Genomic DNA, 144,179 nt, shown 5'->3' on the forward strand with positions numbered 1-144,179 from the left:
TGCCTCGGGCATGGATGTGTGTGATGTCCTTAGGTTAGTTAGGTTTAAGTAGTTCTAAGTTCGGGGGGACTGATGACCTCAGATGTTAAGACCCATAGTGCTGAGAGCCATTTGAACCATTTTGCACACGTCCCACACCACTACAGAGCCCCCACCAGCTTGAACAGTCCCAAGCTGGCTGATATGCGGGATCCATGGATTCATGAGGTTGTCTCCATACCCCTACACGTCCATCCGCTCGATACAATTTGAAACGAGACTCGACGGACCAGGCAACATGTTGCCAGTCATCAACAGTTCAATGTCGGTGCTGACGGGCCCAGGCGAGGAGAAAAGTTTTGTATCTTGCAGTCATCAAGGGCATACAAGTGAGACTTCGGCACTGGAAGCCCATATCGATAATGTTGCTTTGAATGGTTCGCAAGCTGACACTTGTTGATGGCCCATCATTGAAATGTGTAGCAGTTTGCGGAAGGGTTGGACTTCTGTCCCGTTGGTCCCGTTCTTGCAGGATCTATTTCCGGCCGCAGCGATGTCGGAGATTTGATGTTTTACCGGATTCCTGATATTCACCCGTGAAATGGTCTTGCAGGAAAATCCCCATTTCATTGCTACCTCGGAGATGCTGTGTCCCATCACTAGTGCGCCGACTATAACACCACGTTCAGACTCACTTAAATCTTGATAACCTGCCTTGTAGCAGCAGTAACCGATCTAACAACTGCACCAGACACTTGCTGTCTTATGTAGGCGTTGTCGACCGCGGCCGCGTACTCTGCCTGTTTACATTGTATTTGAATTCGCATACCTACACCAGTTTCTTTGGCGCTTCTGTGTAGTTTCCTAAGGGTTTGAAATTATGTGTTAACTTTGTTGGAGGTCACCAAGCAGTCTCGTTCTCGATTACAGGGTGAATATAGGATAACTTGAGCGCTGTGAGTTAGTCTGCCTCAAGATACACGCATAGTTTCTAACTTTAATACTTGACTTATTGAGTTAAACTTTTAACATAATATTATACCTCTTAATGGGTAGATTATGACAGAACTGACTTTTTTTTTTAAATTCAGTCAGTACTTACCAGAAGAGAATTGCTCCTCTTGGAGAGCAAAAACAGCAAATGTACTCCTCTTTAAAAAGACTCTGACGGAAAAGTGGGCTACCAGGTACCTCAATCTTCTATCCTCGTTCCTCACCATAAACTTTGGCATCCAAACATGTTTATTCCCTTTTAACGCAGAATATTCCAAATCCTTCTACCCAGTCGCTCTTTGTACTGCAGCCTTCACACTCAGCATCTCCCTCTCACTGCCACTGTCTACATATGTCTCTCTCCCACTGTCTCCTTTGCACTTTCTCCTGTCTGCCTCTGCCATTGTCACGGTCTTCATCAGTTTCTCTCTCTCTTCCTTGCCACTGTCTCCTCTGTCAGTTTCTCTGTCCCTGTGTTCCACTGCCATTGTCTTTGTCCCAAAATTTTTGTTTCCCATTGGTACTCTCTCTTTCTTTTTCGCACACAGTCTGCTTTCTTGCTCTTCAACCATAATTGTTTCTCCCTTCTACACATGTCCTCGGGGATGGTTTGCTCGAAGTTTTTAGCCATAGACAGGGAAACTTTATCACACTTTATAGGGGATGGGGGAAATGTGCAAATTCTTTAGTGTTGAAGTTCACTGGTATGGTGAGTCCAGACCTCCTCAAGTTTATGTATAGTCTGTACCCATCTCTCTTTTTCATTTGCACTGTCTCCTCTCCCTTTTGCTCTCGCTGTTACTATCTCTATCTATCTCTCTTTCTCTTGTATTGCCACTATCTCTCACTGACAACAGCTGTCTCCCCTCTCTTTGGCTCCCACCACTATTGTCTTCGTCCTTCTCTCTTTCCCTTTCACTGAGACTTTCTCTCTCCCACCAACAGTGTCTCCTCTCTCTTTTTCTCTCCCAGTGGCACTGCCTCCTCTCTCTTCCACCGCGACTGTCTCTCTGATATCACAAAATGCTCGAATATGTTCTCAAGGCAAAACGTTTCGTGAGGAAGGCGGAATGAGGGTTGATGGGACTGGTCCCCTCTTTCCTGTCAGAGTCCTATAAAGAGGACCATATTCGTAATTTTTGTGTTCTGACAGCAGCATTTTCCAGCTGGTTCTCTTCTTTTTTCTGTTACAGCAGGGTGAGCTGCTTATATAAACGAATGCTGTAGGACAATAAAGTTTTAACAATTTATTTATATACTTCGACACATTTTTGTACTTTGACGCAAATAAACAACAAATAAGCACATATAATATGAAGTTAACACAAAATTGCCTCCCAGCGATCTCAAGCTCACTTTAAAGTTCCTTATAATTATAAAAATGGCACAACATTTTTAGGCTACACCTACAGTATACAAAAAATGCGGGGTTTGATTTACAAGCACAAAGAATTTCGTATCACGATATAACTTTTTGTAACTTGCGTACGCTACCGAATAATATCCAGGTCAAGAAAGCCTATATAGGCGTGAAGTACCAGTTATACAGAGTCATAAAGGTTTATTGTTGAAAAAAATGGTGGCTGAAAACATAGTGTGGTCACCTCAGAATCCTTGCGATGATCCCAGGCACATTCCCACGAGTTCACTTCGTCACTTAGAACTACGTTGGTACCCCAGATCGGATATTACGCGCCTATTTTATGTGCATGAGTACATAACTCTGAATCCCTGGATCTCGGTGAAGGATAATGACAAATGGTTCAAATGGCTCTAAGCAATATGGGACTTAACATCTGAGGTTATCAGCCCTCTAGACTTACAACTATGTAAACCTAACTAACCTGAGGACATCACACACATCCATGCCCGAGGCAGGATTCGAACCTGCGACCGTAGCAGCCGCGTGGTTCTGAACTGAAGCGCCTAGAACCGCACGACCACAGCGGCCGGCCGAATAATGACATCGAAAAAAGTTTCACGATTCCCCTAACACGTCATCTTCAGAACATACTTTAAAAATGTCGTCGATTTGCCACGAATAGAAATTATAGTAGTGGTCCTTCCCACATCTTGTACATTTGGTACCGAAAAATCATGGTTTTGATAACGGATAACGATTTTCGAAGGCGGGAAAATGGTTTCTCTAGATAAATGTATAAAGAATCTACAATTAAAATTTGAGCAATTTTCTGCCGTTAGTTATTTAGATAATTGCGGCCCACTGTGGTAAAACGGCTAAAAACCGGTTTCTGCATAAGTATGGTAACGGATAATGATATCGAAAAATGTGTCGAAATACCACGAGAATATCGTCTTAAGAGCAAACCTTACAAAATCGACGATTTATCATGAATGGAAATGACAGAAGTGGCATTCTCACAATCCAAAAATCATGAGTTTTCGAGGTTTTTTCTGGAACCACCCATGAACAAATGGTGCTTTTATAAGCAGCCTAAGGCCACATCTAATACAAACGGTCGCTAGGCCAAGGACTATCAGAAACAGTTGACCCCTTCTCTCTGTGATCAATAGAAGCTACCACTGGGAAGGATGGAGAAGAAACAGAGTGTGCCGTTTCAAAGGAAAGATCACAGTTTTGGTCTTAATCGATTTAAGGAAATAATGGAAAACTTAAACCAGGATGAATAGATGCGGATTTGAACCACGTTTGTTAACTTCATAAGAAAAGTAATGGTTGGCCCTAACAAAAAATATCTGATGCAAAGGCCTGTGTGAGTTCACAGAAGGTTTGTTAAGGCGCCTAGTGGGACTATGAAGGTGTTCATTGTGACGAACTGCACCCAGGAGGGTGTGTCCATTGCAGTAGGACATGTTGTAGACAACTGAGACGTTTTGCTGTGACCATGTAAGAAAAACGACTAAGGAAACTGCATCACGTGTTTCTGCTGTACGAGAACGTCTGTCTTCCCTCTGCTGATTTCACTTAAGAACCTATCCAGGAGCTTGGCTGGGAAGCAATCACTACTGCACTTACTCTTCTAATCGTCCACCCACCAACGTTTACCTTTCTCGCTCATTATCGAACAACTATCAAAAAAATTTCTTTGGGGACGAAAAAGCAATTTAAACTTGGAATGAGGACATCTTCATCTACAAACCAGTAGCTTTCTACGGGCATGGAATCAAAACAGCTACATAAACATCTTGATGATAAATTGAAGACATTAGTGTAATAACTAGATACGTCCACTTTGGACCTAAAATGAGATTTTACTATCATTGCACAGTTTGGAAATTTCTTTATCGTATAGTTCAAAAATGCGATCTGTCTATGCGGTCAGTTCAGAATAACATAGGGAATCCATTGCACAGAAGTATGTAGTTCGCTGTAGTGTACCATTATTACAACTTACCTATCATGACTTCGTCATTCAGAAAGCCTCATCTACAACGATTTTTACTGAGAAATAAATTATAAAGTGCCTCTACCAGTTAAATATGAGAAATATAAAGAAGTCATGAAGCTTGCCAAGAAGAGTGTGGCAGTCTCAGACATGGAATTTTATTAAAAGGTGGTCCTTGAGAGAACTGTTACGAACGCTACATCCAGTTCATCAGAAGGAGAAACAATGAAATTGTCATTAACATTCCACGTCTATGACTTTTATTAGCGTATCCATTTTTATTTTCTTATTTTGCAGCTCTCAGACTCTTCATCATATTCGATAAACTGTAAGGTGCTAAGAGCTGTTGCTTCTTTAGTTACTTGTTTATTTTCTGACATCATATTCAAAAACAAAAGTTGTTTTGTGCACGAGCAAGACAAATCCAATTTTTTTAAATTCATTAAATATCATAGTACATCTGTGTTTGATTATGAAATAAGCAGTTACGGTGCGTTGATGAACTAAGTAAGAGTTGGGATGACATCGATTAATAAGGTTTCCCATTTTCTGGACAGGTTTTGTGGGTTACTGGGAAGTATCTAAACGTGAATTATCTGGTTATTGCACCAATGTGCTCAATTTATATCTTACGTTTTTCCTGTTTCATTGAATAAATCAACAACAAGCGCTATGAAATACCCATTGCTCTAAGACAAATGTATTACAGCTCACCATGCTAACCTTACAACGAAAGTCTACCTCAATAAACAAAAAATATTGTTAATACGGGCATGCGCAAAACCTCGCACATGGGTAAGATATTATACGCTTTTGATCTTGATATGGTCTTTATCTGCGTGAAGTCCTGTTGCCTATCCTAGAAACATTTTGGGACTACCAGGAAAATACGTAAATTTGGCAGTGAGAGCAACCAAAACAAAATCTAATTAACAAATTAGTCAATACCACGCAACGATCAATCATACTGTGTCACAGGAAAGTAAAAATGATGTCAGTATAAGTAAAAAATACAAGTTTTAACTAGGGTGCAATGTCTCAATTTCTGAAGTTTTACACCGCTACGTCTAGGGACACTAGATTGACATTATGAGAAGACTTAAGATGGAGAAATTAAGGTTTCCTTACCGATTTTCGATCTGGAAGGTCGTAGCTTCGTAAGAGAGGAAGTGAAAACATGACAAATCGTCTAGGTCTCCAGCGAGATTGGAACCATGACCTAGCGGATCTGCCCCTCCACCAAGTGGCCACTTCACCACTAACACAAAATATCGATACTGCCTGTGGTACACTATCATTGCCATAGTTATTGATAACACAGATAATTCACAATATAAGATATGAGTTTAGATTGTGTGTGAAATTGTCTTCCTGGAATCAAATCATTTATTTAAAAAACCGATGTTACACCTTAAGCGAGAATCATTCAGATACAAGAAACTATCAAGCGAATTTAGCACGATAGTTCTCAGACCACTCCAGGAAGTTAATAGACGATCACGTAGTTGCCAAAAGTATTCAACAATGCTGCCAACTCTCAATTAGACCGGCGACAGTGACAGCCAATCTGTTTCTTGAGTTGGGTTCCAGATGGGAAACTCGTACTTCAAAGATACAACAGCGCTGGAAGCCAAAATTCCTAAGGCACAGGCCAACGACTTCGTTCGCATTTCTGTAACTGTGATTTGGGTCTAAAGCGTAGATACGAATAGTGGCCAGACGCACCGAGTACAGCTCGAACATGATAACTAAAGAGCAATGAGGATTATCATCGGAACAGTTTTAATCTTTAGTAACTGTTATAGGTATTTTTGTATTTCTGTCTTAAGAACACTGAAAACTAAAAATATCATTCCCAGAAGCGATCCATTTTCTTAGCATCCCCAGGTGCTAGTAACATTATGACCAAATAACATTCTTTTTAATGAGCAATAGTATCAGGACACACATTGATGGCAGCAGGGGCTATCTTGAAAAAGTAAACATCAAAGTATTGGACTACACAACGAAAAGTTTTTATATTTCCTCTGTTTGAAGTATCTAAGGACACTGAAAAATAAAAGGCTTTATGAAGCGTGACATTCTAGGGCGTTAGTTCTTCCACACGAAATTTTAGATGCAGTATTATTGTCTGGAAGAAAGGAATGATGCAATTTCATTTGCCAATCTAATTACTCGTAACTAAGGTCGTGTTTTACATTGCGATAAACAGATGCAAATTACGCACATATCGCGCCATCTTCTTCACACGATATTTCTTCACATAGAAAGTTGCAATTGTTTTATTTTTACGACGCTACTCTTGTGCCAGAATGTGTTATTGTGTTCCTTCAGATTTTCTCGAAGACGTAACATGGCAAATTACATACTTTTCTGTGATTTAGTTTTGTTTCATCAACCATTTGGGAAAATCTTTGTTTTCAAACTCGTCTTTGGTGAAAGCCGTATTTCTTTTACCTTTATTCTTTGGGACAGACGAGCTTGACAAACTGTCTCCATCATTCCGGGAAGGACGAAGTATCTTTCCCGAACGCCGACCGTTTCTGATTCTACAATGCTCGAATTGGGTATGAAATCAGCTGGCAACTTAACTGTCCAAAAGCCCCTAATTTAACAAGAGGCAAATGTGTATTTTAGATCATGTATGGTGACAGGGAGAGAAAATTAACACATCATTCTTTCTCTTCGTACGTATGATTCGCAAATTAGGCCTAAGACGCAATGAAAGTATGTATCGAGTTCCTGTACCCTGAGTCCTGGACAGTATTTAAAATTCCGAGACAATGCCGCTGAAAACTGGACGGGTGGCATTTTAAGACGTGTGTTTACACTGTTCCAGTGTTGACACGCTGGTCAGGCTTTCCTGGAGAATGGTGGACCTTTGCCAAGGAGCGATGATGTTGTTAACAGTTAAATAACTGACCATTCAACCTTGACTTAACGGTCATCTTATCGGATATCGGCATTCGGCTACGGCCACTGTATCTGTAACCGATAGAAGCTCTCCCCTGTGTTGATATCTCGGCGCTAAGCACGTTCTCTGCCCTTTCTGTCGCCCACAAACGATATTAATTTACTACTAGTATCGCATGGGAGACACCAAGAAGTTGTATTCCGGTTCAAGCGTAAGACATCATACCTACAAGAGAACGACAGAAAACGACAGAAGCTTAGAACGGAAGTGACTCACAAGAGGCGGCGGGGGGAGCATACGAAAGTTGAGTGAGTCACGGAACAAATGTCACGATTGCACAAGCTTGTGCGTTCGGGGAAGAGGTAGTATGAGAGCCCACAAACGCGTTGAAATTCCGATCGGAAATGGGGAATACACAACGACGAAAGAGCTATCAACACGTTTCACAAATTTATTGTCTTCTTTTATACACTTCCTGACAAAAATGTGGAGCACCCGGAAGGGTTGGAGGAAGAACATCAACGTCTCGCACTTAGTTTATAGAGACACGTGGAATAGGTGGACGAGTATTGTCCTACTGATGAAATGGTACCAATATGCTGTCGGATGAGAATGCAGTAGATCCGTGAGTGGCGTCAAGAGTTCCACCAATCGCCTCCAGGGTGATATGGAGTCATATGTAGAGTTGTACTATGTCAAAACTACAGATCAGTAGTTTAGGTACACGATGTACACTCAGCCAACAGATATGGGATAGCGTTGTGCACATATACAAATGGTGGCAAGTATAGTGTACACAAGGTATGAAAGGGTAGTTCATTGGCGCAGCTGTCGTTTGCAGTCAGCTGATTCATGTGAAAAGATTTACGACGTGCTTCTGACCGCACTTTGAAAGTGGAATGGTAGTTGCAAGTAGACGTATCGGTGATTCCTTTCCGGAAATCTATAGAGACTTCGATATTCAGGGATCCACAGGGTCAAGAGTGTGCTGGGAATACCAAATTTTAGGCACTACCTCTCACCACAGATACTGCAGTGGCCAACGGCCTTCACTTCACGACCGAGAGAAGTGGTGTTTGCGTAGAGTTGTCAGTGCTAACAGACAAGCAGCACTGTGTGAAATAACCGCGGAAATCAATGTGGGACGTACGACGAACATACCCATTATGACAGTGTGTGGAGGAATTTGGCATTAATGCGATATGGCGGTAGACTCCCGACGCGAGTGCCTTTGTTAACAGTATACGACATCGCCTGCAGCGCCTCTCCTGGGCTCTTGACCATATCTGTTGGACCGTAGAAAACTGGAAAAACGTGGCCTGGTGAGATGAGTCCCGATTTCCTCAGGTAAGAGCCGATTGTAGGGATCGTGCCTGGAGCAGACCCCACAATGCCATGGAACCAAAATGTCAAGAAAGCACTGTGCAAGCTGGTGGTTGCTCCATAGTGGTGTGGCATGTGTTTACGTGGAACGGACTGGTGCCTCTGGTCCAACTGAACCGATCATTGACTGGAAACCGTTATTTTCGGTTACTTGGACAGCATTTGCTGCAATTATTTGTCATGATGTTCACAAACTACGATGGAATTTTTATGGATGATAATTCGCGATGTCATTGTGTGCCAGTTGTTCATAATTGAAGAACATTATGGACGACTCGAGGGAATGATTTGGCCACCCACGTCATGCGACATGAATCCCGTCCACAAGTATGAAGAGGTCAGTTCGTGAACAAAATCCTGCACCGGCAACACTTCCGCAATTATGGACGGCTATAGAGGGAGCATGATTCAGTATTTCTGCAGGGGACTTCAAAAGCCTTGATGATTCCATGCCACGTCGACCTGCTGCACTCTGATGGGCAGAAAGAGAACCACACGATGTTAGGACGTATCCCATGATTTTTGTCACCTCAGTATGAATGAGGTAGTAAGTGCTAAGATTAACAGTAGTATTGGTAGCATTGGTAGAGAAAGAAATGTAAATGAATGTGTAAGAGTGAAAGGGGGAGCCGACAACTTCCCTTTCTCTTTTTGTTTGTTTTGCACATAATTACAATTGCACATCATTCGGTGTTAGTCCGCTGTGTATTTTATATCCTTACAGAATGTGAACTGCATTATGTAAGCAATAAAAGTTACATGGTCACGTGACTACAATTTACACACACAAACGTATATATATATATATATATATATATATATATATATATATATATATAGTCGTCATTTTGCACTCAATAGTGCGTTCTTCATCATGACCAAACGAACAAGCAAGCAAACAAAAAAAACAAAGAGAAGGTGTCCGTTCCCTGTTTCACTGTTACACATTCTTTTATGTCTCTTTCCCTACCGATGGTGCGAACACTACCGTTAATCCTAGCACTTACTACCTCATTCATACTGAGGGGACAGAAATTATGGGATACTTCCTAATATCGTGTGGATCTCTTTTAGCCCTGTGTAGTGCAGCACATCGACGTGGTATGTACTCATCAAGGTTTTGGAAGTCCCCTACAGAAATACAGAGACATGCTCCCTCTATAGCCGTCCATAATTGCGGAAGTATTGCCGGTGCAGGGTTTTCTACACGAACTGACCTCTGCATAAATGTGGATGGGGTTGACGTCGCGCGATGTGGTTGGCCAAATAATTCCCTCGAATTGTCCAGAAAGTTCTTCAAACCAATCATTAACAATTGTCACACAGCGACATGGCGAATTGTCATCGATAAAAATTCCATGTTGGTTTGGAAACATCAAGACAAATAATTGCTGCAAATGGTCTCCAAGAAACCAAAAATTACCATTTCCAGGCAATGATCGATTTAGTTGGACCAGAGATCCTAGTCCATTCCACGTAAACACAGGCCACACCATTATGGAGCAATCACCAGCTTGCACAGTGCTTTTTTGAAATCTTGGTTCTGTGGCTTTGTGGGGTATGCTCCACACTCGATCCCTACAATCAGCTCTTACCCACGGAAATACCGAGTCGTCTGGGCAGGCCACGATTTTCCATATTTCTACGGTCCAACCGATATGGTCACGAACTTACTGATGCAATTATTTACCAACAGCCGTATGTATTGTAGAAATTTATTTTATTTTATGAACTTCTATGTGCCACCAGTTTCGGCATTACATCGATGGCCGGCCGGAGTGGCCAAGCGGTTCTGGACGCTACAGTCTGGAACCGCGCGACCGATACCGTCACAGGTTCGAACCCTGCCTCGGGCATGGATATGTGGAATGTCCTTAGGTTAGTTAGGTTTAAGTAGTTCTAAGTTCTAGGGGACTGATGGCCACAGCAGTTAAGTCCCATAGTGCTCAGAGCCATTTGAACCATTTTATTGCCATCTTCAGGCCCCACTCGTCATAGTCGTAAAATTGCTATACACGGAAGGAGCCATGTAACTGGATCCGTGAGTCACGTCATCCTGCAACAGCTCTTGGTGGCCAGGCGACACAGACTGAACTCGCCATATCGCATAACGCCGAATTCCTGCACACTGTCATAACGGGTACGGTCGTCGTACGTCCCACATTGATTTCCGCGCCTTATTTCACACAGTGCTTCATGTCTCTAAGCACTGACAACTCTACGCAAACGCCACTACCTTCGGTCGTGAAGTGAAGGCCGTTGGCCACTGCGTTGTCAATGGTGAGAGGTTATAATGAAACAGCCTTACCCAAAAGTCATAGGAAATGTCTGATACCACCCTTTTTGTATGTATCCGGGTGGTTGTCGGACGATTTGCTGCTTCCTAGGATGTTGTAGAGATACAAGTGTCATTCGACTCAGTTTACTAGAAAGCTGAATATTTTTTGATGACTTGAAAAATGTTTTTGGAGGAACGTATATTGTTGTCATTATCAAGAGATTGTTGTCATCAACAAAATTACGTACAAACGCTGGATTGAATGTATAATAAAGAAACTGAAGGGATAAATATATTAAAATGCTGTGGAAGTGTTGGCATAGTTGGCTGCGCCTCTAATTACCATAATTACAATCGAGTAAGGAGCTAACACAGAAAACACCTTTATCTTAAGAAACAGCATAAAAGTTATTGCCAAGCGATGAATTTTCATTTGTTATTTATTTTCATGTCTTCCTCTGCAATTAATAGTCTTTGTAATTACATTTCTTACTAACTCTGCAACTGTTTCCTTTCACAGTTTTCCAATTTCAGAATTTGATGCTTTATGTGTAACTTTCTCGTATGCAGTCAGATAAAGCACAAGATTTGTAATGTCATTGAATGTTAGGAACCAAAACCATACTGTAATTAATTACGTAACTAAAATAATACGAGAGACAATATTGTAATTGAAGTTCAGAATTATTTTCTTATGGAAAACTACAGATATTACTAGAAAAGATTGTAATTCAAATATTGCATACTATACCTTATTCGGCTATAACATCAGTTTTGTAAATTTTAATTGTAACATTGAAATTGTACAAATTTAACAATGCTTTATTTTGGAAGCTATTGTTAAAATCCCATATAAATCGATGCAGCGAAACTGCGAGTTAGTTGTTGTTGTTGAGTCTGCTTCATAGTCTGTTTGTCAGACAAGTCAGTGATGTCGGTGAAGTGCTTTGTTTAAACGTGTCGAGGGTGCAGTTCTATTGTCAATAAATAATGAGAAGTTGTAAATTTATGTTCTTTCATCAAAATGAACTCCAGGAAAATGTTAAGTAAGTAACGATCAAGAAGAATGTAGCATCGTTACATGGTAATGCCTAAAATTTGGTATTCCCAGCACACTCTTGGCCCTGTGGATCTCGGAATATTGAAGTCTCTAAAGATTTCCGGAAAAGAAAGTCCGATACGTCTAGCTGCAACTTTCAAAGTGCGTTAATTACCTTTGTGCAGTCACAACCACGCCGTAAATCTTTTCACATGAATCAGCTGACTGCAAATGACAGCTGCGCCAATGGCCCACTCTTTTATACCTTGTTTACACTGTGGCAGTGATATTTTTCATGTCTGGTGCAAAGTGATATCAAAAGTGCGCGAAAGTTTTTTTTTTTTTTGGTCGTGTGTTGTTTTTTCTCTTTGCCGTAAGACTATAGAGTCTCCTAGTTTTTGTTACTTCTCTTTTGTTTTTTTTAGTTCCTTCTCATTGTGAGTTTTTACGAATAAATATTTTTTCGTTAACTAATTATACCGGACGGCTATGCAGTTATTTGTTGTAGGCAAGTCGCCTACATAATTGGTGACCCAGGCGTGATTTGAACACGCAACCTTCTGATCTGGAGTCAGAGGGCCTCACACACGTTCACGTGGACCTGGTTGGACCTCTCCCACAGTCAGAGGATTACAGATATTTGTTTACGGCCATAGATAGGTGCACAAGATGGGCAGAAGCAACTCCAATAGTCGATATTTCAGCCGAAACTACTGCTAAGACGTTTATGTGTACGTGGGTTGCCCGTTTTGGATGCCCCCTTCATGTCACAACTGACCAAGGACGTCAGTTCGAATGTACGTTGTTCCTCGAGCATTCCAAAATGTGCGGTTTCCAGCGCCACCACACGACTATCTATCACCCTGCCAGTAATGGTATGGTCGAACGATGGCGCAGAACACTCAAAGCAGCATTGATGTGTCGTCAAGAGAGATGGACGGAAGCATTACCATTAGTGTCGTTAGGCCTGCGGACAGCTCACAAACCCGATATTGGTGCATTAGTTGCCGAGATCGTTTACAGCGAGCCGCTACGGATTCCTGCAGATTATTTAGTACCAACCTCACTACCTGGATCAGAGGGCCTCACACACTGGGTGCAGCAGCTGAAACGTCACTGCACAAATATACGTTGCCCGCCACCTTCTCGCGATGGCAGCCGTAAGGTGTTTGTACACAAAGACTTATACAATTGCTCTAACGTAATGTTGCGAACAGACTGTCAAATCGCCTTTACAACCACCATATACGGGCCCATTTCAGGTGCTGAGTAGAAATAAGCATATCGTAGACATAATGTGCAATGGTGTTCCGACGAAGGTATCGATTGAACGTGTCAAGCCAGCATGGGTTTTACCCTCTCCGACCTCTGACAGCACGCCTGTGCATCAACACATGATGCACGCAGAGCATACCGAAACACCGCTCAGTACATCGTCCGAGACAGGTAAATCACCACCACAAACAACAACGTCACCGCCCCCGAGACACCCGACGCACACCAGAGTTGGACGTCGAATAAAATTCAAGTATCAAGATATCCCTGGGGCTCCGCACTTTAAGGGGGGGGGGGGGGGGGGGGGGCTGTGTGGCAGTGATATTTTTCATGTCTGGTGCAAAGTGATATCAAAAGTGCGCGAGAGTTTTTTTTGGTCATGTGTTGTTTTTTATCTTTGCAGTAAGACTATAGAGTCTCCTAGTTTTTGTTACTTCTCTTTTGTTTTTTTAGTTCCTTCTCATTGTGAGTTTTTACGAATAAATATTTTTTCGTTAACTAATTATACCAGACGGCTATGCAATTATTTGTTGTAGGCAAGTCGCCTACAGCACTATACTTACCGCCATTTGTATATCCAATATGTCGGCTGAGTGTATGTCGTGTACCTAAGCTATTGATGTGTAGTTTTGGTACAGTGCAACTCTATATATGACTCCATGTCACAGTGGAGGCGATTGGTGGAACTCTTGACGCCACTCACGGATCTACTGCATTCTCATCCGACAGCATATTGGTACCATTTCATCAGTAGGACAATACTCGTCCACCTATTCCACGTGTCTCTATAAACTAAGTGCGAGACGTTGATGTTCTTCCTCCAACCCTTCCGGGTGCTCCACGTTTTTATCAGGAAGTGTGTAAAAGAAGAAAATAAATTTGTGAGACTTGTTGATAGCTCTTTCGTCGTTGTGTATTCCCGCATTTCCGATCGGTATCTCAACGCGTTTGTGGGCTCGCATACTACCTCTTCCCCGAACGCACAAGCTTGTGCAATCGTGACATTTGTTCCGTGAATCACTCAACTTTCCTATGCTGCCCCCCGCGGCTTCTTGTGGGCCACTTCCGTTCTGAGCTAAGCTTCTGTCGTTTCCTTGTTTCCTTCTTGATGCAATAATTTACCAACAGCCGTATGTATTGTAAAAATTTATTTTATTTTATGAGCTTCTATGTGCATAAATAATAAAATAAATTTCTACAATACACACGGCTGTTGGTAAATTATTGCATCAAGAAGTTCATGCCAGCCGTCGTCCCACGATCCATAATGGATCAACGAAGATCTATCGTTTTCTGTCGTTCCCTTGTAGGTATGTTGTCTTACGCTTGACACGCAGTACAACATCTTGGTGTCTCCCTAATAATAGTAAACTGATGTCGTTTGTGAGCGACAGAAAGGGCAGAGAACGTGCTCAGCGCCGAGATATCGTCAACACACAACACAGGGGAGGGCTTCTATCGGTTACAGATACAGTGGCCGTTGCCGAATGCCGATATCCGATAAGATGACCGTTAGGACAAGGTTGAATGATCAGTTATTTAACTGTTCATCATCGCTCCTTGGCAGAGGTCCAGCATTCTCCAGGAAAGTCTGGGCAGCGTGTCAACCCTGGAACAGTGTGAACACATGTCCTAAAATGCTACCCATCGAGTTTCCAGCGGGATTGTCCCGGAATTTTAAATACTGTCCAGGAACCAGGGTACAGGAACTCGGTACATACTTTTATTGCGTCTTAATTTGTGAATCATTTATGAAGAGAAAGAATGATGTGTTAATTTTCTCTCCCTGTCACCATACATGATCTAAAATACACATTTGCCTCTTGTTAAATTAGGGGCTTTTGGACAGATAAGTTGCCAGCTGATTTCATACCCAATTCGAGCATTGTAGAATCAGAAACGGTCGGCGTTCGGGACAGATACTTCGTCCTTCCCGGAATGATGGAGACAGTTCGTCAAGTTCGTCTGTCCCAAAGAATAAAGGTAAGAGAAATACGGTATTCAACAAAGACAAGTTTGAAAACAATGACTTTTCCATATGATTCGTGAGAGAAAACGACATCAAAGCAATGTACGTAATTTTCCCTGTTGCGTTTTCGAGAAAATCTGAAGGAAGGAAAGCTATATTCGATCATCAGAAGACACAAAAACATATTCTGGCACAAGAATGGTGTCGTAAAAATAAAACAATTACAACCTTCTTCGCGAAGAAACAGACTGAGGAAGATGCGTGCGTAATTTGCATCTGTTTGTCACAGTGTAAAACATGCCCTTACTTACAAGTAATTAGATTGCCAAATGAAATTGCATCATTTCTCGTTTTCAGACAATAATACTGCATCTGAAATTTCGTGTGGAAGAACTAACGCCCTAGAAACAGTCACGCTTCATGAAGCCTTTTATTTTTCAGTGTCCTTAGATACTTCAAACAGAGGAAATATAAAAACTTTTCGTTGTGTAGTCCAATACTTTGATGTTTACTTTCAAGATAGCCCCTGCGCACATCAACTTGTTTCCTTATACTATTGCTCATTAAAAAGAATGTTATTTGGTCATAATGTTACCAACGCCTAGGGATGCTAAGAAAGTGGATTGCTTCTGGGAATTATATTTTTAGTTTTCAGTGTTCTTAAGACAGAAATACAAAAATACCGACAACAATTACTGAAAAGTAAGACCTCTCAAATGATAAACTCCATTGCTCTTTATTTATTATGTTCGAGTTGTAGTGGGTGAGTATGAAGACTATTCGTATCTGCCCTTTAGACCCAAATCATAGTTACAGAGATGCGAACGAAGTCATTGGCCTATGCCTTAGGAGAGGTGTTTTTGCTCGCAACCTATGTGTTGGCAGCTGGCGCTGCTGCATCTTCGAAGCACGAGCTTCCCGTGTGGCATCCAGCGCAAGAAATATCCTTGTCTAATTTGAAAAATATGTAAAAATCTGCCAACCGGTTGCACAGGTTTTCTATATACTTTGACCAGGTTTCGTCACCTCTAAGGGTGACTTCATCAGAAGGTAAGGTAATTACATGAAGAACATATCGTCAAAGATGTAGGTACAGTGATTTAAGAGCTGAGTTGCTCAAGTCATACATTAAAATATAAGACATAATGTTCTTCAAAAGTCAAACATTAAAACATAAGTAACACCGGTGTAGAGTGAGGAGACTGACTAGTCTAGTTAGCAGATTTTTACATATTTTTCAAATTTGTGTGTACGGTTGCTGCAAACGTCAGCCATGTTCAAAGTTGTATCCTTGTCTAACGCATATTGAACGATGCTTTTGAATTTTTCCCATTTGTGTTGCATATCTTCGTCCTCAGCACTGAACATTTGAGGTCGATTCTGCAATTTGTACCATGTCATTCTTGGTGAGCAAAAATACTTTTCTACTGCACTTTGATGGCCATTCTACGAGAGGCATTTGAAAAGTCCGTGCAAAAATAAAAACTACTTATGTGTTTGGGGTAAACCTTTTTTATTTTTCGACAGTCTCCTTTTACACACTTCGCTCAACGCTGTTCTAATTTGTTGATCCCTTCCGAATAATAGGAAATGTCAAAGTCTGAAAAATAGCTATTAGTTGTTGCAATCACCTCATTTGAATAAAATCTTTGTCCTGCCAGCCATTTCTTCAAATTGGGGAACAAATAATAGTGCGAGGGAGCCAAGTCTGGAGAATAGGGGGGACGTGAAACGAGTTGGAATCCTGTTTCCATTAATTTTGCGATCATTTAACAGCTGAGGTGTGTGCTGGTGCATTGTCATGATGGAAAAGGACTTCCTTGCGGTCCAGTTGCCGGCGTTTTTCTTGCAGCTTGCTTTTCAAATGGACGAATAACAATGAATAATATTCACCTGTAATAGTTTTACACTTTTCCAGATAGTCGCTGAATATTATTCCCTGCGAATCCCAAAAGACAGCGCCAGAACATTTCCGGCTGAAGGAAAGGTCTTCACATTTTTGGCGCATATTCTCCCTTGGTAACCCATTGTTGAGATTGTTGTTTGTTCCCAGGTGTATAGCAATGCATCCAGGTTTCATCCACAGTGACGAAACGATGCTTTAAGTCCTGCGGATTCTTCCTGAACAGCTGCAAACCTTCCTTGCAACACTTCACATGATTACATTTTTGGTCAAGCGTGAGCAATCACAGAACGCATCTTGCGGACAGCTTTCTCATGTCCAAATGTTTATGCAAAATATTATGTACCCGTTCATTTGAGATGCCCACAGCACTAGCAATCTCACGCACCTTAACTTTTCTGTCATCCATCACCATATCATGGATTTTATCAATGATTTCTGGAGTCATAATCTCCACAGGGCGTCCAGAACGTTCGGCATCACTTGTACCCATATGGCCACTCCGAAAATTTTGAAACCACTTATAAACTGTTCTAATCGAAGGTGCAGAGTCACCGTAATGTTTACCAAGCTTCTCTTTAGTCTCATGAGGCGTTTTACCTCTCATAAAGTAATGTGAAAATCACCACGCCAAATTCTTTTTCGTCCATTTTTTGACAATCACTCGACTTCCTTGATCCACACGAATGCCAAACACAAAAAAAAAAAAAAAGAAATGACCAGTATGGCTGAAACTTGGTGTTCATTCTTTCCAAAGATGGTACTAACTAAACATGACCTCGATACGCGCCGGTGGTGCCATTTCTCGGACTTTGCACGGAGTTTTCAAACACCCCTCGTATCTGTCACGGAGGATTACTGTTCTAATGATTTTCTTACCTGGCAGTAGTGTGCACATGTACAAAGTGACACTGACAACTGAGCATGTCTTCTCAGTGCTTAATTTTTATGTCAGGCAGAGTGTTTAATATTACTCGAAAGCAGGATGCGAAACATCAACTGTTCTTATGTTTTTGGATTAATGCTCTTGATGACTGTTCATTGTAGTCATTCCGTTAGATGTCTGGTTTCTTTTTAATATATGCATCCACACTTTGAAAACCACTGTGAAGTACAAGGCAGAGGGTGCTTTGCATTCTAAAAGATCCTTGGGCTTTGTCCTGCTCCATTTGTGTATGGAGTGTAGGAAGAACGATTGCGTAAATGCCTCTGTGCACACACTGTAATTAGTCTTAACTTGTTCCCATGATCTCTATGAGAGTGATGTGTAGGCGGTTGCAGTATATTCCTACCTTCCTCAGTCAAAGTTGGTAGTTGAAAGTTACTAAACAAGCATTCACATGATAGTACACTATACGTAAAACTGGTGCTTCATAACTTCATGATAACATAACATTTGAAACTGTATAATTGTAAAGCTGTACATCCTTCCAATCCTTTGTCGGCCACTCCCTACTCTGCAACGATATACAGATGTTACAGGAGATAAGTGATTAATGTCCCATCGACAAAGAGGTCATCAGAGACAGGGCACAAGCTCGGATTAGGAAAGGATGTGGAAGGAAAGCGGCATTGCCCTTTCAAAGGAACCATCCCAGCAGTTGCCTAAATCGATTTAGAGAAACTATGGAAGGCCTAAATCAGGATGGCCAGATGCGGGGTTGAACTGCAGTGCTCCCGAATGCGAGTCCAGTGTAAAGAAGTTACAGTTCTTGCCAAAAATCTTGAGACTGAAGATATAACTTACATACAGAAATAATGAAACACATAGATTTTGTAATAATTTGAATTTATAGAAATTGAGTTAATAAATTAATTAAGTACTTGAAATATTTTAGTTTTATATTGTAATTTAAGAAAAACATTAGCCGAGGGTGCTAATGTGCTGCTTCCTGGACTTGGGTAAGCGCGCTGGCCGCAGATCAAATTCGCCTGGTGGATTAACGACAAGGGCCGGTGTGCTGGCCAGCCTGGATGTGGTTTCTATGTAGTTTTCCACATCCCATTAGGTGAATACCAGGCTGGTCCCCACGTCCTGCCTCAAGTTACACCACTCACAGAAAAACGTTCGCGCTATTTCATGAATTACACTCGACACACACAGCTGGGGTACACTAATTCCATCCGGGGGGAGGGGGGGGGGGGTATGGGGTGGCGACAGGAAGGGCATCTGGCCACCCTCTGACGCTAACATCGCCAAAGGCCACAGCAAATTATGACTGTAAGTAGAAAAATAATTAAACAAATTACTAATACCTGAACTTGGATGCGAAAGGATCATGTGCATAATCATTATTTATGCAATCTTTGCTTCAAAAATAAACCTGTAGTGATTTATCTGAATTTTGCATACGAAAATGATAAACGGAACTTGATGATGCAGCGCCATAGCATAAAAACGATAACCATTGAAATGAATGTCCGCACTTTGGACATATTACACAGCATTTCTTGGCTTCATGAATCATTGTCGTTTGCTTGTAAACCAATTGTTTCATTTTCTACACATATAAAAGTCAAGAAGTCTCAAGTCTGATGAATATGCGGGCCATTTTGTTTATCCAAAATGACTGATACAGCAATCTCCAAATGTTCAGTTAAGAAGGTTGAAAGATTATAGTGTAAAAATACCTGCATTTTGGTTTGAGTGGACCTGTAATTACAGCGTGGTGGACAGGGTTGTGAATAGTTTCGACAGACGTTTGGGCCATGGAAACTTTCACTGGGGAACTTCTGTATGTGTCAATGTGTGACAGATTTCTAGGAAGGAATGCTGAATATAGAGCACTTAAGAGAAAAATTTAAGCTCTTATATTGCAGCCCAGCTTGGAATACTTTTGTGGCAGTTTGCTTTAGAAATAATACAGGACAGGATTTTTTGAAAATATGTAAAAATCAGCCAACCAGTTGACTGATTTTTACATATTGTCAAATTTGTGTATATGGTTGCTGCAAACGACAGCCATGTTCAAAGTTGTACAGGACAGGATGTTTCTGTGTGCAGATGGGACCGGGGTATTTCCAGTTACAAACATTCTCTGTTGGTGGTGCTTAGCCAATGGGTTCCATATATGGGCAGTTTAGCTGGGCCAGTACCTAGGGGCTTAGCCAGCAGGCACTGACACACCTTCACTGATGTACAGACAGAACTGTCACCAGAAACTACTGAGATTGAAATTCCACCAAATTGAACTTACGAACATTTAGTGCGGGTACCACAACATGCAAAACTAGATACATTATTTCTAAACTGTGATATCCTTACTTAAAAATTAAAAGTATGCAGATTCGTTCATAATTAAAAATACTCAAATGTGAATCTAAATAATATCAAACACTACATATTTAAAATGAATACTCTTTTAATTAATGGTGGCTGGTTGCCTCAAAAGGTATTTTATATCACATCATCTACTTTTGCATACATACCTCGCAAGCTTCCATAACATGCATGGTGGAGGGTACCCTGTATATCTGTTAATCATTTCCTCTCCTGTTCCACTCACAAACAGAGCGAGAGAAAAATGTCTTATCTATATTCCTCTGTATGACCCCAATTTCTTGTATCTTATCTTCATAGTCCTTATGCAAAATGTATATTGGTAACAGTAGAATTTATCTGCAGTCAGCTTCAAATGACAGTTCTCTAAATTTGCTTAATTAATGCTCCCTGAGAAGAATGCCGCCTTCCCTCCAAAGACTTCCATTGGAGTTACTGAAGCATCTCTGAAACACTTGTGTTTTGTTAGAACCTACCACTCCACCTCTGAATTGCTTTGATGTCTTCCTATAATCTGACATAGTACGGATCCCAAACACTCATGCAGTATTCAAGAATAGGTCACACTAATGTCCTGTATGTGTACCACACGTATCCAAAGTTCTTCCAATAAACTTAAGCTGACCAATTGCCTTCCCTAACACAGTCCTCACTTGCTTGTTCCGTTTCAGGAAGTCAGATGTATTTGTGCATCTCCACTGAAGAAGGTGGATTCAGTGCCCAGCTAGGCCTATCAAATTAAATGAATGTGTGGTATGTGTTCTTTTGGATATGCCCAAAAGAGTGGGCCAAATCCACAGCTGTTACACATTATACGTAAATTGAAGGTGAAGAGGGGAAGAAAGGAAAGAAAATATGAGGGGTCACTGCTGTCAGCTTCATTGGGACATTATGCGGAATCAGTGGCGATGAGTGAAAATGTGTACTGGACCGGGATTCAAACCCATGATCTCCTGCTTACTAGATAGGTGCGTAACCACTGCACCATACAGGATACAGAGTTACCACAGCTACGTGGACTATCATGGCTCACTGCATGGCCCATACACATTCCTATCGAGCATCACCTATCTGCAGTCCCTGTCCATTTCTTCCATATTCACTCTTCTGAGATTCCCACAGGAGGTCGGATGCATTTGTGCATACTCACTGAAGTACGTGGATTCACTGCCCAGCTCTGCCTATCAAATCATATGAATGTGTGGGAATCTCAGAAGAGCAAATATTGAAGAAACAGACAGAGGCTGCAGATAGGTGACACGCGATGGGAGTGTGGATTGAGCATGAGGCAAGCCGAGATAGTCCGTTCAGTTCTGATAACACTGTGTCCTGCATGATGCAATGGTTACCACACCTGCCTAGTAGCTAGGAGATCCTGGTATCGAATCCTGGTTTGGTAAACATTTTCAGTCATCACCGCTGATTCCACATAGTCCCAATGCAGCTGACAGCAGTGATCCCTCCCCTTTCCTTTCCTTTCTTCCCCTCTCCACCTTCAATTTACACATAATGTGTAACAGCTATGGCTTCTGCCTGGTTTGTGTTCTTTCGGACATCTCTGAAAGAACAGACACCACACATTCATATTATTCTGTGTTATTTACGTATTTTTTCGTGAGTTTTTTCCCACCACCATGGATCCTTGCTCCTTCCATCTGCGTCAGTACAGGAAAGATTCCTGATCCCTAGCCAGAACCCAGTCCCACTTCTGTTCCTTAGTTGTTGCTTGGCTCGTGGAATCCCCCCAAATTGCCTTAGCATCAAATTACCAATCCCCAGCTGCCACCCTTCCTTCCATGATGACCCCCATCTGTTTAGATTCCACCAATCCTTAGCTCTCACCAACACAGTCCGGCAAAATCATTTCGACCAGATCCAAACCTCCTTGCAATACCTTCTCTCCATTCGTAAAATTCTTCTGTTATGCAATGCCAAATTCCCAGATCCCATAGCACACATTGAAACTCTTGCCCTAGATAAATAAGAGCAACATGCACATCTCCACCTCAAAAAAACTCTCCAACCTGCTCACCTTCTCCCACCTTGGACTACCACTGTCCACCACCTCTACAACAACCTCCAAACCTCCATGTCCCTTCATAGCTGACAAATACTCTCTCGCAGACTTACTCTGCGCTCCAGAACTCCCTCCCACCACTGTACAGAATCGAGAACCTAAACAGATCTGAAACATAGTCATGAACCCTTCCTCCTAAAGCCTTAGCCCGACAGAAGCCTCAGTCCTTTCTAAAGGCATCATGTTTTTCCCCACTTCAAGTCCGATTATGCAGGGTTTATTAAAGACCTTCTTTCCTTCTCCCGTTCTCTACAGTGGAAACAGTTTTCTGCTACCAATCCTACCAAACAGACTCAACCAAAGACCATTGTTGAACCCTGCCTGACTCAGTTCACTCCTCCATCCAACTGTGATCCACCCCCACTGCCCCTATATCATCACCTATTAATTTTCCAGGAATTCTTAACCTCGAACCTTGCCTCACCACCATTCCCCAAATCTCTCAATATGCAAATCAACCTTCCTAAACTCCTAGAATCCCAAACCCCTCAGCTGGTTCAGATTCATTGATGACATCTTTGTGATCAGGCTCAAAGCTGACGACACCCTGTCCACATTCTTCCAGAAGCTTTACACCTTCTCCCCCATTCACTTCAACTGGTCCTACTCAACCCATCAAGCCACCTTCCTCGATGTTGACCTTCACCTCAAAGATGGCTATATGAGTACCTCTATCCATTCAAACCGACCAACCATCAGCAATACCTCCACTTCGACAGGTACCACTCATTCCACATCAAGAAGCCCCTTCCATAAACCCTAGCTTCCTGTGCCCATCACATCTGTAGTGATGAGTGGTCTCTCTCAAAGTACACACATCAAAAAAAATTTTGCATCACATCAGTTCCTAGAGTACTGGAACCTATACAGAAAATTGGAATAGAGATCAACATAAACATAATTTCCGCTCTTCTTATGGCCCGTGAAAACCACACATTGCATGTTGTACCACCAAAAAGCGAGACCTTCAGAGGTGGTGGTCCAGATTGCTGTACACACCAGTACCTCTAATACCCAGTAGTACATCCTCTTGCATCGATGCATGCCTGTATTCGTCATGGCATACTATACACAAGTCCATCAAGGTACTCTTGGTTCAGATTGTCCAACTTCTCAATGATGATTTGGCATAGAACCCTCGCCCAAGTGGATGGTGGGTGACATCGTCCATAAACAGCCCTTTTCAGTCTATCCCAGATATGTTTGATAGGGTTCACGCCTGGAGAACATGCTGGCCACTCTAGTCGAGCAATGTCGTTATCTTGAAGGGAGTCATCCACAAGATGTGCACGATGGGGGCACGAATTGTCGTCCATGAAGACGAATGCCTCGCCAATCTGCCGCCGATATTGTTACAATATCGGTCGGAGGATGGCACTCACATATCATACAGCCATTATGGCGCCTTCTATGACCACCAGCAGCGTACATTGGCCCCACATAATGCCACCCCAAAACAGCAGGGAACCTCCACCTTGCTCCACTCGTTGGACAGTGTGTCTAAGGCGTTCAGCCTGACAAGGTTGCCTCCAAACACATCTGCGATGATTGTCTGGTTGAAGGCATATGCGACACACATTGGTGAAGAGAACGTGACGCCAATCCTGAGCGGTCCATTCAGCATGTTGTTGGGCCCATCTGTACCATGATGCATGGTGATGTGGTTGCAAAGATGGACCTCATCATGGATCATGGATGTCAGGAGTGAAGTTGCGTATCATGCAGCCTATTGCGCACAGTTTGAGTCCTAACATGATGTCCTGTGGCTGCACGAAAAGCACTATTCAACATCGTGGCGTTGCTGTCAGAAATAATCTGTATGTTGTGGTCATCCAATGCAGTAGTAGTCCTCAGGCGACCTGAGCAAGGCATGTGATCGACAGTTCCTGTCTCTCTGTATCTCCTCCATGTCTGAACAACGTTGCTTTGGTTCACTCCGAGACAACTGGACATTTTTCTTGTTGAGAGCCCTTCTTGGCACAAAGTAACAATGTGGACATGGTCGAACCATGGTATTGACCATCTAGGCATGGTTGAACTACAGACAACACGAGCTATGTACCTCCATCCTGGTAGAATGACTGGAACTGATCGGCTGTCAGACCCCCTCCGTCTAATAGGCATTGCTCGTGCATGGTTGTTTACATCTTTGGGCTGGTTTAGTGACATCTCTGAACAGTCAAAGGGACTGTGTCTGTGTTACAATGTCCACAGTCAACGTCTATCTTCAGGAGTTGTGGGAACCAGGGTGATGCAAAACTTTTTTCCATGTGTGTATATGGAAGGTCTAATTGAGGCCTTTACAGATTGTAATTACCCTCCCAACCTTGTACAAAAACAGATCTCCCATGCCTTCTCTTTCCAGCCCCCAACACCTCCCGAAGACCCACTGGTTGGCCACAGAGGAGCATTCCCTTCGTGATCCAGTACCACCCAGGACTGGAGCAACTTAATTTTCTTCTCCGTCAGGGTTTCGACTACTTCTTGTTGTACCCTGAAATGAGAAATGTCCTACCCACTATCCTTTCTGCTCCCATGTTTGTAGACCTTAGTCTCATGGCTCATATTTGTGTAATAGGCTGCAGTGCCTCTGCTAGGTGCAAGACCTGTACCATACATCCTCCCACCACCACCATCACCACCACCACCCACTCCAGTCTGATCTCAAACATAATCTATTCCATCAAAGGCAGGTCTACCTCTGAAACCAGTCATGTGATCTACAATATAACCTGCAACCACTGTGCTGCATTCTATGGTGGGCATGACAATCAACAAGCAGTCTGTCTGCATGAATGGCCACCAACAAACTGTGACCAAGAAACAACTGGACTTCCATGTTGCTGAACACGCCACCAACACGATGTCCTTCATTTCAATGACTGCTTCATAACCTGTGCCATCTGGATCCTTCCTACTGACACTGGCTTTTCTGAATTGCACAAGTAGAAACTATCCCTGCAATATAATGTATGTTTCCGTAAGCCTCCCAGTCTCTACCTTTGTTAGTCATTGTCGTTACCCATCTACCCACTCCCTTCTTCACATTTCAGCACTACACAGCCCTCTATTTCACCAGCACACCCAATATTTATACCTCTCTCCTTTTCTGCTAATACCCCTCTCTCCCTTGCCCTCCATCTAACCTCCCGACTGCACCCAGCTGCCCCGCTCTCCCCGTAATCCCTGCACACTCCCAGCAGCTCTTTACCGCCCCCCACCCCTGATATCCCTCCGGCCTCTGCCCCAGCCTCCTCCTTAGCCCCACCTATTTGCCTCTACCATAATGCCCTGTTGTTATCATGTATGTATGAGTTGCATTTACATGAGTGTGTGTGTGTGTGTGTGTGTGTGTGTGTGTGTGTGTGTATGTTGTCTAATTTTGAAAAGGGCCTTGTTGGCTGAAAGCTAATTGTGTGACAGTGTTTTTGTTGTGCCTTTCTGCGACTCAGCATCTCTGCTATATGATGAGTATCATCTATCCTTTTCATTATATTGTTACATTCCAACCCAGGTTTTCCATTGTTTCATTTTGTAGGGTACAGATGTGGATATAAAAGTAGAAGTAAGTATGTCAGAATATATGAGGATGTGGTGAAATGTAGTGTCTTTGCATTTTTTTCTGTTCTCAATGTCGGGAGAAGTATTACATGTGATGCTTATGACTTGATCAATTTTCCTGCTTTGTTGACAAAAGTTGGAACCCTCTGCCACTAGATGACCTCAAATTGAAGCATATACGATGATAGTGCATATCGTAACTACGAGAATACACAAGAAATGGAGTGCTTTATCTGAGTTTCTAACTGCAGTAAATTTACCTCCAATTGAAATCTGTAGAATAGTGAAAGCTGTGTACAGTGATGATTGTATTGACATCAGTAATGTATGACAATGGGTTATTCATGCTTGTAATTAAGGGAATGGTGGTTACAGAGCTCAGAGTGGAACATTGTGTACAGCAATCAACAAGACTCATCAGAATTGGATTGATGAAATCATTTGAATTGGACTGATGAACTCATCAGAGAAAATCATTAGAGAACACAATGCAGCTCTCAGGTGTGTGTGGAATGTCACAAGAGTGTGTACAAGCCGTCATTGCAGAAATGAAGTACAGAAAAACTGTGTGCTCAGTGGGTGCCTAAAATGTTCCCTCCTGGCATGAAACAAGATATCTGCCATCTGTCAACAATTGTAGTTGTGTTTTGAGCATGGGGGTGTGGGCTCCTTAACAATATCGTGACATATGATGAAAGCTGGGTTCACTATTTTTACCCAAAAAAACAAGAGGGTATCAATGGAGAGCCACCACAAAGGACCACTGACACCAAAAAAGTTCAAGACCATGCCATAATCAGGCAAAATCATGCTTACAGTGTTTTCGGATGTCCAAAGTGTGGTGCATCTGGATTTCATGCCTAAAGGCACAACCATACACTGAGGTGACAAGTCATAGGACAGTGATATGCACATATATAGAAAATGGAACAATCACATACACCAGATATAAAAGGGAGTGCAGTGGCAGATCTGTTGTTAGTGTTCAGGTGATTCATGTAAAGTTTCCATCATGATTATGGCAACACTATGGTAATTAACACACTCTGAATGTGGAATAGTAGTGTTAGACACATATGACATTCCATTTCAGAAATTGTTGGGGTATACAATATTCCATGATTCACAGTGCCAAGAGCATTCCAAGAAACTAAATTTCAGGCTTTATCTCTCAGCATGGACAATGCCAATGTCCTTTACTTAATGACTCAGAGTGTACAGTTGTCAGTACTAACAGACAAGCAACAGTGTATGCAACAATGACAGAAACAAATGTGTGATGTATGATGAATGTATTTATCAGGACAGTTGGCGTTAATGGGCTATGGCGGTGGACAACTGACACAAGTGCTTTTGCTAACAGACATTGCCTGCGGTACCTCTCCTGGGTTCGTGACCATATTGGTTTGGCTCTAGATGACTGGAAAACCCTGGCCTCCATGGTCCCAAGGTGTGAATAAGGTACTGTCCAAGCTGGTGGTGGATCCATAATAGTGTGGGCTGCGTTTACATGGAATGGACAGGGTTCTCTGGATGTCTGGCTACTTGGAGACCATTTGGAGCCATTCACAGATCTCATGTTCTGAAACAATGATGGAAATTTTGTGGATGATGTGCACCATGTCTCTGAGCCACAATTGTTCATGATCCATTTGAAGAACATTCTGAAAAGTTTGAGCAAATGTTTTGACCATCCCAATTGTCCAACATGAATCCAATGGAACATTTATGGGACATAATTGAGAGGTCAGTTTGTGCTCAAAATCCTCCACCAGTAACACTTTCTCAATTATGGAGTGCTATAGAGGCAGCAGGGTTCAATATTTCTGCAGGGGACATCTAATCACTTGCTGAGTCTATGCCACATCAAGTTACTGCACTATGCTGGTCAAAAGAAGATCCAACATCATATTAGGAGGTATCCCATGACTTGTCACCTCAGCATAAACTCTGCAAGGTACTACAAGACCTACAGAAAACTGAAAGCACAAGTCTGAAGAGTACATCAACACATGAAGTAATCTATCCTTCAACATAACAATGCCAGAACACACACAAACACTGTAACATCTGCAACAGTCTGGCACCTTAGGTTCATTGTCATGTCATTCTCCGTACATACCAACTTGGCCCCATGTGATTTTTCACCTGTCTCCAAAGCTTAAAGAACACCTTCAAGTACTTCACATTGATAGTAGTGCAGAGGTGTGAGCAGAGGCAAGGTGGTTGTGTCAACAAAGTGAAACGTTCTATAATGATAGTATTGACAAACTGGTCCCTCATTGGGAGAAAGGTGTTCATTGCTGGGGTGACTTCATTGAGAAAGAAATTTGTAGACACGAAAAATAAAGATGCAGACTGTTAATAAAGTTTATTTTGCTTAAAAGCTTTAAGTGTTTTCACATAAAAAATTCAGAAATATTACTTTTCACCACACTCTCACAGTATACTGTATTTGTAGACTTGTGGGAAAGAATGGGATGAGGAGCAGAATGTGGAAACTGGCTGAGATGTAGAGAAGTTTGGCAGCTCAGTGAGTGGGGGAATGCTGTCAAAGATATGAGTTTAAGAATAGTGTAAACAGTTTAGTGAAGGTTGAAAGATGTGACAAATTAATTGTAAAGAGTCTGAGGATAAGGCAAATTAGATATGGAACAAACAAAAACTAGTCAGTCATATGAAATTGTGCCCCACAAAATAGCTATGGCAGAAATTGTTATACTTTCAAATCTCTGACTCATATTATGCAGATTCAGACAAACAATAATGACCTCTAGCAGCAGAAGTAGACTTTCAGATCTCTGACTTATACTATGCAGATTCATATAAAAATAATGACCTTTTAGCAGCAGAATTAGACATTAATTGTCATACACTAAATGAAGCACAGAGAGTAAAATTTCTTTGGGTCCAAATGGATAACAAGTTAAACTGAAGTCAACACATGGATGAACTAATCAAGAAACTCATTTCAGAATATTGCACCCTTAGAAACATCTCTCACTTGTTGACCTAAAGATAATAGTGTTGATTTATATTTCATATCTTCACTTTCTATTGTCTTATGGAATTATCTTAAGGGGCAGTGCATCCAAAGTAACTGAAATGTTTATACAGCAGAAGTGAGCAATAAGAATATAGTGTAAAGTACATAAACATATGGTTTATAAATGCTTTGTTAAGGATCTCAGACTTCTTGCACTCACTTCGAGAATACATTTACTCCTTAATGGTGTTTCTTGCTGATAATAAAAGTCAGGTTCAGCTCAACTGAGGTTTACACAGTCACAAATACAACACAGAAATAATTGACAGCAAGCTAGCATTATACCGGTTAGTGCTATTAATGCATATGATACCTAAACTGTAGGGAATGAATTAGGGAGAAAGCTGTTGCATTGGGAAAAAGCTGCTACCTCCTCAGTTTTTCTATACAGCTAATTTTTATCTGCTATTAGTAGCTTAATATTTCCTTGATTACAATGGCATTTTCTCACATCTGTAAATTCTGAACCTTATTGACAGGACGTTTTTACTTGTTATGCAGATTTAATACAAACACTGTTGCTTGCAATGTAGCTTTTACAACTTTTCAGTCCCTGAATATAAATATTAAGATTATTTGTAAAAATACTGTCCAATAAAGTATGTTGTTAATTTTCTTTTTAAGCGATTGGAATTTCCAATTTCTTGATTTATATTGGATGAGAACTTGTTGAATATCTTCCTAGCAGGGCGTATAACTCCAGTGTAAACCCTAAACTAAGAGGCAAAATCCACATCAAAATTAACCCTAAACAAGGAGGCAACATCCACATCAAAATTATTTTTGTGTCTTGTAATAGTGTGTGATGAAAAGTAATGCCTCTGAATGTTTTAAGATTTTTAATATACAACAGATGTTACTAGCATTAAACATCTTTATTCGTCATGTCTACATATTTGCAGCCTTCTGAGACTAAAGGGCTCCAAATTGCAGAATGTTTGTGCATGAGAAACAGCGTGCTGTAATTGAGCTTTGGATCTGAAGGCTTTGTCCACATGTGGCGACCCTTTCCTTTAATATGACAATGCCAGACCACACACAAGCGCTGCAACGTTTGCAGCAATCTGACTCTTGGGTTTGCTGTCATCAGTCATCCTCCATACAGCCTCAACTTGGCTCCATTCACTTTTCATCTGTTTCCAAAACTTAAAAAGTCACCTTCAAGGAATTCACTTTGATAGTGATGAAGCGGTGCATGCAGAGGAGTTATTATGACCCTTGAAACAAAACCAAACATTCTACAGTTATGGTATCAACAAACTGGCCTCACATTTGGAGAAATGTGTTTGTCTCTAGGGTGACTATATTGAGAAATAAATATGTAGGTATGAAGAGTAAAGATGTACAATGCTAATAAAATCTGTTTTATTTAAAATGGTTTAAGAGTTTTCACACAAAATATTGAGAGGTGTGTCCATATATTTATCATCTTGTATTGCTGCTTGATCTACTTCCATATGTTCCTTCAGAAAGTACAACTATTTTGTCTTTCTATCAGTTTCCAATTACTTTTAGTCAAGACTCTGTAAGAGCTTATTTAGCGAACATGTGGCCATAGGCAGTATACTGCAGTTAATTTTGTTTATTGCTTCATTCTTGCATAACTCACAGCCTTGGATCTCTGCAGATTATCCTTCAGCCTTTATGTTCCATATATATTATGTGAATGAGCAAATGAAAGACTGAGTGGGTGGTCTCATTCAGTATGTGATTTAATACTTATCCTTAACTCAAAGTTCTTTTGTGTGCCCACAACAGTTCTACTATACTGCTGGAGATAAACACATATTGGATTATCTTACACAATGCTATCTGCTAGAACAAAGCGTACTCATTTTCAAACTGACAATGCTTGTTTACAGCTTTCCCCAAAACACACTCTTTGTGCTTCAATAAAATAACATTTGCTGTATTACATTGCTAATTCAACACAATATAAAACATGGAGAATTTGTAATAGTAAAATTCTGTCCATTATACCATTTAGAAAAAAAAACAGTAATTAATTTAATGGAGTCAGCTCTTTATTTTTTATGTTTTCATGTGGTCGTCACAGATTTGGCATGCATAACATATTTACATACATATTAATGTTGGTATATTGTTCACTTTTGGAATTACCATCAGGTGATCATTGTGACTCATGCTACAAGGAAGATAGAAAATACTGTCTCAGTCTGCTGGTGTAATTAATGCTGCTACTTCACTGGAATGAAAGATGAAACCTTGTGATGCTTGGCAGGTAGTGCACATCATGGGAACAAGAAAATCTAGAAAAGAAAAAGAAAAAAGTACCATTAGTAAAACCTTCTTGTAAGAACTGAAATGTTCAGTGTGTAGAACAAAACAAGAAATAGAATAATTTAATTAGAAAATATTAGACTTAAAAAAGATATTTAGCATGAGCTTAAGTTATTGATTGGCGACTCCATGTTGTCTTGTGCACTACGACCAGATAACAGGTATACTTGAAAAAAAGAGACAGCATTGGTCGTATATTTTTTACTATTGCAAAATCGATTTTCTGTCACTGAGTGACCATCTTCAGTGCTATATTGTCAGTATATGTGATTGCCGTAAGCTTAGTGACAACAGTGCATCCCCATTTAAGTTATACAATATAGCACTGAAGATGGTCACTCAGTGACAGAAAATCGATTTTGCAATAGTAAAAAATATACGACCAATGCTGTCGCTTTTTTCCAGTATATATGAGCTTAAGTGTTCTAAATATTGTTCCTCCTTTTCTTTTATTTTGCTCATTCCTTGACATGCAAACTTTATTTTATATGGTAAGGTTTTCAGGGTATATAGTCAGTAGATTTTTGAGAGTCCAACCAAGCTGACAGTTTTGTCTTTATGTACAGTATTTTGATGACTGATTTGTTTGTTCATCTGATTACAGACTGCATCAAGAACAACTAAGATCCTTATTTACAATAGCTGAGAAAACTGGTTGGGCCACTCATCAAAAACTGTACACGAAAATTGAAATTATCAACTCACCTGGGAAATTAAAAATACACTGTTACTTATCTAATGTTAAGTATTATGGAACCAACTACAGTCTAAAGCTCAGAAGGAAATTAAAAACAAACTGTCACTTATCAATGTTAAGTATTATGGAACCAACTACAGTCTAATGCTCAGAAGGAAATAGTATGCACTTAAATCAAAATGGAAAGAAAATCAGTCAATTCTTGTATTACTAGTTTAGAGATGCAATTAGTCAATGACTATCACTGAAAAAGTGAAGTGCAGAGTATCTTTATTTTCTGAACTCATGTTTACATTGTGTACTTGTGGTTTCCACCAGTGCATTACATGTTCCATTTGGCAAGTATCTTATTGTAGAGTTGCACATACTTAATTGGTGATTTAATAAAGCGTGTAGTTTTAATATCACTCGTACTTAATGTGGATCGAAGTACCCACAAGCAGTGGCTTCAAAGAAGGCGATGGATGATCAGAAACACATTACACAAAAGGAACATATGGTGACCTTATTAGTTAATGGCAAGCCTACAAAAGTTTCCATCGAACATTTCAAGCCGGCCTATCTGCTCCAGGAGGATGACACTGCTAGTTAGGCTCTCTATTGTCACCTGATGCCTATGTGGTATCATGTAGCAGTGCACATGCCTATGCTGTTCACCAGACCAGTCTCTACATCCAGTGCCTACATCAACTGATGCAGTTGCTGATGAGACTACGCCATCAACTGATGAGTCTCCATGCAGCACTCACCCAGTTTCTCCTGTTGTATGTCCAGTCTGCAAGAGGGCTGGCAGGATTGTATGGCACAAATCTCTCTTCATCCCAGAAACTCCACTCTATGAGGAGGAGGGAGGGGGGTGGGGGGGGGGGGCTGTGTGAGGACACAATTAGTCAAAGACTGAGAAGTGAAGTGCAGAGTATTTTTATGTACTGAACTCATATTTGCTTTGTCGCATTTTCCCTGCCAGTGCATTGCATGTTATGTTTAGTGAGTACCATCTTTGTAGTGTTACATGTATTCAACAGGAAGTTTAAGAAAGTGTATGATTTTAATATTGTTTATGCTTTGTTGTGGATTATATTTCTGATGAACACGGCACATGCAGTTTGGAAAAAAGTGCACTGAAGCAAGATGTTGTTGTCCTGAAGATTTTTAATCTCCATCCTTTGATCTTTATATACTTAGTGAAGTATGCTACAGAACAATGAATGATAATGGCAGAGTAGACTGTACAGTAAACTTCACCAAAACATGACAGCCTAACTGTTTATAAATAACAATCATGAAAAATGTCTTTCCTGGGATCTGCCACAGTGCTGCAAATTGTCCAAGTAAATTGGCTACCCATAGGCTAGAAAATAATGGAATGCAAGGCACAATGGCAAATTTTTTCCATTTGATTTACAATTATCTTAAATTAAGTGTTGATTCTTATTTTTTCACATTTGTTGGCTTCTTATTCTGCAAACAGTCTTTCATCGCATCAAGATTCTCCCATTTTTTGTTCATTAGACAACTTTATTCTTACACTGCTACAGCTGAAGTCACTAATGCAAGGAGTAATCATAAGGTTTTAATTTTCACCTCAATGAAGAAACACACATTGTGACTATATAATTTGCTGATGGTGTTAATCCTCTGCATATCTGCCATGTATTGTGACACATTCTTACCAATTGTGGATCGCTTTGTGGACACTTTGGTTGTGGAAGTAAGGGTGGGGAGAGGCACTAATTGACAGTGCAGAGAAATTACATATGTGACTGTGTCTTGTGCAGAATGAACTGACATGTTGTCGTGGAGCAAATACACCTAGATGACCAGCTGCCTGTCATGCCCACCTACAAACTTGTCATGCTGTTTGGTGTTATGTTTGTTTGACAGTTTTCCTCTTATGACTGTACTATCTTAGGACCACATCTTGGTAGTCCCAAAAGACACTCAGTGTACCCTGCCTGGTCACAATCAGGTCCTCACCTTTTTCAGCAGAGGGGAATCCACATATTTTCACTGCTTGCTTTGCTTCTTTGTTTTGCGTTAAACTAATACATCCAGCACTTGTCCATGGTGATTAGGTGGCTAAAGCAATCATCTTGATTGGCCTAACACAGCTTCAACATTTCTGTTGCTACCCAGTTCCATCGAGGTTTTTGAATGTGCATGAGAAGTTGCAGAACCCGATGAGGGGTAAGCTTCCTCTTGTTCAAAATATCCTATGAGATTTTGAAAACTGATCTGTGGCTAAATTTCACGTTTTTCACTGTGAGCTGGATTATGACGTGCTGTGATGTATCGTTCCTGATTACTAGACTTTGCACAAATGCCCAGCACTAAATTTCAAACTTCTGGTGTCTCAGGGAGTGAGGACTTAAGCACAGTCTATAGTGAACCTTCTTTTGATGTGTATGATAAGCTTGGTGCATCCCTCCCCTGCCTTTCACACTTGGTGCCCATCTCTTTGATTATCATCAACAAGAGAAGACAGTTTGTAGGTTGTCTACCATGCACTATTTGGGTCTGCCATGAGATATGAACTGATCTTACAGGGAAATATTTCAGAGTACTATGAAAGTTTTATATTAGAGAAATAAGCTATGCAAAGAATGCCATCTAAGAAGGAAGATGAAAACTGTAAACTTCTGTTCCAGTTGTTCAATATTCTGCCATTGCCGTGCATTTATATACTGAAACACATTAATTATACAAAAAGCACTTAGAATGCTTACACAAAAATATCTAATTCCCCTCCCCCCTGAAACTATAAATAAAATGCAATTACAAGTTATAACATATAACTCAAAAGTATATAAAAATGATGTCAAATGTATTGGAATAAAAATATACACTCATTTTCTGGCAAACAACATATTAATCAACTGTTCAATAAAGAAGAATCAAAATAAACAAACAGCTATTAACTCATTGTTTCTATTCTACTAATGAATTTCTAGAAATAAAATTGTAATCTTCAAAAAATCTCAAACTTCTCTTAGTATGTGTTGTGTGTTCTTTCTAATCACATAGATACAATATTTTATGTGGCATGTTTCTTTGTGAAGCTGAAATTTTACAGGTAAAATTTTCCTGTTCAGTTACATTTATCACTTCAGTTAGGAAACCACCACAGCTTCACACATGTAAGTCTAAGTATCTACAGCTGGATATCTTGCCTACTGTGGCAGTAATTTTGTTTACAGCCCACTGTGTAGAGTTATGATTAAAATTCGGAGAATAACGTTAAGTAACTGAATATCACCACTTTCATATAACTTAAACGATTTGGGCAGTGCCTGCCAGGGAAGTTCTCCGGAGGCTTGAATCTTATCTGTTTCATATTTAATTGGTGTTTGGAGTGACATCTCAAGGCAATGATGGGAGGTGTGAGCTGCTACACTGCCCGGTCTGTCCAATTACAGTGTCAGAAGGGCATGGTTCACACAACCACAATAGAGTTTGGCGTGAGCTGAGCCACTTTCCCATTGTCCAACTACAGTGTCAGTCCAGTGTGAGCAACATTTTCTGTGTGACCTTTTCTCACACTAACTCTATACCAAAAGCTGTGATCTAATCAGCTTATTATCTGATACGTACTGCATTGCAGGTCATTCAGGAAGCCAGCAGCAGCTCTGGCCAGCCAGCCAGTAGTGGTAGCTCATGCCAGCCTGGCACTATGGTCGGTGCCGAAACACCTTCCTTGTGAATCGGACTCTCTATTAGTGGATACTGTATCAAAACCTCTATAGTAGTTCCTGAGGTTATCCCAAAAATACAAACAGGAACTGTGGCTTTAATTTATACTGGATGTCTCACAAAGGTGTTTACACTGTTTGAATCTTAATAATTGAGAAGGTATTAATGAAAACCTATTGCAATTATGCTTATATGGTGCTCTCTTGAATAGTGTGTGTAGCCATTCATTTGTTTTTCTTCTGTTTATTTTTGACTGCCAGTAACTACACATAAATAACAAAATGGCTGGAAACTTGTTCTTCAAGAAAAGGAAGTGGATTTTAAAATGTTAGTGGAAACGTGAAGACATGAAAGAAGTGTAGAGATGATGTTGGGCACATTTTGATACTACACCACTGTTACATATAGTACCAACAAAATTACATGGCAAAGTTGTGAGGGAAGGAAGTTTGTGTGACTTGAAGAAGGGAGTTGTGGTAGGATGAAATCAGTAGTGGATGAAAGAGATGTGAATGTAGTGGTACAAGCTTTCACAAGATCCCCAAAGAAGTCCACACATCAAGCTGCATGTGAAGCAGATGTATGCAAATTGATTTTTAAATCCAGCAAAGAGAAAACCCTACATTGCCAGGTTACTTCATATGATGAATGAGAAGGACACAGATAGGCACCTCATATTTCGTGAATGTATTTACAATAATGAACAGTTGACTGATGTTATTGTTTGGTCTGACGAAGTGACATTTAAATTGAATGGAACCATCATTCACCATAATTGTGGGCAAGAGACAAGCCCCACATTACAAAAGGACGAGCTGATAATCTGGGGTACGGCATGTCTGTCAGGGGACTTGTGCGATGCCCCCCCCCCCCCCCCTCCACTTTTTTTAAAAATAACAATGACAGGGATAAAGTACGTTACCATGTTGCAGGAATGAATTGTACCAGCTGTTCACGAGCTTTTTCCAACAAGACAGTGTGGTAATTCCTGAACGAAATATTTGCTGAGAGGGGAAAGGTCAAAAAGGAAGTGCTGAGTTTCCACCCAGATTTCCCAATCAAACACTACTGGACTTATTCCTGTGTGGTACTCTATGCCACAAAGCCGCGTATGCTGGATGGCTTGAGAGAGGTGACTGTGTCTGCCTGTGAATCCATTCCAATGTCAACCACAACACATGTGTGTTGATCTGTTCTGCAGTGTTGCAAACACAATATTGGGGGTGATGTATAGATTACACACTGCAAGAAGACAAATATTCTGCTGTGAGGAAACATTATTTATGATAGATACATGTAAGCCTTATATCACAAAATAGATTAGATGATCTCACTTTTCTGTTCAGTTGACAAGTTACTGCTTTAAGGGGCAGTGAAAGAAAATGCTAACCCTCAACTTAGTAAGGGTCACTTGACACTTGATGTGTTGCATTTTCGAGTGGACCACACACTGATACAGAATAGGTCCCTAAGAATTGCTAAAAAGCATTGTCTAGTACATAAATTGTTGTTCATTATTGTATTTATGTTCTTGTCTTTGAATTTAACCAAACATTTAACACACAATGTCTCAAAATATGGTCCTGTGGGTTAGCACTTCCATCCACTGACCCAGTCAATCAGGAACTTGTCAGCTGAACAGGAAAGTAAAATCATCTAATCTATTTTGTGACATAAGGGTTAAATGTCTCATAATAAATTAAAATCATGGTCTCTGTGCTTCCTTGTGGTAGGATATTTGTCTTCTGACAATGTCTAAAAGTACTGCCCTGCTTCACAGGGTTAAAATCTGAAACTCTTTCACTGATGTATTCTCAAACTTTTATAATGAACCTCAGTCACTCACCTCTTTGTCAGCTTCATAACTGCATTTAGTCAATTGATACGCCATTTCACAGTCATCTTCTCCAACTGTAACAAAAACAGTCATTTGCAGTAATTATGTTATGTACATATCCCTGATGCCAAAACCATATCAGGCTTAAGCACGGGAATAATAAGACCACAAAGAAATAATCACAATATTTTAGGAATCTTAAGCAAAATGCCAAACTGAATAATGAATCAAGAGGTTTTTGTATTTTTTTTCTTTTCAGATTAGCCCCTTTTCTACTAATTTTAGTATTTTAAATTTAGCCAAATAGATCACAACAGTCTAACAACAGCTGATAATTAAATCAGATTCTAAGAAATGCTTTGCTTTATTAATCCACTAGCTGATAAACGTGACTTTGCCCAGGCATTCATTTTACCACTTTTCTATTAGAAATGAAAACAAAAAAATAACTGTGTTTGTAGTGTAATACAAAAAATTTCATTTCCTGGTATTCATGAAAACACTTGTGAAATTATGAAACAGTCATATAAAGAAATATGCATGATGTACAAATGTACAAACAAATGTATGTGTATGTACAGTACTGAAATTAAGAAATATAATGTGCAAAATACAAATTCTCTCTAATGTTTACTTAACTCATAACTTGATTATAAACAATATTTATAGCTACATGCCCAGGAGCTATGAGGAATACATTCTTGGGTGAGCTCGAACTTGAGCAAGCAAAATAAAGTTGTCAGTGAGAAACACACGGAGATGTCAAATCCACTCCACAGTATTTAATACATTGTGCCTGAGACTTGTTAATTATAATGACAAATGCAAGTCTCACTGGAAACTGCCATTTCTTGAAATGAAAGGTGAGACCTGTCAGAGTAAGAAGTATCTTTTGAACTATGTGTTGTACAGTGATATATTTGTGTAGGTACATTCAGCAACATATGTGGACACTGTCTGCGAAATATCTTACAAAAAGAGTTAGAAGCAAAGAAGTAATAAAGTTATGTATCATACACAATGTGGCAGTTTTTGAACGAACTCAGTGACATGATAATGAAATGACCGCATGTCATTGTTTGTTCGAAGGTCCCAGCCAGGGAAGTTTGTCTGCCAGGTTGCAAGTCTTACTTCAGTCAATACCACATTGGGCAATTGGAGTGTCAATGACGATGATGATGAAAGGATAATGAGGATAACACAACACCATGAGCACAACCGGAGAGATCTCCAATCCACCGTGGCATCAAACCTGGGCCTGCTGCCTGGTAGGCAAACACATTACCACTCAGCTAAGCAGGTGGACACTCAGTGACGTACCTCCTAATCTATGTGTCATATAGTGGCATAAAATACATATGTACATTTTTCAACAGTGGAAAATCCAGGATGGAATGTAACAATACAATGAAAAGGATAGTTGCTACTCATCATATAGAGGAAGTGTTCAGTTGCAGATAGACACAACAAAAAGACTGTCAGAAAATGAGCTTTTGGCCAACAAGGCCGTTGTCAGAGATAGAACATGCACATGACCACAGTCTATGACTGCTGAGCAGTCCGAGACTGTGGTCATGTGTGTGTGAGTTCTGTTTGCATCAGTGTGTGTGTGTGTATGTTGTATCTCTGACAAAGGCCTTGTTGGCTGGAAGCTCATTTTCTGACAGTCTTTTTGTTGTGCCTATCTGCAACTCAGCATCTCCCCTATATGGTGAGTAGCAACTATCCTTTTCATAATACACACATTTTTATCATATATATTCCTACTTGGAATGTTCCACATCACTGAAGGTTATCTCTCATGAGTGGATGATGAATTAATAAAAGAAAATACACTGCTTTTTATTAAGTATGAATCATGTGGATAATCGACGCTACACAACGACAGAGTCATTCAGAGCGGTTTTTTTTTTTTACTTTTTTGCTCTTTGTGTAAGAGGAAAGAACTGCAATGTAGCTACCAAACATGTTTATTTTACATACCGATTATAGAAAAGTTTTGTTAGTGATATGGCACGTACTGGTGCTCATCATAAAATTGCTTGACAAACTAGAAACAGAACATCTGTAGACTTACCATATCATAGATTATCAAAATCGCATAACTCTTACCTAGTTCTTGGACTAAGGATGTTTAATAGACTAAGTGCTGACTTTAAAGAACTGCCTGTAAATATCTTTAAAGCTAAATTATACAAGCTACTAGTGAACAATCCGTTTTACTCCATTGATGAATTCTTTGAAGATGAAAATACTGTATTCTAACGTGTACCTATTTTATGTAAACCAATTCACTTCGATATAGTAGTTTATGTAGACATATATGCTCTTGACTTTGTCTATTGCTGTAATCAGCTGAACGACAATAAAATTATTATTATTATAGTAAAAATAGTAATGTGCTGTAAACAGCACTATGTGTTAACAGACATAGGTAACTATTTTCTTTGAAAAATGTCAGAATCATCAAGGAAATATGAATCTAAAATAATAGAGATTTAGTATAGTTGAGAAAGCAGCAGCTTTCAATGTGTGTTACTTTGGTAATATCAAGAATACCATTACGCAGAACTGTGACAGTTTACTGTTAATACAGCTCGGATTAAGATTCTATGATCTGATTGAGTTTCACTAATGTTTACCATCACTCATTCCACATTCTTGAAGATTTTACTTCTTGATGGGATCACCAGAATATGATGAACAAATGAATGAATGAACGTTATACCTCCAGTTCGCATTTCGTTGAAAATGGAGCAGTAATAGTACTGTGAAACCAATATGCCAAACAAATATATACCGACTAATAAAAAGAAGCACCCAGAAAGGGCTTCTGCTTCTTGACAGGGCCTTCAGAATATTTTGAATGAATTAACACTATACTTCCATTTTGTATTGCACTGAAAATGGAGCAATAATGCTTTGAAACCAATGTGAAAAATAAAAATACACTGCCTGTCAAAGAAGGTTAAGCACCCAGAAGGGTGGGAAGAAATGAAATGAAACTTCAGGAGTTGTGAGGGTATGCGATGTTATTCCAGTGATTACAAAATTGTGTCAAATTTACAAAGAACTTGCAAGTGTGAGCCCACTTATCAATTTGATGTAGCACCCCTCTGGCCCAGGATTGGGAAAGGCATCATAAAGCTGTTGTATCCTCTGATGAAGGAAGCCAGCCCATAACTGTTGTAACTGGACCTTGATGTCCTGGATACTTCCACTCAGATGTGAATGATGTGTGAGTTGACTCCACACAAGCTCTATTGGAGACAGATCTCAGGATCCTGCTAGTCATGAGAGTATCCCACCATCATGCAGGCAGGTTGTAGAGACACGTGTCATACAGTCCTTTTGAAAAATGGCACCACGATACTGTCACATGAGAAATAACACATTGGTGAACGAGTTGTCCATGATGTACCATCAATCACTGCCAGCTGTGGACCTAAAGTCATACCCAATGATTCCCCACACCATGACACAGGAATAGCAGAGCTGCGCCTCCCCAAAACATTGGAAGAATAGGACCTCTCCACAGGGAGCTGCCATATGCATTGACAATGGTCATCAGGGATAGTGCAGAACTGTGATTCATCTCTGAATACAATGTAATGCATTCATCAGTAGTCCATCCTTCCTGATCATGGCAGCACTCAGAACACTGCCGACCGAGTGAAGTGGTGCAGTGGTTAGCACACTGGGCTCACATTCAGGAGGATGGTTCAAATGTGCATCCAGCCATCCTGAATTAGGTTCTCCATGATTTTTCTAAATTGCTTTGGGTAAATGCTGGGATGGTTCCTCTAATTTGATTGGACAGATGATCTTGCTGTTCGGTCCCCTCCCCCAAATCAACCAACTAAACACAGTCATCTGACAGAGCAATAATTCTGCCATCTGTCTGCCTATAGTCCTCAGTCAATGGTGCATGGTGACACAGAATGTTGCAGGGTGTGCACTACTTATTCTTGAATGGCAGATGCAGATGTGAAGGCATTATGACGGGTGCAGTGCACAATACAGTGATCCTCCCTTGTGATAGTCACATGTGGTCAATTGGAAACTGGATGATGAATATCCCTGCAGTCAAATCTCCATGCAGTCCACTGCTGGGCCACTGTCACCTCTGAATGCCCAAAAATCTTGATATTGGATGATTTGATTGGTTGACTGGCATCTTTCAAACTCTGTCAGGTGATGATAATGCTTTCTCACACGGGTATGCAACATCTGCAAGTCTTTCACAGTGACTACTCAATACCTGACACTATTCACACTCCTTGTACACCCTACCAGCCTGCATCTGGTGTGTGAGTGAGGTGTGTCCTTCCATAATGACATAAGGATCATTTTTTCTGGTAACTCACAAGCCAAGTTACAGTGTTCTGAGTCCAAAAGCATGCAACATGAAGTATTTGTGGTGTGAACTCAAGAAAATACTGCAGACGCTTGTTCAAGGAACTGCTGTTACTAACTACTGCTTCTCAATATATTTATCCTGTAATGAAATTGGTCATTAATAATATACCTCTTTTGAAGCCCACAGACCAGTTCAAGGAATTAATACTAGATGTAAAAATGATCTTCACAAAGACTTAAAGTCACTTACTTTGGTCTAGAAAGATGTACATTATTCAGGAACATACACTTTCAGCAACATACCAGAAGCCATAATTTAACTACCTATAAAGTTCAGTTTAATGGGAACTTATATGATTTATTGGTTGCCATCTCCTCCTACTTTATTGACAAATTACCTAATAGAGGTTACTGATCTGTATGTAAAGGAGAGTCAAATGAAAACCTTAAATAGTAATATTTTTATTGAACAAAAGTGGAACACAAATGTATCATTTTTTGACATAGTCTCCCTGCCATTCAGCACACTTCCTCCAGCATGTAGGAAGTGCATGGATTCCCCTGGAAGAAAAAACAATTCCTTTTGTCATGTGCACAGCTGCACCCCTTCATCAGAATGAAGTTTCTTTTTTCCTACCATCTCTTTGAGTGACCCAAACATGTGGTAATCACTAGGTGTGAGGTATGGTGAGTATAGCAGATGTGATAGAATATCAAAGTGCAGGTCATTGATGGCAGCAAGTATTGCATAGGCAGTATGAGGCCAAGCATTGTCATGTAGCAAAATGACACCTGCAGTCAGAAGTACAAGTTGCTTGACCTTCATGGAGACTGAAGCTGATTTTTTTAACATTTGGAATGTGACACACTCATGATGGTGTTTCCCCTAGTTGTATAGTGTTAGAAGACAATGCCTAGTCCATCCCAAAAGAGAGTCAGTAAAGCCTTCCTTTCAGATGGCTGCGACCAGAACTTCTTGGGTTTCGATGACGATGAATGGTAACATTCCTTGGTTGCTCTCTTTGTTTTGGGTTGGTGGCAGCATACTCAGGTTTCATCTCCCGCAACAATTCTCATCAAGAAGGACAAAAAAAAAATCTCCACAGGCATCAACATGTTGCTCTTTCAGTTCTGGAGTGAGCTGCCATAGCACCTATTTTGCAGACAGTATGACACTATGAATGATGTGATGTGCTGTGCCATGACTAATGTTCAGATTTGAAGCTATTTCATTCACCATCACATGGCAGTGTTCCATCACAATAGCCTCCTACTGCTGCAGTAGACTCTGATGTCACTCCACTCACATACTTGCTGCAGTAACAGACATGCATCACCATACTGGACCTCCATTTGCCAATTGATTTCAGTATGTTTCGTACCTTCACTATCTCAGAAAATGTATGACAGAACTCTGTGCTTCCTTGGTGCACGTCGCAAGTGGGGCAGTCATTTTGAACTGGTATCATGGCCATGTTTTGCTTGTCCATAGTGTACTGCCACCTGTAGCGTATTCCTTACATCACTGGCAACAGTCTGCCAGCTTTCAGAACAATGACACAAAATGTTAATTTTTAATTACACTTTTGAGGTCTTCATTTGATTCCCCTCTGCATATCATTAATAATATTAAATAATGTAAGCTCGCCCGGATAACCGTGCTGTCTAACGTGCTGCTTCCTGAGCAGGAAGGCATGCCGGTCCCCAGTATGAATCCGCCAGGATTTGTGTCGAGATCCGGTGTGTCAGCCAGCCTATGGATGGTTTTTAAGGTGGTTTTCCACCTGCATTAGTGAATGTGGGTTGGTTCCCCTTATTCCACCTCAGTTACACTATGTCAGCAATTGCTGTGCAAACACTGTCTCCATGTACACATACACTATAATTACTCTACCACGCAAACATTTGGGGTTGCGCTCATCTGGTACGAGGTGAGATGTTCCGGGAGGGGGAAAGGGGGGGGGGGAGGGGTGTCCACTGGGTGCTGAACTGCACAATAAGCCTGGCTTCAGTGTGGGCCAACAGCAGGGTGAATGACTGCTGCGACCTGTTGTGGTGTTGTGGACCACTATGGGCCTCTTCATCCCTTCTAGGTCCCCATTTCAATACACAATATACAGTATGAATAATGTAAGTATTTCATAAAGTATGACTTATGTACATCTTCAGCACGTTAATGTGAACAAAGTAAGTAAGTTTTGAACACAAATTTTTCTCTGTGATCATGCATGGTTACAACAGCCTAAGAATTATTATATGCAGCTCAGTGTAATGAATATCTACATTTTGTGACAAATTTGTTACTACATGTTAAACAAAAATATGTCAAAGATTGTTTGGCTTCTTCCACATACACATGGACTGCAGATCTGGAATCTGTTGAAGGTACATTAGCATACCTTATCTTTTTTCTCTGTAAATATGTATTGTATATTTATGTTTTAGGACATGTTCCACATCCTAGGAGATCATTCATTGTGGGTCTATGTAATGAAAAGTACATCTAATCCAATCAGGAACTGGGAAGGAGTGTGACAGGTTTGTATTCTATCCCTGATGTTGTTCAGTCTATACACTGAGCAAGTTGTGAAGGAAATAAAGGAGATGCTTCGAAAGGGAATTAAAGTACAAGGAGAAAATATCAAGACATTGAAGTTTCCCAATGACATTGTAATTTTGTCAGACATCAAGATCAGTTTAACTGAATCAATAGTCTCTTGAAATGAGATTATAAGAGATCAAAAAAAGCAAAACAAGGATGACGGGATGTAGTCAAAATAAATCGCATGATGCTGAGGGTATTAGATTAGAAGATGATACATTATAATTGATTAGTTTTGTTATCTGGGCAGCAAAATAAGTGATGGTGGTAAAAGCAGAGAGGACATACACTGGGCTGACAAAAGTCACAGATAACTCTTAATACTGTGTCAGACCTTCTGTTGCCCAGTGCAGTGCAGCAGCTCAACATGGTATGGGCTCAACAAGTCGTCAGAAGTCCCCTGCAGAAATATTGAGCCATGCTGCCTCTACAGTTGTCCATAATTGTGAAAGTGTTGCTGGCACAGGATTTTGTGCATAAACTGACTTCTCAATTATATCCTATAAATGTTTTATGGGATTCATGTCAGGCACTTGAATTATCCAGAATGTTCTTCAAACCAATTGCAAACAATTGTGGGCCAGTGATATGGCATATTGTTATCCATAAAAATTGTCATCATTTTTTGGGAACATGAAGTCTTTGAATCACAGCAAATGTTCTCCCAATAGCCAAACATAACCATTTCCAGTCAATGATCAGTTTAGTTGTACCAGAGGACCCAGTTTATTCCATGTTAACACAGCCCACACCATTTGCAGTCAGCAGCAGCTAGCACAGTGCCTTGTTGACAACCTGGGTCCATGGCTTCGTGGGGCCTGCACCACACTTGAACCCTATCATCAGCTCTTACCAACTAAAATGAGAACCCATATAACCAGGCCATTGTTTTCCAGTCATCTAGGATCCAACTGATATGCTCACGAGCACAGGACAGGCGCTGCAGGTGATGTTGTGGTGTTAGAAACGGCACTTGCATTGGTCTTCCACTGCCATAGCCCCTTAACACGAAATTTCGCCACACTGGTCTAACACATACATTCTGCGTATGTCCCTCATTGATTTCTGCAGTTATTTTGTGCGGTGTTGCTTGTCTGTTAGCACTGACAGCTCCATGCTAACTCTGCTGCTCTCAGTTGTTAAGTGCAGGCCATCAGCCACTGGGTTTTCCATGGTGAGAGGTAATGCCTAAAATTTGGTATTATCAGCACACTCTTAACACTGTATGTCTCAGAATATTGAATTCCTCAATGATTTCTGAAACAGAATGTCCCATGAATCTAGCTCCAACTACCATTTCATGTTCAAAGTTGATTAATTCCCATTGTGTGGCCACAATCATGTTAGAAACCTTTCCACATGACTCATTTGAGTACAAATGACAGTTCTGTCAATGCACTGCCCTTTTGTACATGATACTGCAGCCACCTGTATATGTCCATATCACCATACCATGGCTTTTGTCACCTCAGTGTAATTTCAAATGATTGAACATCTTTTCTGAAGTTACTTGTCTGGAGTTTTCAAACAATAAGGGAATAGAAATCTCTGAAATATGGTTGTCCAGGAAAATGCTGAGCATTAGATGGGTGGACTGGATAACTAAGGAGTTACTATTGAACTGAATCAAGGGGAAAAGAAATTGATGGCACAAGTTGACTGAGGCATCAAGGAGTCTTTCAGTTTGATAATGGAAGGAAGTGTGGGAACTAAAAATTGTGGAGGCAGACTAAGGTTTGACTACATTAAACATATTGAAATAGTTGTAGGTTCCAGTAGTTATGCAGAGATGAAGAGGCTTACAAAGGATAGGCCAGCACGGAGAGCTTCATCAAACCTGTCTTTTGGACTGCAGATCACAAAAATAACTTAGCTCGATACAAGTAAATTTTAAATCTACATTATTTTCATTCTGGTGTTCAAAAAACCAGTATGTATATAGGTTGTGATTGGTTCAGATTTACTGATGAAATCTTCATGAACTCAGGCTCAAGATACACTATCTTCATTTCTTCACAACCTCACCACTTTCTCTCCCATATGCTTTACCCGGACCTCCTCAGCTGCTTTCCTAGATGTTGACCTTCTCCCTCTGATGGCTGCATCCATACCTCTGTCCACATTAAACCCACCAACCACCAACAGTACCTGCATTCCAACAGCTGTCATTCCTTTCATACTAAAAAATCCCTCCCATACAGCCTGGCCACACAGGGACTGCATATCTCTGGTGACAAGAACTCCATTTCCAGCATGCTGAAGGTCTCACCAAGGCCTTCAAAGGCAGGCACTACCCCCAAGTCTGCTTGTGGAAGCAGATCTTTGCCACTACTCCTCACACTCTCAATTCTCTCACCACTCCCAAGAACCAGCCACAAAGGAATGCACCCTTTGTCACCCAGTACTACTCCAGACTGAAACAACTGAACCATTTCCTTCACCAGAGCTTTGATTAACTATTATTGTATTCTGAAATGAGGGAAATCCTACTTGAGATCCTTCCCAGCCCGCCAAAAGTCATGTTCCATGCCCCCCCCCCCCCCTCCCCTCCATCCTCCACAATATCCTAGTCCATCTCTGTGCCACTTCTGTTCCCACCCCCTTGCCACAAGGATCATATTCCTGTAGAAGACCCAATCCATCCAACCACCACTTCCTATTCCAATCCTGTTACAGGCTTATCAGACGCCGGGCCATCTGTGAAAGCCGCTATGTCATGTACCAGCTCTGCTGCAACCATTGCATAGCTTCTTATTTTGGTGTGACTACCAAGCGGCTGACCATCAAGATGAAAGGCTACTGCCAAACTGTGGCTGAGAGCAAAGTAGACCATCCTGTAGCACAACATGCAGCTGAACATAACATTCTTGATTGCAATGGCTACTTCATTATCCGAGCCATCTGGATCCTTCCCTCCACCACCAGCTTTTCTGAACTGTGCAGGTGAGGGTTATCCTTACATTCTCTGCTCCCATGAGTATCCTGGTCTCAACCTATGGCAACATACTGTCCCCACAACCTCCACCCAACAGTTTCCATCCCCTCTGTCCTATCACCTCCTCCCCAGTCTCATCTTCCACTTCCATTTGTGTCATCCTTTGCCAATGCATCCACCCATCTTTCCCCACCCCTCTCCTTTTTCACTCTGTTTTCCCCACCTCCTTACCCCACAACCTCTGAGTGCTGCTCCTGTTGGCAGTATAGTGCCTGTACACTCTGCCCAACAGAACTCCTCTCTCCTGCCACCCATTTACTGCTATCCCCTCCCATTCCCCACCCCCTCCAGATTACTGCTTCCATTCTATGTGACAATTCCATTCTGTCTGTGTGGCTGAAGTTGGTGGTCATGTGTGCATGAAGTGTGCTTGCTTGTTTGAATGAATGATGTGTTTTTATCTTCCATTGCCCCATGCAGGATGTGGCCATAGCTTATGTGTAAGTGTCCTTTAGTTGCACCTGAGGCGTCTAGTTGCGGTTTGCGGCTCCCCCCGTCGAAGGTTCGAGTCCTCCCTTGGGCATGGTGTGTGTGTTTTCCTTAGTGTAAGTCAGGTTAAGTTAGATTAAGTTAGATTAATTAGTGTGTAAGCCTAGGGACTGATGACCTCAGCAGTTTGGTCCCACAGTCCTTACCACACATTTCAATTGCACATGTTTGCAACTTAATGTACCATTTTTACTACAAGTAGCACAATCTTTTCCTACATTGTTGATATTCCAACATGGAATTTCCATTGTTTAATATATAGAATGCAGAGAAGAGCGAGCAGTACCTGCTTTGTCACTGCAAGCATCCAACATAGCTATGAATCTGTCCTTGAGGTCAGGGGGCAGCATCTTTTCAGCCTGGTTCTTCGCAGCATTGACATTGTAACGGCCCTGGCGCAGCTGTAACATGCACGTGATGTACACTCTGAATGATGTAGTCATACTTACTATCCTTTCTAATAAATGGTAAGATTGGTCTCTAATTACATTAATTTAAGCATTTCCTATTGTGCATAAACAAAAATATTTTCCATTTTTCAATTGCATAATTATTTTTAATACTGATTATTTTATTTTGCACTTTGTATACCATTTGCATTCCATTTGTATATTCAACCAATTCTACAGCATTATTTTTTAAGCATTGTACAGAAAGATGTGCACTATCCAGCAAGTTTTATTTCTATAGGCTTCCAGCAGAACTGAAAAAACAGTGATAAACCTGAAGGTTCAAATGCAAGTTGGAAGATTTCATTGTGGAATTTCCTTGTATTCTGTTAGGTGTTCCTTGAGTATTTGGGAACCTATCTCTGTACTGTGTTGTTCATGTGACTGCTTTTTGTTTTACTGTGTTTTGTTAATTCTTTAACTCTTTGTTTATAAATTTTCTAATCAGCATTCTGTAGACTATGCAGGGACTCATTCCATGATCAAGTAAGTTTGCCTCATGTGGTTCCATGGAACCTTATAAATAAATAAATTCTTTGTATAAAAAAGGTAGGTCTTGGAATGGGTAGGGTAAGGAAAGAGATAATGAGAGAAATACTGAAAGAGAATCCGATGTGAGATACCATGCAAAAGGCAAGATTAACACTGTATGGGCATGTTATAAGAATGGGAGTTGGCCACATACTGAGACAGATCCACTGAATGAAAATAGGAGGCAAGAATCCCTGCAAAAGACAGAAAGACAGATGAATCAGTGGAGTGAAGGAATGTGTCAAGAAGTGGGGAGAAGACTGGGGCAGAGTAAAGAGAGAAGTATTGCAGGACAGGAAAAGATGGGGGTAGGGGATGGGGGAGGGCTCTATGTTCCAAACAGACACAGCCAGGGCTGCAAACTGAAGAAGAAGAAGATGATGATGAAGAAGAAAAGATGATGAAGTATTAATAGAGAAATGGTTAATGAAGATGGCAGAATCTCAGTAGGAATGATTGAACCTGGGGGAAAAGTAATGCAAAAGAAATAGCAAAATTATTTACAGAATGCCTGCAGAATAAGATAATGTAACAGCTCTTGAAAAAAGCTGTAATTTTTGTTTTGAGTCACTAGAAATGAGACAAAAAAAAAAGAGAAAAAAATCGACCAGTCAGTCTCCTTTCAACACTGTAGAAGATATTTCATTACAGTCATCATCAACCACACAGAATATAAACACTGGCTCCTAAAAAAGGTAGATGCAGCAGAATGAGCCACTTGTTAGATGTGAAAAAATTATAGAATATACGTAGCAACGAAAATGAATTACCAGTCTGACTGGAATTCATATATTCTGGGAAAACTATTGATCGGGTTTCAAAAATGATTGCCATCTATCTCTGAGAAAGAAGGAGTTGTTTCAAACTATGGTTTTGTACTGCTAGATATACAGAGGGTGGCACAGATGTCATGCATGGGTTTCAGTGCCTTATAATTATTTTTTTTTTGTAATTTTCTAATTTATTTTTTTCTTTTCAGGATTGTGAAGTACATTTGGGATATGTACCATGGAGAGAGTAAATTGTAAACTGTGCATGAAACTGACAGAACTTTATTTTCACAATCAAAGATCTGTCATCCTTATAGAACACAATGTTGGCACTTCAATGTGTGCAACTGTCCTCATCAGACTTCAATTCTCAATTTGGTAGCTTGCTTTTGGCATCATTATTCAATCTGTGATCACCCATGAATGGGCAGATGACGTTCAGTTTAGACTCCCAAAAATGTTCAACGAGTGCGGGACAGCATTAATAACAACCCCAAACATCAAACTAGAGACATGCTACTCAGCTTGGGATGAACCAAAGGTCATTGCAAAGAATTTTAATAATGGAGTTGAAATTGTCCCCAGACAAAGTGCAGGCTTTAGAAATGTGGCGCTACAGAAGAATGCTAAAGGTTAGATGGGTAGATCACATGACTAATGAGGAGGTATATAATTGGGGAGAAGAGAAATTTGTGGCACAACTTGACTAGAAGAAGTGATCGGTGGGTAGGACATATTCTGAGGCATTAAGGGATCACCAAATTGGTATTGGAGGGCAGCACGGAGGGTAAAAATCGTAGAGGGAGACTAAGAGATGAATACACTAAACAGATTCTGAAGGATGTAAGTTGTAGTGGGTACTGGGAGAGGAAGAAGCTTGCACAGGATTTTTGGAGAGATGCATCAAATCAGTCTCCAGACTAAAGACCACAACAACAACAACAACAACATAAAGTGCAGCTGATGCAGAGAGTGTTGTACCATTGATTCCTACTATTGCATACCTCTGAAATAAAGCAATTGTGGACAAAGCTTTATTTAATGTATTACTCTTATTTTGATGCATTACACCCATGAAGTGTGTACTGTGACTTCTGAACCACACTGTATATGGGCACTGGAAAACTGCAAGGTATCTGCTTCTTCGCAAAATAATGAACAACGTACTATGACAAGCTGCTCTTTGTGAGGCTGTGAATGGCAATCATTTTAAACACATAACTTTTCCCATCTATAGCTTCCACATTCCCCAGCCATGTACCTCATTAGGCAAGAGTAAATTATATGCATTTGCAAGCAAAAAAGTTATGTGCTATACACATACGCACAATTTCTGTGCCATCCCATACATCAGTGCTGCAACCTCCATTACATGTCATTAGGATAGTAGGAAATGCAGAGTCTATAGCAGAATCAGGCAAGAATATTCCACAACATTAATACTTTTATCAGTGGCCTTAGAGGAGGACTTTAGATCCCTACACTGGGGAAAAGAGGAAGGAATTTGTTTCAACCATCTTCATTTTGCTCATGGCATTGTGGTGTTTGCCTTCAGTGCACATAAATTCAACAACTAATAGAAGTAATTAATAGTGTAAGTTTAAAAGTAGACTGAAAATAAGTTCTAATAACACTAAAAGCCTATAATCAGCACTGAAAAGAAAACTGGACAGAGCTACAATCAACTCATAGAACCAGTTGATGAGAACTGGTCTCTGTTTTTAGGGCAGATCAATACAATGACTGGATGGACGGCAAAAGAAATGATCAGAAGAGTAAATATGATCTGGAGTGGTTCTGTAAACTATATAGAGTTTTCTGTATCATGCTTTCAGTGTACTTGAGACACAAAGTTTACAATCAGTGTCTTATACAAATTTCATTGTATGGCGCTGAGACATGCCATAATCACTCAAAAACTGATGGCTTTCCACTGAGCTACAGAAATATGTATACTGAAAATTACAAGTAGACAGAATAGAAAGCAGCATCAGGTGGTCACTAACCAATACTTTGTCAGACTGGATAAAACACTGACTGCAAGTGATAAGTGTGAAGAGACTAAATGAACACTGTATAAATAGTTTTCATGTTATTAAGCTAATTTGTTACAAGTATGTATAAATGTAAAAGAATTATACATTAGGTATAAGTGAATAAGTTGTTGCATTTTTTGACACTTGCCTCAGACGTAGGACGATGGAGTCTTATGCTCTGTCTGACCATTCTGATTTATCTTTTCCATGTAATGGTTCCTTCAACAAGACCACTGCCAATCACCTGTTCTGTCCTCTCCTCATTAAACACATGTCTGTATGCTTCATTATTTCATGGGTGTTGTGTTGGATAAAGTTGTGGAAGCTGCACAATATTTCAATGAGACAGCTGCTTGTCATCTTCGGTGCTTACTGTAAGCACCTGAAGACGATGAGCAGCTGTCTCATCAAAATATTGCGCAGCTACCACAACATTATCCAATGTGACACTCGTGAACCAGTGAAGCAGTTACTATGTCAGGAAAGTCTTAAACAGCAAACATGTATCATGACTGTATACTTGTATGCCTGTACATATGATAGATATTTTCCTTTATTTAAGCTGACAGATTCTATATCATCTTTAAAATGAGCCATGGACGAATGAATTAATAATACCAATACTAACATTAGACTCCTTTCGCCAGTGACCCACCACTCCCACTGAACAACAATCTCAAATTTCAAAAAGATGCATTTTCAAGCTCTACATTCTTTGGGAGAAGACATTACTGAGACAGAATGCTTGAATCTTGTGACATCACATACCTGACAAGCAGTTTGGTTGTTTGCCTTTCATCTCAATAAGAATTGTGACATTAATATATTCTGTCTTTTTAGATAATACTTCCCTCTACCATTGGCTTGAAACTCACATAATTATTCAAGGAATGGTCAGGAATATTCACACAAGTGGGTTGGCCCACAAAATTCACAAACTTAGTCCATTTGAAAATCTGAGGGACTATCAGGGACAGTGTATCAAATGTCAGTTACATCCAGATCATTTGTGCAAGATGTTGTGATGGGAGTGTTGACCCCTACATTTGGTATGTTGTCAAGCCCATACCACATAAAATCACAATATTTATCAATACTTGTGGGAGCATAACATGCTAGTAGTGTGTGTGTGTGATGAACTCATTGTTTTATGACCTTCAGTATATGTTAAGTTGTCTCTTAATAAAGTGTATTAGCTGCATTACTTGATTTTTATATTTACAGTTAAAATAAAGTAAATGCTGCTGGGAAGATAAAAATGAAGAAATTAAATACACAAATACACTTACCACCTGCATTGCACCCATGCAGCATTTCATGTAACACTGAAACAAAAAAGAAAATGGGATGTTACTTACATGTGTCCACATTATATTGGAAGTTTAATTATGTTGCTTATGAACAACAGAAAGAAACAGGCTGATGTGATCATCTCTCGTGGAAAATTAAACTTGTGACTGTGATTATCTTCATCAGCTTTCTTGACATGTGTAAAGTATTTTAAGTAAAATATTTAGACAGATCAACAAAAATAGAAGAAATGAGAACTCACTTTTAGGTTTTGGTCATCTGGAAACTTCCCTTCCTGGATTCCTTCCACAAGTGCTGAAATGCACGAAGCACATGGCATAACTCATTTAGTATTTACTGCAGTTACTAGAATTTTGTAGATATATTACTGCTGTCAGAAGGCACTTTTTGCTGATTAATGAATGATAAATGAGCTAGAAAATCACAGTGACGTATTTACTGCGAAAAAAGAAAACTGAATAAATCAAATTTAAGGCACGCTTCCCCTCTTCTTTTTCTTTATTTTTCTTCAGCATGGTGTTGGGCTATCACAGAGAGAAAGAAATAGAAATATAGTTGTATACCTTGCAGCCCTTATGCTTCATTACCAGACAAATTAAGATAAGTTATCTGATCTGCGATTGCTGCATTATGCAGGGTATGTAGCTTTCAGTTGAAAATTTGTAATGCTATTTTACAAATGTTATTGGTTTCAGTGTGTGGGAATGCATGAAAAGTGTCAGTATTTATAGCGTGGAATTCTGGGATAGGCCTACTCATAAAATCATATGTGAAAATATGAGTCACTCAATTACCTACACATGCTTTGTGTCCTACAGACATCCATGAATGTGTGGCTAATTAACTACATTACCACAGAGGTGATGAAGGATTTCTGTGAGTTACATTAATAACTAACTACAGTTAAAGAGGTCCATTTATTTTGATTCTCAAAGCAACTTAGAACACACTATTGAGATTTCAAACCCATTATTTTATATATCATAAAAGAAGTAGAAACATGTCTACTTTAAGGAAAGAGGCTCCAACTGTTTAAATTTTACTGTTGATGAACTACCATTTAACAGTTATGTGAGAAGACTGATTGTTGGTGGTGGATAAGAGTTATTATTCACTATGTTATGGAAGATTATTACCAATAATTTTAAGCAAACTACAGATACTCAGATACATTGTAGGTGTACCTATTGTTTGCTGTTGACAATTTATCATTATGTCATTTTACATGATATCAAACATGAGAGCTTAAAACAGGGAGAGCAACCCCAAGCTGTGGCTGAGCTGTGTCTCCACAATACTCTTTCTTCCAGGAGCGCTACTCCTGCGAGTTTCACAGAAGAACTTCTGTGAAGTTTGGAAAGCAGGAGAGTATTTACTGGCAGACATAAAGCAGAGAGGATGGGTCATGAGTCATGCTAAAGTAGCTCTGTTGGTAGAGCACTTGCTGATAAAATTTGAAGTTCCTGGGTTTAATTTCTGGTCTGGCAAACAATTTTAATCCACTAGGAAGTTTCATGTCATTACACACTTCACTGCAGAGTGAAAATCCATTCTGGAAACATCCCTCAGGCTTTGGATAAGACACCCTCTTGAATATCCTTTCTTACAGGAGATTGGTGTTTCACATCCCGTCAACAAAGAGGTCATTTGAGACAGAATACATGCTAGGAATAGGGAAAAGTGGATAAAGAAAGCAGCCATACCCTTTCAAAGGAACCATCCTGGCATCTGCCTTAAGCAATTTAGGGAAATCATGGAAAACTTAAATCAGTATGGCCGTATGCAAGTTTGAACTGTCGTCCTCCTGAATGTGAGTCCAGTGAGTTAACAGGTTCACCACCGCACTACCCCACTCAGTTCAAGTTTCATAGGAGAGCTTCTGTGATGTTTTGAAGGAACGAGATGAGGTACTAATGAAAGTAAAGTTGTGTGAGTTTTGAGTGATACCTAAAATGGTCTTATACATATATAAACAGAAAAAATGATACGACATTAAAATAATATAAGAGTTATTATCTTACAGAAAACATAATTATTTTTTTACAAAACAATTTCTTTCAAAATTTAGTGATTGCCACTTAAAATTATTATGACTATAGTTAATGTTTCTGTAATTGTTTTGAAAGAAAACATAAAAATATTTTTAACATAAGCAGTTAATAATATTTAAATTTCGCTGGAAGTAAAAAATCAATACTTTCTAAGATTGGTGTGCTGTGCATTGCTGTTGAGTTAACATATTGTGGTGTGAGTTAGTAATGATTGTCTGCTTGAGTTAGTTGTTGTCTATAATGGCTATGTGAGTCTGTCCATTCTTGGAGAGAGAAAGAAGACATATTAGTTCGTTAAAAGCTGTATAAATATGAAGTTGTGATGATAAGATTGAATAAAAATTGTATGAAGAACTCCGACTTTTCATTAGCATGTTAATATAAATGACTCTAGCAGAATCTAACTGCATCTTAACAATCAAGCAAAATCGGAATCGTATTCTGACATGACAAAGAGCCTACAATGGACAACAAATGAAGTTCAGTAAGTACCTCTATTATATTATTCAGTCAGATTAATACTTGAGAACACAAACCCAAACAAAATCATGTTTTTAAGGGGTTTAAGGTAATATCATACTTTATTTTTGTAAAATCCAGTAAGAAGTAATGATGGAGGAGATTCGAATAGGGAGTTAAAATGAATAGGTTAGAATGGTGGAGCAATTCATGAGCCACACATTTCTGTAGTCAAGTGAAACTTGAGATGGTGTGAAGAGTAATGCCAATGAAGAGTGGATTACTGGAAATGAGTGATTCATGCCGTATTCTGTAGCAGTCCAATGGAAGGGTTTGGGTTTGGCAGATTCCTGGAGAACCTCCACTGCTGTCATATGCAGTGTCAACATTTAACTATGGAGGAGGTGATGTTACAGTATGGGGATGTCTTTCATGGTCCCCTAAATGTGCTTAAGCAAATGCTAAACGTGGAAGGATACAAACATGTGTTACAGCACTGTGTACTGCATACAGCAAAGGAGCAGTCTGGAGATGTTGATTGTTTGTAGCAGCATGGCAATGAACCCTACCATAAATTAGCTTCTATGGGGCAATGGTTTGTGGACAATAATGTTCCTGAAATGGACTGACCTACCCAGAGTTCTGATGTGAGACCAGTCTAACACCTTTGGGATGATGTAACTCTTCAGGCTTTCCCGGCGATCTAATGACATCTTGGGTTGTCGGGTGTTCTGCCGAATATCAGCGATATTTCAGTCACGTAGCTCATAACCTTCATCAGGTGCGACCTGAGGCTGCTCCTCGAGTGGACCTGGTCCAGTATTTATGCCTATGGCCTTCCCCCTCCACCAACGGCTGCAGGCGCTTCCTCTGTGATCCACACCCATTCCCTGCGACCAGCTGGAGTGTTGCTGCTCCGTTTTCCGTCTGCTGCGGTTCTAGGTGTTCCCTCTGTGGTCCGCGTCCACCATACCCGCTCCTGGGGGTTTCATCTACGGTCTGGAGTACCAAGCATTCCCCCTGTGGTCTGCGCCCGCTCACCACGACCTGTTGGAGCGTTGCCACTCCGTTTTTCGTCCGCTGCGGCTCTGGAAGTTCCCTCTGTGGTCTACGCCCACCAGTCCCACTTCTGGGTGTTCCATCTTCGGTCTGGTGCGCCAGGCAGTCCGTCAGGGGCTCGTTTTCCATCTCCATGTCTCTGGTTCTTCTGTTTGTGTAGTGTTGCAGCTGGCCCTGTTGCTCCTTTAACATTTCCAGAGCCGGATCCCAGGCTCTGCTTAGCTGGTACCCTGTGTCATGGTTCATAAGATCGCCAGCTATTTTAATTTCTATCAATTCTCTTATAACACTGTCCCAAAATCTGGGTGTTTGTGCTAGAATCTTGGTATCCTCATACTTCATGGCATGATCTAGCTCTAGACAGTGTTCAGCAATGGCTGACTTAGTCACCTGTCTTAATCTAGTGTGCGTCTGATGTTCTTTGCACCTGATCTCCACAGTTCTTGTCGTCTGGCCAATGTAGGACATGCGACATTGACAAGGTATATTGTAAATCCCTGGTTTTCGTAACCCCAGGTCGTCTTTGACACTCCCCAGCAGTCCCCTGATCTTGTTGGATGGACAGAAAACACACCTGATATTGTGTTTACGGAGGATCCTACTGATTCCTTCTGAGTTGCGGATGTGGTGAATACATTTGCCCACATCCGCAACTCAGATTTCCTGCAACGCCTCAAGCAACTGCACATCACAGATTCGGACATCGTGGTTAGTTTTGATGTGGTATCGCTGTTCACCAGGGTCCCACTGAAGGACTCACTAGAACTGATTGCAGAGAAATTTGACGGTGCTCTGTTGGACTTGTTCAGTCATACACTGACATCCACGTATTTCCTGTACGGAAACCAATATTACGAGCAAACTGAAGGTGTAGCTATGGGCAGCCCACTGTCCCCTGTGGTTGCCAACATGTTTATGGAGAGTTTTGAGGAGAAGGCATTGGAGACAGCCACATTTAAACCCACATGCTTCTTTAGGTATGTGGATGACACCTTCGTGATCTGGCCACATGGGATGGACAGGCTCAATGAGTTTCTTGAACATCTTAACTCATGCCACCCTAATATCAAGTTCACCATGGAACTGGAGAAGAATGGCCAGCTGCCATTTCTGGATGTACTAGTCCAGAGGAAAGCAGATAAAGCAACACACACTGATTTATATCTGCAGGCCAGCAGCTGTCACCACCCTGCACAGAAGAATGGGGTTCTGAAGACTTTGGTCCACAGAGCACGTGCCCTGTCAGACCAAGAGAATCTACCTATAGAGATAGAACGTCTCAAAACAGTTTTCTCCAAGAATGGATACACGGACAGACAAATTGAGAGGGCACTCCAACCAGCCACTATACCACAGGTTCCTGAAGAAGACCAAGATGAAACAAAGAAGGTGGCATATCTGCCCTATGCTGGCTCTATTTCTGCCAGAATCAGTAGGATCCTCCATAAACACAATATCAAGTGTGTTTTCTGTCCATCCAACAAGATCGGGGGACTGCTGGGGAGTGTCAAAGACGACCTGGGGTTACGAAAACCAGGGATTTACAATATACCTTGTCAATGTCGCATGTCCTACATTGGCCAGACGACAAGAACTGTGAAGATCAGGTGCAAAGAACATCAGACGCACACTAGATTAAGACAGGTGACTAAGTCAGCCATTGCTGAACACTGTCTGGAGCTAGATCATGCCATGAAGTATGAGGATACCAAGATTCTAGCACAAACACCCAGATTTTGGGACAGTGTTATAAGAGAATCGATAGAAATTAAAATGGCTGACGATCTTATGAACCGTGACACAGGGTACCAGCTAAGCAGAGCCTGGGATCCGGCTCTGGAAGTGTTAAAGGAGCAACGGGGCCAGCTGCAACACTAGACAAACAGAAGAACCAGAGACACGGAGATGGAAAACGAGCCCCTGACGGACTGCCAGGTGCACCAGACCGAAGATGGAACACCCAGAAGTGGGCACAGACCGCAGAGGGAACATCCAGAGCCACAGCGGACGAAAAACGGAGCGGCAACGCTCCAACAGGTCGTGGTGAGCGGGCGCAGACCGCAGGGGGAATGCTTGGTACTCCAGACCGTAGATGAAACCCCCAGGAGCGGGTTTGGTGGATGCGGACCGCAGAGGGAACACCAAGAACCGCAGCGGACGGAAAACGAAGCAGCAACACTCCAGCAGGTCGCAGGGAATGGGCACGGACCACAGAGGAAGCGCCTGCAGCCGTTGGTGGAGGGGGAAGGCCATAGGCATAAATACTGGACCAGGTCCACTCGAGGAGCAGTCTCAGGTCACACCTGATGAAGGTTACGAGCTACGTGACCGAAATATCGTGCAAGTATGACGCTGATATCCGGCAGAACACCCGACAACCCAAGATGTCACCTTTGGGATGAATAATTATATCTACATTGCTCCAGACCCTAGCATCCAACATTACTATCTTTTCTGGTTTTGGATCTTGATGAAGAATGAGCTTTCATTCCTCTAGAGGCATTCAGACACCTCACTGAAAGTGTCTCCAACAGAGAAAAAACAACCTTAGGGGCAAAAGGTGGACACACTTCATTTTAATACCCAGTGATACATGTCTAGATACCTTTGACCAGATAGTGTATAGTGCTGAAAGTGTTAAGATTTTGAGGTTCCTAAACTTTCCTCTGCAAGATTTCATTGGATGTATTTTTGCAGTAGACCTCACAACTTTGCTTTAGAGCTTAACCAGTCTCTCTACATGTGTGTTGGCAGCACTCATGGTATACAACAAGAATTCTACTCTGACAAAATAATTCATATATTTACAGATGTATTTCAGTGTTCAATGAGCACAATACTTTTGCAAACAACTGTACTGCCATCATCAGGTGTGCTGGCTCCTTAATGGTTCATACACTGTGTCTCTCTCTTCCCTCAGCTATGTGCTTTGGTTGCAAAATATTCCATAAACTTACATTTAACATAAAACAACAAATTGAGTATCTCTACCAATTGGAAAGGCAAATTAAAAATATACCTCAGTGTCCAATCTTTGCACAAATTACCTGAATAGGTAGATTCAGGGTCTTCAAAAGTGCAGTTAGCTACATGGCAAGTAGCAGTGCTGGTTGTAAAGTTGGATGACAATTAGTAATGACTGTAAAAAGGCGTAGACTTAACAGTTGCATGTAAATACACACACACCAAAAAAAGTTTTCCATCACCCCGGTTCCCTGAAATCCTGAAGATAGACGTTGATTGTGGATATTGTATCACAGACACAGTCCCTTTGACTGTTCAGAGATGTCATTAAACCCACCCAAAGATGTAAACAAACATGCATGAGCAGCACCTACTAGATGGATGGGGTCTGACAGCTGATCAGTTCCAGTCATTCCACCAGGAAGGAGGTACACAGCTCATGTTGTCTGTAGTTCAACCATGCCTAGATGGTCGATACTGTGGTCTGATCACATCTGCATTGCTACTTTGTGCCAGGAAGGGCTCTCAACAAGGGAAATGTCCAGGCACCTCAGAGTGAAGCAATGTTGTTCAGACATGGAGGAGATACAGAGAGACAGGAACTGTCAATGACATGTCTCACTCAGGCTGCCCAAGGACTACTACTGCAGTGGATGACCGCTACCTACAGATTATGGCTTTGAAGAACCCTGACAGCAATGTCACCATGTCGAATAATGTTTATTTTGCAGCCACAGGACATCGTGTCACGACTCAAACTGTGCGCAATGGGCCCAACAACATGCTGAATGGACTGCTCAGCGTTGGCATCACATTCTCTTCACCAATGACTGTCTCATATGCCTTCAACCAGACACTCGTCAGAGACGTGTTTGGAGGCAACCCGGTCAGGCTGAATGCCTTAGACACACTGTCCAGTGAGTGCAGCAAGGTGGATGTTCCCTTCTGTTTTGGGTGGCATTATGTGGGGCTGACATACACCGCTGTGGTCATGGAAGGCACTGTATTGGCTGTACAATACATGAATGCTATCCTCTGACCGACAGTGCAACAATATCGGCAGAATATTAGTGAGGCATTCATCTTCATTGATGACAATTCGTGCCCCCATTGTGCGCATCTTGTGAATGACTTCCTTCAGGATAATGACATCGGTTGACTAGAGTGACCATCATGTTCTCCAGACATGAACCCTGTTGAACATGCCTGGGATAGATTGAAAAGGGCTGTTTATGGAGGACATGACCCACCAACAACTCTGAGGGATCTATGCCAAATCGCCGTTGAGGAGTCAGACAATCTTGACTGACAGAGCCTTGATGAACTTGTGGATAGTATGGCATGATGAATACATGCATGTATCAATGCAAGAGGACATGCTACTGGGTATTAGAGGTACTGGTGTGTACAGCAATCTGAGCCACCACCTCTCAAGGTCTTGCTGTATGGTGGTATAACATGCAATGGGTGGTTTTCATGATCAATAAAAAGGGTGGAAATGATGTTTATGTTGATCTCTATTCCAATTTTCTGTACAGGTTCCAGAACTCTCGGAACCAAGGTGATGCACAACTTTTTTTGATGTGCATATATTCTTTGAAAAACTCTATTGCAGTCAGTTAAATGTTTAGCTACTGATAGCAGCTAATCAGCAGCTGTAGTTTAACTGAGGAGGCAGGAGCTTTTTTTCAAAATAGCAGATTTCTTAGCAATGTAATGGATGAAATTTTGATGTAAAAGTATGAATTGCATTAAGCAATATAGTGGTAGTTTTCTGTTGAGACAGTACACAGGTAAAGTTTCTATGATTTTTTTGTGATATGTTAATGTATACTGAGCTGTACAGGCTCACACTGATTGCCTATCTCTGGAAGTTATTTATACTGGTTATCCAGCAACAAGTTTGGGAGCGTCCCCCGAGAGGGCACAGCGTGTCTGCTTGGAGGAAGCTTGAAGGTGCTTGCCGTGATGGTTGGATTCAGTTGATTTTCAGCCTTCAGCCTTGTACTGGAGTGGTTCGGAAGAGTCAACCCTGGCCAAGCACTTGTCGAACACACTAATGCAATACTGTACCACAATAGGAAGTAAGCATTTTTGTGTGTTCTGCGAGGCATACCTGTGGCTGCACAAATTTGTTTGCCTTCTTGTATCAGCAAGTTTAGGCAAGGATTGCTGCAGATTTTTTTTTGGCATCCTTGTGTGACAGTGCAAAGTTGAGAATTGGAATTTTCTGTCAGCTTATTAGTTACTTAAAGTTTTATGATTTAAATTATTTATTTTTATGCTTAAAGACTTCTTTTAATTTATTCTACCTTATATTCTGAATTCTTGTAACTAATATTGTCAAGTCCCCACTCATGGCTTTAAGATTGTTACTGTTTTTAAAATTCTTAGTTCTAGGGATCTGTGCTAGCGAACTATTCTGAGTTTAACATAATTTTCTTTGTGACTTTCACAAAGTTCTTGAATCATTACAAGGAATTAGTTGCTCTATTTAAACTGTAAATTACTATTTTATTCTTTTTATTAACCTGTTTTAAATTCAATTGTTTCTTTTTTTGGTGTAATTATCATACTGTTGAAGTCTTTATTGCTGGTGTTTCTAGCTGTTTATATTTTGTTAGTAATTGAGGCTTAAGAATGACCAGAAAAATTGTTCTGGTTTTCACATAAATTTGGATGTTGTAGTATGGCCAGCAGCTGCATGAACATAGATGGAAATTGTGTGAGGTGGCGCCTCCAGTACTGGTGGTCAGAGCCGATTTCTTGCTGGATGTCTTTTTGTTCTGAAGTGCCTCTTTCAGTACTTGTGTTTTATTTTTCATCATCCACGTTTTATTGTAAATTTTTAGAGGTTATTTGTGTCATTTGAGTGTTTAAGTAAATCTCTGTAGATATGACCTAAGTAAATAAAAATTTTCAACCTTACGTGAATGATGTTCATTTGGTCACCTGGCACTTCCAACTCCTTGCTCACTTGTTTGACTTTCCTGAAGATTCTCCTTCTTGATGGGACCTACAGAAGATGATGAATGGATGAATAAATGAATGAAATGAATGTGTTCTCTGGGACTCCACATGTCCTCAGTTGTGATGGTCGTGAGGTGTTTGCTTCCTCCTCTTAGTGAAACAAAGAATGTGTTTCATGCCTTATTCATTTTGTAGCCAAAGTCAGACCTGATCATCTGGTATCTTATTTAAATCTCAACAGCTCCTTCCACAGTTTAAGTATTTAGACATTTTTGTAAGAAATTTAGTATGGTTGGAATCCAATTCACATAATTTGAACAGACAGTGCTTTATGATAATCAAATTGTTAGGCTGCAATAACCAGGCTGCCAAGCTGTGGTCACAGTAGGAATCTTCAACAACATGCACTGTCTGCCCAAGTAGTGACCATACTTTATTCAGTGGGCAGAAAGCAGTCTTTACATGGCATTTCATGGGAATGCATTTTATTAGCTTCTGCCAGTTGTTTTGATGCTGCAGGGTGAAGGGCTGCTGAATCTGCCAGTCTGCATAGTCATTGTTAGAAAATACTGCCTTCAAGTGCTCCAGACTTCAGGTGAAACTACCTGTACATGAGTGTGTGGAAGGCACAAGCAAAAACGCTTTCCTTATCATGTTCACCTGTGCTAGACAATGGTAGCTATTTATGTGCAAGTACAGATTAGCGCGCACCTTCTTGCTCTACAAGATAACCTGACTGACACAGAAATGTGTTCTCGCCTTGAGTGCCAGGTGAATCAAACCTGTTGTTCCAAAGGGGTAGCTGCCACAGTTGACTGTCACCTGTTGACCTGCACACTTCAATCGTTCACTCTGCTGTCTCATTACTACACAGAATGACAAGTCAGTCTTAAAACACTGTAGACACAGGAGAAGTTCTTCATACAGCCACATGTGATTATATGCAAAGCTATTAGCTTTATGTCAGAAGAGGCAAATGAGGAAGCAGAAATATTATTAAAATTTGTGTTTCATAGGGTTGCAGGTACTGCTAGGGGAGGTTCAAGAACATTTTTCCACACGAGAGACTTATCAATTGGCACCTACCTCGTCCCACCTTTTCCCTTGTACACTTTCATTCTTGTCAGTTTTTGCTAACTGAGATATGCACTGTATACATATGTCAGGGATTCTGCAGCATATCGGTATCATTTACGCATACTTTGATGACATGACTCATTATCTTAATAGGTGTTAACCTGAGACTACTCATCAAGCATCTGGTATTTTTACCTGTGGTCAGCTCCATCCATGGTCAGTTCCAGGTGTTTGGTCTGTAGTCTGCTCCCAATAGCAGTATCCCTAGGCATTTCCTTTCAGTTTTGCAGTTTGGTACACCAGTCTCCAAACTATCACTCTGTTTTTGGTGCTGTGTGGTGCCAGATTTTCCCTCTGCAGTCCACTTTCACTAGAAATGTTTTTACATGTTCCATCTTTGGTCCAATGCTCCATATATAATGGTGGTGTATTGTTAGTGGTCCAGTGCGCTATTCTCTGCTGTGGCATTCTGTTTTTGGTCCATTTCCTATGTGGTCCGCTACCACTAGAAATGTCCTGTGACATTCTGTCTTCAGCTGGTGGACCTTGCGCTCAGTCTGGGGTTAGTTCCTCATGTACACACCCGCAATTCTTCATTTTGTGGAGTTCTGCTATTGTGCTCCATTGTGCTCTCAGCAACTGCAGTACAGGATCACAGGCTCTCTTGAGTTGGTACCCAGCATCATGATTCACGAGGTTTTGTGTCACCTTTATCTCTATAGATTTTCTTATAACATTGTCCCAGAATTTGGGTGTCTGTGCCAGGAACCTTGTTTCACTATAATTTGTGGAATGATTGAGTTCCAGACAGTGCTCGGCAATGGTTGATTTAGTTGCCTGTCTTTTGTTTTAGTTGGTTTGCTTTGGTTGATCCTTTGTTTATGGTATTTTTCCTTTTTAGGTGCTCTAGTGAGAAATTTTTGACTTTGAACATCTATATTCATCAAATTATTGGTCATACTATGCATAACCCATTAATGAGACTAATTACAGACTCTACAACTGCAGCTCACAAGTTATACAAGGTACACACTTATGAGCAGGCTGTCAAACTTCACATCTCCTACCACAGAATGGCCGTTCGCAATGGAGCCCCCACCACCACTACTGCTGTACCCTCCCCTACCGCACAGTTACAGACCAAGTTTGTTTTGTGCACACTCTACCTTCTGTTCTCCATTTTACCATAGCATTCAGAGAGGACAGCTCTCCATCCGCTTCATCTTCCATGATAAAAGTGATATTCAGAATTCATCTTAGAGCTGAAGATCGCTTTATGTCCATGTGCACATTCAGATAGCAAGGTTTTGAAAAGAGAACTGTCTTGAGCAAACATACTCTTATTCTTTTTAATCTGTACATGTTTCGGTGAAGTTCAACCATCATCACTGGGTTAGTTTTCTCTTTTTAATAGTACATACTGACATTCATGTAGTTCTTAGCCATTTGCAGTGCAGCTGACATTCTGAAACAGTTCATCATTTGCAGTTTTTGCAGTTTCCTTGGTGTCATGACTTACAAAAACTGTACTCGCAAACACATACTGTCACACTGTTTGCAAAATATTTGGACATATGGAGTTGGGAAGAGTGATGAATTCATCCAGTCTGTCTCCTCCATGTGGTCATATTACTTAGGTATCATCACCATAACAGAAGAAACAAGTCAATTTCCAAGAAACAAGTCAGTTTATATCGAGATGATACCAGGGCTTCCTCTGCGAAGTGCTTCAAGTGGATATTGATCACAACTAATGAGAGTGAACTTCCTATGTCCTCTCCTTCCATCTGGTCTAATAAGTACTATCAGGAAGAAGATATGTTGGCGTCAAGACATGCATGAAGAAGTTGAAGATGTACCAGTAGAATTTTTGAGCAATAAGTTCCAAGGACTACGGTAAAAAAAAGAGACGACATGAAACCTAATAAAATGTTGGAAATATTCAGCCTTAAGCTGCTGGGGTATTGCACAAAATCTACAGAATTGCAAATATGATGTGGACATTTGCCAACATAAGGGCTATGCATGTGCTGCAGGTACTTAATGTGTAAGTACATTGGGGCTTCAGTGTTGCTAACACTGGGAGCAAAGTACTCTTTCTTCTTAATTTTATCCATATTTCGTAGCATCAAACATGATTGTATTCGATACACTGGAGGTATGAATTAAAAAGTGCCTACAGTCACAACTTTTCGTGTTTTATTAAGGACTCGATGCATTTCGGACCCTGTGGGTCCATCATCAGGTGTAGGCCTAATTAGTCTCAATACATGCTAAAGCACTGTATTAAGACAAATTACACCTGATGATGGATCTACAGGGTCCAAAATGCATTGTGTACTTAATAAAACACGAAAAGTTGTGACTGAAGGCGTTTTTTAATCCATACCTCCAGTGTTCTTTCTTTACGAACCAGTGCTCTTAGTTGTAGCTCCTTAATCATTTTATCTGGTAGGACTGAGGCTTCTATACATTTTCAATGGCATCAGTGACCATCTTTTGGTAAGCATTATCCTCTTCCAAGCATTGCATTTACTTGATGTTGTCTTTGTTGAACAGGACTGCCACTGCATTGTCTTTGTCAGAAAACCAGATGATTCTTTTCAAGAAATGATCAGTTTCATAGGTTTCGTTCACTTAAAAGTACGTCCAACTTCTTCATCTGCTTCACATGGCAATCTACTAAGCTAATAATGTTGTTTGCCAAAATATTGTGCCCATTGGACTCCAGTTTGTCATGTATTACACTGGTAGAAATTAAATAGTGACAAGGAGTTTACATTAATCAACGGAAGTTTTCGTATGTGGCACACAGTACCTAGGTCGACTGATGTCTTCTTGAGGCACATGTTCCTCACTATTTTGCTTGTCTGTCTCAGCTGCTCCAATGACAGGGCCTACAACAGAATGACCAAATGATTTAGATGGAAAGTAGAATCTAAATAACAAAAAAGTTACACAAGCTGCATCAGACTTGCGAGTAAAAACATTGATCCAGAAAGTACAGAACTTACTGCTTTAGTTGATTTAATAATGATCACAATAAATTGGAGATTTTGGCGAACAATGACAATCTTCAGAAGTCAGGAAAGAGGAAACCAAATACAATTGCTGGACAATCTTCGTCTTGTAAACAATAAACTACGAAACAATGAAAAGGTGTTATAAAGGGTGTTTAAAAAAGCGTCAGGTATTCCTACAGGAGGTGGCGATGCTACTGCCCAAAACTAGAAGAAAAGTTCCTGCACTGACATGTCTGGATGTTGGCCAATCTGTTCTCTCATTCTCGTCTGTCACATAGAGATAGACAATGTGGTAATGCTGCATGTGGTTACCATGTGTCCTGACACCCCCTTCATCTGTTCTTCACAGTGAATCTTGCTCTCTTTCCAATACTCTTGGCTCCATTTGGATTGTGTCACATGCATTGGGCAGATGCTCCAGTAACATCTGTACGTTGTCAATGTGTTAGGCATAAACCGTTGCTTTTAAATGTCCTCACAGCCAAAAACCCAATGGATTCAAGTCTGGTAAGCAGGGAGGCAATACCACCAGACCTCCTCGACCAGTCAATCACCCATGAAACAATGCAAAGATCTACTGTCATACAATCAGCAAAGAAAGGGGTAGTGCTCCATCATGCATAAACCAATCATTGTCTTAAACCAATCATTGTCTTTCTGCAAGGGTAACCGCTACGGTCGCAGGTTCGAATCCTGCCTCGGGCATGGATGTGTGTGTTGTCCTTAGGTTAGTTCGGTTTAAGTAGTTCTAAGTTCTAGGGGACTTATGACCTCAGCAGTTGAGTCCCATAGTGCTCAGAGCCATTTGAACCATTTTTGAAACTGCATGGACCTATGAGTTCTTCACTGACAACTCCTGAAGTTATATTGATACTGAAGAAACCCTGACGGCTATTTCTCGACAGGTATTGGTTTCCGAACATACAAGGGGCGTTCAAAAAGTTTTGCAGGAGGAGAATGAAATTTTTTGTGAACATACTTGGAACATTTAGCCATAAGTTGGTATATAAAAGTATTTTCTTTTATTTAAAGGCGAGCCATAATGGACCGTGAAGTAGATGTCACGTTGTGACAACGGTCGGTCTTCAACACTGGCGATGACTCTGCCACATCGATTCACAGGAAGTTGCTCCCTGTTTATGGGGAGGACACAGTGGATCGCAGCAGTATCCAGTGGTGGTTGCAGAAGTTTAACGAAGGTGATTTCTCTCTACCGGACAATCCGCTATGCAGTAGACCATCGACAGTAGTGAGTGATGTGAATAAGGAGACCATTGATCAAATCATCCAAAATGACAGACGTGTGATGACACAGCAGCTTGCTGAAATGACTCGTTTGTCATGTAGTGGCGTATTACTGATACAGTCACTAGGGTACAGAAAAATCTGTGCACGCTGGGTGCCTAGATTATTGACAAGAGAAATGAAAACGATGTGGAAGAATACGTTTACTGAAGAGCGGAAACAGTGTTTTGACGGCGTCATTACCCAGGATGAAACATAGTTGTTTTTGTCTGACCTGAGAGCAAAACCAAATCCACGAAGTGGCATCATCCGGGTTACCCGCGGATGAAGAAACCAAGACTTTCATGAACAGTAGGTCGAAAGGTGACGGCCTTCTTCTTCTGGGATGGAAAATTGTTCCTCATCCTCCCTACATTCCGGACTTGGCTCCGTCTGATCTGTATCTCTTTGGTCGTCTGAAGGCCCACCTTCGTGGTAAAACATTTGAGAGTGAGAAGACCTTATTTCCTGGGTCAAGCGATGGTGTAAAAGTCAATCCCCAGAATTTTACCAAAGTGCATTTACGTCATGGAAAGAACGTTAGGCCAGATGCGTCACAACTGATGGAGGCTACATTGAGTAGGCTCAATATATAGCTAAATGTTCCAAGTATGTTGACAAAAAATTTCATCCTTCTCCTGAAAAAAATAAAAAAATATAGAGACAACTGTGCAAAACTTTTTGAATGCCCTTTGTATGTTTATAGGACATTTTCTTCTAGTTTTGACCAGTACTACCTCATAGAGGAATATGTGACGTCATTTTTAACAGACTGTATAAAGAAAACATGAGTTTAAAAATTATGATGAAACACATATTATTGAAACATACAAAGTCTTATGTTATCTTAATATGTTTAAACCAAAGTGGCGTTGTCGATAGATATAAACAAAATTACCTTGGCGGCTTCGAATGGGTGTAATAATGTAAGGGATGATCAGAAATTTTTGGTTTGAGGGTGTTGCTGCGCCATATATGCCACATAGTGTGACTGCGATCCCGGTATATAAGCACTGACATATAGGCAAGTGATTAGTGTGGCATGCCTGTCTTTCCGACGTGCATTTGGTAAATGCGGAAACCTAAACTATGGTCACGTTATTACCAAATGTGTCAAAACAGGACCAACGAGCTGTTATTTTGTTGGCTTAAAAAAAAAAAAAATGAGCGTCTGGCATCGTTGGCCGGGAGGCCCCTATTCGGGGAAGTTCAGCCGCCAATTGCAAGTCTTATTTCATTCGACGCCACATTGGGCGACTTGCGCGCCAGCGATGAGGATGAAGTGATGACGAGGACAACACATCACCCAGTCTCCGAGCGTAGAAAATTTCCAACCCGGCCAGGAATCGAACCCGGGCGCACTTGCATGGGAGGCGAGCACGTGACCAACCAACTAAGCAGGCGGAGTTATTGGCTGCAAAAGCATAACCACCGGCTGGCGGGTGTGTGGTTATTGGCTGCAAAAGCATAACCACCGGCTGGCGGGTGTGTGGGGCAGTATGTTTGTTGAAACCAACCGTTGTGGAATGGTGCGGCGACGGGCACCGCTGCTTCAAGATAACGCGCGACCCCATATCGCAGAAATTATGCTAACTGAATTGAGAAGCACTCGAGCACACGCCCTTCATTCCTGATCTCTCCCCATACAATTATCATGCCTTCGGTCCCTTAAAAAAGGTCTTCGAGGGTTGACGATGCCTGTCAGTAGAGGACGTACAGCAGGACACGATGTTTTACAAAACGGTTATCCTCAGACAGGTGCTTCGGTGGGATGATTGCTTCAGCACTCATACAGTGATTTGACCTGATTGGCATACCGATTCTGGACTGTACGGCCTTCGAATTGAATTTTGATCACTCCTTATACATTGCAAGCCAGGCCACAGTGCAGGGAGAGTCATTATGTGAGCAGCTTGGTGTTCTTGGCAAATGGACTTGTACTTTTCACACAAAACCTTGTTTGTGAAATAATCGCAGCAGGTGTCGCTACTATACACATATGTACATTTACGTAAAAAACGTACAAATGGTTGAAATGGCTCTAAGTACTATGGGACTTAACATCTGAGGTCATCAGTCCCCTAGACTTAGAACTAATCAAATCTAATCTAAGGACATCACACACATCCTTGCCCGAGACGACCGTAGCAACCGTGTGGTTCCGGACTGAAGCGCCTAGAACCGCTCGACCACAACGGCGGGAAAAAGACGTACAATGTGCTAAAAAACTATTCTAGACATGGGCATTGGCATAAAGTTTTCTATGGTGGGGGGGGGGGGAGGAGCAAGACCGTAAAACTGTCACTTATCATTATATGCCAGAGAACTAGGCTATTCACTCAACATTTGTTATAGATAGATTATCTTGATTAATTCCATGATTACCTTCAAAGTAAACCTTTTCGTATTATTAAAGAGACATATTTTTGAAGATCAAATACAATGTGCTTTTACGATTAAATCTGATATACAAGGGGAAGTCAAAAAGTAAGGGAACTTTTGAGAAAAGGAATATTCGTTCTGATGATAGAAAACTGAAACAAAGATTATTTTTCTACAGAACCTTCCTGCGCATCAATGCACTTTGTCCAACGTTTCGCAAGGTTTTAGATTCCGTCGGAGAAAAAGGTTTTTTGTTGTAGCCTATTTTGCAGCCTATTTTGCACGACTTCTGCATTGGTTGCAAATCTTCTTCCCCTGAGCGCTTCCTTCAACGGTCCAAACATATGGAAATCGCTTGGAGCCCGGTCTGAATTGTATGGCGGGTGTTCCAACAATTCAAATCCCAACTCCTTTATTGTTTCGCCCGTTCGTTTGGCAGATTGTGGCCGAGCGTAATCTTGCTACAGGATGACACCTTTGCGCAGTTTTACGCGACGTTTGTATCTGATTGCAGGTTTCAGTTTAGTTCGCAACACATTCAATAGTTCGCACTGTTCACTGTTTCGCCTCTGGGGGTGAAATGAACGACTACCACACCTTCAGTGTCCCAGAATAGTGTTAGCTGCTAAGCTGATGGTTGACATTTAAATTTCTTAACCTGTGGTGATGATGGGGGTTTCCAAGCCATGCTTGCTGCCTTACTTTCCGGTTCGTGATAATGTACCCACGTTTCATCTACAGTAACGATTTTCTGAAAAAATCCATCTCCTTCGCGATGATGACGTCCCAAATGCTTATGAGAGATGTCCATCCTTTACGCCTTACTCTCCGGTGACAATTCTTTCTTTAATCCAACTTGTACACATTTTCCGAAAATTTAGCCTGTCGTGTAAGATGGAATACGCTGAACCATGACTGATACGTAAAGTATTGGCGATCTCCTCCACCCTCAGTTCCAAATTATCCTCAGTTGTTGACGCCGTTGGCCTTCCCGGTCCTTCCTCGTCACACAGAGAAGTTCTTCCTTGTTTGAGGCGCTCTATCCATTCGCAGATCATCATTCGCGATAAACAGTTGTCACCATACTGCGATTGCATTCGATCAATAATTTCCGCAGGTTTAACACCTTCCGCAAAACAAAAAGCGAATCACTCCTCTCATTTCCTCCTTGGTGCGCAGCGACAATGCAGTTGCCATGTTTCACTGTTTGCTACAATACTACGACTAACGCGGGAATAAGAGTGACTCGTTGTATAGAATTGTTGCTGACGACAACACTTCAGCCCTGGATACCAGCAGTATTACCATACAATACGGCGAGGAACTGCAAAAGTCCCATTACTCTTTGACTTCCCTTCATCATTCAACGAAATGATAAAGCTGTAAAATATTTAGAAAAGATGTGATGTTTGAAATTTTCCCGGCGTACTGATTGTTCCATAATAACACGAAATATCGTGGCAAGATGTTACTGACTTACGGCAGTTCTCCCGTGTTTTTATGGAACATTTAGAAAAGATATTTTTATTCTATACCACTAATGTTTATTGATGCTGAATGTGAAAATTCTGATGAAGAAAAATAACCAGCAGTGATGAGCGTTCGATTAATCTTACTCGACGAAAATGAAAAAAAAAAAAATCGAGAGAACAAATTTTAAAAATGCTTGTACACTGTTTAGTTACGCAGTTACCATTAATAAAAGATTTAGCCTGAAATTTAGCAACTTCGCTGATATGAAGCCATCGCAAAACTGTACAAGGTTAAAGTTAAGCACGATTTCCATTTATTTTGTTGTTAGTGGTCTGGTGAATCCAATAAAACATGTCCCAGACGTGTATCTGCAGTACTTTTCAGAAAATCCAGAGAAGCGGATTATTATACAATTAAATTTGTTTACTTTCAATTAAGAATGCAGAAACGTTTGTGTCATTGTTGGCAACCATTAGAATTTGTTTCAGTCGTTTCCTAACCTTGAAACGAGTTACTTTTCTGTATTTTTCAGTGAAATAACATACCAACAATAGTGTATTTAGTGAAACCACATAGCAACTGTTGTAGTTTGCAGATTATTTATGAAATCGGGATGCCTTTCAAATTTACGACAGAGGAATACGCTGATATGGTGTTTATTTATGGTAAACGTGATGGCAATGCTACAGCTGCAGTCAAAGAATATCGCGTACGTTATGTAAACTAACTCGCTAAGCTTCCTTAGGCAGCTTACACTCCTTTTCAGCACTATGAAATGGCGAAACGCAATCTTGGTTTTCTCCTGGTGATGAAGACATCAAAGCTGCTGTGGAAGCGACCGTTTAGTCATAGCGTATTGCACACGGTTATCACACTTGGAGTTCAGTGAAACGGAACAGTGTGCCAGGAAGTGCGGCGTTTAGCTATTGCTGATTACGTTAAGAAGACTGGAGACGGGGTATTTAGCTCCGATACAGTTGGGTTACGCCTCGTAGCGAACTTCACAACAGTACTTCGAAGAAGCCAATAAAGGAAGTCGTCACCACACACAAAAGAGGTTTTTTTTCCCACCTTCGTCTGATCCATGATACAGTAGCGTGATCATTATTATGGGCCATCCGGTGTGGCCGAGCGGCTCTAGGCGCTTTAGTCTGGAACCGCCCGAAGGGACTGGGTGTTGTGCTGTCCTCATCATTTCATCCCCACTGTGGAAGCGCAGTTCGCCCAGTGTGGCATCGCACTCAGGTTCGAATCCTGCCTCGGGCATGGATGTGTCTGATGTCCTTAGGTTAGTTAGGTTTAAGTAGTTATAAGTTCGACGGGACTGATGGCCTCAGATGTTAAGTCCCATAGTGCTCAGAGCCATTTGAACCATTATTATGGAAGCCCGCCCTCCATAATCGAGTGTCTAGTGTTATACTTTCTTTTAGAGAGGGTAACTGCTATAGTATTGCCTCATTGCGATCAGCGACATATTGTTACAACTGGCCAAACGAGAGGTTTTGCGGAATCGTGGGAAATTACTTCTAGAAGTGTCCGCCCCATTAGCTGAATGGTTGCCGGCACGGTAGCTCAGCGTGTTCGGTCAGAGGGCTGCGTGCTCTCTGTAATAAAAAAACTGAGTCAAGGAATCAACGATCAACGCGAAGGGATGTCTTGTGATGTCCGCCCAGACCAAACGCAACGAACTATATCGAAAAGATAAATAAATAAATAAATAAATGGTCAGCGCGTTGGATTGCCACGCACACGCTCCCGGGTTCGATTCCCGACTGGGAGGGAGATTTTTCTCCCCTCAGGGAGTGGGTGTTGTGCTGTCCTCATCATTTCATCCCCACTGTGGAAGCGCAGTTCGCCCAGTGTGGCGTCGCACTCAATAAGACCTGCACTTGGGGGCCGAACTTCTCGCCTGGGAACTCCCGGCCACTGGCGCCATGCGCTCATTTCCATTTCCACTTCTAGAAGAGTACGAGAATTCCGTAACGACTTAGAACTCTGTTTTCTAGATTTCAGGAGGTGGAGGGAACATGTGCATCCCATTCCCGCCTATGTTCTAGAATAAAATGATTTACAACTTGTCTTTAACAGACTTTTTGAGGATTATTTGGGAAGTAAATTGTTTGCCACGTTTCCACAGCTGAAACAAAAAAAAAAAAAAAAAAACTATTTATTATAAACCTTATGTCGAAGATTTTTCATCACTGATAGAATGGAACACTAGTGAGGGTAAAACATTCCCTCAAGCGTCCAAAAATGACTTTTTCTATAGAGAAAGCTCCACTAGCTACATATATATTACAGTTAAGAACGTTAACAACAAATATCAGTTTTTGACCTCCAGTAAACCTATATGTACAGATCTTGTCAATGCCAGTTCCTGCCATCCATCACGATGTACAGGCTCCAGTCATGTTAACGTGATCACTGCCTATGTTCGATGTAAATTTAAGGCCTGTTTCACACTGGGACACTGGTGACGGTCACCAGCGACGGTCACGACAGAGATACATTTGTTTGAACTGGAACATCCACACAGGGACACTACACCGCCTCACCGAGCCGCTGTGTCCCAATAGTGACTCCCCTCGCCACATGTGACGGACAAGGTCAGTGTGTTCACAGCAGTCACCGCCGGACATGCATTAGTTTCAATTGGAGTGTTCGTACTGGACACAGACCACAGACACAGCGCTGCAGATTTGCCAACAGACAGGCAGTAATTTTTGAGACAGTGACGCGAAACATTCATTGTCCATTATACTGCAAACATTGAAGCATGAGTTTATATTTATAAGTGAAGTAGAAAGTCGTCCCGCCATTTGGGACGTCAAAAGCGATGACTATAGCAACAAAATGGTGGCTAGGAGGGTAGTAACCTTCAAGCACATTTGCATCCCTCGCCCACTTCTCTTCTGCATCAAGGCGTTCCGCCTTATGGTCCAAAAAAACATTATTCTTAACTACAATCATTTACGCATATATGGCTACTACAATCATGAATTTTATTTATTATAATACACTACTGGCCATTAAAATTGCTGCACCACGAAGATGACGTGCTACAGACGCGAATTTAACTGACAGGAAGAAGATGCTCTGATATGCAAATGATTAGCTTTTCAGAGCATTCATACAAGGTTGGCGCCGGTGGCGAAACCTACAACGTGCTGACATGAGGAAAGTTTCCAACCGATTTCTCACATAGAAACAGCACTTGATCGGCGTTGCCTGGCGAAACGTTGTTGTGATGCCTCGTGTAAGGAGGAGAAATTTGTACCATCACGTTTCCGACTTTGATAAAGGTCAGATTGTAACCTATCGTGATTGCGGTTTATCGTATCGCGACATTGCTGCTCGCGTTGGTCGAGATCCAACGACTGTTAGCACAATATGGAATCGGTGGTTTCAGGAGGGTAATACGGAACGCCGTGCTGGATCCCAACGGCCTCGTATCACTAACAGTCGAGATGACAGGCATCTTATCCGCATGGCTGTAACGGATCGTGCAGCCATGTCTCGATCCCAAACAGATGGGGACGTTTGCAAGACAACAACCATCTGCACGAACAGTTCGACGACGTTTGCAGCAGCATGCACTATTAGCTCGGAGACCGTGGCTGCGGTTACCCTTGACGCTGCATCACACACAGTAGCGCCTGCGATGGTGTACTTAAAGACGAACCTGGGTGCACGCATGGCTAAACGTCATTTTTTCGGATGAATCGAGGTTCTGTTTACAGCATCATGATGGTCGCATCCTTGTTTGGCGACATCGCGGTGAACGCAAATTGGGAGCGTGTATTCGTCATCGCCACACTGGCGTATCAACCGGCGTGATGGTATGGGGTGCCTTTGGTTACACGTCTCGGTCACCTCTTGCTCGCATTGACGGCACTTTGAACAGTGGACGTTACATTTCAGATGTGTTACGACCCGTGGCTCTGCCCTTCATTCGATCCCTGCGAAACCCTACATTTCAGCAGGATAATGTACGACCGCATGTTGCAGGTCCCGTACGGGCGTTTCTGGATACAGAAAATGTTCGACTGCTGCCCTGGCCAGCACATTCTCCAGATCTCTCACCAATTGAAAACGTCTGGTCAATGGTGGCCGAGCAACTGGCTCGTCACAATACGCCAGTCACTACTGTTGATGAACTGTGGTATCGTGTTGAAGCTGCATGGGCAGCTGTACCTGTACACACCATCCAAACTCTGTGCGACTCAATGCCCAGGCGTATAAAGGCCATTATTACAGCCAGAGGTGGTTGTTCTGGGTACTGATTTCTCAGGATCTATGCACCCAAATTGCGTGAAAATGTAATCGCATGTCAGTTCTAGTATAATATATTGGTCCAATGAATAACCGTTAATCATCTGCATTTCTTCTTGGTGTAGCAATTTTAATGGCCAGTAGTGTAAGTATTAAACTATAGCATGCCATAAAAAAAAAGCTTTGTTCCACAAACTTTTCAGCTCCTATCATACTTTCGGAGTTATTCTTGGTGGCAATAGTTAGTGATTCACCCTGTATAATGATTCCAGGTACTTGTTGTTTCTACAGTACAGATGTTTGTTATTCTCTAATTATTAGGTAACAAACCACTCTTGGACCGCAAGTTTCGCCAGGTTAAGTTACTATTTGGTTCTACTCAAGATTTTGTGATCTTATTATTCCATATAATTTTGTCGTCCTGCAGTTGTAGCTAGTTGGCCTATGCACATAAGGGTGTCCCGTTTTTGGCGTTTTAGAATACATTTCAGTTGAACAATTAACTCTCCATTTTCTGCACTGTAGGCTATATAGTGGCGCTAACTGCCGCTACGCGCTTTGTTTGTTTTTTAGTGTCTCGATATAGATCAGCTGCATATTTTCACACCAGTATGTGCCGCGAATGTGTATGTTAGACTGTGGTTCAGAGAGTGATATTCGTCCAGTGGTTACATGCGCACGCGCATGTGTGTGTGTTTGCGTGTGTGTGTGTGTGTGTGTGTGTGTGTGTGTGTGTGAGAGCGTTTGTCAGTGGTGCGGCCATCTCTGAGACAAGAGGGACATTTTGAGTGGAGCAAATCGTAAGTGAAAGTATTTTTTAAGTGCGTGTAGTAGAGATATTAAGAGGATCTCACCAAGAAAATAGAGGTTATTCACTGAAGAGCCAAAGAAACTGATACCCCTGCCTAATATCGCGTAAGGCTCCCGCGAGCACGCAGGAGTGCTGCAACACGACGTCACATGGACTCGACTAATGTCTGAAGTAGTTCTGGAGGGAATTGACACCATAGATCCTGCAGGGCTGTCCATAAATCCGTACGAGTACGAGGGGTGGAGATCTCTTCTGACCGGCACATTGCAAGGCGTACATGTTCAGTAATGTTCATGTCTGGGGAGTCTAGTGGCCATCGAAAGTGTTTAAACACAGAAAAGTGTTCCTGGAGCCATTCTGTAGCATTCTGAACGTGTGGCATGTTGCATCGTCCTGCTAGAATTGCTCAAGTTCGTCGGAATGCATAATGGACATGAATGGATGCAGGTGATCAGACAGTCCAATGTCGGTGTTGACGGGCCCAGGCGAGGAGTAAAGCTTTGTGTTGTGCAGTCACCTAGGGTACACGAGTGGGCCTCCGGCTCCGAAAGTCCATGTCGATGATGTTTCGTTGAATGATTCGCACGCCGACACTTGTTGATGGCCCAGCATTGAACTCTGCGGAAATTTGCGGAAGAGTTACACTTCTGTCACGTTGAACGATTCAGTTCAGTCGTCGTTGGTCCTGTTCTTGCAGGATCTTTTTCCCGTTGCAGCGATGTCGGAGATTTGATGTTTTACAGGGTTCTTGATATTCACGATACACTCGTGAAATGATTGTACGGGAAATGCTGTGTCCCATCGCTCGTGCGTCGACTATAACAACACCTTCAAATTCTCTTAAATCGTGATAACCTGCCATTGTAGCAGCAGTAACCGATCTAACAACTGCACCAGACGATTGTTGTCTTATATAGGCGTTTCTGACCGCAGCGCCGTATTCTGCCTGTTTACATGTCTCTGTATTTGAATACGAATGCCTATGCCAGTTTCTTTGGCGCTTCAGTGTAACTAAAGAATGAAAACCATTCCATCGAACTTTCACGGGAATAAATTCCAGCAAAGAGAGGAAAGGTTTAGAAACCTAATGTTACATGTGATTGCCAAGTTAACAGTACGCTCAAATTTCGGTTAAAATTTATGTTGGAAAGTGTATTTGACAAATTTGATTTCTTTGGGGTATATTGGATTAATTGTACTACCAAAACTGTGATCATTCGAGTAACTGCCAAGTAAGCATGGGGTTGAAGGAGCATTTGCAGCCTTGTAAGTAAAGTGCCTCGGGGCTGCGGCTTGCAGGGAACGCTGAGAATAGTATGGGTATTCTCTGCAGAGTTCCGAAAGGTCGTGCTCCCAATTTGCTAGCAGAGCTGGAAATTTACGACACCAAAGAAGCAAGAGCCTGGAAGAGAGCTTAAAAGGACAAAATGATTTTGTGGCCAATACCTGCTTTATTTTGTTTCACAGTGTCTGCCGGCCTCTCTGACCGAGCGGTTCTAGGTGCTTCAGTCCGGAACCGCGCTGCTGCTACGGTGGCAGGATCGAATCCTGCCTCGGGCATGGATGTGTGTGATGTCTTTAGGTTAGTTAGGTTTAGGTAGTTCTAAGTCTAGGGGCTGATGACCTCAGATGTTAAGTCCCATAAAGGTCAGAGCCATTTGAACCATTTTGAACTAATCGTCTAACGCCTCTACTGATATTACGTCGTACAAAGCGCATATATGCTTTATTTTTGTATTGTGCTCGTGTCACCCTCATTTTCGACTGTGGCTTCTGTGTGTTTACAATGTACTCTATCTAACCGAAAATATCTGGGCGCTTATTAGTAGACATTAATATAGGGTGTGTCCACCCTTAGCCACTGTGACGGCTTCAACTCTGTTAGGTACCCTTTGAACGAAATGTATGAGTATCTGTGTAGGAATGTCAGCTCATTCTTCGTCAACACCAACACCAGAGATGGCAGTGTTGTCTACTGAGTTTCCTTTGGCGGGAAACCAGGGCACCGTATATATTCATAGCGCTTGCAGAATATCCTCGGAGACACTGAACAAAAGCACGGTGAGTCGTTGCGCGAGGTGTCTGTCATCATCGCAACAAGGTCGCTTAAACCTATTCGAGCGCCCGAGTGCCGGACGGCAATACACAGCCGTGGCTCTTGCAGCATTGGAACGTGCGGACACTCCCATTCGAGGTGATCGTCGAATTACAGTCAAACACCTCGCTGCACAGTTGGACGTCTCTGTTGATAGGGCTCACACACTCGTCCACCAGTTGGAATACTCAGAGGTGTGTGCCATATGGGTTCCTCGCCGCTTAACAGAAGATCATAAAGAGGAACGAAGAACCATCTGCGTGGAATTGCTTGTTCGTAACGATGATGATAGTGACAGTTTTTTTTCGAAAATCGTCACAGGCGATGAGACAAGGCTCGTCACTAAGAACCAGAAACGAAACGGCAGTTCTTGGAATGGCGCCACAACACCTCACATCGGAAGAAGACGTTCATAACCTCATCCTGAGTCGGGGAAGTCACGGGGACGTTCTTCTGGAACTCAGAAGGGGTTGTTCTGTTCGACGTTCTCCCTCATGGTGCAACGATCAACTCTGAAGTGTGTTGATCGTCAGGAAAGTGAAGAAATGACTTCAGTGTGTTCGTCGCCACAAAAATGCAAACGAATCCATGATAACACAAGGCCTCACAAAAGTCTGCGCACCTGAGAGGAGCTCACAAAACTTCTTTCGATTGTTCTTCCTCAACCACCCTACAGCCCTGATCTCGCAGCTTCCGACTTCGATGTGTTTGGCCCAACGAAGGATGCACTCCTTAAGTATCAGTACGTGGATGATGGGGAGGCCATTGATGCAGCAAGACGTCGACCACTAGAGCCGCACTATGCGGGCGTACAAGGCCTCTCAGTAAGGTGTAGAAGTCCATCGCATTGACCGGATATTATATTGAAACATGAGGTTTAGTAGGCTAAAGAGTGGGGAATAATATGGCGTATTGGATTCCTGAATGAAACCAACCCGCTTTCAGAAAGAAAAAGTGCTGCATTACTTATTGAACACCCGAAGTATCCACTTGTCAAAACAGATCACACAGAAAGTGTGACGAATTCTTCAATGTTAAATTCTCTGGTCACCTAATTTCTCGTAATGGTGACTTACCTCGGCCTACACGTTTCTCAACTCTCGGCGTGTGAAATATATTTTGTTTTTGTTTCCTGTTTATCGGAGGAACCTTCTTTCTTGAAGAGAATATTATCGAAAGGGAAGAGGAGGTAGATGAAGAGGAGATGGTAGATACGATACGGAGAGGAGAATTTGACAGAACACTGAAAAGACGTAAGTCGCAACAAGGCACTTGGAGTAGGCGACATTCCCTCATAATTGTCGATATCGTTGGGACAACGTACCGTGAAAAAAACTATCCCACGTGTTCTGCCACACATATGAGAGAGAGGCGAAATAACCACAGACATGAAGAAGAAGCAAATAATTCCAATTCAAAGAAGAAAGGTGCTGAAAGGCGTGAATATCACTCAACCATGAGTTTAGGAACATGGTTTCAAATGGTTCAAATGGCTCAAAGCACTATGGGACTTAACATCTGAGGTCATCAGTCCCCTAGACTTAAAACTACTTAAACCTAACTAACCTAAGGACATCACACACATCCATGCCCGAGGCAGGATTCGAACCTGCGACTGTAGCACGAGTGGAACATGGTTTCACTCACGAAAATTATTTACAGACGAATGAAAGGAGTAGCGGGAGCCAGCAACGAGGAGTATCAGTTTGAGCCAAAGAGAAATGTGGCAACACGTAAGTAAACCTAATGCTAAGATTTATCTTACAGTGAAGAAACGCAGGCCTACGTTTATAGCATTAGTGGATATAGGGAAACCTTTTTACACTTTGAACTGGAATACACCTATTAATATTCTGAAGGTAGCACCGATAAAACGCAGGGAGTGAAAGATTGTATAGGAGGGGTGTTCAATAAATAATGAACACACTCTCTTTCTGAAAACGGGTTGGTCTTATTCAGGATTCCAATAGACCATATTATTCCCCACGCTTTTGGGTACAAAAACTTATTTTTAAACATACTCTTCGTTCAGTACGACAGCCTTAAGCCATCTTAGTGGGAGGGCCTCTATGCCCACATGGTACCACTCTACTGGTCGACGTCGGAACCAACGCCTTGCTACACCAGTAACCTCCACATCATCCATGTACTGCTTCCCGCGAAGTGCGTCCTTCATTGGGCCAAACAGATGGAAGTCGGAAGGCGCGAGATCGGGGCTGTAGGGTGGATCAGGAAGAGCAGTCACATAAGTTCACCATCATGCACCTCAGACCACTGTATCACGATTCTGAGTTTACGATACCCCAGCTGGGGCATCGGGAAAGGCATCAAGCATTAAGTGATGCAGATGGTCCCCTTCAATGTTCATGTAGTCCACAGCCGTCCGAGTGCCTTCGATAACTGCCACAGGTCCCAGTGAAGCACGGGTCAATCTCCACCATAGCATAATACTGCCCAATTGGCCTCCATCCATCGTGCGTTGCATGTTTCGAACAGTCGTTCACCTGACGGCGTATCCAGATATGACCACCGGCTGGTGTAGCAACAGACCAGATTCTCCCGAACAGAGGATACGTTTCCATTGATTCGTTGTTCAGTCCCGATGATACTGTGTCCACTGCAATCGTGGATCGCTGAATGGGTGGATTTAGAGCTGTTGGGCACTAAATAGCTTGGTCATCAGCGCCATAGCTCAAGATCGTTGGACTGTGTTGTCAGTAGTCACTGTTATTAAAACGAAAAGCAAAGGCCATAAATCAACAGCCACGGTCACAAAAATTTGACATACATTCTCCAGTATATCTGTTCATTCCATTGTCATATGTTAGCAACATTAATAAAACAGTGGATGGCATAAAGGTGGCTGGATGATCGTGGAACTGATAGGATGAACCAATCACCCAACAACACCTTCCAATTAAATTGGGTAGGAGTCCTAATGGTGCACAAAATGTCAACAGTTTTCTTGCTGTTGTCTCGTCATCGCCTACAACTGAGGGTACGTCCATGAGCAGACCAAAGGTTATTCTCCTATTAGACTTCAAAACACATGACGTTAAAACAAAATGTACAGCGAATGTGACGCCACAAATACTGCTTTTTGGAGGATATTCATGCCACAAGAGATAAACATGGATCATTGGGCAGTGTCCGATACGAATGCAAATGAAGATCACTTTGTCTCTTTTTTTGTGTTTGGAAAGATATTCACCTTGGTCGAATAGTCGATTCGATCGAATGCAGCTTGTTGTCGGCCATTTTCACACTCAGCCGTCACTCTCTTTGTTACCCATACCCACGACACGTCAGCCTGTGGTGGTGGGGGGTGGGAGGGAGGGGGGGGGGCGTTAAGGTCGACTGCAGTAGTGATTTCCTGGCAGACTGCTTTAGGTGCTCTGTCAGCTTCTTCACCGCCGTCGTAACTGACGATGCGTTGGGTCAACATAATAACATGTAGAGGTCAGCTGCTGTAGAGCCCCATGTTTAACACTGTGGACGGTGTTCTCCGAAACACTTATGCCTTCATTGTAGTCTCTACCATCAGACCTGCCAAAGACTGCAGCCTATCCTGCTTTACAAAGTGGGCGACCTCCGACCCTCCACTTTCTGTGATGAGGCATGGATCCCCAAGACTGTCGCCTTCAAGAGGTTTCACTGTCCTTCAACCACTTCCCACAGACGCTCACTAGGCGCACACGAACAACCGCTTCGCCGTTCCTGATGTTCAAGTTCCAGGTGCCAGGTCACAACAATATGCCCTTTGTCAAAGTCGCTTATGTCAGTGGATTTTCTCTTTTTCGGCCAGTATCGTTGACAGAATGATTGTCTATTCGTCTCTGCTCTGTTTACATATTTTCCTTGCCCATCAAGTGTGACCTGCGCCACCAGGCGGCCTTCAGTCTCGCTGTGGGCAGTGCTCATAGAGTTCTGGGTCAAACGTTTACGAACGTTTATTGAGGCAAGGTATAGAATCGCTATAAAAAGTCGCATTCTCAAGTCTTTGGCAGTAACGTCATATGGCCTTATTTTATAAGGAACTACGTAATAGCAGTGCCTGCGTTATTAACAAGTGTGATACGAAGTTCCTTCGGACGTGTATGCATCGTACTTCTTAATAACATGGGCACCGCTTTTTAGTATTTATTCGCCAATACTAAGCCTTCGATTTTCAGTAAATATGCCCTTCCTGGACAGGAATATGTACTGATGAGCCAAAACATTATGACCACCTGCTTAATGGCTTGTTTATCCGTCTTTGGAGGGAAATACATCACTGATTCTACGTTTCAGGGACCAGACAGGTTGTTGGTAGGTTTGTGGAGGTATGTGGCATTAGATGTTTACGCACAGGTAATGTAATTCGCGCAAATAAAGAGCCGCTGATTTGGGTACGCGGCGGTAGCGCGATATATCGATCCAGATGGATGATTATGTTTAATTTGTGGGCGCTCAACTGCATGGTCATCAGCGCCCGTACAAAGTCCCAATTTTTATACAGTCTAAGTTTTTTGCACAGTCCAATCTAGCCACTGTCACGAATGATGAAGATAATGATGAAATGATGAGGACAACGCAAAAACCCAGTCCCTGCGCAGAGAAAATCCCTAACCTGACCGGGAATCGAACCCAGGATCCCGTGATCCAGAGGCAGCAACGCTAGCCACTAGATTACGAGGTGTGGACCAACCGAGATGGGTTTAATAGGATTGGCATCAGACGAATTTAGCCGAGACATCAGCATGGGTTCACTATAATGTTCATCAAACCACTGTAGCAGGGTTCTGGCCCGAGACACAGACAGTTGTGCTGAAAGATGACATCGCCGTCGGGGAAGACATCAAGCATGAAGGGATGCAGCTGGTCTGCAGCTGTCAGCCTGTCTTCAGTTAGACCGAGCGAGGTGGCGCAGTGGTTACACACTGGATTCGCATTCGGAAGGACGACGGTTCAATCCCGCGTCCGGCCATCCTGATTTAGGTTTTCCGTGATTTCCCTAAATCACTCCAGGCAAATGCCGGGATGGTTCCTCTGACAGGGCACGGCTGACTTCCTTCCCCATCCTTCCCTAATCCGATGAGACCGATGACCACGCTGTCTGGTCTCCTTCCCCAAACCAACCAACCAACCTGTCTTCAGTTAATACCACAGGTCCTATGCAAGCGCAGAAGAATGTCTCCCATAGCATAATACTGCTCCCACCAGCCTACGTCCGTGGCGCGCTGCACGTTTCATGCCGCCGATCACCTCAATGACGGCGTTTCTGAAGACGATCAGCCACCTAATGTAACAAAGATGTGACTCACCCTAACAGCTGACACGTTTCCATTGATCGGTGGTCGAATCCCGATGGTCCAGTGCCCACAGTCGTCGTATCTGACGATGTCGTTTGGTCAACGTGTGAACACCTAGAGGTGGTCCGCTGGAGAGCTCCATGATCAACACTGTACGATAAACGGTATGATCCAAAACACTTGTGCATGCACTAGTATTGTGCTCTTTGAGCAGAGATGCTCAGATCACGAGCTATCCAATTTTAAAGAGCAGACAAGCCTCAGAACACCAAGTTTTGTGAAGGGTCGTGAATGTCCAACCATTTAGCCGCTACCTCTTTCCATAAATTCTCACGGCAGTAGAGAATTTCGCCCTTCTCGTAATACTAGTTCACATGCTCTGCTTGATAATAATCTGCACTTTGTTAAGGTAGCATATCTCAATGGATTTTCCCATTTATAGCTCAAATCTTCACTAGGGTCATACACCGTCTGTGTCTGCTTCGCCTACATACTTTGTTTACCACGCCACGTGCCCTCAGTGCCACTGGGCAGCATCCAAAGTCGCGCTGGGCAGTGGACGTAATGTTTTCGCTGATCAGTATACGCAACGTGCGAGTGCAGGTTGTGACATATGGACGACGACGTACGGAAGTTTGGATCTGGCAGTGATACGCGTCGCGTAAAGCGGGAAATCCATGTTCGAGAGCCCGTCCGGCACAAACTTGCACTGTCCTCATTCTAATATACAGGCGATGGTGGTTCATATTCGCAGTTGCGAGTACAATTCCTACGCTACTGGCCATTAAAATTGCTACACCAAGAAGAAAGGCAGATGATAAACTGGTATTCATTGGATAAATATATTATACTAGAAATGAGATGTGATTACATTTTCCCGCAGTTTGGGTGCATAGATTCTGACAAATCAGTACCCAGAACAAGCACCTCTGGCCGTAATAACGGTCTTGATACGCCTGGGCATTGAGTCAAACAGAGCTTGGATGGCGTGTACAGGTAGAGCTGCCCAAGCAGCTTCAACACGATACCACAGTTCATCAAGAGTAGTGACCAGCATATTGTGACGAGCCAGTTGCTCGGTCACCATTGACCAGACGTTTTCAGTTGGTGAGAGATCTGGAGAATGTGCTGGCCAGGACAGAATTCGAACATTTTCTGTATCCAGAAAGGCCCGTACAGCACCTGCAAATTGCGGTCGTGCATTATCCTGCTGAAACGTACGGTTTCGCAAGAATCGAATGAAGGGTAGAGCCACAGGTCGTAACACATATGAAATATAACGTCCAATGTTCAAAGTGCCGTCAATGAGAACAACAGGTGACCGAGATGTGTAACCAATGGCACCCCATACCATCACGCCGGATGATACGCCAGTATGGCGATGACGAATACACGTTTCCACTGTGCGTTCACCGCGATGTCGCCAAACACGGATGTGACCATCATGATGCTGTAAACAGAACCTGGATTCATCCGAAAAGCCGGCCTGTGTGGCCGTGCGATTCTAGGCGCTTCAGTCTGGAACCGCGTGACCGCTACGGTCGCAGGTTCGAATCCTGCCTCGGGCATGGATGTGCGTGATGTCCTTAGGTTAGTTAGGTTTAAGTAGTTCTAAGTTCTAGGGGACTGATGACCACAGATGTTATGTCCCATAGTGCTCAGAGCCATTTGAACCATCAGAAATCATCCGAAAAAATGGCGGTTTGCCATTCGTGCACCCAGGTTCGTCGTTGAGTACACCATCGCAGGCACTCCTGTCTGTGATGCAGCGTCAAGGGTAACCGCAGCCATGGTCTCCGAACTGATAGTCCATGCTGCTGCAAACGTCGTCGAACTGTTCGTGCAGATGGTTGTTGTCTTGCAAACGTCCCCATCTGTTGTCTCAGGGATCGAGACGTCGCTGCACGACCCGTTACAGCCATGAGGATAAGATGCCTGTCATCTCGACTGCTAGTGATACGAGGCCGTTGGAATCCAGCACGGCGTTCCGTATTACCCGCCTGAACCCACCGATTCCATATTCTGCTAACAGTCATTGGATGTCGACTAACGCGAGCAGCAATGTCGCGATACGATAAACCGCAATCGCAATAGGCTACAATCCGACTTTTATCAAAGTCGGAAACATGATGGTACGCATTTATGCTCCTTACAGGAGGCATCACAACAACGTTTCACCAGGCAACGCCGATCAACTGCTGTTTGTGTATGAGAAATCGGCTGGAAACTGTCCTCATGTCAGCACGTTGTAGGTGTCGCCACCGGCGCCAACCTTGTGTGAATGCTCTGCAAAACTGTTCATTTGCATATCACAGCATCTTCTTCCTGTCGGTTAAATTTCGCGTCTGTAGCACGTCATCTTCGTGGTGTAGTAATTTTAATGGCCAGTAGTGTATATAATAAGGGACTGTTGCAACATATTGTCCTTATCACTTTTGAAAACGGGAGAGTTTGTGCTACCACCGATGGGCCCAACTGCGTTGCTGGACCTTATTGTAGTTCATCGTAAGCTAAGCAGGAAAATTGTCATTTAGGGTTCCCTCATAACGGGGTCATCCCTGATAGGAGAAAGATGAAGAAGGAAAAAGGCTGTGCCATTTTTTAAGGAATCGTTCAAGCATTCGCCTTAATCGAATTAAGAAAACCATAGAAAACCTACGAGGTAGCATCGATAAGCACCAGCAATTTCTTGTGAGCGCAAATGGTCACCAGCAGACTAAAATACCGCTAGGCGTCTCCCCCATACATCTTCCCTGAACCAGAGCGGTTAGCGACTGCAACCTGAGTGGTCTGGTTGGTATTGGTGAGTCTATTTCCAATGTGCTGTTTAAGTGAGCTTGCGGTTTGCAATGTCTCACTTGAAAGAATAGCGTGTCTGTGTAAAAACTTGTGTTAAACTGTCGATGTAAGCTTTTTCAGAAAACGCTTTAGCTCAGACACAGACTTGAGGACAGGTAAAAGGTTTAAAAAACGAGCGAACATTGCTTTGTGATGATCGTTCTGGTCGCCCGTCGACTGGCGTAAATGTGCAGGAAGTGACGGATCTGATTCTGCAGGTTCGTAGACACACCGTCCGAGACCTCTGCGACACGTTGGGGATGGCGGATGTGAAAGTACTCTGTCAGAAGAGTTGAACATGGGAAGGATAGCGGCGAAATTTTGGCCACAACTCTTTCAAGATGATCAGAAGAACTCAAACAACTGCTTCCAGACAATACAGGCTTTCTTTCACAGATTGTCACTAGTTTCAACGATTAGGTTTATGAGTGCGATCCTGAAACTAAGCAATCATCGTCGCAATGGAGGAGTCATTCTTTACCCAAAAATGTTCGACAAGTCATGAGTTGTTTTCAGTCGTTGTTGGTCGGCTTTTTTGACGGTTCATAAAGATGTTGTTCCCCCTCGTCGAGCAGTCAATAAAGCGTTCTATCACTATATTGTAAGACGTTTGATGGGGGACGCGAGGAGTAAACGACGACGGAAGTGACGTGCGAAAAGCTGGGTGCTCCACCATGGCAATGCACAACTGCATACATTGAACATTACTGAGGAACTTCTGAATAAAAACAAGATGTCAAATGTTCCTCACCCGCTCTTTTCACCACACTAAGCTCGTAATGGGTTCTTACTCTTTCCCCACGATCGAAATCAAACCGAAGAGACGCAGGTTTGATACAGCAGAGGAGATTCGGGCGTAAACGCGGACGGAGCTGAACTTCTTAACAAAGAAAGACTTGCAGGACGCTGTTCATATGGGACAGAAACATTGGGGCGGTTGTATTCGCTTCCAAGGGGACTACTTCGAAGGTGATGGTACAGAGCAAGACGTAGGTAAGACGTCATAATCTTAAATAACGTGTCGTTGTTGTGGTCTTCACTCCGAACGCTGCTTTGGTGGAGCTGTCCGTCCTACTCTATCCTGTGCGAGCCTCTTCTTCTCTAAATAACGCCTGCAACCTACATTCACTAGATCCATTTAAACCTGCTTACAGCATTTAACATTGGTCTCTACCTACACTCACCCCTTACTCACTCACCCCGTTGCACACACATACACACTTTCTTCCATTACGAAACTGGCGATTCCTTGATACCACTAGTTGTGTCCTACCACCTGATCGCTTATTTTAGCCAAGTTATGCCATAAATTTCTTTTTTCCCCTAATTCGAGACAGTAGTTCCTCTACCCATCTACTCTTCAGCGTTCTTCTGCAGCACCATATATCAAAAAATTTGATTCTATTCGTGTCTGAATTGACTATCGCCCACGTTTCACTTCCTTACCAATCTGCACTCTGTACAAATACCACCAGAAAAGGCTTCCCAAAATTTATATGTATTTTAAATGTTAACAGATTTGTCTTTTTCAGAAACGCTTTCCTTGCTGTTGCAGTCTGCATTTTTAAATCATCTCTACTTCGCTGTATACAGGGAGGAGAAAAATAGAGGCATGAAATTTTAGTCATGGATATCTGATGCCAGTAGGAACCAAAATTACTAATGTTGTGTATGAAACTTCCTGGCAGATTAAAACTGTGTGCTGGACCGAGGCTCGAACTCGGGACCTTTGCCTTTCGCGGGCAAGTGCTGTACCATCTGAGTTACCGAAGCACGACTCACGCCCGGCCCTCACAGCTTTACTTCTGCCAGTATCTCGTCTCCTACCTTCCAAACTTTACAGAAGCTCTCCTGCGAACTTTGCAGAACTAGCACTCCTGAAAGAAAGGATACTGCGGAGACATGGCTTAGCCACAGCCTGGGGGATGTTTCCAGAATGAGATTTTAACTCTGCAGTGGAGTGTGCGCTGATATGAGACTTCCTGGCAGATTAAAACTGTGTGCCCGACCGAGACTCGAACTCGGGACCTTTGCCTTTCGCGGGCAAGTGCTCTACCATCTGAGCTACCGAAGCACGACTCACGCCCGGTCCTCACAGCTTTAAAGTTTGGAAGGTAGGAGACGAGATACTGGAAGAAGAAGTAAAGCTGTGAGGGCCGGGCGTCAGTCGTGCTTTGGTAGCTCAGATGGTAGAGCACTTGCCCGCGAAAGGCAAAGGTCCCGAGTTCGAGTCTCGGTCGGCGCACACAGTTTTAATTTGCCAGGAAGTTTCATATCAGCGCACACTCCGCTGCAGAGTGAAAATCTCATTCTGGAATGTTGTGTATGTCGACAACGCACCGTTTCTAACTACAGAAACTTGGCACCAGGCACTCCGATTGGCCGCGGGAATTGTCCTGTTGCCGAATGCTCTGGACAACGCATGACTGTGAATGCTTTGCCTGCCGGAGATCGCGATGTATACCAGGCGGCCCGCACGCTCCCTAGTAGCGCACCAGGCTTCCACTCTGGAGGGAATCTGCCGGGGTCTCGACACGTCCGTTGTAGTTTCATGATAAGACGTACCGGGAACAAACTCGTCAACAGCTATTAGTTCGCGCACAGAAAGTCTTTTACAAATTGAGTCGGCCGTGAAAAGGGCCTTTTTGTAGCTAGGACATCATTTACTTAAAGCAGATGCTGGAACTGGCGACCCTCTGACGCGACACAAACTTGGTAACGACGAACGGTGTTTTGTCGAACTCTTTCAAGGATTCCTGGCGTTACCCTGATGTGATTGGCGGCGTGTTGAATTCGATCCATTAATTACTCTTCGTTTCTAGGTGGTTCGCGTCCAGGAGGGAGAACTAGAAACTTGAAGAATCCCCACAGGAAAAAGTCCGATGGCGTGAGGTCTGGTGACCGCGGGGGCCATGTTCTGCGAGCACCTCTGCTAATTACCCGGCTGTCGAAGAGTTCATCTAAATATCCGCGCACTTCACGACATGCGCGGACGCCCCATCGTGCTCCAAGTACATGCATAGCCGTATGTCCAGGGGAACATCTTCCAGCAGGCCCGGTAGAGTTTCTTGCAAAAAGTGAAGACAATTTGCGCTGTTAAGTCGAGGAGGTAGATGGACCATCCCAATCAGAAGGTCACCCACAATTTCTACCCAAATGATGAGCAAAAATCATTCCTGGCGTCCGTGAACGTACCTGACGTGAGGATTTCCCCTTGCTCAGTAATGAACATTTCGAATGTTGTAAAGGCCATCCCGAAGGAAGGTGCACTCGTCGGTAAACAACACAATGGTGGGGAAGTCGGCATCTCGTGCAACAAGTCGCAGAAACCACTGGCAAAACCCTAGCTTGTGTTCATAGTCCGCCACAGGATTTAAGTCTCGGACGGGTGGAAACTAAATGGAAGCTGGCCGTCATCCCTCGGAACCTCCCAGACTAACTGATGGGTGACTCCAAGTCGTGTCAACCGCTCGAGTGCTTGTCGGAGGTGCTTGCTCGAAGCGCTCGAGAACAGGCTCTTCAAATGCAGCATCCCGTAGTGTTCGAGGTCTTCCAGCATCAACACGATATCCCGGTAACAAGCCTGTTTCGCCAAGTCGCCGGTGAATTACTGTAAACGCTTGTGGTTGTGGGTAGCGTCTTGCTGGGTACCGTTCCTCATTCAACCGTCGAGCTCCATGCGCATTACCGTCAGCTAGTCCATACGCAAAAACCACATCTCGTTGGTCTCGAATGAATAATGTGCCGCCATGCTTACTGTATGACTAAATCGTAGGTGACGTGCGTGTGCTCCGAATTCCTATGACGAGAGGTGGAGACAAAGAGCATGACCTATTCGACACGTGTGCGTATCACGTTGGGGCAGCGATGGAGCGAGGGAAGTTTGTATGTGTGAACAGCAACCATAGCGCTGCCCGTCAACTGATGAACGGCAACAGGGCAATCCCACAGCCAATCGGAGCGCGTGGCGCCAAGTTTCTGTAGTTCAAAAACGGTGCGTTGTCGACCTACACAACATTAGTAATTTTGCTTCCTACTGGTATCAGCTGCCCAGGGTTAAAATTTCGTGACACAAGTTTTCTGTGCCCTGTATACGCAGATTGAAGCGACGAATGAAAATTTTACCAAGGCTGGGATTCGTACCCAAATCTCCTGGTCACTAGGCAGATGCGCTAACGACAGCTCCACCCTGGCACAGTGGCTTTTGACGAATGCACCGACTACCCTAGCGTGCCCTCTTCCTCAATCCAGATTCCTATTCTCTACTCCCTTTGGGGGAATTCTAGACACCAATTCTTAAATCTGTATGGTTGGATCAGGAAATCGAACTCTGCTTCTCCCGGAAGTGAGAAGTGCTGGTAATCCATTTGCGGTCCTTGGCAGTAGTCAGAATGGAATGCTAGTCTTTTGTATGGCAGCCACACACTCTGACCACTCAGCTACGGAAACAGCAATGGCGCCTTGTCTTTAACAGCAATACAGAGAAGATACGCGTGTAGCTAGAGACAGCACCTGCGTGTGAACAGCGGCGACCACGATCAGCAGGTAGGCGGTGAGCGCCGCGGAGGTACCCTTGTCCATGGTGGCGGCTGCAGGTGATGGTCGCACAGAACGCTGGGGAAGAATATCGCTACGGGAGCTGCGTGCCTCCTTATGAGAAGACGGCGCGGCCTTGCCGCTGGCAAATGATAGATTGCCGCCAGTAATTACACGTGGGGGGCGTGACTGGCCCTTGTAGGTCTCCTGTACTGCCGTGTGTGCTGGGAGGACGGCAGTGGAGGAAACGACCGTGACAAGATGGATGTCCGACATCAAGGGCCACGACAGAGCGAGCTGGCGCGCTGTTGAGGCTCTTGGCTCGCATTTGGGTGGACAACGGCTCAAGCTCATGTTTTTTTGAAAGTTATTTTCTGCAAAAAAAAAAAAAAAAATGGACTTCCTCAAGGATCAGTTCTAGCACCTTTGCTCTTTTGCTCTTCAACACTAGTAGCAAAACGTTTTGCCATGTCAGTGACCATGCAATAGTCTACGCTTGAGGAAGGAGAAAATATCTTGTCTAGAGACTTAGAAACCCTTAGTATTGATTACAAAGCATGGAGACTCAAATCAAACACAAACAAGGCAGAAATCTCCACTTTCAAACAGCAAACTATCAGCTCAGTGTGAATTTCTGTCGACACAGGATCAGACACAGTTACAGACTGAGTAGCTTGGTGTCACACTCGATCGGTCTTTAATGTACAGAAGACACCTGGAAAATACTAGCTTCAAGCTAAAGACACAACTTCAGAAGGAAACTGGTTGACACAACCTAGGGTGCTGAAGCATTCACTGGATGCAATGCAGCTTTGGCAATAAAATACCCAGTTGCTGAGTACTATGTCCCAGTATGGCAACACAGTGCTTGTACAAGGAAACTGATCTGAATGAATCAATCAGCATTATTGTAGGTGCACAAAAAGCACATCAATGCCTTGGCTACACATAATAAGTAACATTCCACCACCTGAACTGCAATGCCAACAATCCGCCAATCTATCCCCGAACCTTCCAATTCATACCATCTTAAATGACCCTCCTCCAGACAAATTGATGTGTTATACTGTGGGATAACGGAAGAAACAAGAAGTTTATTTAATATGTAAAGACTTGTATCAACGACAGCCGCACTAGGCCATTGAAATCATTCAATGGCGAAAGATGAAAATTTGTGCCAGACCGCGAGTCGAACTCGGATACCCCACTTTCCGTGAGCAGTCACCTTAATCGCTTTGGCTATCAGAGAATGCTTCACGTCGAGTCCAAATTCTCAACTTATTGCATACTCATAAGTTGCGTCCCTGCCCATTTTAACTAATTTTCTCGCAGCATTTCCTATATTCCCCCAAGAGGATTGGGCCCTACTGTGCCTCTGCACCGACGATATCACAGCAGTCAATCTTACAGTTGTTATACGTGTAACTTATGTGTGGTGTCGGTTCTGTCGGACATGTCCAACCGAGCAGACACCACACATTTACAGTGATCAGTCAAAACATTATGACCACCTACCTAATAGTCGCTATGTCCACCTTCGGCATGGACGCCGGCCGCAGTGGCCGTACGATTCAAATGATTCAAATGGCTCTGAGCACTATGGGACTTAACATCTGAGGTCATCAGTCACCTAGAACTTAGAACTACTTAAACCTAACTAACCTAAGGACATCACATACATCCATGTCCGAGGCAGGATTCGAACCTGCGACAGTAGCGGTCGCGCGGTTCCGTACTGAAGCGCCTAGAACCGCTCGGCCACAATGGCCGGCGGCCGAGCGGTTCAAGGCGCTACAGTCTGGAACCGAGCGACCGCTACGGTCGCAGGTTCGAATCCTGCCTCTGGATGTATGTGATGTCCTTAGGTTAGTTAGGTTTAAGTAGTTATAAGTTCTAGGGGACTGATGACCTCAGATGTTAAGACCCATAGTGCTCAGAGCCATATGAACTATTATTTTTTCGGCACGGACAACTCGCGGCAGTACGTCGTGCCATAGAAAGAATGAGGCCTTGGCAGGTCGCTGGAGAGAGTTGGGACCACATTTACACACATAAGTTCCCCAGTTCTCGTAAATTCCGTTGACGGGGGTAGGCGATGACCTCTGACGCCACCTTCAATCACATCCCAGATGTTTTCGCTTGGGTTCAAATCTTTAGAGCTGAGGGGCCAGCACATCAATTGGAACTCGCCACTGTGTTCGTCGAACCACTCCATCACACTCCTGGCCTTGTGACATGGGGCATTATCTTATGGAGGAATGCTACTACCGTCGGCAACAAGATCGTCATTAAGGGATACACGTGGTTTGCAACCAGTGTACGGTACTTCTTGGCCTTAATGGTGCCTTTCACGAGCTCCACTGTACTCATGGATGCCCATGTGAACGTTCCTTAGAGCATAATGGAGCCGCTCACAGCTTGTCCCCGTCCGGCAGGAGCTGTTCCCTTGGAAGGCGACGGATTCGCACCCTTCTGTCGTCATGAAGAAGAGTACAGGGTTATTACAAATGATTGAAACGATTTCACAGCTCTACAATAACTTTATTATTTGAGATATTTTCACAATGCTTTGCACACACATACAAAAACTCAAAAAGTTTTTTTAGGCATTCACAAATGTTCGATATGTGCCCCTTTAGTGATTCGGCAGACATCAAGCCGATAATCAAGTTCCTCCCACACTCGACGCAGCATGTCCCCATCAATGAGTTCGAAAGCATCGTTGATGCGAGCTCGCAGTTCTGGTACGTTTCTTGGTAGAGGAGGTTTAAACACTGAATCTTTCACATAACCCCACAGAAAGAAATCGCATGGGGTTAAGTCGGGAGAGCGTGGAGGCCATGACGTGAATTGCTGATCATGATCTCCACTACGACCGATCCATCGGTTTTCCAATCTCCTGTTTAAGAAGTGCCGAACATCATGATGGAAGTGTGGTGGAGCACCATCCTGTTGAAAGATGAAGTCGGCGCTGTAGGTCTCCAGTTGTGGCATGAGCCAATTTTCCAGCATGTCCAGATACACGTGTCCTGTAACGTTTTTTTCGCAGAAGAAAAAGGGGCTGTAAACTTTAAACCGTGAGATTGCACAAAACACTTTAACTTTTGGTGAATTGCGAATTTGCTGCACGAATGCGTGAGGATTCTCTACCGCCCAGATTCGCACATTGTGTCTGTTCATTTCACCATTAAGAAAAAATGTTGCTTCATCACTGAAAACAAGTTTCGCACTGAACGCATCCTCTTCCATGAGCTGTTGCAACCGCGCCGAAAATTCAAAGCGTTTTACTTTGTCATCGGGTGTCAGGGCTTGTAGCAATTGTAAACGGTAAGGCTTCTGCTTTAGCCTTTTCCGTAAGATTTTCCAAACCGTCGGCTGTGGTACGTTTAGCTGCCTGCTTGCTTTATTCGTCGACTTCCGCAGGCTACGCGTGAAACTTTCCCGCACGCGTTCAACCGTTTCTTCGCTCACTGCAGGCCGACCCGTTGATTTCCCCTTACAGAGGCATCCAGAAGCTTTAAGCTGCGCATACCATCGCCGAATGGAATTAGCAGTTGGTGGATCTTTGTTGAACTTCGTCCTGAAGTGTCGTTGCACTGTTATGGCTGACTGATGTGAGTGCATTTCAAGCACGACATACGCTTTCTCGGCTCCTGTCACCATTTTGTCTCACTGCGCTCTCGAGCGCAGAAACCTGAAGTGCGGCTTCAGCCGAACAAAACTTTATGAGTTTTTCTACGTATCTGTAGTGTGTCGTGACCATATGTCAATGAATGGAGCTACAGTGAATTTATGAAATCGCTTCAATCATTTGTAATAGCCCTGTATATTGGGATTCATCAGACCATGCAACGCTCTGCCTCTGGGCAGTCCAGTACCGATGCTCACGTGCTCGTTTCAGTCGTAGTTGCCGATGTGGTGTTAACGTTGCGTCATGCATGTCTTGTCCTCTGTAGAGGCCCATCGGGTATCTGTGTATTCAGACACACGTGCACTCTGCCCAACACTAAAGCCTGATGTTAGATCCGCCACAGTTCATGGCCTGTCGTATTATACCAGTCTGGCCAGCCTACGTCGTCCGAAATCTGTAACGAGGGGTGGCCGCCCAACCCCACTGCTTTGGCTGTAGTTTCGCTTTGGTTTCGCCACGTGTTGAAGACACTCACCACAGCACTCCTCGAACGTCCAACAAGTCGTGCAGCTTCCGAAACGCTCGTGCCGAGCTTCCGGGCCATCACAATCTCCCCTCGGTCAAACTCGGATAGATCGCGCGCCTTCCCCATTCTACACACAGACATCACGTTCACTGAATGCACCGTGCGTGGGTCTGACTAACAGTCATTCCTCGCCAGGTGGTGCTGCTGTCGCCTGGACAGGTTTATATCAATAGTAGCCCGGTGGTCATAATGTTCTAGCTTATCAGTGTATTGTACAAACGAGAAATTTGATATTAAAGAAGAGTGCTGCAACAGATGGACTGCTGCAACAATGAAACAAAAAGGTGTTCAAGATCCAGCTGCCAACCTACCAGGATACGATCTGAAGAGAAGTGACTGAACGAGACTGAAAACAGGATAATAACAGGCAGAGCTGGGTGCAATGTTGTGAGGCACAAATGAGGACTGCGAAAGTCGCGAGCCTGCGACTGCAGGGCCCCAGAACAAACTGTTCTGCGCATTGTCAGAGTCTAGACTCTGAGGAAGTACTGAGGACCATTGATTGACCTTCTGAATGAAGCTCCCTCTGCTATCAGTTCACTTCATTCACTATATGTAGAACTCTGATTAAATGTACCTTCTTTAATTAATAGTCTTAATTACAGAGTTTAAACTATCTGAGTACCCAGCGTTGCTCGTGATGTGTCGACAGAAGTGCCGACACAGTGTTATTTTGAGGGGGCCGATAGGTACGCTATCTGACGCAGACGGGCGTGAATTCTGGAACAGGATAACTATTGAATGGTAGCAAGAAAAGTACGTAGCTGCTTTATACTTAACTTTTAATAATGGTTGTATACATCGTTCTTCTTGAGACATTTATACGATAACTCTCAAACTATGTAAGGCTAATGGCGCCTTGCTAGGTCGTAGCCATGGACTTAGCAGAAGGCTATTCTAACTGTCTCTCGGCAAATGAGAGGAAGGCTTCGTCCGTATTGTCGCTAGCAATGTCGTCGTACAACTGGGCGAGTGCTCGTTTGTATATCGAGACCTGCCTTGTGGTGGCGCTAGGTCTGCGATCACACAGTGGCGACACGCGGGTCCGACATGTACTAAATGGACCGCGGCCGATTTAAGCTACCACCTAGCAAGTGTGGTGTCTGGCGGTGACACCACAGCTCGAGTACGTATTTATTCTGATCTCCTATTAGTCCATCTTCTCCCTCCCCTCTCTCTGACAGCCTCCTCCTGCCCCCCCCCCCGTGTCCACCTCCTCTCCCCCACTCCCCACACTCTCTCTTCTTTTTCTCCTCCTCGCTCTCTCTGTCCTTTGGCTCCTGCCCTTCTCTCCATCTGCTTCCTCTCCCTCTGCCCATCTTCTCCTCCCCCTTTCTCTCTCCAGGTTACCATGCTTACTCGAAGAGGGGGCTGGAGTTTCTTAACGCTACAGTACTTCTGTCCTGATCGTAACTAATATGTAAACCAGATTTCGTTGAAATCATTGCAGGGGTTTAAAATTAGTTTTCTACCTGTGGCTTTGCCTCTATATCAACATGTCAAATATATATTTCACATATACATAACATATTTCACATGTAGCTGTACACATATTTCACCTGTATCTCTAACGAATTTGGCATTGCAGTTTCATTTTCACGTATCTCAATGTTTATGACATCATATCTCCTGTACCATGTGCTGTAGAATAATATAATTTTTCAGGTACACTGAGGAGCCAAAGAAACTGATACACCTGCCTAATATTGTGTAGGACCCTTACGAGCACTCTGAAGTGCCGCAACATAACATTGCATGGACTCGACTAACGTCTAAAGTAGTGCTGGAGGGATCTGACACCATGAACCTGGAGGGAAGTCCATAAATCTGTAAGAGTACGATAGGATGGAGATCTCTTCTGAACAGCATGTTGCAAGGTGTCCCAGATATGCTCAGAAAAGTTCTTGTCTGGGGAGTCTGGTGGCTAGCTGAAGTGTTTAAGCTCAGAATAATTTTCCTGGAGCCACTCTCTACCAGTTATGGACGTGTGGAATGTCGCATTGTCCTGCTGGAGTTTCCCAAGACCGTCGGAATGCATAATGGACGTGCATCGATGGAGTCAATCAGACAGGACGCTTACGTAAGTGTCACCTGTCAGAGTCGCATCTAGATGTATCAGGGGTCCCATATCACTATAACTGCACACGCCTTACACCATTACAGAGTCTCCTCCAGCTTGAATAGTCCCCTGCTGAGATGCAGGGTCCATGGATTAATGAGGTTGTCTCCATACCCGTACACGTCAATCCGCTCGATACAATTTGAAACGAGACTTGTGCGACCAGGCTACATGTTTCCAGTCATCAACAGTCCAATGTGTGTTGACGAGCTAAGGCGAGACGTAAGGCATCGTGTCGTACAGAGATCAAAGGTACACGACTGGGCCTTCGGCTCCGAAAGCCAATATCGATTATGTTTCGTTGAATGATTCGCACGCTGACACTTGTTGATCGCCCAGCATTGAACTCTGCAGCAATTTGCGGAAGGGTAGTACTTCGGCCATGTTGAACGATTCTCTTCAGTCGTCGTTGATCCTGTTCTTCCAGGATCTTTTTTTTCTGTTTTACCGGATTTCTGATATTCACGGTACACTCGTGAAATGGTCATATGGAAAAATCACCACATCCTCGCTACCTAGGAGATGCTGTGTCCGATCGCTCGTACGCCGATTATAACACCACGTTCAAACTCAAATCTTGATAACCAACCATTGTAATAGCAGTAACAGATCTAACAACCGTGCCATATACTTGTTGTCTTGCATAGGCGTTGCCGACCGCAGTGCCGTATTCTGTCTGTTTACATATGCCTGTATTTGAAAACGCATGCCTGTACCAGTTTCTTTGGCGCTTCAGTGCACGTCCAGCTCTGTATGTGGCTATTGTCTGCGAAATTTCTTGTGAACAAAGTTAGTAGTAAAGGAGTAATAAATTAAAATGTGATACCCGTGGCCACAGTCTTCTTGCATCTAAATATTTGACGTTATATCTCCTGAATAATGTGTCACACAATGACGTATTTCTGTTGGGACATTCAGTGACTTACGTAGATATTGTCTTCGAAATATGTTACGAACAGAGTTAGCAATAAAGAAGTAATAAATTAAAATGTCGATCATGACGCAGCAGTTTTTCACGTATCTTAGTATTTGATGTCTTATGCCCTGAATTGTATACCGTACGTACAATGACATATTTTTGTAGGTATATTCCCTGGGCTATGTACACTTATGCTCATAAATGAAGGATAATTGCAGAATGTGGTGCCACACAATGTGGCACTACACAAAACTGGGGCTAATAGCATCGGCATATGGGAAACACACACGACACAGATCTGTAAGTCCACGGTTTTGGTGATAAGTTGAGAAGACCGTCCCGAAACACATGTGCTACAAAACACCACTGTTTACTGCGCATTTACCCCGACATCAATATGGGATATGATCACCACGCACACGTACACAGGTATATTCTGGATCAGGTGGTGGAGCAGCTGCTGGGGTGTAGACTCTCATTCTTGCACCAGTGCCTGTCGGAGCTCCTGAAGTGTCCTAGCGGTTTGAAGACGTGCAGCGATACGTCGACCGAGATCATGTCAGATGTGCTCGATGGGGTTTAGGCCTGATATCTTCTGTTTCAAGGTACTCCTCCACGATGGCAGCTCGGTGGGGCCGTGCGTTATCATGCATCAGGAGGAAGGTGGGACCCACTGTACCCCTGAAAAAGCGGACATATTGGTGCAAAATGACGTCCCGTTACACCTGACCTGTTACAGTTCCTCTGTCGAAGACATGCAGGGGTGTACGTGCACCAATCGTAATCCGACCCCACACCATCAAATCACGATCTCCATACAGGTCCCTTTGAACGACATTAAGTTGTTGGTATCTGATTCTTGGTTCATGCCAGATGAAAACCCTGCGAGAATCGCTGTTCGGACTATACCCGGACTCGTTCGTGAACATAACCTGGAACCACTGTTCCAATGAGCATGTACTGTGTTCTTGACACCAAGCTTTACGGGCTCTCCTGTGACCAGGGGTCAGTGGAATGCACCTTGCAGGTCTCCGGGCGAATAATCTATGTCTGTTCAGTCGTCTGCAGACTGTGTGTCTGGAGACAGCTGTTCCAGAGGCCGCGGTAAGGTCCCGAGGAAGGCTACCTGCAGTACTCCGTGGGCGTCTAAGAGCGCTGATGGTGAGATATCGGTCTTCTTGTGGTGTTGTACACTGTGGACGTCCCGTACTGTAGCGCCTGGACACGTTTCCTGTCTGCTGAAATCGTTGCCATAGTCCTGAGATCACACACGGAGGGCCCGTTCTACGATCTGCTGTGTTTGACCAGCTCCAGTCGCCCTAGTATTCTACCCCCTCATAAGGTCATCAACACACAGCCACCATTAATACGTCTGAAAACGTCTGCACACTTACTCGCTGCACCGTACTCTGACATGCTCCAATACACCTCTGCGTATGTGGACTGCTGCCAGCGTCACCATGCGACGACCGCAGGTCAAATGCACCGCATGGTCATACCCCGAGGTGATTTAAACCCTCAAACCCCCCATCAGAGCGTTGTATCAGCATTATCCTTAATTTATGAGCATGAATGTAGATGCTGTCTGCTAAACGTGTTGTGATAGGTTTGCAGTAAATAATTAATAAATTTAAACGTCTTGCATGATGCAGCAGTTCTCCACCGATTTCAGCGTTTATGACGTCACATGTCCTGAATTACATGTCGTACACTGATATAAAATTGCTGGTTCAGTCAGTGCTAACTGTCAATAGTTTTTGCAAAATGTGTTGAGAGCACAGTTCGTAGATGAGAACTAGTAAATTAAAACGTCATGCTTCATGCGGATGTTTTACTGCATGAACAGCGAAAATGTAGTAAACGATAAACTTTTTTCCTGTCGTCATTTTGTGGAATTTCTCAGCGAGAAAATGTTTCGTAAGGATTTTAAATTAAAGTTCGCTGCAAGTTACTAACTGCTCACACTCTCAAATAGTTGATGACTAAAGTGTGGATATTCGAGTATAGTTCAATAATTGTCACCCTGTTCATGAGGAATGCACTTGAGGTTTATTTTGGCTAGGCCATAGTATGAGGGGCTCTGATGAGCGCTCGCCAGTAAATACGCAGAGAAAGAGAGCTGGTCGCGTTCATGTAGAGACATTTTTGATGTCAAGATTTTAACAGAAAATTACCGAAGTATTGGTAACAAAGTCCCTCAATTTACAGCTCTCCTGGAAAACTGCCGCGCTCAAATTATACACGGAACCTTGAGTTGAGTTGAATACAACTCGAAGTAGAAAGCACATAAATATTTAAGAAAAATGGCTCTGAGCACTATGGGACTTAACATCTATGGTCATCAGTCCCCTAGAACTTAGAACTACTTAACCAACCTAAGGACAACACACAACACCCAGTCATCACGAGGCAGAGAAAATCCCTGACCCCGCCGGGAATCGAACCCGGGCGCGGGAAGCGAGAACGCTGCCGCACGACCACGAGCTGCGGACACCTAAATATTTAGCGGGGCGTGAACAGTAGATAAAAAATACGGATTAGACATCGGAGGAGGGGAACTGTTATATAACAATCGACAAAAAAGTTAGTTGTGGCGAGATCAAAATTGAGCCTTGTTACAAAGTTATCTGGACGCGTTCAGCCGCCCGAGGTTAATCATCGGACTTTTTTAACATCCACTCGATTCCGCCTTGAATGTTGTAGAATCATTCAAAGGAAGTACCCAAATCATCCAATATTAGTTGGAGGTGTCTTTAACCTACCGATTATTGACGGGGATGTCTATGGATTGATTGCAGGTTGTAAGGACAGACAGTCGTGCGAAAAAGTTCTGAACGCTTTCTGCGACCGCTGGTAGGTGCAAATAGGCCTGATCTTATCTTCAGTATCAATGTAGAGAGAGGGAATAGCGATCACGAGTAGGGATGACGGTTACTAAAGAAATCCACCAGGAAATTTATTTATGTTGGAAAGAGCAGATAAGCTGTTGGCATCATACTAAGTGAATGGAAAAAATGGCTCTGAGCACTATGGGACTCAACATCTTAGGTCATAAGTCCCCTAGAACTTAGAACTACTTAAACCTAACTAACCTAAGGACATCACACACACCCATGCCCGAGGCAGGATTCGAACCTGCGACCGTAGCAGTCCCGCGGATCCGGACTGCAGCGCCAGAACCGCTAGACCACCGCGGCCGGCTAAAGTGAAGGGACATCATTTAGTTCCGATTTGATGGGCGTAGTGAATTAGGGGGAAAGTTTACATTGTTTGTTAAGTCCCATTATGTAGTGGATTAAGGCCGTTAAAGACTCGTCGCCTGGCTTAATAATAACATCCGGAAACTGCTGAGAAACAGATTCTTACTCTCTCGGGTAAAAAAAAAAAAAAAACGCGCATATATCGACAGGTTAGTAGAAATTCGCGCTTCTTTAAAAAGATCGATGCGGAACTCACAATTTCCATCGTCATACGTCATCGAAAGCTTTTGTTGCTAACCGAGCGATGTGGCGCAATGGTTAGCACACTGGACTCGCATTCGGGAGGAAGACGGTTCAATCCCACGTCCGGTCATCCTGATTTACATTTTCCGTGATTTCCCTAAATCGCTCCAGGTAAATGCCGGGATGGTTCCTTTGAAAGGGCACGGCCCACTCCCTTCCCTGTCCTTCCCTAATCCAATGAAACCGATAACCTAGCTGTTTGGTCTCTTCCCCCCAAACAACCCATCTTGTCGACAATCCTAGAAATCTGCGGCCCTAAATCACAAAGCGGGTCGCAGGCTTCTATTCAGTCACTCGTAGGCCAATCTAGGGTAGCAATAGAAGACAGCAAAACAGAAGATGAAGCTTTAAATTTCGTCTTTAAAAAAACTCATTCAGGCAAGACGACCGCACAGACATAAAATCGTTCGGCCGCCGCACACATTCCCGTATGGAGGAGATAGGAATATGGGAATTCCTGAGAAGCAGTTGAGGGAGTAGAAAACAAATACACCCGCGAGGAATCCCAGTCCGGTGTTACAGAGAGTGCTCTACGGCACTGGTCGCTTACTTAGTTTGCATTTATCACAAAGTTCCAAGCGACCTGAGAAAAGCGCAGGTGACTTCCGTATATAAGAAGGGTAAAAGAACGAATCCGCATAATCATAGACCAATACCGTTAACGCCGGTTTGCAGAAGAACTATTGATCACATTTTATGTTCGAATATTATAAATTTCCTAGAGGGAGGAAAACTTATTATTACATATTAACAAGTGATTTACAGGGCTATTTAAAACGAAGGAAAAGATTTAAAACATTTATTGCTTCTAAACTACATGAGATAGAAACACAATTGCAACGTTCCTGGGAAGAGAAATGTTGAAAGTTGTAAGTATGCAATGCGAGCACTGTCTGTTACACGACAAATGGCGGAACGGTGGCTCATTTCCTGCCACACACGAAGCAGCTAATCTCGTTATCGAATTCACAGCACCAAAAATGCGATGTCGCAGAATTTCAAGAGCGTCAGGCATAAGGGGGGGGGGGGGGGGGGGGAGGGGGATAAAAACGCCGTCTTTTACGTAACTCCACGGACAAAAATCTCAAGGTACTTTGTAAGATAAAAAATCATCCGCTCTGTTATAGAAATTGTTTAGAATATATACAGAGTGAGCACGAAGTCTTGCCCTGATTATAAAAATTTATAACAGAATAACCGTTTGACGTAATAAGTTACGTTTGATGCCGTTACACAGGTTAATGTTACTAGTTATTGTGACCAACAGATGGCGCTAGTGCTCCACAACACCGACGCGGTGTGTTCGGCCACGTTAGTTGCTGGCGAAATGGCGTCGAAACAGGAGAAAGCGCAGTGTGTGCTTTGGTTTCACGAAACGAAATCGCCCATTAGTGTTCAGTGTAAATTTCGGGCTTCTCATGGGCGCAGCCCTCCTGACGTCAAATCAATAAAGCGATGGTATGCGTAGTTTAGCGAAACAGGCAGCGCTGAAGACCGTCCTCGAAGTGGCAGGCCTCGTGTGAGTGATGCAACTGTTGATCGTGTTCGGCAATCGTTTCAACGGAGTCCGTCTAAATCAACTCGTCAGGCATCACGCGAACTTGAAATACCGCAAGCAAGTGCGGTGAAGATTCTTCATGGAAGGCTTAGGTTGCACGCTTACAAAGTGCAAATCGTGCAGGCCTTGCAACCGAATGGTTTGCTGATACGTGCTGAATTTGCAACTGAGATTCTCAACAGGATTGATGCCGCTAACGATTACTTACATCGCATATGTTTTACCGATGAACCCACCTTTCATGTCAGTGGAATGGTAAATATGCATAATGCCCGTATATGGGGTTCAGAGTCTCCACAGCGAGACAGCGAAAAAGTGAATGTTTGGTGCTGCCTTATGCATATCAAGGTTTTAGGACCGTTTTTCTTCGCGAATAAATCCATTATCTGTAACAACATTTCATTGCCCCACAGTCAGAAGACTATCAATCATATACTTCTCCAGCAAGATGGAGCACCCTCCCACTGGGCTTTGATAGAGCGTGATTTCCTGGATGAAACATTTCTGGGTCTGTGGATTGGAAGGAACGGTCCAACACCCTGGCCACCCCGATCCCCAGACATTACGCCCCTTGACTTTTTTTTCTGGGGCTGCATCAAGGACAGAGTCTTCGTCACACCAGTTGCTGAAGTCGACGAATTGAAGGCTAGGATACAAACTGCTGTGGTTACTGTGACAGAACATTTCACGAAACACCTGGCGGGAACTGGAATACCGCCTCGACATTCTCCGAGCTACCAAGGGAGCACACGTTGAGGTTTACTAACGTAAGTGGTCTTTAAAAAAAAACTAGTAACACTAACCTATGTAATGGCATCAAATGTAAATTTTTATGTCAAACGGTTATTCTGGAATAAATTGTTATAATCAGGGCAAGACTTTGTGCTCACACTGTATTTTAGGAGTTGTTCTGAAGCTTGTAATATTTTGCACGGACTGAATCAAAAGTCAAAGTGGTCCCACAACCAGAAATGTACGCGGAGGAACAGATTCCGGAATCCTGCGTCGCCATTATAGACAAATTACCCTCCGCCACAGAGCAGACAAGAAAGCGAGTTGTCATTCCATCCATTGTCATCCAGTTCTGAGCTATGTTGAAAAATTTCAAGTCTCTAGTTCATCGGGAAGTTAGTTTAAAATCAATTGCAAAATTTGTACCATACAAACAGTCACGAAAGCTTCTTAACAAGAACGTGTTAAAACTTATTGCTGGGGTTCTCTTTTTTACCAACACGAGAGAAAAGTTCGTCGGTGAAGTACAGGGATGCCGACAGTGACTAACTTCTTGAATTTGAACTTTCGTCAGATAACTCAAGTATTCGCCACAGAGCAGCAAAGAGCGTATAAACTTCCAAAGAGTCACAATAAATAAAATTTTTCCCTTACATAAAATACTCAAACTTTTCAAAATCCAAAACCGTCACTTTCTATTTAAAACATTCTGTAACAACGTCCTCTGTGTTCTCAGTTTGTGAAAATATAATACATCAATTGATAAAAAATAATCTTCCAGAAATTAATTAGACATTCGGTTATTCACAGATATTATATAAATGCATATTAATGAGCTTCGGCAACAATAATTTTAATCGTACTGCCATCTGTCAGCAACACCAAGGAACACTGTATTAGTTATATGGCAGCCAGTCAGAGAGCACGAAGCTCTTTCATGAATAAGTTATTACATATATTCAACTTTTGAAGCAAAATATTGGAAATAGTAAGTATACCTAGAGCTCTATCAATTACCTATTCGCAATTTGTTAGGGTAGTTATTATAATCGACAGCTATTATTAAAAACTTATAATGAGAATGCTGCATACCCTGCAACATTTGTGATTATGTGTGCTATATACTTGACAAGCTCCTATAGTAACCATGGTTTGTGACTTACCTAGAGAAATGTTTGGAGAGCTCGGAGAATAAGTTTGTTATCATTTTCAATTTATATTTTTTATCTCAGTTGTTCTTTTTTCTGCTCTTATAATGATGGTAGGTTTAAATGAGAAAAAGTTTATTTGATTGAATAGGGATGCTTATAATGCGATGCTCTATACAATGGTCTAGGGCACGGCTAACCGAATGCCGGACATTTGCCACGCCGGACAATTGCCCCTACGCCAGGTAGCGATCCCTGGTAAGGGACGCCCTTCCTCGTACTACTTCTGTCCGCTTTCAAACCACCGTCTCCACATCTTACTCGATACAACCAGTACGTAAGGGACCTTCTTCTTCGACATTTTGGCGAAATACAGAGCACCTTTTCCGAAATCGAAATATTTATAACTTTTGGGAAACGAAAGCTATACCGACGATTATGTCAGTATAAATACAGATTCCTCAGTCTGTTCGGTAGCTTCCTTTCACGCTTACTGTTTGCGATAGAAACAGTCCATCGCCATGCGAGCAACAAGAAAGGAACGATGTAAAGAGAATGCGAATGTACGCTAATCATTTCTTTTTCATCACTGCATTTGTGCCTACTTTAATTACTACAACTGCATGCCCAAAACACAACAAGGAAAAAAGAAATGTGCATGTGAATGTTTGAAAAGAAGAACGACATACTCTATATTAATTTACTCTCTAAAATGCGATATCCCTTGTGGTGAAACATTAGTTAATAAAGTGTAGCGGGACAATGTTCAAAACATGACTTAAAATACTCGTACGTTCACTAAATAGAAATAAGAACACCTATGATTGACATGTCATCTAAAGTCGACGTACAATTTCAAATGTAAGAAATAAGCAAATGAAGTAATACAGAGTGCTATGCTTGTAACGTACGTTGTTGTTCTACATTGTTTAGCTCTGGTATTTACCGAGTCACAGAAAAAGCATCCTAGGTTTTGGAGCGAAAAGCCGTAATTTTAATGATCTGCACTACAACAGAAACAAGAAGCACAACTTAAGGAAAAATAACGTAATGTGTATTCCAGCTCACAAGCGACATTGTAGCAGATAGTTCCTGTGACTTAGTACGGGGAGAGGTTACATTCGACAACCGGAATAAATTAATAACTGGCTCCCTTTACTGACCCCCCCCCCCCCCCCATTCTCAGATGAAACAGGTGCTGAACAGATCAAAGAAAACTTGAGTCTCATCACAAATAGGAACCCTATTCTACAATTATAGTTCGCAGTGATTCAATCTACCTTCCGTATGTTGACAAAAATACATTATCAGACCCTATTGTAGATAGAAAACAACTTCTGTAATTGTTCTAAATACTTTTTTTTAAATTGAACAATTAGTTCACGAGGCCATTCAAATTGTAAATGGTTACGAAAAACACTTGACCTCTTAGCCACAAATAATCCTGAGCGTCACGACGGATACAGGGATTAGTGAACACAGTCGTAACGAGGCTCAACTCCGTAACAAAGAAATTCACCAAAACTAAACACCAAATATACCTATTTATAAAAGCAGCTAAAAATTCGGTTGACTTCTTTCTAAGAGACAGTCTCCAATCCTTCCAAACTATGTAAGTGAAGACCATATGTGGCTTAAGTTCAAAGAAATTGTATCAACAGCACTCGAGAGATTCATGCCAAATAAATTAATAGGAGACGGAACTGATCCCCCATGGTACACAAAACACGACAGAAAGCTGCTGCAGGAGCAACGAAAAAGGCACGTATAAATTAGACGAACGCAAAATCTCCAATATTGGCGAAGTTTTTCCGAGGCTCGAAATTTGGTGCGCATTTCAATGCGAGATGCATTTAATAGTTTCCACAACGACAGTCTCTCTAGGAATGTGGCGGAAAATCCAAAGAGATTCTGGTCCTATGTTAAGTAAACCAGCGGAAAGGCTCAGTAAGTACTTTTACTGCGCGACGATAATGTTACTGATGAAGTGGAGTTACTAAATGCAGTTTTCCGAAATTCCTTCACCGAAGAAGACGAAGTAAATATTCCAGAATTCGAAATGAGAACAGCTGCAAACATAATATAGAAGTAGATATGCCTGGTGCTGCGAAGCAAATCAAATTACACTATTAAATAACTGACGTTGCAGAGGTACCTGAACTGTCAGTGACAGAGGAAATCATCAAATATCTTTTCAAAAAGCCCCTAATGTATACGAGAAGTAGGTCTAATACGTTTCTGATGTTCTTCAATAACAATTAATTTTCAGTAGTAGCTCCTTGCCTAGTTTCAGTTGCTTTTACTGGCCTGTTTAAAGATAATCAACAATTTAGTAAGGAATTTTAATTTTTAAAAGACTATATCTAAATGTACTTAAATAGATTTACATCTACTATAAATGTTTGCAGCTAAATTTAAATTTAAAAAATATTTGAGATGCCAAAATTGTCAACCTTAGGATCAGATCAGTTTTGGGATGTCAATTTTAGGTTCAATTCAAAGGTTCAGTTCCCATTTTCTTTTACAAACCTTATACTATCAGTTTAATAAAGCATGATATTTTAGGTGATAGTTGCGACTCTGAAGCTTAAGAAAATAATTTTAGAATTCACAATTATTTAATAGTATGGCCATAATATTAGAAGGTAGAAAAAAGTTATCTTAACGTGACAACAATAGGAGCTCTTACTTAAAAAGGAAATTGCTATTGAAAAAAATTAGCTGTAACTGTAAATTCTGGTTACAGGAGGATCATATGAGTGATGTTTAATGTTGGCTTCGTTAACTCACTGCTTCTTGGTTACGCGCTAGTAAACCTAGCTGCGACCAGCTAGTTACATCGTTAAGCTATTTAGGGATACTTTTGTGAGGCTTGAAACACTCTTTAATTTTTACAATAAAGGCTGATTCCCATCACACTTTGCACAGGCTTTGGACTGTCAAAATGATAAATGACCATTCACCATTTTGTCGTGTTTAAAATCGGCCTAAACAGGCTGAACTAGTGTACACTCTATTTGCAATTACAAATTAATATACGCGCCGATAATGCTGCTTCAATGTTTTAGTAATTTTAACTCAGTAATCTGCGAGGTCTCAGTGGTATTCATAGTTTTAATGCATTATTTTTAACATATTTTAGTCCAGTTTCTGAATATGGGCAATGGGTTTCAAGCAAGGCCTAATGTTGCCAGTCTCTTCATAATTCTTTACGATTCTCTCTATCCTGTCGTCCAGCTTCAAGTACTTCTTCTTCCTCTTCTTACCATCAAGATTCATTTCCAATTTCATGTACATGCAGTTTGAGAGCTCTGCTTCCTTTTTCAAGCACTCCACCAAATAGGTGATTCTAGGGTGAGGGTTTCCAACAATACTATTTATTTTGTTGTGCCACCCTTCAACAGCATTCGTCGTTCGGTGCCTTTTTCCATAGCAGTTCCACATTTCTATTGGGATATCTTCATTGTCTAGCCAGTTGTCCACAAAGTAGTCAAAAAATTGAGCATTCCGTTATCAGGAGCTTCCGCATGAATCTCAATTCATCCATTGCTTACGTCTTTCGGTTTTACAAATGCCAGCGCTGTACACATGCTTATGTGAAGTCTTAAATCCTCGTTCTGGCGGTACTCCTCAGTTAGACCGAGAACTTGAATTCTCCTCCATAAACTCTTCTACATGTGGAAATAGCATCCATTTATTTCAATTGTGGGGAAAACTTGACGAATGGCCGATATCGCAGCTGCCTCAAAATCGACATTCACTTCTTTAGGACACCACTCAGGGATTGCCTGTTTTATCAGACGAAACAGACGAACGTATGTGTCTTTCTTCTTATTTGGGAGCAGTGCAAATACAATAGGAAGAATGTTTGTTTCTTTAATCGGGCCTCCTAAGTCTACGTGTATGGTGTAGATTTGTGCGAACTGCTTGTTGCAGCTCTTAAATGTTCCATACATAAAAAATGGGAACATGTTTTTAAACATTCTTTTCCCTTGCTTCCACTAAAAATCATTATTCCCACCTCTAATCTAACGTCTTCCAGAAGAAAACTACTGCCATCTCCCATTTTAATAGATCTTCATGAAGGTCAATTTCATAAGAGTTCGTAGGCTCTTGTTGGTTCCCCCGCGCTTGACTCTGTCGACGACGCATGGTTCTCTTCATAGATTCTGAATTAGGCATCACTGTAACAAAGTCATAACCTTGATTACGAAGATTTCCCATTTCATCCGCATAAATCTCCGATAACTGTGTAGTTTCTTCTTGAGACCTTCTCTTCGCCCTTTCCACTTGCTTACTCATTTCCAGAGCCATATCGTCAGGTGGTCCACAGAGATGTTTTGATACGTTCAACACTTCTCCGTTCTTCGAAAGCAGCTTTCCCTTGCAATGATCCGCTTTTCGGCGTAAGCACATCCACGTAACAACACCTTTTTTAGATTCCCTCTGTTTAAGATACGCGTAACTATTGTAATGAGCAGAAGGCATGCCCTTGTTCGTTGTAATAACTCCCATACTGATGGTAACGTTAGGAACTTCGAAAGCAAACTGAGTGTAAGGACTTTTGTTGCTACCAGTGTGCGGGTTCGGTGACCGACCACGGGCATTCCTGGGGTTGGCGGCGGGTGAGGAGGAGGAGGAGGGGTCAAGGGACCCGACCCTTAGGAGCAGGTAAAATCGTGGCAAATGTCCGGCGTGGCAAATGTCCGGTGTGGCAAATGTCCGGACACCGGGCTAACCAACGTGTGGTCGGCGGACCCCTTAGTGGTCCGCCCACTCTTTCTAGGGGTCCGCGGCCACCTTTCACCAAATCGTCTAAAATAATGAGAAAAGTATTGAATAAAAATGTGAAAATAAAATTTATTTTTTTTCGCCTGAAAAACGTGTGTACTTTTACTTCAGGTCGTATTCCCAAGCAGCCTTTGCGGTTCCTAAGTGTAGTGCCGGAGAATGCGGCTTCTCTGATAGACTGTTTCGCAACGATACGGGGGTCGTTTGTGAGCCGGCTCACGACGCTACATGCGCTGAAACCTTTTACGCATGCGCGGAGCGAGCTTTGTAGACCAATCACAGCGCTCGCTGGCACGTATGCGGCCCCAGGCATCCTCAAATGTTAAACAGCTCCAACGTGTGAAATGTCAATTATCAAGTAATTTTAATCAGACTACAGACAATGGGAGTAAATCCACTAGTGAGTGTCTGGATACAGTGGGAATTCAAATTGGATCGTTAATTTCAAGTTGTTTTCATTCATCTCTAAACCAAAGACTATTGATACTTCGGGTGGGGGGGCGGGGGGGGGGGGCTCATTGGGAACATAGCACTTGCATTAAGAAACTTTCAGTTCGGATGGGTTTCGCTCTGAAATTTAAAGTTACCGTGCTCTTCACTGACTAGGGGTCCGCCATGGATTTTCGACTGAAAAGGTTGGGAAGCCCTGGTCTAGGGGGTTGATGCTTGTAGGAATGGGGTGATCCCATGAAAAATACAAGCTCCGCAACGAACCGGCTTGCCTGCCACAATTCGCGAATGCCAGTCTTCACACAGGTCTCTACAGGGAAACCCATATGTAGTTGAAAGGTATTAGACTCATCTGAAACAGTTAATCGCTCCCCGCCGGAGGCGGCTGCTACCACTTGTAAGACCTGTAGTGTCACGTGGTGTGACGTATGCGCCACGGACCGCCCCTCCCGCAGGCCTCGGTGGGGACGCTATACACCTGACTAGACAGAGATGTAAGCGGCTGGTGTGGCGTTGAGCGGCATGGGACCCCAGTCAGGCGAGATGGGATGGTTGCAGCGATTGCCGCTGCTGTGATATCTGTAACGCTGTCAAAGCGGCCGAAACAGTGCGCACCTCTTGCTTGTCACTCGCTCCACTCCACTGCAGCCGCCTAAAGCCCGAGTCTGAAGTACTGTACAGTGGAGTTAATAAGAGGTTTGTGAAACACTATCATGTCATTGATAACATTGCACCCAAAGACAAATACAGCGCAAAAGACACTGGAAATACAAATGAGTGTAACACATTTAATCTCGAAAAATTTTTTGGACTAGCCTCCTATCGAGGCAACTGATACCAAAGGAACTATAGGAAATAATATACACAACTGGCAATTAAAATTGCTACTCCACGAAGATGACGTGCTACAGACGCGAAACTTAACCGACAGGAAGAAGATGCTGTGATATGCAAATTATTAGCTTTTCAGAGTATTCACACAAGGTTGGAGCCGGTGGCGACACCTACAACGTGCTGATATGAGGAAAGTTTCCAACCGATTTCTCATACGCAAACAGCAGTTGACCAGCGTTGCCTGGTGAAACGTTGTTGTGATGCCTCGTGTAAGGAGGAGAAATGCGTACCATCACGTTTCCGACTTTGATAAAGGTCGGATTGTAGCCTATCGCGATTGGGGGTTATCGTATCGCGACATTGCTGCTTGCGTTGGTCGAGATCCAATGACTGTTAGCAGAATATGGAATCGGTGGGTTCAGGAGGGTAATACGGATCGCCGTTCTGGATCCCAACGGCCTCGTATTACTAGCAGTCGAGATGACAGGCATCTTATCCGCATGGCTGTAACGGATCGTGCGGCCACGTCTCGATCCCTGAGTCAACAGATGGGGACATTTGCAAGACAACAACCATCTACACAAACAGTATGACGCAGTTTGCAGCATCATGGACTATCAGCTCGCAGACCATGGGTCGGGTTACCCTTGACGCTGCATCACAGACAGGAGCGCCTGCGATGGTGTACTCAACGACGAACCTGGGTGCACGAATGGCAAAACATCATTTTTTCGGATGAATCCAGGTTCTGTTTACAGCATCATGATGGTCGCATCCGTGTTTGGCGACATCGCACATTGGAAGCGTGTATTTGTCATCGCCATAGTGGCTTATCACCCGGCGTGATGGTATGGGGTACCATTGGTTACACGTCTCGGTCACCTCTTGTTGGCTTTGACGGCACTTTGAACAGTGTAAGCTACATTTCAGATGCTTTACGACCCGTGGCTCTACCCTTCATTCGATCCCTGCGAAACCCTACATTTCAGCAGGATAATGCACGACCGCATGTTGCAGGTCCTGTACGGGCGTTTCTGGATACAGAAAATGTTCGACTGCTGCCCTGGCCAGCACATTCTCCAGGTCTCTCACGAACTGAAAACGTCTGGTCTATGATGGCCGAGCAACTGGCTCGTCACAATACGCCAGTCACTACTCTTGATGAACTGTGGTATCGTGTTGAAGCTGCATGGGCAGCTGTACCTGTACACGCCATCCAAGCTCTGTTTGGCTCAATGCCCAGGCCTGTCAAGGCCGTTACTACGGTCAAAGGTAGCTGCTCTGGGTACTGATTTCTCAGGAGCTATGCATCCAAATTGCGTGAGAATGTAATCACATGTCAGTTCTAGTATAATATATTTGTCCAATTAATACCCGTTTATCATCTGCATTTCTTCTTGGTGTAGCAATTTTAATGGCCAGTAGTGTAGTATGCCACATCCACCAGAAGGGTAACAGATATAACTTTTCTGTGTCCAAGCAACTGGTACGAAAGGAACTATAGGAAATAATATAGTATGCCACATCAACCAGAAGGGTAAGAGAAATAACTTTTCTGTGTCACCACAACGTCCGATCAATAACAAACAAGCTTACAGACATTGGACTCTTTTTCACAACACACTTAAAATATGTAAATGTCATATGCATTAAAGAACACTGGATAAAGCCAGGACAGATTTGCTCAATTAACACACCTAGCTACAAATTAGTATCTCATTATGGCAGAAGAAGTCAAAGGTGGAGGTGCTGGCATACTTATAAAAAATTCCGTAAAATGTAAAAGTTTTGACCAGTTTGGTTATTTAAATAAAGACAAGGATTCTGAATTAGCTGCTACTGAAATTGTAGAAACAATCAATGCAATCTTTTACTGCTTGCCAAATGTCAATGTATATGTCTTTTTCAAAAATCTTGAAATACTGTTTAAGAAACTGCACCAAAACAAAAAAGTACCGATTTTCTGTGACGACTTTAGTGTTGATTTTCTGTCTTCAGGGCATGTAAGGGAATCCCTATTGAACCTCACAAGGTCATTCAATTCGATAATTACAGTAGCTTTCCCAAGATGCAAAAATATCACCAAACAACTCAAGCCCTCTCATGCACGAATTCTTCATGGAAGGCTTAGGTTGCACGCTTACAAAGTGCAAATGTTGCAGGCCTTGCAACCGAATGGTTTGCTGATACGTGCTGAAATTGCAACTGAGATTCTCAACAGGATTGATGCCGCTAACGATTACTTACATCGCATATTCTTTACAGATGAATCCACCTTTCATGTTAGTGGAATAGTAAATAGGTATAATGTCCGTACATGGGTTCACAGTCTCCACATGCTACTGTACAGTTACAGCGAGACAGCGAAAAATTGAATGTTTGGTACGGCCTCATGCATAACAAGGTTTTTAGACCGTTTTTCTTCTTTCCCAAGATGCAAAAATATCACCAAACAACTCAAGCCCTCTCATGCACGAATTATCAACCTGACATTGAAACATTTTTTAAATGCATTATTTGGTTCCTTAAGCCCTATCTTACACAGAATTCATCATAATTTATCGAAAAAAATAGTTTCATAGACCAACAGGCAGACGTCTTCATATGAGGACAAAGAGCACGAAAACTACTACATTGTGCAGAGAACATTTATTAGTAATATCAAAGAATACATTAAGAGTGTACAATATTAGAACATTTATCAGTAATATCAAAGAATACATGAAGAGTGTGCACTATTTTGTATTTTGTCTACAGTGAAATTGTTTCATGCACTCAGGGCACACAGCAACTTTACACTTTTCACAAATGTAACGGGTTTTCCGACGGCAGCCCTGATCGTGACACCTGTTGGCATTGGAACCACCTGACTTCGCTGGCCAGTGTGATCCACCATCGAAGCGTAATTCGTTGGGCACCGCATGACAGGTTCTCTTATTTGATTGTACAGACAGCAATGGCTTTCATCTGAAGGACTGCCTCTACTCTTTCTTGTAATCTCTGCTTTCGCTTTATATATTAGCCCAGAGTCACTCTACTTTTGAACGCTAGGAAATCCATATTTTCTTTTTCACTCATCCTCCACAGTATCAATGCATTTATTACAGTCGCATTTAGCATGTGGTAGAAAATCCTCATGTGCCACCTAAGATTTCTGGTGTCAATTCTATAGAGAGACACTAAAGAATCCATTAGATCAACTCCTCCCATGTGCTTATTATAAATTCCAATGCAGTGGGGTCTTTTGATCTCAATAAACTTCTTTCCCTTTCGACAAAACCGGGTAGCAACACCTTCAGGTTCTCTTGCAGCATATGACGATACAACGGCTACAGGCGAATTGTCAATCCATCTCGTGACAGTAACGCCTTATGTTGATGTGACTACTGAAGAATTACCACGTCCCTGCTGGATATTATACTCATCTTATTCGTCTTCCTAGAATTCATCCCTCGCATGTTGCCTGAGCTAGCCCATCAGCTAGAGGTCGAGGGCTTCAGTGCGTCTCCTTTTCTTTCCATCGCAATATTTAGTAATCTGTCCGCATTCCGAAATACAGGATACACAGGAAGCAACGACATGTTTATAAACCTCTAGTCGTAAATTGCAGGTGAGAACAGAAAATCAAAACGTTGAAAGTTTTATTATCAAGGATTGTAATTACTATTAGCCTGGTGGAAAACGTACGGAAATATGCAAAGTTCTATCTGTGACAATATTTTCGCACTTTTTCTCTAGAAACTGCAAGACGATCTAGTGAGATCTTTACTATGGTTATCATAAATTCTGATATGTAGCCGTACAACTTGTATTGTGAAAGCCTCTATTCCGACATGTCAGTATTCAAACATTTTCTGGAACCCCCTACTATCGGACATGTAAGTATTCGGATAGAGAACAAAAACAAAAATGAATTACCCTTCCTATAAATCATGAAAAATCAGTTCTCTAGTGTCTGACTGTGATTTTTAAATATTCTGTAACGTCTCCAAACAATTATAGTGCAATTTTCCTGCACGCACCAGATAACTTACCTCGTCTTGTCACTACAATTGCATAAATATATTGTATCCAAGAACGTGCTAAAATAATTCAAAAGAAATACTGCGATCCACGCAGAGTACAGTGCATTGTCACAACTACTAAGGCAAGTGTTCCTTTGTTTTATTTCTATGGAAATTAAATGATCCGGAGGGATTTAGTCAGCAAGCCTTAAGCAGAGAAAAAAATGAAAGGAAACAACAAAAAATTTTAATTTACTATATTCTGAAAGTTGAAGATCAGATACTGACAAATTTTACTCAGATCTTTCTTTTACTTGGACAGTTTGATTATCAAAAATTTTAATTATTCCCCAATGTCCATAATCAGTAATCACGTATCTGATCACATCAGTGATATGAATATTACTTTCAGTCTGACAAACTCTCTCCAGTGCGCAAGCAAGCAACAACTATGTGCAGTAAAAAAAGACAAATTACCAAAAACCCTCGATTAATACCAGAATCTCCTCTGGTGCTACGAAAGTCTGGGCACACTGCGACCTCTCCTGATGTGGCTTTTCTCCATGCTACTGCTCGTCCGAATATTACCAACAACTGTTCATTCACTACCACTCGCAATAATAACATCTCAGACTCAGCGTTTGTGTATGCACGCTACAGCAGAATCAGAAGCCAAAGGATATGTGCATCCGACTTTCAACGTCGTTCTTAGTTAAAGATAATTTCTGGCGTACCCCAAGCGAGCGGTATAGGACTGCTAGTACTCATAATTTATGTCAGTGACCAAGAGGTTAATGTTGGAGAATATGTGAAACTATTCGTAGACGATGCAGTCATTTGTAGGAGAGTTACAATTCCAGGAGTCTGCAGCGAACTGCAGGAAAACCTATAGAGGATCCATGATTGCTGTTGGGACTGATAGTTCACCCTGAACATACAGGCGGTGAACAAAGTTAAATGAGAACCTGACACATACACTATATTCATTTATTAACAAGGTGCTGGGCCACCACTGGCTTTTGAGAACAGGGGCATGTCTCCGCGGAATAGATTCGTAGAGTGTAAGAACAGCTTCCAACGGAACGTTCTCCCATTCTTATAGCAAAACATCCGCTAGTTGCTTCAACGATGTTAGAGCTGGAAATCTGCTCCTGACCCTCTGCTCTAAAACTCCCCGTAACAATTCGATGACGTTGAGATCCGGCGATTGTGCTGGCCAGGGAAGACCTCTGATGATATTCTGATGCTCCACAAACCACGCCTGAATCTTTTTGTCTGTTTTTGCGTAAGCGCATTATAGTCTTGGAATATACCACTGTTTGGCAGAAATATGCTAGTCATAGCAAGCAATTTATTGTCTAGGATGCTGAGATATCTATTCGCAGTAATCCGAGCATTGTAACGATAGGACCAGTTGAATATCACGATATAGCCGCCCAAACCGTAACGAAATCTCCCCCGTACTTGATTATAGGAAGCACGCAGACCGTATCGTAGGATTCGTTTTGGGTCCTCCATACATAAACTCGGCCGCTTGTAGGAAACAATGTAAACGATGATCCATCGTAGCAGACCAAATTCGTCCAGTCATGTTGTGTTCAGCTTTTATGATCGTGGCACCACTTATTTCAATTCGCAGCTTTGTGGTGGCTTCCGTTATTAAGGGTTTCGCAATTGTAGCCTTTCCATAAATGTTAGCCTTGTGACGCTCCCGTTGTACTGCTGTTGTCGACATAGTATTACGCAAGAGTGTTGAGTTTTTATGTCGTATCCCCACAATCCTTTGTAATGTTCGTCATCTATGTTAACTTCGGCCGCTAATATTTCAGTATATTTTGTGTATGCTGTCGCCACCGTGGATAATGTCGCTCGTAAAACGTTAAACAGTTAAGCTATTTTAGTCACAGATGCTCCCGTAATCGCGCATCCGCGAGTTGACCTTTTTTTGAATTCTGAGAGATCACATATTTCTCCGATCGCTTGTGTTTACCGCCACAGATGAAAACGTATAATGCACTGAAAGATAACCTTGAAGACTTGGCACGTGAACTGTGCACTGCAACCGCGGGACAACCGCAGAATGGGATGCAACCCGTACGCTTTGACCAATGACGTCATGGTTTATTCATAGATATCAATGCCTTTATTTTCCAGCCATAGATAATAAATCGGTTATCTTCTGTGGCGAGGCGTCATCATTGTCAATTGAAATAAATGAATGTGCTTTTAAAAGACAGGGCTAGACATTGTGTACGATTTTTGTCTCTTGTGTTAATTTAAATCATTTGTTCTTTCCAATTCATTCTTAGTGAGTTCGATATATTTTAGAGGAACTGTTTTTCACTCTAGACACTCCTAACTTTTTCATTTTCGTTTGTAGGTGTGACGCTCCCGTTGTACTGCTGTTGTCGACATAGTATTACGCAGGAGTGTTGAGCTTTCCAATCACTTTTGACGCAGTATTTTTATGTCGTATCCCCACAATCCTTTTCAATGTTCGTCGGTCTCTGTTAACTTCGGCCGCTAATATTTCAGTATATTTTGTGTATGCTGTCACCACCGTGGATAATGTCGCTTGTAAAACGTTAAACAGTTAATGAATAGAATACAAATTTTTCATTTTTCGCTTATTTTCGCCTTCGCTAGCAGTAGCAGCATTTTTCAGTCGATACTAGTAATGTCGAAGGCAAAACAAACGACACAAAAAAGTTGTATTCCGTACTTCATTTGACCCATATAGGTCAGCTGAAGAATAGGACACTAGTGCTATAAAAGCTGAAAAAAGCAACATACGTAACATTGGCATCCTGTACTTGAACTATGAAGGTAGTCCTGTTCTTCAGTTGACATACAAACGTCAACGGAAGTATGGCATACAAATTTTATGTACGTACGTCGATTTTTTCGTCTTCACTAACATTAGTATCCCGTTCTTCAGTTGACCTATAGAGGTCAGCTGAAGAAAGGGATACATATGTTACTTATTTTGGTCTACTGCAGAATAGGATACTGGTCTTGGCAAAGGCGAAACAATCGACATACGTTAAATTTGTATACCGTGTTGCAGTTAACCTGCACAGATCAGCAAAAGTTAGGGAAACAACTCATATATGGCAACTGAGGTATTCCATGCTAACGTTACTCCTGTCCCTTTTCTTTCTTGCACTAGTATCCCATTCTTCAGTGAGCTATATAGACGAAATGAAGAATAGGATACTAGGACTCAAAGAAGCGATATAACTAACATTATGTTCGAAATACGACTGTACACGGCATATGTCTACAATTTGTTTTCTCTGTCCTGCATTCCTTTGTTTCTCAACATCCGTCTTAGCTAAATCTGTGCAATACATCATCTGTGGTAGCTTCTGGCGTCATCGACCAAAGCCGACGGGTTGTATCCCATTCTTCAGTAACCCCGCAACCGCATCACAGTATTTACACGTACGTAGTGGCGCCAGCTTGCAACAAGATATATTATATAGCCAGGGTGATGGTTTTATTTTGTCTACCCCCTATAAAAAATCTAACATACTGCCCATGACGAAGCGAATATCTATCCGCCTACTGTTAGGTTACACTACTGTCGACAAAGCATTGAAGCAATAACTACTGCAAAATACATAGAATAACCATCTGGAGCGACCTTACGTAGTATGACCACACCAATCGAGCAATAGGAGAAGCACAAACCATGCTCAGATTCATTGCGAGAATCTTTCCGTTGTTGTTGTGGTCGTCACTCCGTAGACTGGATTGATGCAGCTCTCCATGCTACTCTATCCTGTGCGAGCCTTTTCACCTCCGGATAACTACTGCAACTTACATCCTTCTAAATCTGCTTACTGCATTCATCTTTTAGACTCTCTGTATGATGTTTCCCCCGCCCCCCACACTTCCCTCCAGTACTAAATTGATGATCCCTTGACGTCTCAGAAGGTGTTCGGTCAACCTATCTCTTCATCTAGTCAGGTTGTGCTACAAATTTCTGTTGCCCCATTTCTCTTCAGTAGCTTCGTGATCTACCCACCAAATCTTCAGCATTCTTCTGTAGCACCGTATTTCCAAAGCTTCTATTCTCTTCGCGTCTAAACTGTTTATCGTCCATGTTTCACTTCCGTACATGGCTACGCTCCATACAAATACTTTCAGAAAAGACTTCCTAACGCTTAAATCTATATATGATGTTAACAAATTTCTCTTCTTCAGAAATGCTTTTATTGTCACTGCCAGTCTACATTTTATAACCTCTCTGTTTTGACCATCATTTTACTGCCCAAACAGCGAAACTCATTACTACTTTAAGTTTCTTGCTTCCTAATCTAAATCCCTCAACATCATCTGATTTAATTCGACTACATTCTATTATCCTTGTTTGCTTTTGTTGATATTCATCTTACATTCTACTTTCAAGACCTTGCCCATTCTGTTCAATTTCGCTTCCAAGTCCTTTGTCGTCTCTCACAGAATTACAATGTCATCGGCAAACCTCAAAGTTTTTACTTCTTCTCCCTGAACTTTAATTCCTAGTCCAAATATTTCTTTTGTTTTCTGTACTGCTTGCTCAGTATACAAATTAACATCAGGGATAAGCTGTAATCCTATCTCATTCCTTTCTCAACTACTGCCACCCTTTCGTGCCCCTCGACTCCTATAACTGCCGCCTAGTTTCTGTACAAGTTGCAAATAGGCTTTCGCTAGTTGTGTTTTACCTATGCTACCTTCACAATTTCAAAGAGAATATTCCAGTCAACATTGTCAAAAGCTTTCTGTAAATCTACAAATGCTATAAACGTAGGTTTATCTACCATTTCCCTATATTCTACCTTAAGGAAATGAAATTCATTCACGATTGATCGATTCTTGAGTACTGTTGTTCAGTCTAGGACTCTTACCAGGCTGGATTAATACAAGAGATAGACAAGATGTAACAAAGAGCGGCGCGTTCCGTCAGAGGGACATTTAAGGAAAACAAACTCGAGTGGCAGGTGCCACAAGAGAGGTGTTGCGCATCAAGGAGAAGGTTACTGTTGAAATTCCGTGAGCGTGCGCTCCAAGAAAATTCGGAAAGATATTACTACATGCCACGTACGTCTCGCAAAATGATCACGCCGATAAAATTATAGAAATTAGATGTCATACGGAGATTCGTCGACAGTCTTTCTTCCCACACGCCATCATTAATGGGAGAGGAGGGAGAATAATGATAGTAGAAGTACCCTCCGCCACACACCGACTGGTGGCTTAACGAGTATACCTGTTGGTGCATACGTGATGTTCTTTTTACACGTGAACGAATGGAAGCGGACACAAAACAACGCGCATTCACAGACAGATCACCTCTGCTCACTACCATTCTCTTGTGTCTGTTGAAAGGTAACTGTCCTATTTGCCATGCCGATTTTCAAGGAGTTTTGGCCGTAAATGTGCAGGAAGTTTTGGATTTGATAAATGTACTCAATCTCTGTAGCATTGATATATCCATATTCTTTGTATGTCTCTTCCTCAGACCACGGATGTTGGTCAGAGAGGTTACTTCTTTTGAAGTGAGTAGCAGGCAGTGTATGTTGGTAACTCTGGCAACGTAGTCGGTTTGATAAAGATGGAAGCTGGCATGCCATGCAGTTGAGGCAGCATTATTTGAAAAACATTTTGTAATAATATGTTCCGATGAAAAAAATTGCGGAAATGAAATTTTGTAAACGCAATAATGTCAAAAGGAGAATTTAGAAAGTAATTTAGTTTTTATGTATATCTGTAACCGTATACTTTCTTATTGTTAGAAAATTGATTATGACTGAAGCTTGGTGTAGAAATTTTATAGGGCAACATATGGCTTTGTCTTATAATTCAAACAAGCGTCAAGGAAAGTAATTGTACACAGGAAAGTTATTAAGAAATATCTTGCTAACTTGTCTAGTTGTGTGAGCCTTATGAAAACGTATATTGTTGTTATGGCTTAATGAAGCATAGTTGGTTCGTATTTATGAGTCGTTAAGTTTAGTTACTTATTTTTCGTTCTTTGTCTTTATCGGTGTGTTTGCATATTCGCGTTGGACATTGCGAGCTAGGTGCTGAAGAAGGGATAAGATACGTCTTGCATTGTACATTGTAAATATGGTAAATGTAACTTGATTTTGACAGTTTCATCGTCACCTTAACAGTAACAGGTTGCAGAACAGACGAGCGTTCCGTTCGCACAGGTAGGCCAACAAATTTAATTATCATCAAAATGCATGACCATTGTAAGGCGCAGTGATTGCCAGAGTTTTATTTGTGAAAATAATATTTTAGATCAGAGGCTTAATAACAGTAGAAGATCTCAGTAAAGTGCCAACTTGTGAGGTATCAAGCAGTTTTATCAGAAAGTCAGATGCGCTAAACTTTATGTTCATTTGCTGTGTAATTAAATTAACTGTTCTGGTACACTCATTGTTTGCAAGACTAAAGATTAAAAATATCCAGAGTTAACATTTTAATCTATTTGCTTCGCAGTCAGATGGAATATGTAAATTTCATTGAAAATGGATTACTTTCTCGCAGAGGATTGGTTTAATGTACTGGCTAGTCTCGATCTCGCATCGTCTAGCGTGTGCTCCACATATTATCATTCAGAATTAAATGTTCACATAGTTCTGTTCCTGTGCACTGAGATTTACATGTTTCGATGCCAAAATAAGTGTTATTCATTTATCTGATACTAACCAGACACTTTTAAACACGAGTTTAGAAGCCGGCCGGGGTGGCCCATCGGTTCTAGGCGCTACAGTCTGGAACCGCGCGACCGCTACGGTCGCAGTTTCGAATCCTGCCTCGGGCATGGATGTGTGTGATGTCCTTAGCTTCGTTAGGTTTAAGTAGTTCTAAGTCTAGGGGACTGATGACCACAGAAGTTAAGTCCCATAGTGCTCAGACCTATTTAAAGCATTTTTTGAACGAGTTTAGAAGTTTAGGATTAAACTTTCACTCTAATCTAGCGATTGCAGTGGACAGAACGGAAGACGATAGGAGATGACAAGTCCAGGCCTCGACGCTGCGTTCTTGTTTTTAGCGCTAGTGATCGGCAGATAGGATTGGCGACAGGAGAGGAATCCGGCCACCCTCTGTCATTAAGAGTGCCTATTCCGATAACTGACATGCCCCCTCCGTGTAGGTGCGGGGCAAAGGCAACAGAAGAGGAAGAACCAGCACACAGGATACGACACTATCTACACTCACGCTCATAAATTAAGGATAATTGCAGAATGTGGTGCCACACAACGTGGCACTACACAAAACTGGCGCTTATTGCATAGGCACATAGGGAGCACACACGACACAGATCTGTAAGCCCACGGTATTGGTGACAAATTGAGAAAACCGTCCAGAAACACATGTGCTACGAAACGCCACTATTTCTTGCACGTGTACCCCGACATCAATATGGGATATGATCACCATGCACACGTACACAGGTCGCACAACGGGTTGGCATATTCTGGATGTGGTGGTCGAGCATCTGCTGGGATATATCCTCCCATTCTTGCTCCAGTAACTGTCGGAGCTCCTGAAGTGTCCTAGGGGTTTGAAGACGTGCAGCGATATGTCAACCGAGAACATCCCAGACGTGCTCGATGGCGTTTAGGTCTGGAGAACAGGCAGGCCACTCCATTCGCCTGATATCTTCTGTTTCAAGGTACTCCTTCACGATGGCAGCTCAGTGGGGCCGTGCGTTATCATCCATGAAGAGGAAGGTGGGACCCGCTGCACCCCAGAAAAGGCGGACATACTGGTGCAAGATGATGTCCCGATACACCTGACCTGTCACAGTTCCTCCGTCAAAGACATGCAGGGATGTACGTGCAACAATCGTAATCCAACCCCACACCATCAAACCACGAACTCGATACAGGTCCCTTTCAAGGATATTAAGGGGTTGGTATATGGTTCCCGGTCCACGCCAGATGAAAACCCGGCGAGAATCACTGTTCAGACTATACCAGGGACCACTGTTCAATTGATCATGTACTGTGGCCTGAGCTCCCAGTTGGTGCACATCGACAGCGCAGAAAGATATGTATATAGCTTCTTTTCTGTGTTTACTTCGTAGATTCTTACTTATATTGCGTGTGAGTTTCGTATAGGAGATGTAATTTCGAGATTTAGTTACTGTAATCGTAAATTCAGGCAGATTGTAGCGCAGTCGTTAGGCATTTGTACAGGTTAGTTCACAAATTCTTTGCGTGTTTCCCTTGCATTGTCTAGGTACAGACTCGTGTTTCAGTAACTGTTGTTCAACATCGATTAGAACGAACAGGGACTGTGATTGCTGTGTTCGGATGAGGGCTGAGTTGGCACCCCTTCGCTCACAGCTGCAGGCGGCGCTGACTTCGGTTGTGGAGCTTGAGGCTGTTGCCAATGGGCACTACTGAGGGGAGCCGGACTTGGGTATCAAAGGGATGTCAACCTCGTCCCGTCTGTCCCCAGATCGGTCTGCCGCTATGGTTGCCCGCAGTGGGGCTGAGCCCTCGCCTGTGGTTGATTGGAAGGTCGTTCCAAGGCGTGACAGGCAGCGAAAGACGTTCCCGGAGGCTGATCAGAAAGCCTCCCTGGTGCGTCTGACAAACAGGTTTCAGGTACTGTCTCTGGCTGAGCCAGTTGCAGCTGCCTGCCCTGTTTCAGAGGATGATTCTCAGCCTTCAAGGTCCGGGCAATCGCAGAGGGTGGGCTTATTGGTAGTTGGAAGCTCCAATGTTACGCGCGTAATGGGGCCCCTTAGAGATATGGCGGCTAAGAAATCCAGTGTGCACTCCGTGTGCATTCCGGGTGGAGTAATTCCTCATGTGGAAAGGGTCCTTCCGGATGCCATGAAGAGCAGAGGGTGCAGCCAGCTGCAGGTGGTGGCACATGTTGGCACTAATGACGTGTGTCGCTTTGGATCTGAGGAAATTCTCTCTGGATTCCAGCGGCTATCTGACTTGGTGAAGGCTGCCGGTCTTGCTTACGAGATGAAGGCAGAACTCACCATCTGCAGCATCATTGACAGAACCGACTGCGGACCTTTGGTGCAGAAGCGGGTGGAGGGTCTGAATCAGAGGCTCAGACGGTTATGCGACCGTGTTGGCTGCAGATTCCTTGACTTGTGCCATAGGGTGATGGGGTTTCGGGTTCCGCTGAGTAGGTCAGGAGTTCACTACACTCAGCTGGCGGCTACACGGGTAGCGAAGGCTGTGTGGCGTGCTGGGCGGTTTTTTAGGTTAGAAGGCCTCGGGAAAGTATGGGGTGGGCTGCAATCTCAAAGGGTGCATGGCAAATACAGGACGTGCTTGGATGAAGGAACAGTCAGATCTGTAGTTGTAAATTGTTCTAGTTGTGCTGGGAAAGTCAAAAATGGTTCAAATGGCTCTGAGCACTATGGGACTTAACTACTGAGGTCATCAGTCCCCTAGAACTTAGAACTACTTAAACCTAACTAACCTAAGGACATCACACACATCCATGCCCGAGGCAGGATTCGAACCTGCGACCGTAGCAGTCACGCGGTTCCAAACTGACGCGCTTAGAATCGCACGGCCACACCGGCCGGCCTGGGAAAGTCCCTGAGCTTCAAGGGCTAATAGAAAGCACAGAAGCTGAAATCGTTATAGGTACAGAAAGCTGGTTAAAGCCTGAAATAAGTTCTGCAGAAATTTTTATGAAGTCTCAGACGGTGTTCAGGAAAGATACATTAGCCAGAATTGGTAGTGGAGTGTTTGTGTCTGTCAGTAGTGGTTTATCTTGTAGTGAAGTCGAAGTAGATACTCCGTGCGAATTGATATGGGTGGAGGTTATACTTAACAGCCGAACTAAGTTAATAATTGGCTCCTTCTACCGACCACCAGACTCCGATGATATAGTTGCTGAACAGTTCAGAGAAAATTTGAGTCTCGTAACAAATAAATACCCCACTCATACGGTTATAGTTGGTGGGGACTTCAACCTTCCCTCGATATGTTGGCAAAAATACTTGTTCAAAACCGGTGGTAGGCAGAAAACATCTTCCGAGATTGTCCTAAATGCTTTCTCCGAAAATTATTTCGAGCAGTTAGTCCACGAACCCACGCGAATTGTAAATGGTTGCGAAAACACACTTGACCTCTTAGCCACAATCAATCCAGAGCTAATAGAGAGCATCATGACTGATACAGGGATTAGTGATCACAAGGTAGTTGTAGCTAGGCTCAATACCGTTTCTTCCAAATCCACCAGAAACAAACACAAAATAGTTTTATTTAAAAAAGCGGATAAAGTGTCACTAGAAGCCTTCCTAAGAGACAATCTCCATTCCTTCCGACCTGACTATGCAAATTTAGACGAAATGCGGCTCAAATTCAAAGATATAGTAGCAACAGCAATTGAGAGATTCATACTTCATAAACTGGTAAGAGATGGAACTGATCCCCCATGGTACACAAAACAGATCCGAACGCTGTTGCAGAAGCAACGGAAAAAGCATGCGAAATTCAGAAGAATGCGAAATCCCGAAGATTGGCTAAAATTTACAGACGCGCGAAATTTGGCACGGACTTCAATGCGAGATGCCTTTAATAGGTTCCACAACGAAACATTGTCTCGAAATTTGGTGGAAAAGTACACAAGCGGCAAGACGCAGTCAATACCCTCGCTGCGCAGTGCCGATGGTACTGTTACCGACGACTGTGCTGCTAAAGCGGAGTTATTGAACGCAGTTTTCCGAAATTCCTTCACCAGGGAAGACGAATGGAATATTCCAGAATTTGAAACACGAACAGCTGCTAGCATCAGTGTCTTAGAAGTAGATACCTTAGGGGTTGCGAAGCAACTCAAATCGCTTGATACGGGCAAGTCTTCAGGTATATACCGATTAGGTTCCTTTCAGATTACGCTGATACAATAGCTCCCTACTTAGCAATCATATACAACCGCTCGCTCACCGATAGATCTGTACCTATAGATTGGAAAATTGCGCAGGTGGCACCAGTGTTTAAGAAGGGTAGTAGGAGTAATCCATCGAACTACAGACCTATATCATTGACGTCGGTTTGCAGTAGGGTTTTGGAGCATGTACTGTATTCAAACATTATGAATCACCTGGAAGGGAACGATCTATTGATACGTAATCAGTATGGTTTCAGAAAACATCGTTCTCGTGCAACGCAGCTAGCTCTTTATTCGCACGAAGTAATGGCCCCTATCGACAGGGGATCTCAAGTTGATTCCGTATTTCTAGATTTCCGGAAAGCTTTTGACACCGTTCCTAACAAGCGACTTCTAATCAAGCTGCGGGCCTATGGGGTATCGTCTCAGTTGTGCGACTGGATTCGTGATTTCCTGTCAGGAAGGTCGCAGTTCGTAATAATAGACGGTAAATCATCGAGTAAAACTGAAGTGATATCAGGTGTTCCCCAGGGAAGCTTCCTGGGACTTCTGCTGTTCCTGAGCTATATAAATGACCTGGGTGACAACCTGAGCAGTTCTCTTAGGTTGTTCGCAGATGATGCTGTAATTTACCGTCTAGTAAGATCATCCGAAGGCCAGTATCAGTTGCAAAGCGTTTTAGAAAAGATTGCTGTATGGTGTGGCAGGTGGCAGTTGACGCTAAATAACGAAAAGTGTGAGGTGATCCACATGAGTTCCAAAAGAAATCCGCTGGAATTCGATTACTCGATAAATAGTACAATTCTCAAGGGTGTCAATTCAACTAAGTACCTGGGTGTCAAAATTACGAACAACTTCAGTTGGAAAGACCGCATAGATAATATTGTGGGGAAGGCGAGCCAAAGGTTGCGTTTCATTGGCAGGACACTTAGAAAATGCAACAAGTCCATTAAAGAGACAGCTTACACTACACTCGTTCGTCCTCTGTTAGAATATTGCTGCCCGGTGTGGGATCCTTACCAGGTGGGATTGACGGAGGACATCGAAAGGGTGCAAAAAAGGGCAGCTCGTTTTGTATTATCACGTAGTAGGAGAGAGAGTGTGCCAGATATGTTACGCGAATTGGGATGGAAGTCATTAAAGCAAAGACGTTTTTCGTCGCGGCGAGATCGGTTTACGAAATTTCAGTCACCAACTTTCTCTTCCGTATGCGAAAATATTTTGTTGAGCCCAACCTAAATAGGTAGGAATGATCATCAAAATAAAATAAGAGAAATCAGAGCTCGAACAGAAAGGTTTAGGTGTTCGTTTTTCCCGCGCGCTGTTCGGGAGTGGAATGGTAGAGAGATAGTATGATTGTGGTTCGATGAATGCCAACCACTTAAATGTAAATTGCAGAGTAATCATGTAGATGTAGATGTAGATGTACTGTGTTCTTGACACCAGGCTTTACGGGCTCTCCTGTGACCAGGGGTCAGTGTAATGCACCATACAGGTCTCCGGACGAATAAACCTAGTCCAGTCGTCTGTAGACTGTGTGTCTGGAGACAACTGTTCCAGTGACTGCGGTAAGGAACCGAGCTTGGCTACCTGCAGTACCCCGTGACCGCCTGCGGGCACTGGTGGTGAGATATCGGTCTTTTTGTGGTGTTGTACACTGTGGACGTCCCATACTGTAGCGCCTGGACACGTTTCCTATCTGCTGGAATCTTTGCCATAATCTTGAGATCACACTTTGTGGCAGACGGAGGGCGCGTGCTACGACCTGTTATGTTTTACCATTTTCAACACACAGTCACCATCAGCACTTCTGAAAACGTCTGCACACTTACTCGCTGCACCTCTGCGTATGTGGACTGCTGCCAGCGCCACCGTGCGACGACCGCAGTTGAAATAGACCGTATGGTGATATCCCGAGGTGATTTAAACCTGCAAACCGCCCACCAGAGCGTTGTTTCACCATGTATCAGCATTATCCTTAATTTATGATGATGAATGTAGTTAGATCCGTGACGGAGAAGTTTATAATTCAGAGAGGATAATTTTGCTTGGCGGAGAGCACAGTTTTTGATGAAGTAAGCTGAATGACATGGGAAAGGAAGAATGTAGGTGTCTCGACTTGTACGTAAGCGTGAAGGTAGTGCGCCTTACACTGAACTGCGTACCTCAGCATTAGTCCGTAACCTTGTACATAGGTCGGTTAATGCTTTTCGTTGGTCTCTCATTTAAACTGAGCAGGAAATTTAAAAGCGGCACGCTAGTTACCTACGACCAGCGCTACCTGATTAAATGGTACCATTTACACTCTGGTTCTAGGCAACTGGAGACATTTACGTTAGTGATAGTTTCTCATTTCAATAACTTCTGTGGGTCACTGGGCGCATTTTCTCTGATGTTTCGGCAGATGTTTGCAGATATGTTTTTGCGATGTGTAGCTGAGGTCAGCCCAAACAAATTTTGCTCATCACATCTTTCATCGGACGCACAGCGTTGATGGAAAGTGTCCATTTGTTTGCCATTACAGACTAAATGGTTTCTAAATGGGGTTTTTACGTGCCCATTTGATAGAGCGCTCCCAGATTAGTCTACTATGATATTAGTTTTACTGATATGCATTAACAGGGACAGTAAAACACGAGGAGTAACAAACAGTACTTCAGCAGCTACTGGGTAGCGCGCTGCCATAAGGCGGTAGCAGTCAGCACGGGCCAGGGCAGTGATGCCGCTGCTCGGTTGCTGTTTACTCTTCTTGTTTTGCTATCCCTGTTAATACATATCGATACACAAAATATCACACCACACTAATTTGGGAACGCTCTGTCGAAAAATTCCACTTTAAAAATAATTTTGTTCGTAATGGAAAACAAACGGTCGCTTCCCATCAACGCTGTGAGTCACATGAAAGGCGAGGACTTGTTTGGGCTGACCTCAGCTCAAATCAGATGGTTCAAATGGCTCTGAGCACTGTGGGACTTTACATATGAGGTCATCAGTCCCCTAGAACTTAGAACTACTTAAACCTAACTAACCAGGGACATCACACACATCCACGCTCGAGGCAGAATTCGAACCTGCGACCGTAGCGGTCGCGCGGTTCCAGAATGAAGCGCTTAGAACCACTCGGCCACACCAGCCGGCTGACCTCAGCTAACACATCGCAAAAACAAATCTGCAAACATCTGCCGAAACACCAGAGAAAATGCGCCTGACGACTGTTTCAGTATGTCGGTACGTCGGATAGGTTCTGTTGTGCAGTGACATACGCGACGCAGTTCCAGGATTTTAGCGAAATCTGGAATATATGAGCACGACCTGTTACGTACGATACTTGATAAAATTTGCTGTATACTTAATTAGAGGGTAATTATCAAGGTCGCGAGTAAGACATTTTTATTTTTACCCAAATCCTTGTAGTAACAGTGGCACATCAATCATGTAAGTACAGATATCACGAACGTAAGCAATGACAATCACCCGGTGTTTCCTAAATTTTTTACTTTGCCGGCCGAAGTGGCCGTGCGGTTAAAGGCGCTGCAGTCTGGAACCGCAAGACCGCTACGGTCGCAGGTTCGAATCCTGCCTCGGGCATGGATGTTTGTGATGTCCTTAGGTTAGTTAGGTTTAACTAGTTCTAAGTTCTAGGGGACTAATGACCTCAGCAGTTGAGTCCCATAGTGCTGAGAGCCATTTCAACCATTTTTTTTACTTTAATTAGCATGATAGACACACATTCACAGGAATACGAAATAACAGTGCCTATGTTATTAAGGAAGGATCATCGCATCGTACTTCTTAATAATACAGACACTGCTATTTCGTATTTATTGGCAAATACCAAGTCCTCGACTCTCAATAAATATGTCTTTCCTGGACGGAAAAATACGTAACTACGTTACTATATAAAGAAGACGACATATGGAAATATGCGTGTCGTCGTGATTCGTGTACGGATAGCGACCGCTGGTGTAAAGCTCAAAATCCCAATTCGAGTCCAGGTCTGGCACTAATTTTCATCGTCCACATCTACATCTACATGGATACTCCGTAAATCACAATTAAGTGCCTGGCAGAGGGGTTCATCAAACCACTTTCACAATACTTCTCTATTATTCCAATCTCCAACAGCGCGCGGAAAAGGCGAATATCTATATCTTTCCATGTGGGCTCTCATTTCCCTCATTTTATTATGATGAATCTTTCTTCCTCTGTAGGTCGGCATCAACAAAATATTTTCGCATTCGGAGAAGAAAGTTGATGACTGAAATTTCGTGAGAAGATTCCGCCTCAACGGAAAACGCCCTCGTTTTAATGATGTGTCAATGATATACTCGCCCCCCCCCCCCATTTCGCCCCCTATTTCTTTGAACTTTCTCAATGTACTTCGTCAATCCTATCTGGCAAGGATCCCAGATCACACAGCAGTACTTCGAAAGAGGGCGGACAAGCGTAGTGCAGGCAGTCTCTTTAGTAGATCTGTTACACTTTCTAAGTGTTCTGCCAATAAAACTTAGTCTTTGGTTGGCTTCCCCACAGCATTTTCTACGTGTTCGTAATTGTATTTCCTAAGTATATAGTTGAATTTATTGCATTTAGATTTGACTGCTTAATCGTGTAACCTACCTTCAACGGATTCCTTTAGGGTCAATTCCCAATTTTCGCACCATACAGACATCTTTTCTAAATTTTTTTGCAGTTTGTTTTCATGTCCTGATGACTTTACTAGGCGATAAACGATAACGTCATCTGCAAACGATCTAAGAAGGCTGCTCAGATTGTCTCCTAAATCATTTATATAGATAAGGAACAGCAGAGGGCTTAAGTCACTAGAAATCATTTCTGTTTTACTCGATGACTTTCCATCAATTACAACGAACTGTGACCTCTCTGACAGGAAATCACGAATACAGTCACATCACTGAGTCGATATTCCATAAGCAAGCAATTTCACTGCAAGCCACTTGTGTGGTACATTGTCAAAAGCCGTCTGGAAATCTAGAAGTACAGAATTAATATGAAATCCCTTGTGAATTGCACTCAACACTCCGTGTGCGCATAGAGCTACTTGTGTTTCACAAGAACGATGTTTTCTAAATGCATGTTGACTGTGTGTCAATAGACGGTTCTCTTCGGAGCGCAACACGTGCTGTAAAATCCTGCTGCATGTCGACATTGATATGTGCCTGTAATTTAGTGGATTACTCCTATCTTTCTTCAATGTTGGTGTGATTTGTGCAACTTTCCAGTCTTTTGATATGGTTCGTCGAGCGAGCGGTTGTGTATGACTGTTAAACATGGAGCTATTGCATCAGCATACTCTGAAAGGAATCTAATTGGTATACAGTCTGGACCGGAAGACTTGCTTTTATTGAGTGATTTAAGTTGCTTCACTACTCTGATGATATCCACTTCAATCCATGTTGGCAGCTGTTCTTGATTAGAATTCTGGAATATTTACTTTGTCTTCTTTGGTGAAGGAATTTAGGAGGGTTTAGTAATTCTGCTTTAGCAGCGTTCTCGTCGATAGAATTTCCATTGCTATCCCGCAGAGAAGGCACTGTGTCTTGCCACTAGCATACTTTAGATCCGACCATAATCCCTTTGGATTTTCTGTCTGGTTTCGAGACAAAGTTTCGTTGTGCAAACTATTATAAACATCCCTCATTGAAGTCCGAGCTAAATTTCGAGCTTCTGTAAAAGATAACCAATCTTGGAGATTTTGCGTTCGTTTATATTTGGCATGCTTTCTTCGTTGTTTCTGCAACAGCGTTTTGACCCGTTTGTGAACCATGGGGTATCACCTCCGTCGTTTGTTAATATATTTGGTATAAATCTCTCAATTGCTATTTCTTTGAATTCAAGCCACATGTTTCTCAGGAGTAATAATAATATTAATAAAATCATTTATGCAATTTGTTCTGATAGGGTTTGTTTTGCAGTGTGCTATGTTTCTTTTAGTAAATGAGCGAATCTAACTGTGACATGGCTTATGAAAGCGTTATTTATATTACGATTCCGAAAGTGAATTCAGTGATGCATGTCACTGTGGAATGTACTCAGTACGGAACAGGACAGCTGTTGCTCCTATGGCCGTCCTTGTGGCCAAGCGGTTCTAGGCGCTTCAGTCCGGAACCGCGCTGCTGCTACGGTCGCAGGTTCGAATCCTGCCTCGGGCATGTATGTATGTGATGTCCTTAGGTTAATTGGGTTTAAGTAGTTCAAAGTTCTAGGGAACTGATGACCTCAGATGTTAAGTCGCATAGTGCTCAGAGCCATTTGAACCATTTTTGATGCTCCTGGAGTTATGTTGCGCTTGTATCAAATTTCAGTCACTCATATTGTGAGCCAGTCTCTCTTTGCATTTGACAAGGCCCTCCCCACACAACATGCCACTTTCAATTTTCAGAACGCTTTATGCAAAATGAAACGAAGAATTCTGCCAATTGATATTTTCTATAGAACGTTGAACGCATTTCATTGTGCTTTGTCGGTGTTCATATTCGCAACTGTAAATACATTTCCTGTACGAAGTCACACGTTTGATTTCAAGTTAATTTATTGATCTTTTGCCTTTTAATAAAAAGAAACGAGAAGTTAGTTATTATTTACTGCGATCTCACCTGATGCATCTAATGAATTTGTCATTTTTCTCGCTACCCCATTTGGGACCTTCGATGCTTCCGGAATTCTCTACCAAAGATATATCTTTTCTTTCGGATTTGTGCTGTAGAACTTATGGAAAGCAAAACATATCTAAGGTATGTGCAGGGGTTGTCAAAAATACAGAAGCACCGCGAGAAGTGCATGCTTGACCATGAATGTAGATTATGTTCAGGTTCCGCTGTTGTGTTTGACCACGAAAGGCACCTGTGCAATGTCTTCAATATTTTGCACTTGTCAGTTATGGTCTGAACAGAACTCTGTGTTGTTGTGACTGCGCTATGTCGGAGGTAAGTGAATTTGAACGGTGACGTACTGTCACTGCTCGTATGGTGGGTGGTTCCGTAACCAAGTGGACCAAAGTGTTTAGTGTTTCGATAGCCACCGTAGCCGATTATACAGGGTGGTCCATTCATCGTGACCGGGCCAAATATATCACGAAATAAGCGTCAAACGAAAAACTACAAAAAACGAAACTTGTATAGCTTGAAGGGGAAACCAGATGACGCTATGGTGGCCCGCTAGATGGCGCTGCCATAGGTCAAACGGATATCAACTGCGTTTTTTAAAATAGGAATCCTCATTTTTTATTACATATTAGTGTAGTACGTAAAGAAATATGAATGTTTTAGTTGGACCGCTTTTTCCGCTTTGTGACAGATGGCACTCTAGCAGTCACAAACATATGGCTCAGAATTTTAGACGAACAGTTGGTAACAGGTAGGTTTTTAAAATTAAAATACAGAACGTAGGTACGTTTGAACATTTTATTTCGGTTGTTCCAATGTGATACGTATACCTTTGTGAACTTATCATTTCTGAGAACGCGTGCTGTTACAGCGTCATTACCTGTAAATACCACATTAATGCAATAAATGCTCAAAATGATGTCCGTGAACCTCAATGCATTTGGCAATACGTGTAACGACATTCCTCTCAACAAAAAAAATGGCTCTGAGCACTATGGGACTTAACATCTGTGGTCATCAGTCCCCTAGAACTTAGAACTACTTAAACCTAACTAACCTAATAACATCACACACATCCATGCCCGAGGCAGGATTTGAACCTGCGACCGTAGCAGTCCCGCGGTTCCGGACTGAGCGCCTAGATCCGCTAGACCACCGCGGCCGGCATTCCTCTCAACAGCGAGTAGTTCGCCTCCCGTAATGTTCCCACATGCATTGACAATGCGCTGACGCATGTTGTCAGGCGTTGTCGGTGGATCACGATAGCAAATATCCTTCAACTTTCCCCACAGAAAGAAATCAGGGGACGTCAGATCCAGTGAACGTCTGGACCAACCCACCTGTCATGAAATATGCTATTCAATACCACTTCAAACGCTCGCGAGGTATGTGCCGGACATCCATCGTGTTGGAAGTACAGGGCTATTACAAATGATTGAAGCGATTTCATAAATTCACTGTAGCTCCATTCATTGACATATGGTCACGACACACTACAGATACGTAGAAAAACTCATAAAGTTTTGTTCGCCTGAAGCCGCACTTCAGGTTTCTGCCGCCAGAGCGCTCGAGAGCGCAGTGAGACAAAATGGCGACAGGAGTCGAGAAAGCGTATGTCGTGCTCGAAATGCACTCACATCAGTCAGTCATAACAGTGCAACGACACTTCAGGACGAAGTTCAACAAAGATCCACCAACTGCTAACTCCATTCGGCGATGGTCTGCGCAGTTTAAAGCTTCTGGATGTCTCACGATTTAAAGTTTACGGCCCCTTTTTCTACTGCGAAAAAAACGTTACAGGACACGTGTATCTGGACATGCTGGAAAATTGGCGCATGCCACAACTGGATACCGACAGCGCCGACTTCATCTTTCAACAGGATGGTGCTCCACCGCACTTCCATCATGATGTTCGGCATTTCTTAAACAGGAGATTGGAAAACCGATGGATCGGTCGTGGTGGAGATAAAGGTCAGCAATTCATGACATGGCCTCCACGCTCTCCCGACTTAACCCCATGCGATTTCTTTTTGTGGGGTTATGTGAAAGATCCCTCCCATGAACCATGGACCTTGCCGTTGGTGGGGGGGGGGGGGGGGGCGGCTTGCGTGCCTCAGCGATACAGATGGCCGTACCGTAGGTGCAACCACAACGGAGGGGTATCTGTTGAGAGGCCAGACAAACATGTGGTTCCAGAAGAGGGGCAGCAGCCTTTTCAGTAGTTGCAGGGGCAACAGTCTGGATGATTGACTGATCTGGCCTTGTAACATTAACCAAAACGGCCTTGCTGTGCTGGTACTGCGAACGGCTGAAAGCAAGGGGAAACTACGGCCGTAATTTTTCCCGAGGGCATGCAGCTTTACTGTATCATTAAATGATGATGGCGTCCTCTTGGGTAAAATATTCCGGAGGTAAAATAGTCCCCCATTTGGGTGTCCGGGCGGGGACTACTCAGGAGGATGTCGTTATCAGGAGAAAGAAAACAGGCGTTCTACGGATCGGAGCGTGGAATGTCAGATCCCTTAATCGGGCAGGTAGGTTAGAAAATTTAAAAAGGGAAATGGATAGGTTAAAGTTAGATATAGTGGGAATTAGTGAAGTTCGGTGGCAGGAGGAACAAGACTTCTGGTCAGGTGACTACAGGGTTATAAACACAAAATCAAATAGGGGTAATGCAGGAGTAGGTTTAATAATGAATAAAAAATAGGAGTGCAGGTTAGCTACTACAAACAGCATAGTGAACGCATTATTGTGGCCAAGATAGACACAAAGCCCATGCCTACTACAGTAGTACAAGTTTATATGCCAACTAGCTCTGCAGATGATGAAGAAATAGATGAAATGTATGACGAGATAAAAGAAATTATTCAGGTAGTGAAGGGAGACGAAAATTTAATAGTGATGGGTGACTGGAATTCGTCAGTAGGAAAAGGGAGAGAAGGAAACATAGTAGGTGAATATGGATTGGGGGGAAGGAATGAAAGAGGAAGCCGCCTTGTAGAATTTTGCACAGAGCATAACTTAATCGTAGCTAACACTTGGTTCAAGAATCATAAAAGAAGGTTGTATACCTGGAAGAATCCCGGAGATACTAAAGGGTATCAGATAGATTATATAATGGTAAGACAGAGATTTAGGAACCAGGTTTTAAATTGTAAGACACTTCCTGGGGCAGATGTGGATTCTGACCACAATCTATTGGTTATGAACTGCAGATTGAAACTGAAGAAACTGCAAAAGGTGGGAATTTAAGGAGATGGGACCTGGATAAACTGAAAGAACCAGAGGTTGTAGAGAGTTTCAGGGAGAGCATAAGGGAACAATTGACAGGAATGGGGGAAAGAAATACAGTAGAAGAAGAATGGGTAGCTCTGAGGGATGAAGTAGTGAAGGCAGCAGACGATCAATCAGGTAAAAAGACGAGGGCTAATAGAAATCCTTGGGTAACAGAAGAAATATTGAATTTAATTGATGAAAGGAGAAAATATAAAAATGCAGTAAATTAAGTAGGCAAAAAGGAATACAAACGTCTCAAAAATGAGATCGACAGGAAGTGCAAAATGGCTAAGCAGGGATGGCTAGAGGACAAATGTAAGGATGTAGAGGCTTGTCTCACTAGGGGTAAGATAGATACCGCCTACAGGAAAATTAAAGAGACCTTTGGAGAGAAGAGAACCACTTGTATGAATATCAAGAGCTCAGATGGCAACCCAGTTCCAAGCAAAGAAGGGAAGGCAGAAAGGTGGAAGGAGTATATAGAGGGTTTATACAAGGGCGATGTACTTGAGGACAATATTATGGAAATGGAAGAGGATGTAGATGAAGATGAAATGGGAGATAAGATACTGCGTGAAGAGTTTGACAGAGCACTGAAAGACATGAGTCGAAACAAGGCCCCGGGAGTAGACAACATTCCATTAGAACTACTGATGGCCTTGGGAGAGCCAGTCATGACAAAACTCTACCATCTGGTGAGCACGATGTATGAGACAGGCGAAATACCCTCAGACTTCAAGAAGAATATAATAATTCCAATCCCAAAGAAAGCAGGTGTTGACAGATGTGAAAATTACCGAACTATCAGTTTAATAAGTAACAGCTGCAAAATACTACCGCGAATTCTTTACAGACGAATGGAAAAACTGGTAGAAGCGGACCTCGGGGAAGATCAGTTTGGATTCCGTAGAAATGTTGGAACACGTGAGGCAAAACTAACCTTACGACTTATGTTAGAAGAAAGATTAAGAAAAGGCAAACCTACGTTTCTAGCATTTGTAGACTTAGAGAAAACTTTTGACAATGTTAACTGGAATACTCTCTTTCAAATTCTGAAGGTGGCAGGGGTAAAATACAGGGAGCGAAAGGCTATTTACAATTTGTACAGAAACCAAATGGCAGTTACAAGAGTCGAGGGGTATGAAAGGGAAGCAGCGGTTGGGAAAGGAGTGAGACAGGGTTGTAGCCTCTCCCCGATGTTATTCAATCTGTAAATTTAGCAAGCAGTAAAGGAAACAAAAGAAAAATTCGGAGTAGGTATTAAAATTCATGGAGAAGAATTAAAAACTTTGAGGTTTGCCGATGACATTGTAATTCTGTCAGAGACAGCAAAGGACTTGGAAGAGCAGTTGAACGGAATGGACAGTGTCTTGAAAGGAGGATATAAGATGAACATCAACAAAAGCAAAACGAGGATAATGGAATGTAGTCAAATTAAGTCGGGTGATGCTGAGGGAAGTAGATTAGGAAATGAGACACTTAAAGTAGTAAAGGAGTTTTGCTATTTAGGGAGTAAAATAACTGATGATGGTCGAAGTAGAGAATATATAAAATGTAGACTGGCAATGGCAAGGAAAGCGTTTCTCAAGAAGAGAAATTTGTTAACATCGAGTATAGATTTAAGTGTCAGGAAGTCGTTTCTGAAAGTATTTGTATGGAGTGTAGCCATGTATGGAAGTGAAACATGGACGATAACTAGTTTGGACAAGAAGAGAATAGAAGCATTCGAAATGTGGTGCTACAGAAGAATGCTGAAGATAAGGTGGGTAGATCACGTAACTAATGAGGAGGTATTGAGTAGGATTGGGGAGAAGAGAAGTTTGTGGCACAACTTGACTAGAAGAAGGGATCGGTTGGTAGGACATGTTTTGAGGCATCAAGGGATCACAAATTTAGCATTGGAGGGCAGCATGGAGGGTAAAAATCGTAGAGGGAGACCAAGAGATCACTAAGCAGATTCAGAAGGATGTAGGTTGCAGTAGGTAGTGGGAGATGAAGAAGCTTGCACAGGATAGAGTAGCATGGAGAGCTGCATCAAACCAGTCTCAAGACTGAAGACCACAACAACAACAATGTGAAAGATTCAGTGTTTAAACCTCCTCTATCAAGAAACGTGCCAGAACTGCAAGCTCGCATCAACGATGCTTTCGAACTCATTGATGGGGATATGCTGCGCCGAGTGTGGGAGGAACTTGATTATCGGCTTGATGTCTGCCGAATCACTAAAGGGGCACATATCGAACATTTGTGAATGCCTAAAAAAACTTTTTGAGTTTTTGTATGTGTGTGCAAAGCATTGTGAAAATATCACAAATAATGAAGTTATTGTAGAGCTGTGAAATCGCTTCAATCATTTGTAATAACCCTGTACATCGCCATCTGTCATGCAGTGAAACATCTTGTAGTAACATCGGTAGAGCATTTCGTAGGAAATCAGCATACATTGCACCATTTGGATTGTCATCGATAAAATGGGGCCCAGTTATCCTTCCTCCCATAATGCCGCACCATACATTAACCCGCCAAGGTCGCTGATGTTCCACTTGTTGCAGCCATCGTGGATTTTCCGTTGTCCAGTAGTGCATATTATGCCGGTCTACGTTACCGCTGTTGGTGAATGACGCTTCGTCGCTAAATAGAACGCGTGCAAAAAATCTGTCATCGTCCCGTAATTTCTCTTGTGCCCAGTGGCAGAACTGTACACGACGTTCAAAGTCGTCGCCATGCAATTTCTGGTGCATAGAAATATGGTACGGGTCCAATCGATGTTGATGTAGCATTCTCAACACCGACGCTATTGAGATTCCCGATTCTCGCGCAATTTCTCTGCTACTGATGCGCTGATTAGCCGCGACAGCAGCTAAAACACCTACTTGGGCATCATCATTTGTTGCAGGTCGTGGTTGACGTTTCACATGTGGCTGAACACTTCCTGTTTTCTTAAATAACGTAACTATCCGGCGAACGGTCCGGACACTTAGATGATGTCGTCCAGGATACCGAGCAGCATACATTGCATACGCGCGTTTGGAATTTTGATCACAATAGCCCTACGCCAACACGATATCAACCTTTTCCTCAATTGGTAAACGGTCCATTTTAACACGGGTAATGTATCACGAAGCAAATACCATCCGAACTGGCGGAATGTTGCATGATACCACGTACTTATACGTTTGTCACTATTACAGCTCCATCTATCACAAAACGAAAAAAGTGGTCGAACTAAAACATTCATATTTCTTTACGTACTACACGAATATGTAATAAAAATGGGGGTTCCTATTTTAAAAAAAACCGCAGTTGATACCCGTTTGACCTATGGCAGCGCCATCTAGCGGGCCAACTATAGCGCCATCTGGTTTGCCCCTTCAAGCTAGACGAGTTCTGTTCTTTGTAGTTTTTTCGTTTGATGCTTATTTCGTGAGATATTTGGCCCGGTCACTATCAATGGACCATCCTGTATATACAGGGAAATCGAAAAAAAAAAAAAAAAACATCATGGGGTAAGTCACAACGCGAACGAAAGTGTGTGTTAATAGATCGTGATAGACGATTATTGAAGAGGGTTGCGACGAAAAATAAGAGGACGACAGATGCATAAGTCACTGCAGAGCTGTATGTCGCGCTCGCGAACTCCATCTATACGAAAACAACGCAAAGGGATCTCAATAAGTAGGGACTTGCAGGGCGAGCTCGAATTCCAGAACCACTCATCACTGACACAAGTGCTCGCGGCAACAAATCGTGCCGAATCGATAAAACCTGAAGCTTGGATCAATTGAAGATTGTGATTCGTTCGGATGACTCTTGTTTCGCAGTTTCCACCGTCTGGCGGAGCTCACGTCCCAAAAGTGGAACGTGGAGGGGTTCGGTGCTGATTTGGACAGCCAAATCGTGGTATTCGACCCTACTGTTGAATCTGTACATCGAAGAAGCAGTGATGGAAATAAAACAAAGTTTGACGTGTGGAATTAAAAGTGAAGGTGAAACGATATCAATGATACAGTTCGCTGATGACATTACAGTCCTCAGTGAAAGTGAAAAAGAATTAGATCATGGAATGAAATGGAATGGAATGAACAGTCTAATGAGTACAGAATATAGATTGAGAGTAAATGGAAGGAAGACGAAAGTAACGAGAAGTAGCAGAAATGAGAACTACGAGAAACTTAACATCAGGATTGATGGCCACAAAGAAGATGAAGTTAAGGAAATCTCCTACCTAGGGAGTAAAATAAGCAATGACGGGCGGAGCAAGGAGGACATTGAAAGCAGACTAGCAATGACAAAAGGGGCATTCCTGGACAAGAGAAGTCTACTAGTGTCAAATATAGGCGTTAATTTGAGGAAGAAATTTCTGAGAATGTACGTCTGCAGCACAGCATTGTATAGTGGTGAAACATGGACCCTGGGAAAACCGGAACAGAAGAGAATCGAAGTATTTGAGATGTGGTGTTACAGGCGATTGTTGAAAGTTAGGTGGACAGATAAGGTAAGGAATGAGGAGGTTCTACGCAGAATCGGAGAGGAAAGGAATATGTGGAAAACACTGACAAGGAGAAGGGACAGGATGATAGAACATCTTTTAAGACACCAGATGCACGTAAGGGTTGTGTGTGCATTTTTGCGGATCAGGTCCACCCAATGGTACAGTGTTTGTTCCTCGATGATGAGTCTGTGTTCCCAGACTACAGGGTGCCTGTTCGCACAGCCCGCACCGAGCAGGCCTGGTTTTGTTAGCACGAGGGCGAATTGTCACATCTCCCCTGGTCACTACAGTCACCAGACCTCAATATTACACTACTGTCCACTAAAATTGCTACACCAAGGAGAAATGCAGATGATAAATGAGTATTCATTGGACAAATATATTACACTAGAACTGACATGTGATTACATTTTCACGCAATTTGCGTGCATAGATCCTGAGAAATCAGTACCCAGAACAACCACTTCTGGCCGTAATAACGGCCTTGATACGCCTGGGCATTGAGTCAAACAGAGCTTGGATGGCGTGTACAGGTACAGCTGCGTCAACACGGTACCACAGTTAATCAAGAGTAGTGACTGTCGTATTGTGACGAGCCAGTTGCTCGGCCACCATTCACCAGATGTTTTCAATGTGCTGGCCAGGGCAGCAGTCGAATATTTTCTGTATCCAGAAAGGCCCGTACAGGACCTGCAACATGCGGTCGTGCATTATCCTTCTGAAATGTAGCGTTTCGCAGGGATCGAACGAAGGGTAGAGCCACGGGTCGTAACTCATCTGAAATGTAACGTCCACTGTTAAAAGTGCCGTCAATGCGAACAAGAGGTGACCGAGACGTGTAACCAATGGCACCTCATGCCATCACGCCGGATGATACGCCAGTATGGCGATGACGCTTACAATGTGCGTTCACCGCGGTGTCACCAACCACGGATGCGACCATCATGATGCTGTAAACAGAACCTGGGTTCATCCGAAAAATGACGTTTTGCCATTCGTTCACCCAGGTTCGTCGTTGAGTACACCATCGCAGGCGCTCCTGTCTGTGATGCACCGTCGAGGGTAACCCCAGCCATGGTCTCCGAGCTGATAGTCCATGCTGCTGCAAACGTCGTCGAGCTGTTCGTCCAGATGGTTGTCGTGTTGCAAACGTTCCCATCTGTTGACTCAGTGATCGAGACTTGGCTGGACGATCCGTTACAACCATGCGGATAAGATGCCTGTCATCTCGACTGCTAGTGATACGAGGCATTTGGGATCCAGCACGGCGTTCCGTATTACCCTCCTGACCCCACCGATTCCATATTCTGCTAACAGTCATTGGATCTCGACCAACGCGAGGAGCAATGTCGATACGATAAACCACAATCGCGATAGGCTACAATCCGATCCTTATCAAAGTCGGAAACGTGATGGTACGCATTTCTCCTCCTTACACGAGGCATCACTAGGCAACGCCGGTCAACTGTTGTTTGTGTATGAGAAATCGGTTGGAAACTTTCCTCATGTCAGCACGTTGTAGGTGTCACCACCGGCGCCAACCTTGTGTGAATGCTCTGAAAAGCTAATCATTTGCATATCACAGCATCTTATTCCTGTCGGTTAAATTTCGCGTCTGTAGCACGTCATCTTCGTGGTGTAGCAATTTTAATGGCCAGTTGTGTATTTAATCTTTGTGGTGTACTTTGGAGAGATGGGTGCATGGTCGATATCCATTTCCATCATCTTTACCTGAACGCTATCTTGAAGGGAAAATGGTATAAGGTTTCCTTGAAAACGATTCAAGATCTGTATTTTTCCATTCTGAGACGAGTGGAAGTTGTTCTGAGTGCTGGTGGCTTTCCTACTCTACATTAGGCATGGTAATGTATTATTTTTTAGTGTTTCCATATTTTTGTCCAGCGCATTTATATTCTTCTACCAGCAACTTTACATTTTCTTCGGACCACTCCATCCGTCACGCACCTCATGACAACAACTTCAATAGTTCGCGAAGAAGACAGCAGGCGATTGCTCTCTATGCTCCATCCGTCACGCACCTCATGTCAACAACTTCAATAGTTCCCGAAGAAGACAGCAGTCGATTGCTCTCTATGCTGTTAGTGCCGTAGTGGAGACGACGCGAATTTCCTTTCGCGGTGCCCTAAAAGACCGACAACAAATGGAAAACGAGCGAACACAACCGAATGCGAACCGAACACGACCGAATGCAGCTCGCTCGCAGCTCGCCTAGCGTTTACACCAGAGAGGGTTGACGTTCCTTTCAGATCCCTCATGTGTACAGAGAATATAGCGTTCTCCGTCGACCAGCTGAAGTCCCTGCAGCTATGCGGTTTCCTGGCGCAAGGTTTTCCACGCCGCCGCATGCGGCAGATTTCTGGTCCGCCATGCGTAAAGGCAGGCCGGTTGCGTAACACATCCTTGATGGTAACCCGTGCGAAGCCGGCATCCGCTCTGCGTCATTCCATTAGCAGGCGCGTCACACGGGCCGTCGTTACAATTATGAGTAGGGCAGAGGTCAGTCTTCCCAACACACTCCGGCACGTATCGGAAAAGCCACGGACATGACGCACGCACATACACAAACCGACGACACGGCAGGTAGCTCTATAGAAAGTGAACCCCTTCCAATCGAAAAACTTTCGGAAGTCGTATTAGAATTTTTCTGAGTATCTATCTTCTTCTGACTTTTGTCATTTTTACATATAAGGGGTAATCAAACGAAAACGAGGCAGGTGAAGAAAAGGTAATTAAACTGTTTACTTTTCCAAAAGAAATAGCCATAATTGTTAATACACTAGTAGCCATTACAATTGCTACACCACGAAGATGACGTGCTACAGACGCGAAATTTAACCGACAGGAAGAAGATGCTGTGATATGCAAATTATTAGCTTTTCAGAGTATTCACACAAGGT

General features: G+C 42.6%; 1 protein-coding gene across 1 annotated transcript; it reads right to left on the reverse strand.

The window, feature by feature from the left end:
- Positions 1-31,067: 31,067 nt before the first annotated feature.
- On the reverse strand, positions 31,068-91,810 carry LOC124717194 (general odorant-binding protein 72-like). Its single transcript, XM_047243971.1, has 7 exons — positions 91,694-91,810; positions 66,531-66,609; positions 53,374-53,426; positions 53,111-53,146; positions 48,322-48,436; positions 37,600-37,664; positions 31,068-31,335 (listed from the first exon to the last, which is right to left on the reverse strand). Exons 1-7 carry the CDS (start codon positions 91,760-91,762, stop codon positions 31,318-31,320), a joined length of 435 nt encoding a protein of 144 aa, XP_047099927.1. The 5' UTR covers positions 91,763-91,810; the 3' UTR covers positions 31,068-31,317.
- Positions 91,811-144,179: the final 52,369 nt, after the last annotated feature.

This window comes from Schistocerca piceifrons, chromosome 9 (genome assembly GCF_021461385.2).
Source record: "Schistocerca piceifrons isolate TAMUIC-IGC-003096 chromosome 9, iqSchPice1.1, whole genome shotgun sequence".
NCBI lineage: Eukaryota > Metazoa > Arthropoda > Insecta > Orthoptera > Acrididae > Schistocerca > Schistocerca piceifrons.

What these genes read in the sequence shown, in the direction of transcription:
- LOC124717194 (XM_047243971.1), bottom strand. Translation starts at nt 91,762, where the DNA reads ATGGACAAGGGTACCTCCGCGGCGCTCACCGCCTACCTGCTGATCGTG. An exon ending in CAGATGACCAAAACCTAAAA is followed by an intron (nt 53,147 to 53,373) that starts GTGAGTTCTCAT and finishes TTTTTGTTTCAG; the next exon opens with TGTTACATGAAATGCTGCAT. An exon ending in GCATGGGTGCAATGCAGGTG is followed by an intron (nt 48,437 to 53,110) that starts GTAAGTGTATTT and finishes TGCATGTTACAG; the next exon opens with CTGCGCCAGGGCCGTTACAA.